Consider the following 144,179-nt stretch of genomic DNA (forward strand, 5'->3'; position numbering starts at 1 on the left):
CTCACGCCTCTGTGAGGGACTTTTGTGTTAGAGCAATGCGCGCCATGTTTTTGCATTTGGTGTGAAAGATACGGTGGCCCTAAGAGGCCAAATGCACTGCAACTTAAGAAAACACCAGCAATCACAAAACAAAGCAAACAAAAAAAACGCTGCAAAAAAATAAAATAACCGCTGCAAACAGAAAAAGGCTCCCAAAAAAAAAAAAAAACACTGCAAACAGAAAAACGTTGCAAAAGCACACAAAACAAAATGGAAGTTGGAAAAAAAATGGTGGCGGTCCTGCCCCAGACTGTAGTAAATGCACTGCACTGCAATTTAACACCAGCAAAAATGCAAAAAATAAATAAATAAAATTAAAATAATCCCTGCAAACAGAAAAACGCGGCAAACAGAAAAATGCTGCAAAACAAAAATGCTGCAAACAGAAAAACGGGGCAAACAGAAAAATGCAGCAAAAGAAAAACAAACAAAAAATACTGCAAACAGAACAACACTGCAAAAGTACACAAAACAAAACAGAAGTTGGAAAAAGAAAACACTGAAGTAAATGCACTGCAACTTATGAAAACCCCAGCACACAGAAAAACACTGCAAAAAAAACAACAACAAAAAAAAAACACTGCAAATGGAAAAATGTTGCAAAAACAAACAAAACATAACGGAAGTTGAAAAAAAAATGGTGGCGGTCCTGCCCCATGTCCGTTTGCAAACCGCAGATCAACTTGACAGACTGTATTGAGGAAGTTTTTTTTTTTTTTTTTTCTGTTTGCAGTGTTTTTCTGTTTGCTGGTGCTTTTTTAAGGGCCCCTTCATACATAGTGTGAATTTGGTTGATTTGAGCATAAAGTGTGCATGAAGCAAGAATTGTGTGCACAACGTGTAAAATCGTAGCTGCCTCTAATGCGTCACACACCTGTTGCTGCAAGTATTTACGCACACCAGCAGCTGAAAGACAGAGTGTGCACTGTGCAAACCCATCGAACCCCCTTGCAGCAGGTGTTGGCCAAATTCCAGGTGACACACACGGACATCTAACACCACTTGTTTGGCACTTAGAAAATGTGCAGCCATTTGCACTATGGCAAAACCAGTCAGCAGACAGTCACTGTTGAGCTGGACGTGAAATCTGTCTCGTGCTCCCACGAGTGTGGAGTTGCAAAAAGCCACACACATGTGGTGCATGTGTCTTGCACAAGTCTCCCCAACTCCCCCAACACATCTTGTTTACCAGGGGGAGCACACTTGCAAAAATGCTTATATGTATGTACATATCTGATTACATGGGGGCCAGACATTCTGATTGGACACAGTATGGGGAGGGGCCTGTCAGCTGATCACAGCACATTGACATCTGGATGACAGACAGAGAAACCACCGCCAGGACAGTTACATAAATAATTACGCCAATACCTACATGCCAATTACAAAACAAATAAGAAAAATGAATGACCACATAACAGAGTGGCATGTTGGTCTGGGCACCAAATAGAAAGGGGGGCATGCAGCTGTAAAGATCTCTGCTCCTGCTCCGGGCTGCAGTTGCTGCACACGGCGCACTGCATCCATGTCTTTGTTGATTTCAGGCATTTCTCCACATTAATTACATGCCAGTGATTGTAGCACAGTGGTAAAACTGCTGTCTGGTTATCAGGGCATATGGGTTTGAATCCCATGAGTGGCATTTTTTTTTTTAACCAGGGTTATTTAACCTGCGGTGTTCTGTATTGTGACCCTTTTATGTATTATTTATAATCAACCCAGTGATATTCACTAATTACACAGCTGTTTATTATTTTATTGTTCTCCACATCAGTGGTGAGATGTGGTGCAGCTGCACGCACTGTGTTCCTGCTTGAATGACACTGTTGCATGCGCAATCCTGGTGCAATGGTTCGTGTACACCTGCCTGTCGGTGCAATGTTTGGTGGTTCGCTGATATGAGCTGTGTTGCCGTGAGTCACCCTAAGTTGTACATATTTGCACTGTGTGAATTAGCACTAATTTGCAGTGCATTTGGTCTCTTTGGACCACTCTAGAAAGATGCATAATAGTGTCAAAATCCACCATTTCTAGATCAATTTGTCATGGTGAGACAAGACGTGTGATCACATCTCATCATATATGTGAAGTAGTCACATCAACAGTAATGTGGAAACAATGTGGTCTTGGTCTGTGCATAACTCTTTCATTTTGTGTGTGTGTGTGTGTGAGAGAGAGAAGAATAAACTTTTTATTGTAACTATACCTGACTGATGAAGGTATCAAATGGTTGTGCCAAACCACTGCCAATGGAAACACCAGTGATATTAAATATCTGCAGTTTTAAAAGAAAGAAGGATAATTACTGTCTGCAGAGTTAATGTGCAGCAAATCCATTAGACAAACAAACAAATACACTGCTGTGAAAAGTAAAGAATGTAAAAGGGCTGACACTTGATTTAAGTTACACATTCATCATGGTAAATCACATTTGGGATCATTCGTCATACATGGGTTGCTGAATGGCTAGGTACTATATTGAAATTTGCAAAAGGAAAAAGAAAAAAATTGGCATCCTCTTTCTGATTTCTTGATATTGCAATATGTAATGTGCCTGTAAGCAGCTCACTGGCAGACCAGTCCTCAAACATGACTGTAAATTTCCAGTGATCTACCATAAATGGCAACTGGTAAACCAACAGCAGTTAAAAGTTAACACAAACCTGCCACAATGTCAATAAGAGTGAAGGCAGAATCCTCATGAAATTGCCATGATTGATTATCTATCAGCAATTATCAAGGCTGAGACAGGCAGTGTTGCCAAATTAAATTTGAAAAGTTACGTTATTAGTTACTTTAATCAGTTACATTTTACAGTTACTTCATTCGCAGCTGCAGACAACTTGTTGGCAGCTGCTAAATGAAACTAATAAAGTAACTAGTAATCTAACATGGTTATTTTGAAGACTGAGTATTCAGAAAAGTAACTATTAGTTACTTTGCTGGTTAGTAACTGCTGATTACTCAATCTTAAAAGTAACCAAATTAGATTACTAGTTATCTTATTAGTTACATTATTTATTACTTTAAAGTTGTCAGCAGCTCCTTATGAACTGTATAAAGTAACTGTAAAAAGTAACTAAAAAGTAACTGCATAAAGCTGCTAATGAAGTAACTAAAAAGTAACTGCATAAAGCTGCTAATGAAGTAACTGTAAAAGTAACTGCATAAAGCTACTAATGAAGTAACTGTATAAAGTAACTAAAAAGTCACTAATCAAGTAACTTTTCAAAGTAACTTTGACAACATTGAAAACAGGACAAGTATGCGTGAGGTTTAAGATACCAGCAGAGAGATTTTTCCTCACCGAAATTGCCAGTGATACTCCGGCAAGTTCAGTTTTTCCCAAATGACCACAGAACACTGTGCTGATGACACTGATCGAGAAGGTTGTCAAATGTGAGAGAACCTGGAGGACAAAAGCAAACACAAATCACTTGTTGAAAACCGAACTGCTTCTTTGTTCTTAGAAACTTTTTATTCAGTGTGCATAATATCCAAAGCCCCAGGTTCACGTCCCGCCTGGTCCTTTCTGTGTGATGGTTGCATGTTCTCCCTGTGTTTGCATGGAATCCCTCTTAGTACTCCAACTTAATCCACTTCCACAGACATGCAGGTTAGGTGAATTGGTGACTCTAAATTGGCCATAGGTGTGAGTGAGAGTGTGAATGTGTTTGTCTGTACATGTTGGCTCTGCGATAGTCTGGTGATCTGCCCAAGATGTCTATCCACCTCTTGACCCAATGACCAATGGCATAGGCTCCAGCCCTTCACAGAATGCTATTACAGTAACAGACAAGGCTACACTACAGTGCACTGATACTGGGTGTGTGACCTAAATATTTCACTGTTCTTTATCTTGGAAACCACCAGTAGTTATTCCTGTTTTGTCTGTGATTCACATCAACTAAATGAGAAATTTTGGAGTTGCAGATTAATTCAAACTGTTGTACAATTTAAAACAAGAGCATTCAGAGATTTCTGATGTCCACCAATCCAGATCACCTCCAAAATTCATGGAGTCTTCCATGCCCTAATATCTATCTGTGGTGCAAATTTGGTGAGAATATGTGAAGTAGTTTTGAAGTAATTCTTAAAATCCTATATAAAGTGAAATCTTGATCCAGAATCTGGATTTGGAACTAGATCACATCCAAAATTGAATGGCTTAATATTTAACTGTGGTGAAAATTTCACCAAAATCTGTGCAGTATTTTTAAAGTAATCCTGCTAACGGGGAGTTAGACAGACAAATAAATAAAAACTGATGACTGTATTACATCCTTAGTGGATGTAAAAAAAAAAACACTTTAATTTTCAAGGTAGGTTTTCTATTCTTTTTTTTTTTTTTTTTTTTAATACATGTGACTTCTCTGACCAAGAAAAGGAGCATCATAACATTTTATCATCTGGAATATCATGATTATATACATTTGTTTATTTAATCACAGCCAGCGAGCTTTAAAAGGATATAATACATAGTGTAATATGTACATTAATGAGTTTTCTGTGATATGTAATGAACACCATCTAAAAGCATCTCAGCAAACCAGTCACACAGAATCTAAATATACAGCTTTGCAGTAGTGGCTTGCTGAATTTGACTCACTCCCAAATGCACAACCAGTAACACTGGACATATGTTTGAGCATGTTAATTTCCTCTCAACAACCGCAGCGACTGCAGTTCACCTCACATTACTAAGCTCAGCGATCATCATTGCCTACGTTTATATGACAAAGTAACAAATAAAATGAAAATATTTTAGCAGAATAATCAATCAATCAATCAATTTTTTTTTATATAGCGCCAAATCACAACAAACAGTTGCCCCAAGGCGCTTTATATTGTAAGGCAAGGCCATACAATAATTATGTAAAACCCCAACGGTCAAAACGACCCCCTGTGAGCAAGCACTTGGCTACAGTGGGAAGGAAAAACTCCCTTTTAACAGGAAGAAACCTCCAGCAGAACCAGGCTCAGGGAGGGGCAGTCTTCTGCTGGGACTGGTTGGGGCTGAGGGAGAGAACCAGGAAAAAGACATGCTGTGGAGGGGAGCAGAGATCAATCACTAATGATTAAATGCAGAGTGGTGCATACAGAGCAAAAAGAGAAAGAAACACTCAGTGCATCATGGGAACCCCCCAGCAGTCTAAGTCTATAGCAGCATAACTAAGGGATGGCTCAGGGTCACCTGATCCAGCCCTAACTATAAGCTTTAGCAAAAAGGAAAGTTTTAAGCCTAATCTTAAAAGTAGAGAGGGTGTCTGTCTCCCTGATCTGAATTGGGAGCTGGTTCCACAGGAGAGGAGCCTGAAAGCTGAAGGCTCTGCCTCCCATTCTACTCTTACAAACCCTAGGAACTACAAGTAAGCCTGCAGTCTGAGAGCGAAGCGCTCTATTGGGGTGATATGGTACTATGAGGTCCCTAAGATAAGATGGGACCTGATTATTCAAAACCTTATAAGTAAGAAGAAGAATTTTAAATTCTATTCTAGAATTAACAGGAAGCCAATGAAGAGAGGCCAATATGGGTGAGATATGCTCTCTCCTTCTAGTCCCCGTCAGTACTCTAGCTGCAGCATTTTGAATTAACTGAAGGCTTTTTAGGGAACTTTTAGGACAACCTGATAATAATGAATTACAATAGTCCAGCCTAGAGGAAATAAATGCATGAATTAGTTTTTCAGCATCACTCTGAGACAAGACCTTTCTGATTTTAGAGATATTGCGTAAATGCAAAAAAGCAGTCCTACATATTTGTTTAATATGCGCTTTGAATGACATATCCTGATCAAAAATGACTCCAAGATTTCTCACAGTATTACTAGAGGTCAGGGTAATGCCATTCAGAGTAAGGATCTGGTTAGACACCAAGTTTCTAAGATTTGTGGGGCCAAGTACAATAACTTCAGTTTTATCTGAGTTTAAAAGCAGGAAATTAGAGGTCATCCATGTCTTTATGTCTGTAAGACAATCCTGCAGTTTAGCTAATTGGTGTGTGTCCTCTGGCTTCATGGATAGATAAAGCTGGGTATCATCTGCGTAACAATGAAAATTTAAGCAATACCGTCTAATAATACTGCCTAAGGGAAGCATGTATAAAGTGAATAAAATTGGTCCTAGCACAGAACCTTGTGGAACTCCATAATTAACTTTAGTCTGTGAAGAAGATTCCCCATTTACATGAACAAATTGTAATCTATTAGACAAATATGATTCAAACCACCGCAGCGCAGTGTCTTTAATACCTATGGCATGCTCTAATCTCTGTAATAAAATTTTATGGTCAACAGTATCAAAAGCAGCACTGAGGTCCAACAGAACAAGCACAGAGACGAGTCCACTGTCCGAGGCCATAAGAAGATCATTTGTAACCTTCACTAATGCTGTTTCTGTACTATGATGAATTCTAAAACCTGACTGAAACTCTTCAAATAGACCATTCCTCTGCAGATGATCAGTTAGCTGTTTTACAACTACCCTTTCAAGAATTTTTGAGAGAAAAGGAAGGTTGGAGATTGGCCTATAATTAGCTAAGATAGCTGGGTCAAGTGATGGCTTTTTAAGTAATGGTTTAATTACTGCCACCTTAAAAGCCTGTGGTACATAGCCAACTAACAAAGATAGATTGATCATATTTAAGATCGAAGCATTAAATAATGGTAGGGCTTCCTTGAGCAGCCTGGTAGGAATGGGGTCTAATAAACATGTTGATGGTTTGGATGAAGTAACTAATGAAAATAACTCAGACAGAACAATCGGAGAGAAAGAGTCTAACCAAATGCCGGCATCACTGAAAGCAGCCAAAGATAACGATACGTCTTTGGGATGGTTATGAGTAATTTTTTCTCTAATAGTTAAAATTTTGTTAGCAAAGAAAGTCATGAAGTCATTACTAGTTAAAGTTAATGGAATACTCAGCTCAATAGAGCTCTGACTCTTTGTCAGCCTGGCTACAGTGCTGAAAAGAAACCTGGGGTCGTTCTTATTTTCTTCAATTAGTGATGAGTAGAAAGAAGCTTTACGGAGGGCTTTTTTTATAGAGCAACAGACTCTTTTTCCAGGCTAAGTGAAGATCTTCTAAATTAGTGAGACGCCATTTCCTCTCCAACTTACGGGTTATCTGCTTTAAGCTGTGAGTTTGTGAGTTATACCACGGAGTCAGGCACTTCTGATTTAAAGCCGCCAAGCGGCTGAACCCCAGGCAAGCCCGCTGGTCACTGTTCTTCGGCCGTTTTGACTTCCGGATCACCTACCGTCCCGGGACCAAAAACCAGAGATCGGATGCCTTGTCCCAGGTACATGAAGATGAAGTCAAAGCGGAGTTGTCGGATCCACCGGAACCCATCATCCCGGAGTCCACTATCGTGGCCACCCTCACCTGGGACATAGAGAGAACCGTCCGGGAGGCCCTGGAACGAAGCCCGGACCCCGGAACTGGGCTGAAGAACAAACTATACGTCCCACCAGAAGCTAGGGCTGCAGTCCTGGACTTCTGTCATGGCTCCAAGCTCTCCTGTCATCCAGGGGTGCGAAGAACCGTGGCAGTTGTCCGGCAGCGCTTCTGGTGGGCGTCCCTAGAGGCCGACGTCCGGGATTATATCCAGGCCTGCACCACCTGCGCCAGGGGCAAGGCTGACCATCGCAGGGCATCAGGACTACTCCAGCCGCTGCCCGTGCCTCATCGCCCCTGGTCCCACATCGGCCTGGATTTTGTCACGGGCCTCCCGCTGTCCCAGGGTAACACCACCATCCTCACGATAGTGGACCGATTCTCCAAGGCGGCCCACTTCGTGGCCCTCCCGAAGCTCCCAACAGCCCAGGAGACAGCGGACCTCCTGGTCCACCACGTCGTCCGGCTGCATGGGATTCCAACAGACATCGTCTCCGATCGCAGTCCCCAGTTCTCCTCGCAGTCTGGAGGAGCTTCTACCGGGAACTGGGGGCCACGGTGAGTCTCTCGTCCGGGTACCACCCTCAGACCAACGGGCAAGCAGAACAAGTAAAACAGGAGGTGGAACAGGCTTTGCGCTGCGTGACTGCCGCGCACCCGGCGGCCTGGAGTACCCATTTGGCCTGGATCGAGTATGCCCATAACAGCCAGGTGTCTTCAGCCACCGGCCTCTCCCCTTTTGAGGTGTGTCTGGGGTATCAGCCCCCGTTGTTTCCGGTGGTTGAGGGAGAGGTCGGTGTGCCCTCGGTCCAGGCCCATCTACGGAAGTGCCGTCGGGTGTGGCGTGCCGCCCGTTCTGCTTTGCTAAAGGCCCGGACGAGGGCAAAAGCCCATGCAGACCGTCGGCGGACCCCGGCCCCTGCGTATCGGCCAGGGCAGGAGGTGTGGTTATCCACAAAGGACATTCCCCTCAAAGTGGACTCCCCCAAGCTACAGGACCGTTACATCGGTCCCTTCAAGATCCTTAAGGTCATCAGTCCAGCCGCAGTGAGGCTTCAGCTTCCGGCCTCACTGCGGATCCATTCTGTGTTTCATGTGTCCCGAGTTAAACCGCATCACACCTCACCCCTCTGTACTCCGGGTCCGGCGCCGCCTCCTGCCCGGATCATCGATGGCGAGCCGGCTTGGACTGTACGCCGGCTCTTGGATGTCCATAGGATGGTGCCGGGGCTTCCAGTATTTGGTGGACTGGGAGGGGTACGGTCCTGAAGAACACTCCTGGGTGAGCTTCATCCTGGACCCGGCCCTCCTGGCCGATTTCTACCGCCGCCACCCGGACAAGCCTGGTCGGGCACCAGGAGGCGCCCGTTGAGGGGGGGGTCCTGTTGTGTGGGCCGCCAGAAGAGGAGGTACTGCTGGCCCACCACCAGAGGGCGCCCTGTCTGGAGTGCGGGCGCCAGGCACCAGAGGGCGCAGCCGCCTCACAGGAGCAGCCAGGGTGACAGCTGTCACGCATCACCTGCAACAGCTGTTACCAATCACCTGATCAGCAGGGGTACATCAGCAGGACGACGTCTCCACCTCTTTGCCGAGATATCGCTCTACCTGGAAGGTAACGTTCTCAGCTGACTGTGTGATCTTTCGACAGTAACCTTTTGTGACTTTTGTGCATTGTATAGCAGACTCTTTTTCCAATGAGAGGTGGAGGTAGTTTTCCTGCCGTGTGGATTGCTGGGTGCAAACGCGCCCACATTTAATTGTTTTTTTGTTCCTCGCCAGCAGTACCAGGTCCGACACGCGGAGGCAGTGGCCACCTGGGAGTTCGGGACTTGGCGGCTCCAGTATTCCCGGGGTCTGGTGGCGGAGAAAATCGTGTGGTTCCGGTTCTACTCTGGACAGACGTCTTCTATCTTCGAGCCTGCCCACACGACACCTTTTGTGATTTGGCTTTTTGTCTATTGTTGTAATCTGTTGTGTTTGTTGTGCCCATTCACAACAGTAAAGTGTTGTTATTTGACTTCCTCCATTGTCCGTTCATTTGCGCGCCCTGTTGTGGGTCCGTGTACCTACACTTTCCCAACATTTAACTGCTTTTCCCATCTACAATTGGCCTCGTTGTGAGGGCCACTGACACTGTCTCACACTACTCACACTCACACGACTCCTTAAATTATAGTACTGGTTTTATTCTGTCTATGATTTTTGTTCTGTACAAAACACTGAAGCAAATTTCTTGTATGTGAAAACTTACTTTGCAATAAACGTGATTCTGTGTCTGATTTTCAGATACTCGTTTCAGATAATCTCTGCCTCACAAGATGAAATTCAAACAATATGCAGCACCTCAGGTTCACAATGTACTGCATTCAGTTCCACCAGGTAATCCCTGCCATCTTTTTAATAAACATGTTGTAAACTCACAACAGTATCCACATTCAATGAAACACTGGTCCCCAAGGATCTCTGTTGTTGTTGTTGTCTGTTCACCTGCTTCCATTTTTTGTTCGGGGATGCCAGAGCAGATACAGCCAGATCTGCATTGGTATTTGGCACAAGTTTTACACCGGATGCCCTTCCTGACACAACTCCAGTGTAACCTGGAGAAACACACGCAGCCGCTGGTGTTCCAAATAGGTCTCCCATCTAAGTACTAATCAGGTGCCGCACTGCTTAGCTTCTGAGCTCTTGCAGGATCAGTCTGACACAGAGCAGATCAGCTGCCCCAAGGACCTCTGTGATGGTTTTTATTTTACTGCAGTGTTTTTAAATAACGTGTCACATTTAAACTGCATGTCACGTGGCATGAGGCACAGGGCACGGTTATTTTTTCTCTATTGTGCCGGCTGGGTACACTGTTGCCACGTAATTCCACCTCCAGAAGGAAATGCTGTGGACATGGTGGCAGCGCACTGGCCCTGTCACATGCATCAACTTGACATGGGCAAGCAGCACGCTGTCCGCACCTGCAAGTCTAGTATTACAGCTGTGATGATTGTGATGTCTCAAATACATTGTGTAACCCATGGGAGGGAAAACAATGTATGTGTTAAATGGTGGACACACGTGTCCTGTGAACGGCGCGCTGCAGGACAAGCCAACAGTGCCACAAATATGCCACTTTCAGTCATGTATCAGCAGAAATACACGTAACAAACTGCATTTTGTCAGTTATCATGGTGCTTTTTTCTCTTTAAAAAAATCTGTTTATCTCCTTGTTGATTTTAGTTATTTTACGTTCCTGTTATAACACAGTGATTGTAGCACAGTGGTAAAGCTTCTGTGTGGTAATCAGAGCTTTTGTAAATTTAGGTTTTAATTCTGAGTGGCATTTTTTTTTTTTTAACCAGGGTTAATTAACTGCAAGGTTTTACATTGTGTCCCCTTTAATTTATTGATTATATCAACCCAGTGATATTCTCTAATTATACAGCTGCATTTTATTTTATTTTTTTCCACATCAGCTGTTCAATGTGGAGCAACATGTCACAGCTGCTCGCACTGTGTTTGTGCACACACACGATGGTTCGTGGTTTCCCATTTCATGTTTGGTTCCTGGATTGTGTTCCAGTTTCTGCGTCTTTCATTTTATGTGTGAAGGAGCCCTCAGGTTTACATTCAGTTTGTTCAACCTCCTTTCTGAAACATCCCCCAGGTGCAAGTGTTAATTAGTTGTGTTCATTCAGGATTTCTGCATACAGAAAAGTTTTTTTTTTTCTTTAGTACCTGTTCACATGACATTCAGTGCAAACATGCAAGACTCATTACGTGGTGTTACTAGTTATAGGAAACCAGTTGGAGCAGACTGTGCTGTGCTGTCGTTCTGATATGGATGACTCTAAAACAGAAACTGCTTCAAAATGTCCACCCAATATGGAAGAAGAGTCAGGAGCAGGTGAAGCAGCTTGTGACAGTCGGGGATCCAGTGACTGCTGCAGAAAATACCCGAAGACCATTCAGAACTTTATACCTGTGAAGTACTGGAATGAGTTCATGGAACTTGTCAAACTAGCAGGTCCAGTGGTAAGACGCGACAGTACACAGTAGAATAAAATATTTATATGAAAAGGTGCTTTTAAGGGTTTTTTTTTCTTTACATCCCAGTTGTTGAGCTGTGCATTCTATATACAGTGTCTTGAAAAGTACTCAAATGTGTGGGATTCTTAAGAATGTTTGAGATCATCGAATGTAAATGAAAAAAGAAATCTAGAATATTACACATGAATATTTAAAACTTTTGCTCATCAATCCCAAAGCACCACCTCTTGCCGGAAGTTCATGGAACCAAGCCAAGGTTCCATGTCTTCTTTTTAACACAGTTTTTCTGTGTTCTGCTCTATCGTGAGCCTTTGACTGCAAACTTAATGTTGTCTCCAGTCACAGTTCACCATCTTCAGTTACAAGGTGTTGAGTCATAAATAAATATATTTTTTATGAGTGTGGCCTGAAGCCACTCTCAAAAGAAATTTATTACAAAGAAAAAAAAATTGACAGGCATGTACAGTTGTTATGGTGGACCCCTTTTGCTTTTTTAAGGTGTTTGTATTGTTTTTATTGATATGATATAATAATTTAAGGGGCTAAGTATCGTATTTATGGCCCTGTGATAGACTGGTTGGCCTGTCCAGAGTGAACCCTGTGCTCGCGCCCTGACTGCTGGGTTAGGCTCCAGCCTCCCTTAACTGGAGTAAGCGGCTGAAGATGAGCGAGTATGTGTGAAGTATAGTATTTAACACTGATTTTATCAACATATCTTTGCCCTAAGAAGCTCTATAAGTCTTTTTATGAAAAACTATAAGAAACTATTCTGCTAAAATATTTTTATTTTATTTGTTGCTTTGTCATATAAAGGTAGGCAATGATGATCGCTGGGTCATGTGTAAATCAGTGCTGTACAATGTCACATGTTCAAAGGTCTTTCTTTGACCATGTGACATGAGTCTCCCCTACGAAGAGGAGCATCATGATGAAGTATGTCCACTGTGGGGACCAGACAGTGCAGAATATGATCATTATATTAATTTGCCATAATTCTGCCTCATGGCGTTTTCTTCTGTAAAACAGAACCTTTGTTAGTTTATCGTGCCAGTCTTATTATTCATCTTGGTCACAGTCATGTGACTGAGCATAGCAGCAATGTAGCTGAGCTTAGTAATGTGAGGTGAACTGCAGTCGCTGCGGTTGTTGAGAGGAAATTAACATGCTCAAACATATGTCCAGTGTTACTGGTTGTGCATTTGGGAGTGAGTCAAATTCAGCAAGCCACTACTGCAAAGCTGTATATTTAGATTTTAGCTGGTGTTCATTACATAACACAGAAAACTCAATAATGTACATATTATAGATTCAGATTCAGTTTATTCTTATACCCTTGGGTAAAATTAGTTTACAGTAAGTGAGTCATCTTGTTTGGTAAACACACAGCAAAACACAGAACAAGACAAAGCGACAACAGTGCTAAAAAGCTAAAAGAACAACAAGGACGGCCCCAAAGTAAAATAAAAGCAAGATGAGTTAAAACATCAATAGATAAAAAGTCTAAAAACATATACCAAGCCAAAAGGATAAAAACTAAATAAATAAATAAAATTAAAAATGTGCTGTTCATAAAAACAAGGTAAAAGAGACTATACAAAAAATAAATACATACGAGGTCTGTCCATAAAGTATCGTACCTTTTTTTTTTTTTTTTAACTATATGGATTTGATTCATATGTTTTCACGTCAGACATGCTTGAACCCTCTTGAGCATGCGTGACTTTTTCCACGCCTGTCGATGACATCATTCGCCTGTGAGCACGCCTTGTGGAAGGAGTGGTCCCACCCCGTCATTGGATTTTCATTGTCTGTTAAATGGTGGAATGATTTGGGTTTTTTTTCCATCAAAATTTTTTCAGAAGCTGTTAGAGACTGGCACCTGGAAACCATTCGAAAAATTGATCTGGCTTTTGGTGAAAATTTTACGGGCTTCACAGAGAATATGGTCTGTTAGTACAGCTTTAAGGACCCCTTTAAGGATGCTCAGCACGCCGCGCTCCAAGCTGCGACGACGCGGCACAAGCCACCGGACCATTTCTAAACAGATGGCTCTGTGGATACGAGACCGTCGTGTGCTCTTTCTCTGGTTATCACAAGAGCTGGACATCAGCCATTTTCCGGCAGATTTCACTTTTAACAAGAGATTTTGTCATGGAAAGCTGCGCGGAGGGTTCACGCGTAAAGACCGATTCGCTTTGGAAGCGAGACAAAGGAACACCTCCGTTTCAGAGTGTCAGAGGACAAGTTTGGACATGCTCAGCTCTCCACAATTTCACTGATACTTACTGGACTGGTAAGCACTGAAAGCCGAGAGAGCCGGTTGCTTTTCACACGACTGAAAAGCAACCGGAAGCCGTCTGAAAGCCACCTGAAAGCCGTCCTGAGAGACCAACATGGAGGTGGTTTTGTCCCGCGCCCTGAGCGGCACGGTGGAGCATTCATCCTCTTCGTTTTCCATGAAAAAAACTCCTGTAACAGTGGAATGTGCCGAAAAAGTGCTGATGTCCACGCCTTCTGCCTTTTTGTGAAAGTCAGACGACATCCCGAATCAACAAAGCCTTCACGTTGGAAATGATCTGGTTGTTTCAGCTCGATTTGAGCCTGTTGATTGGCGCTCAGAGCGCGCCGCGCTCTCAGACGCTGTGGGTGGTCTTTAAACCGGCTGGAGCACTCCTTAATCTGTGTAATCCCCATAAAATCGTCCCTGAAAGCCATATTAATTTTCCGAATGGTGTCCACCTGGAGGTCTCTCACAGTTTCAGGAAAAAAATTATGCAGCAAAGCTCCAAATCATTCCGCCATTTCCTTAAAGATGAGAGGGGTGTACCAGTGCTCACTCAAAGCCTGCTCACAGGCGAATGACGCAACCGACAGGCGTGAAAAAACTCACGCATGCGCACGAAGGTTCAAGCTTGGCTGATGCAATCACACGTTATTCAAATCCATATGGTTTTTGAAAAAAATAAAAAGGTCCGATACTTTTCTAACGGACCTCGTATAATATTCATTTACAATTGTCATCGTCTGGATTCTCTATGTTGTTTTGACTGCAGCGACTCTATGGAACACAAGGGATTATGGGATATGTGAAAACCCCGAATGAAGAGGGTGGGACTCATCTCTCAGAATGGAACCAGTGATCCTCTGTATCTGTTTGATATACAGGGATTCTGGCTGAAGCTGAGACTCTCCAATCAGCTTACTCAAACATTTCACAATTTGGTTTGAACAATTTTTGTTTTTGAGGGACATGCTTCCAAACCATGAAACAAGACAGAAGGATAAAACTGATTCTATAAAAGTACGAAAAAACAAGGTCAGCATGGTTCTGTCAGTGTTAAAAGTGGACAGTTTCCTCAAACAATAGAGGCGCTGGCGTCCCTTTTTGTACACAGCATCACAGTTTGCCTCAAAGTTCAGTTTGTCATCAATGACAGTTCCAAGATATTTATATGTGTTGACACACTCCACTGTTTGACCTTTCAAAACTGTTGCCTCTTGACTGGGAGCACTATTTTTATGAAAGTTAATAATCATGTCTTTTGTTTTAGAGATGTTCATCTCAAGAAAAGACTTACGGCACCAGTCAAGAAAATCAGTGACAACTGGGCCGTGACTCCTATCACTGTCTTTCAGCAGGCTGACAATAACTGTGTCATCTGCATACTTTAAAATAGTTCTATCCTCTTTGCTGCTACGGCACATGTTTGTATAGAGGATGAACAAAAGCAGAGAGAGCACACATCCTTGTGGGGAACCAGTGGAGGATATAACCTGATCCGAAACAGTTCCGTTCACGCTCACTCTCTGTGTCCTGCCAGTTAAAAAATTCAAAATCCAGCCCACAAGATTGTTACTTACTTTAAAATGTTGTAAAAGCCTCAAGGCTAACACATGGGGCTGGATTGTATTAAAATCAGATGAAAAGTCAATAAATAAAAGTCTTGCATGTGTTCCTTTCCCCTCCAGATGTTTAAAAAGCAAATTTAATAAAGTGACTGTAGCATCTTCTACTCCACTGTTGGGCCTATAAGTGAATTGCATGGGATCAAGGTCATGTTCCGTTGTCTTCAAGATTTCAGATCTTACAAGTTTCCATTGTAGAGAAGCTTAAATCTTCGACTGGACTGGGTTGCTTGATGCGAGGACATTTCGCTTCAAATCGCAGAAGCTTCCTCAGCTAAAATTCTTGCTCTGGTGGTCTGACTTCTGTCTTGACTCTTGTAGAGAAGAATAATCAAGAAGTCACCAAAGCTGGAGTTTTAAACCTAACCAGACCCCTCCTGCTGAGAGGCAGACTGCTATAGGCTAGTGACTAAACAATAGCTCTAATTAGCACCTATTGTGCTCTAGTTAGCACCCTCCTAATGCAAGGGCAGCTGTCCCTCCTAATGATGGGACGGACCCTCTCATGATGGCTCCCTTGACGACTCTGCTGATGATGTGAATGACTCATTACCATGAACAAAAGACTGAAACTGCTTTGACCTGAGTACCCCATTGGAAACAGGGGATAAAGCGTGTCTCAGACCCCCTCCCCGGTTAAGGCTGGGTTTCAAACATTTCACAAAGAATGCCTCCTTGTCCCCTCTCTCAAACTATTTCTTCTCTCTGGCAAATATTTTAACTTCCTTGTCCTCAAACGTGTGGTTAGTGTCTTTAAGGTGGAGATGAACTCCAGACTGAGGTCCACTGGTGCCCGCTCTGTGGTGCTGGTATAGCCTTTTATGTAAAGGTTGCTTCGTCTCACCTATGTAGTGTTCGTTACAGTTTTCCTGACATGCGCGCGAACGGCTAACAAGCTGCAGCTTCCTGTGATTCAGAAGGTGATTAGAACCATTTTCAATAGCCAATTTGCACAATAAAATGATTAATCTGCCACGAAATAATAATTTTATATATGCAGCATCCAGCACAGAGTGCATGGCAGCCGGTAGAACAAAGAACGGCGTCCAGCTGTGAACATAGCACATCTTATTTGCATTTTCCGCAAATCAGATGCAAAGCAGACGTAATAAAAATGCTTTATTCGTGACCAATCTGTATGCAGGCGCTACAACTCATTTTACTTCATGATGTGGACATGATGGGCAAGCAAAATATCTGTTTTATACACTGTCCCAGTCCGCTGCCAAGCCGCAAATCACTGTCAGTTGCGGATATCAACAGATGACAGCGACTATATAGCACATAGACTGAGTATGTATATGTATGTATTGAGTATGTATGGAGTATGTAAAGCGGATGTCATCCGCAGCCAAAATTTTGTGCAGCTCAAAAATCCTGGCAATGGAAAAACGTGCCTCTGCAGATATTTGAGGATGTGTGCGGGTGTGAGCCGACTCATACAAGGATGTTTCACGCATATTGCGGATGTTAAGCGAATATGAGCCAATTTTGTGTGCAATCCATATGCAAATCCTCCTAAACGCCAGTTGGACAGGGCCCTAAGGCAGAACATAGAACATTTTCTACTCTTCTATTTTATGCTTCCTTTTTAGATATTTAGATATCTTAGTATACTTGCATAGTTCCACCTTAGAATTGGAATATAATATATAAGATATACCTACTGAATTTTCATAGAACATAGGTGGTGGAAGTAAAATGTATTTATTAGCAGGTAAGCAGGTGATGCCTTGAGGTATTTAAAATTATGAAGTTACACAAGAGTAAGCATCAGCTCTCTGATGCCTTTCATTATAATTGAGATTTTTTTGAATAAGTTTGTTCAGTGATCAAAACCAATGCAAAGGTAGTCTCTGTCATGAACAGGATTTTTGTGTCATGTGTTCTGTTCAGTTCTGCTTAATTTAGTTTGATTTCTTTTTCTGTGTGTGTTTTCTCTTGATGGGATTTTCCTGCTTGAGCTTTGTCTTTCCCTGTCTCTCTTGTCTCTCTCTTGGTGCTTGGTGGTGGGTGGTGCACACTGTCTGGGCCACACCCTGTTCTGGAGCTTTCCACATGCCTGTTTCTAATCTGTAGCTCATCACGAGGGTGTATATAAGCTTCACTGGTTGCACTCCTCCTCCTCCAGATTGTTGTGCCTTGTTACATCGCTTCCAACTCTGTTCCTTGTGGTTTCCAATCCTTGCCTGCTTCCTAGTGTTTTTTGACCAACTGCCTGTTTTTTCGACCATGCCTTTTCCCTGATGTTCTGGATTTGTTTGCTGATTTTGGACTGTCCCTTTGTGTAACAGACCCGCTGATTCAGTCAGTAAACATTTCTAAAAACCAGAGCTGCATTGTTAAGTCCTGTATGTTGTGTCCAGATGTCTCTCTCCATCAAACATGATCGTCTCAATAGAAATACTGCTGCATTACCTTCATTGATATTGAAACGACTTATGCAATGAAGTGATGCTGCAGCCGGGAAAGAATTCAATAAAATTTATGTTTGTAGTGCCAAATCACATCACCTCGAGGTGCTTCATAAGGGTAAGATCTAACCTTACTAACCCCATGAAGAACATCAAGCCCTCTCCTGTACCAGTTACTGATCTCAGTAACTACCTTGTTGACCACTATCTCCAGTTTCTGCTCAACCCTGTGGAAGTGTAAACTACCTTGAAAATAAGTGTTTTTTTTGTTTTGTTTTGTTTTTTTACATCCACCAAGGACATAATACAGTCATCAGTTTTTATTTATTTGTCTGTCTGACTCTCCGTTAGCAGGATTACTTTAAAACTACTGCACAGATTTTGGCAAAATTTTCACCACAGTTAAATATTAAGCCATGGAAGACTCCATTTAATTTTGGAGGTGATCGAGTTCCGAATCCGGATTCTGGATCAAGATTTTATTTTATATAGGATTTGAAGAATTACTTCAAAACTACTTCACAGATTCTCACCAAATTTGCACCACAGGTAGATATTAGGGCATGGAAGACTCCACTGAATTTTGGAGGTGATCTGGATTGGTGGACATCAGAAATCTCTGCTTGCTCTTGTTTTAAATTGTACAACAGTTTGAATTAATCTGCAACTCCAAAATTTCTCATTTAGGTGATGTGAATCACCGACAAAACAGGAATAATTACTGGTGGTTTCCAAGATAAAGAACAGCGAAATATTTAGGTCACACACCCAGTATCAGTGCACTGTAGTGTAGCCTTGTCTGTTACTGTAATAGCACAGTGATGGTATTCTGTGAAGGGCTGGAGCCTATGCCATCAGTCATTGGGCAAGAGGTGGATGGACATCTTGGGCAGATCACTAGACTAACGCAGGGCCAACCTGTACAGACAAACATATTCACACTCTCACTCACACCTACAGGCAATTTAAAGTCACCAATTCACCTAACCTGCATGTCTAAGGAAATGGATTAAGTTGGAGTACTAAGAGGGATTCCATGTAAACACAGGGAGAACATACAAACATCATACAGAAAGGACCAGGCGGGACGTGAACCTGGGGCTTTGGATATTGTGCACACTGAATAAAACGTTTCTAAGAACAAAGAAGCAGTTCTGTTTTCAACATGTGTGTTGTGTTTGCTTTTGTCCTCCAGGTTCTCTCACAGTTGACAATCTTCTCGATCAGTGTCATCAGCACAGTGTTCTGTGGTCATCTGGGAAAAACTGAACTTGCCGGAGTATCACTGGCAATTTCGGTGAGGAAAAATCTCTCTGCTGGTATCTTAAACCTCACGCATACTTGTCTTGTTTTCAGTGTTGCCAAATTTACTTTGAAAATTTACTTTATTAGTTACTTTTTTAGTTATACAGTTACTTCAATAGCAGCTGTATGCAGTTACTTCATAACTTTTAATTAATAAATAATGTAACTAATAAGAGAACTAGTAATCTAATTTGGTTACTTTTAAGATTGAGTAATCAGCAGTTACTAATCAGCAAAGTAACTAATAGTTACTTTTCTGAATACTCAGTCTTCAAAATAACCATGTTAGATTACTAGTTACTTTATTAGTTTCATTTAGCAGCTGCCAACAAGTTGTCTGCAGCTGCTAATGAAGTAACTGTAAAATGTAACTGTTTAAAGTAACTAATAATGTAACTTTTCAAATTTAATTTGGCAACACTGCCTGTCTCAGCCTTGATAATTGCTGATAGATAATCAATCATGGCAATTTCATGAGGATTCTGCCTTCACTGTTATTGACATTGTGGCAGGTTTGTGTTAATTTGTAACTGCTGTTGGTTTACCAGTTGCCATTTATGGTAGATCACTGGAAATTTACAGTCATGTTTGAGGACTGGTCTGCCAGTGAGCTGCTTACAGGCACATTACATATTGCAATATCAAGAAATCAGAAAGAGGATGCCGATTTTTTTTCTTTTTCCTTTTGCAAATTTCAATATAGTACCTAGCCATTCAGTGACCCATGTATGACGAATGATCCCAAATGTGATTTACCATGAACGTGTAACTTAAATCAAGTGTCAGCCCTTTTACATTCTCTACTTTTCACAGCAGTGTATTTGTTTGTTTGTCTAATGGATTTGCTGCACATTAAGTCTGCAGACAGTAATTATCTTTCTTTCTTTTAAACTGCAGATATTTAATATCACTGGTGTTTCCATTGGCACTGGTTTGGCACAAACATTTGATACCTTCATCAGTCAGGTATAGTTATAATAAAAAGTTGATTCTTCTCACACACACACACACACACACACACACACACACACACACACACACACACACACACACACGTGTGTGTGTGTGTAATAAAATGAAAAAGTTGGTGAGTTATACACAGACCAAGACCACATTGTTTCCACATTACTGTTGATGTGACTACTTCACATATATGATCAGGTGTGATCACACATCTTATCTCACCATGACAGACTGATCTAGAAATGGTGGATTTTGACACTATTATGCGTCTTTCTAAAGTGGCCCTAAGAGACAAAATGCACTGCAAATTAGTGCCAATTCACACATAGTGCGAATATGTACAACTCGGTGACTCACGGCAACACAGCTCGTATGAGCAAACCACAAAACATTGCACCGACGGGCGGGCGTACACAAACTATTGCACCAGGATTGCACATGCAACGGTGACATTCGAGCAGGAACACAGTGTGTGCAGCTGCACACACTGCACTCACTGCTGATGTGGAGAACAATAAAATAAAAAACAGCTGTGTAATTAGTGAATATCATTGGGTTGATTATAAATAATACATAAAAGGGGGCACAATACAGAACCCCGTGGGTTAAATAACCCTGGTTAAAAAAAAAATGTCACTCATGGGATTCAAACCCATATGCTCTGATTACCAGACAGCAGCTTTACCACTGCACTACAATCACTGGCCTGTAATTAATGCAGAAAAATGCCTGAAATCAACAAAGACATGGACGCGGTGCGGTGTGCAGCCACTGCAGTCCAGAGCAGGAGCAGAGATCTTTACAGCTGCATGCCCCCTTTCTATTCAGTGCCCAGACCAACGTGCAACTCTGTTATGTGGTCATTCATTTTTCTTATTTGTTTTGTAATTGGTATTTAGGTATTGTCGTAATTATTTATATAACTGTCCTGGCGGTGGTTTCTGTGTCTGTCATCCAGATGTCAGTGTGCTGTGATCAGCTAACAGGCCCCTCCCCGTACTGTGTCCAATCAGACTGTCTGGCCCCCATGTAATCAGATCAGTACATACATATAAGCATTTTTGCAAGTGTGCTCTCCCTGGCAAACAAGATGTGTTGGGGGAGTCGGGGAGACTTCTGTAAGACACATGCACCACGTGTGTGGCTTTTTGCAACTCCATACTCGTGATTTCACGTCCAGCTCAACAGTGACGGTCCTCTGACTGGTTTTGTGTAAATTGTGCAAATGGCCGCACATTTTCTAAGTGCCAAACGAGTGGTGTGAGATGTTCGTGTGTGTCACCTGGAATTTGGCCAACACCTGCCGCAAGAGGGTTCGATGGGTTCGCTCAGCGCACACTCTGTCTTTCAGCCGCTGGTGTGCATAAATACTTGCAGCAGCAGGTGTACGATGCATTAGAGGCAGCTACAATTTTACACATTTTGCACACGATTCTTGCTTCATGCGCACTTTATGCTCAAATCGACCACATTCACACTATGTGTGAAGGGGCCCTTAAAAAAGCACCAGCAAACAGAAAAACACTGCAAACAGAAAAATGCTGCAAAAAGAAAAATGCTGCAAACAGAAAAAAAAACTTCCTCAATACAGTCTGTCAAGTTGATCTGCCTTTTGCAAACGGACATGGGGCACGAACGCCACCATTTTTATTCAACTTCCATTTTGTTTTGTTTGTTTTTGCATAATTTTTCCATTTGCAGCATTTTTTTGTTTTTGCAGTGTTTTTCTGTGTCTTGGTATTTTCATAAGTTGCAGTGCATTTATTTCAGTGTTGTTTTTCAAGCTTCTGTTTTCCTTTTTCCAGTGTCCGTTTTCATTTTTTAACTTCCATTTTCTTTTTACCAACTTCCATTTTGTTTTGTGTGCTTTTGCAGTGTTTTTCTGTTTGCAGTTTTTTTTTTTTTTTTTTTGCAGCATTTTTTCTGTTTGCAGTGGTTATTTATTTATTTAGTTATTTTTGCAGCATTTTTCTGTTTGCAATGTTTTGTGTTTGCTGGTGTTTTCTTAATTTGCAGTGCATTTGGCCTCTTATGGCCACCGTTTCTTTCACACCAAATGTAAAAACATGGCGTGCATTGCTCTAAAACAAAAGTCCCTCACAGAGGCGTGAGTGACACCAAGCAAATCCGAAAATTTCATTTGAGCAATTTCATTTGAGTAGTCCGTAAAAAAAAAACACAGTAACATAACAACATATAAAAAACAATAAAACTAATAAAAGCAAATAAAACAGACTGAAGGAGTTAAAATGAATAGCAAGAATAAATAAATAAATAAATAAAAACATGGCAGACCTACGGAGCATTTAAAAGTCAAATCGCCAAAGGGATAAATGACTTTAAAAAACGGTTGGTTCTACACACCGCGGAAGCATAACGGCGTCCTGAAAGAAGCAGAGAAAACTCTCCTAAAAGAACATGACCTGACAAGGACAAGATGCTTTCAGCTATTGATTACAGAAAGAGTGTCAGTCTCTTTGTTTCACTCTGATAATCTTTGAACAGATTTTAACAATGTTGTTCAGGCTGTTTCTGTCTTTCACTGAGAGACTGTGAAACCAGCAGATAAATGAAAAACACAAACGTCTCTCAGTAAAAGGCTGATAAAAATGACAAAAGGAGCGAGAGGAACGGTCAGAGGTCAAGTGTACACATGGCAAAAATGCTTACAAATTTACATCCATGGTTTATTTAATTTCCATTTGGAATGAAAAAAAGGGTTCTGAATAAAAAAAAAACACTTTGTTTCTCTATCATTAATACTTACCATTTCAAGTTAAAAAATATATACTGGAAAATGTGATGTTCCTCTGTAAATTACACTGAACAAAAATATAAACTCAACACTTTTGTTTTTGCTCCCATTTTTCATGAACTGAACTCAAAGATCGAAAACATTTTCTACATACACAAAAGACGTATTTCTTTCAAATGTTGTTCCCAAATCTGTCTAAGTCTGTGTTAGTGACACTTCTCCTTTGCTGAGACAAAAATATGAATCTTTCTTCATGTTGTCCTCCCTGTTTTTTTGTTTGTTTGTCTGTTTGTAATGAGCCTGGAACCCACAATTTATCATTATGAAATTTTTATATAGAATTCCTTTCCTGACAGGCAAGAACTGATTCAGTTTTCAAGTTCATAGGTCAAAGGGCAAAGACAGGAAAAATCTTTGAAAATGGGAAAAATGCCAATATTTTAACATTGAATGAATTTTCAAAAATTCATAACTTTGTCAAAAAACATTGAATTTCTTTCATATTTGAGAGTGTTATGTGGGATGGAATGACAAAATTTCCCAAAACACAGGTGAATAAATAGGTATATATACAAAGGTTCAGCAATACAAAATAGTGCTGGTCTTCTTTCATTATTTTTTTGTGTACTTCAGCAATCAGACAGTAAAATAAATTATGTAAGATATTTAAAATTATTTATTTTGTTTGTTCTTATAGTAAGAACATTAACAAATTAAAAACATTATGGTTTGAATTTATTGTGTAAAAATAATAAATATAATTCATGGTCTGATAGTGATTACCATACAGCTAGCAAAAGCTAACACAACCTGCTGCTAAAGGCTAGGCTAATGTTAGCTTTTCAAGCTGAATCTGTGTCACTAAATTTATTTATCAGGTTTACCACATTTGTCTTCAGTTATAATATTCATGGCAGTTCCATTCTAGTTTTAGCTTTTGATTTTCTAGTTGTTTATTTGATTTTGTTCATGTTTAGTTTCAATGCGGTCTTTGGATATTTTAGGATTGTTAGTCATGCCCATGTTGTCACTACACTCTTTTGTCTCAGTTCTCATGCTTTCACATTCAGTTTCATTTGGCTCACAGTCACGCCCTCAGATCACTCCACTCTCTTGCCCATCACCTTCTCAGCTCTGTTGGCCATGCCCAGTTTTGTTTCCACCTCCTTGTCCACCTGTCACTAGAGGTGGGTGGATCGATCTTAATATCGATACCAACACTGGTATTAATCTTCCACTCCAGCTTATTAATTAATCAAAAACCCAGACAGAGCTTTAATTCATTTGAAAGCTTGACACTTAGTCTTGTCCATCCAAATTGGAAGTCCCAAAAACCAGTTCAATTTGGTGTTATCTATCGTCCACCTGGTCGTTACTGTGAGTTTCTCTGTGAATTTTCAGACCTTTTGTCTGACTTAGTGCTTAGCTCAGATAAGATAATTATAGTGGGCGATTTTAACATCCACATAGATGCTGAGAATGACAGCCTCAACACTGCATTTAATCTATTATTAGACTCAATTGGCTTTGCTAAAAATGTAAATGAGTCCACCCACCACTTTAATCATACTTTAGTGTTGTGAAAGTGTAGTGACACGGACCCACAACAGGGGGCGCAAATGAAAGGTCAATAGATGAGCCAAAAAGTAACAATTTAATGTTGTGAAGGTGCACAACGAATACACAGACAATCTCAGAATCTGATAACAGTCAATCCACAAAGGTGACGTGTGGGCAGGCTCGAGGATAGAAGACGTCTGTCCTGAGAAGAGCCGGAACCACACGATTTCCGCCGCCAGCGAACCTGGTGAATACCTCTCGTACCTGAAGCCCGCACTTCAGGCAGGGCGCCCTCTGGTGGTGGGCCAGCAGTACCTCCTCTTCTAGCGGCCCACACAACACTTTAGATCTTGTTTTGACTTATGGTATGGAAATTGAAGACTTAACAGTATTCCCTGAAAACCCCCTTCTGTCTAATCATTTCTTAATAACATTTACATTTACTTTAATGGACTACCCAGCAGTGGGGAATAAGTTTCATTAAAGTAGAAGTCTTTCGGAAAGTGCTGTAACTAGGTTTAAGGATATGACTCCTTCTTTGTTATGTTCTCCAATGCCATATACCAACACAGTGCAGAGTAGCTACCTAAACTCTGTGAATGAGATAGATTTTCTCGTCAATAGTTTTACATCCACATTGAGCACAACTTTGGATGCTGTAGCTCCTCTGAAAAAGAGAGCCTTAAATCAGAAGTGCCTGACTCCGTGGTATAACTCACAAACTCGCAGCTTAAAGCAGATAACCCGTAATTTGGAGAGGAAATGGCGTCTCACTAATTTAAAAGATCTTCACTTAGCCTGGAAAAAGAGTCTGCTGCTCTATAAAAAAGCCCTCCGTAAAGCTAGGACGTCTTAGCACTCATCACTAATTGAAAAAAATAAGAACAACCCCAGGCTTCTTTTCAGCACTGTAGCCAGGCTGACAAAGAGTCAGAGCTCTATTGAGCCGAGTATTCCTTTAACTTTAACTAGTAATGACTTCATGACTTTCTTTGCTAATAAAATTTTAACTATTAGAGAAAAAATTACTCATAACCATCCCAAAGACATATCGTTATCTTTGGCTGCTTTCAGTAATGCTGGTATTTGGTTAGACTCTTTCTCTCCGATTGTTCTGAGTTATTTTCATTAGTCACTTCCACCAAACCATCAACATGTCTATTAGACCCCATTCCTACCAGGCTGCTCAAGGAAGCCCTACCATTAATTAATGCTTCAATCTTAAATATGATCAATCTATCTTTATTAGTTTGCTATGTACCATAGGCTTTTAAGGTGGCAGTAATTAAACCATTACTTAAAAAGCCATCACTTGATCCAGCTATCTTAGCTAATTATAGGCCAATCTCCAACCTTCCTTTTCTCTCAAAAATTCTTGAAAAGGTAGTTGTAAAACAGCTAACTGATCATCTGCAGAGAAATGGTCTAATTGAAGAGTTTCAGTCAGGTTTCAGAATTGATCATACTACAGAAACAGCATTAGTGAAGGTTACAAATGATCTTCTTATGGCCTCAGACAGTGGACTCATCTCTGTGCTTGTCCTGTTAGACCTCAGTGCTGCTTTTGATACTGCTGACCATAAAATTTTATTACAGAGATTAGAGCATGTCATAGGTATTAAAGGCACTGCACTGTGGTGGTTTGAATCATATTTATCTAATAGATTACAATTTGTTTATGTAAATGGGGAGTCTTCTTCACAGACTAAGGTTAGTTATGAAGTTCCACAAGGTTCTGTGCTAGGACCAATTTTATTCACTTTATACATACTTCCCTTAGGCAGTATTATTAGAAAGCATTGCTTAAATTTTCATTGTTACGCAGATGATACCCAGCTTTATCTATCCATGAAGCCAGAGGACACACACCAATTAGTTAAACTGCAGGAATGTCTTACAGACATAAAGCCATGGATGACCTCTAATTTCCTGATTTTAAATTCAGATAAAACTGAAGTTATTGTACTTGGCCCCACAAATCTTAGAAACATGGTGTCTAACCAGATCCTTACTCTGGATGGCATTACCCTGACCTGCAGTAATACTGTGAGAAATCTTGGAGTCATTTTTGATCAGGATATGTCCTTCAATGTGCATATTAAGCAAATATGTAGGACTGCTTTTTTACATTTGTGCAATATCTCTAAAATTAGAAAGGTCTTGTCTCAGAGTGATGCTGAAAAACTAATTCATGCATTTATTTCCTCTAGGCTGGACTATTGTAATTCATTATTATCAGGTTGTCCTAAAAGTTCCCTGAAAAACCTTCAGTTAATTCAAAATGCTGCAGCTAGAGTACTGACGGGGACTAGAAGGAGAGAGCATATTTCACCCATATTGGCCTCTCTTCATTGGCTTCCTGTTAATTCTAGAATAGGATTTAAAATTCTTCTTCTTATTTATAATGTTTTGAATAATCAGGTCCCATCTTCAGCTTTCAGGCGCCTCTCCTCTGGAACCAGCTCCCAATTCGGATCAGGGAGACAGACACCCTCTCTACTTTTAAGATTAGGCTTAAAACTTTCTTTTTTGCTAAAGCTTATAGTTAGGGCTGGATCAGGTGACCCTGAACCATCCCTTAGTTATGCTGCTATAGACTTAGACTGCTAGGGGGTTCCCATGATGCACTGAGTGTTTCTTTCTCTTTTTGCTCTGTATGCTCCACTCTGCATTTAATCATTAGTGACTGATCTCTGCTCCCTTCCACAGCATGTCTTTTTCCTGATTCTCTCCCGTCAACCCCAACCAGTCCCAGCAGAAGACTGCCCCTCCCTGAGCCTGGTTCTGCTGGAGGTTTCTTCCTGTTAAAAGGGAGTTTTTCCTTCCCACTGTCGCCAAGTGCTTGCTCATAGGGGGTCGTTTTGACCGTTGGGGTTTTTCTTTAATTATTGTTTGGCTTTTGCCTTACAATATAAAGCGCCTTGGGGCAACTGTTGTTGTGATTTGGCGCTATATAAATAAAGTTGATTTGATTTGATTTGATTTGATTTGGTATTGATATTGAACGATCCTCGTGTAAAAAGATTAATACTCAAGCTTTTTTTCTCTCCCACACGCACTGACTGCTGCGCACACAGATTCATAAGTCTACTCTCTGTCTGTAAGAACAGCGCTGCACTGTGTCACACATCACGGAGCAGCGCACCGTTGTATTGTGATTTGTCAGCCCTCTACCTCAGGAGATTTTGTTTTAAGTTGTGTTGAGTGCTATTTTTTTAAACAAAAATGTTGATTGTGATAATAAAGTATTTTGTTGTCACGTACAATGTTTGGCGAAATTCTATCCTAGGTCTTTTGGATCCTTTGGATCGATGAAGCTTAAATATGAAAAAGTATCGGTATTGACGATAATGGGCCTGTATTTACTTGGTATCGTATCAATACCAAAATTCCCGGTATCGCCCACCTCTGCCTGTCACAGCACTCTCTTGTCTCGCAGCCCGCATCTCTGTTAGTCCACGCCCTCCTCCTGCCTGCACACCACACCTTCTCCATTTCACTTCCTAATTAACTCAGTGTATTTAAGCTCTGCAAGTTTTCTTTTCAACTGCTTTCTCGTTGATCTTGTTATCTTCGTCCTGGCCCTCATCACAGTTTCTTGCTCTCACATTTTGCTCGACCTTTCTTGTGTTCTGGATCTGGATTTTGTCTTTGCCCATGTTACATTGTATTGCTGTGTTATCGAACCCCGCCTGTTTTTTTGATTATGCCTCTGCTTATCACCTGCCTGTACCTCCGCAAAGCTGACTGCCATTCTGTGTACCAGACCCTGCCTGAATTATCGATAAAGCATTATTCTTATTCCACCACGTTCCTGTGTGTATGCATTTTGCTCCCTACCACCTGCTGTGCCCTGACTACCTCTGAATCATGACAGTTGCCAGCTTTTGGCTGCCTCTCCCCCCTTCGTTTGTTTTTAACCTTATGTGTAGTTTGTAAGTTTTCCCCCAGATGGCGCACTCAGAGTTAAGGAAAACCTGCTGTTCATCACTGCCACACACCTGACGTGTATGAGCAGCTGATCATCAGCAGCTTACAAAAACTCTGTGATCCACCTCTGATTCTCCATGATCATGTGCTGACCTTGATCTCGTCTTTCCTGCCACTTTCATGCGCTCAGACGACGGAGCTTTCCACGGCTATATTCAAGGTAACCTGGCAAACTCTAATTCCTGTATCAGAGCGTGTTGATTTCCCTGGTGTTTCCAGACACTATCCTGTGCGGCTTCCATGCTGCATCCAGTCCTGGCTCCACAGCTACCTACACAACATCACCACTTTGGAACTCTCCAGCTCTCAGCTCAGAGTGTGACGCCTGCCCCGCTCCAGTTAAGTTCCTTCATGTTTCTCTGGTATTCTGTTCTCACACAGTCCTGCCGGTGACTGTGCATGACTAAGAACTGTTCCAAGAACTGTTTTCTAAGAACTGCATGGACTCTGATAGTGAACTACTAAGGATTCTCCAAGTTGTTTCTAAAATCAAGTCCTGATTAATTGGAACTGCGTCACAAGGTGCGCAGCAAATGACCTCTGAAGATCATTCATGAAGTGGCAATGATTCCTGAATAGCAAACCTTATTTCCTAAGCAGAGAACACTATTTCCAGAACTGTCAACATTCCTGTTTCACTGTCTGTTGTTAAAGGCTCCAGTGTTACGGGTGCAATCACTCACCATCTCTCTCCTCCATTCTCTTAGTTCCTGTTCTTGGCTCTGTGTGTCTCACCTGGCCCCAGCTCCAGAATTCAAAAACTCCAGGATTTCGGTTCCCTTTCAAGACTACTTGGGAACCTGCGACTCCCTATTTTCCACTGCTACAAGCAGGCTGACTCTCCACTCTGCAGGCAGCCCCAGCACAACATTATTATTTTCCTTCTTGTAAATAAATATCTTTTCATTCACAACCAGCTCTGTTTCCTTGCTCCCAGCGTTTGGGTCCATAACCTGTACTGGTCCAGTCCCGTCCGGACCTCTAACCATAATGAACTTGGTGTGAATGTGTCATATGTCCAGATGTGGAGAATGTTGGCTTAGTGAGAAAACTTCTCCTCTCAGCATGCTGAACTCAATCATAAACACCACTAGTTCTTTTGGTTTGTGTTGCTCATCTTCTGGCTCTGACTGAGTGCTCATGGTGTGATCCCCTCCCCTTTTCAGGAACACATGCGTCTACCAAAACATGGCAAATTTTGGACTTCAGCAGTCGGGACAGAAAAATTGTGACATAGAAAACTCCACCTCCTTTGTTCGATCAGAGGGGGTATTTTCCGCATGCAGTCGGGATGTTTTGTGCTTTTATTGCATCTAGTGCGAACAGTCTTTTAGGGTCTTCCTGCTCCAGTCATATTCTGTGTTGGTGTGATGGATGTTGTTTAAGCTCAGTACATTAAATTTTTGTCTCCACTAAACTCGTTCCTGCAGACGTATGGCAGCGGTAACTTGAAGCGTGTGGGGGTGATTCTGCAGAGAGGGATCCTGATTCTGCTGCTGGCCTGTTTTCCCTGTTGGGCTCTTCTCATCAACACTGAGCCCATTCTTCTTGCTGTCAAACAGATTCCAGAAGTAGCCCGGTCAGTCTTTTACTTATTTCCTCAATTATCTTAACATCTAATTCAGAGTGACACACAAAAGTCTACTCTCTGTCTGTAAAATAAATGTTTCTACAATCTGTAGTTGGAAATGAGTATATCATACAAAATACTCTTTTCTAGAGTAGAAGTACAACCCCAATTCCAGTGAAGTTGGGATGTTGTGTAAAATGTAAAAAAAAACAGAATACAATTATTTGCAAATCCTCTTCAACCTATAGTCAATTGAATACACCACAAAGACAAGATACTCATTGTTCAACCTGATAAACTTTATTGTTTTTGTGCAAATATTTGCTTATTTTGAAATGGATGCCTGCAACACATTTCAAAAAACCTGGGACAGTGATATGTTTACTATTGTCTTACATCACCTTTCCTTCTAAAAACACTCTATAAGCGTTTACAGAGGACACTAATTGTTGAAGCTTTGTAGGTGGAATTCTTCTCCATTCTTGCTTGATGTACAACTTCAGTTGTTCAACAGTCCGGGGTCTCCGTTGTCATATTTTGTGCTTCATAATGCGCCACACATTTTCAATGGGTGACAGACAGGTTTGGACTGCAGGCAGGCCAGACTAGCACCTGCATTATTTTACCACAAAGCCACGCTGTTGTAACATGTGGAGAATGTGGCTTGGCATTGTCTTGCTGAAATAAGTAGGGATGTCCCTGAAAAAGACATTGCTTGGATGGCAGCATGTTTTGCTCCAAAAACTGGATGTACCTTTCAGCATTGATGACGCCGTCACAGATGTGAACATTGCCCATGCCATAGGCACTAACACACCCCCATACCATCACAGATGCTGGCTTTTGAATATTGCGCTGGTAACAATCTGGATGGTCTTTTTTCTCTTTTGTCCGGAGGGCACAATGTCCATGATTTCCAAAAACAATTTGAAATGTGGACTCATCGGACCACAGCACACTTTTTCTACTTTGCATGAGCAAACAATGAGCTCAGTCTCAGAGAAGGCAGCGCTGTTTCTGGATGTTGTTGTTGTATGGCTTTCACTTTGCATGGTAGTTTTAACTTGCACGTGTAGATGTAGTGACGAACTGTGTTAACTGACAATGGTTTTCTGAAGTGTTCCTGAGCCCACGTGGTAAGATCCTTTACACGATGTCAGTTGTTAATGCAGTGCTGGCTCAGGGATCGAAGGTCACGGGCAATCAATGTTGGTTTTTGGCCTTGCAGCTTACATGTAGAAAGTTCTCCAGATTCTCTGAATCTTCAGATTATATTTTGGACTGTAGATGATGGAATCTAAATTCCTTGCCATTAAATGTTGAGAAATATTATTCTTAAACTGTTGAACTATTTTTTTTCACACAATTGTTCACAAAGTGGTGATCCTCACCCCATCTTTTCTTGTGAATGGCTGAGACTTTTGGGGATGCTCCTTTGACACTCACAATTACTGTCCTCAGTTCCCAAATGCATATTGAGTGTTTTTAGAAGGTGATGTAACACAGTGGTAAACATACCACCATCCCAGCCTTTTTGAAACCTGTTAAATATCTTGTCTTTGTGGTGTATACAATTCAATATACATTGAAGAGGATTTGCAGATCATTGTATTCTGTTTTTATTTACATTTTACACAACATCCCGACTTCATTGAAATTGGGGTTGTACTTATTTTGTGCTCCTTCATTGTATACTGAGGTGTGACTTATACTCCAGAAAATACTGCAAATTTTAATTTAGTTGAGAAGGGCCTTTATTGTCATTGTGGTAAATTTTCCAAAAATGGATGGAAATGAATGTGGTGAATACTTACTTTAAGGAAAGGGAGGAGCACAGGGTAACATAAGAGTGGAGGAAGGTGCACACAGGTGGACTACATTCTGTGTAGGAGATGCCAGCAAAAAGACAAAAGAGACTCTGTAAGGTGGTGACAGGAGAGAGTGTAGCTAGACAGCATAGGATGGTTGCTTGTAGGATGACTTTAGAGGTGAAGAAAAGTGTGAGAGCTCAGCAATGGATCAGATGGTGGAAGCTGAAGGAGGAAGACTGTTGTGTGAAATTCAGTGAACAGGTGAGAGAGGCACTTGATGGAAGGGGAGCAATTTTCAACATATGTAAAAGCACTGCAGATGTGATAAGACAGACAACTGGGAAGGTACTGGTTGTGACACCTGGACAGGGAAAGCAAGACCAGGGGCCTCATGTACAAAGACTTGCATTGACTTTCTAAATGTTGGCGTACGCAAAAACCCTGAATCAGGCGTAAGCACAAATATATTCAGATGTATCAAAGTGTGCGTAGGCATGAATCCATGCACGTTTGGTTTGTACATCCCACTGAACGTGGAATCAAGCACATCATGCACCAAACTCCTCCCTGGCCACATCTCTATCTGAATATGCAAATCTATTCAAATAATGTGACTGTGTCATGCTGACAGCACAGTAAGTGTGGATTGTTGTGTGTTTGACGCCCATCATTGTCTCTGTGTTGTTTTGTGTAAAAAAACAAACAAACAAAAAAAAGAACTTTCACAGACATGCAAAAACAAGAAAAGCTGTTGTTAGATTGCCGTTCTCTCAGCTCACTGTCATAAAATGGAAATTAAATGAGTATGTTTGTGTGTGTAAATGTTTAACTGAGCTGCACACACACTGAAATAAAAAGATATTAGGTGCACGGCAGCTGTACGTGTGACATTAACAGGCTTGGGGAATAACGGAATACATGTAATGGCGTTACGTAATTAGGATACAAAAAAGGTAACTGTGTTCCACTACAGTTACAGAAAAAACACGTATTCAGGTTACAGGTATATTTAGTAAAAATGGGGATTAGTTCACGGGATTACAATTGTAATGCATTTTATGATATTATCTGTATATAATATTTTTTTTTTCTTTGAAACGAAACCATCCCTTCATGGACAGAGACACCCAGCTAACAATGGAACGTTGCCTGAACATTACATCAAAGTGGCAGTAACGTTGCATCACATCGCTGTAGGGACATTCATTTGTAGACTCTCCAGAACGTTCCTGGGATGTTGCCAAGAACATTGCCAACCAACCAACCTAGAACGTTCTTGGGAGGTTGTGACACAACATTGCTGCAACGTTGTTGCAATGTCCCCCAACATGAAGAAACATTGTGAACACTGCATGAGTCTGTATATTGCAAGTTTATTACTTTAGAAGTATTATTACAATAGCAATGCATTAAGCCATGGACAAGTTCTCAGTAAATGGATTACTTCTCATCCGCACTCCAGTATTATACAATTACAATAGCAGTAAGCCAGGGATAAGTTCTCAGTATAAAATGGATCAGTTCTCATCCATACTTTGACCCATGACTAAGATTCAAGGTTCAAAGATTTTATTGTTATTTTCACTGTGCAATTGTATACACAAGAGAACGAAATTTCTTTTCTCAATCAGTGACTTCAGTGCAATAAAAATTTAATTGAATAATTTACCTTACATAAATAAATAAAAACATCATAATAAAATAATATAGTCATAGAAACAGGTAAAATACACTCCAATCTCTCAGGTACTAAGCCAGGTGACAGCTAATCACATGGCTTAGTAATGGGGTCTGTTGTGTGTTGGGGGGTTTGGCTGGACATTTGGGTGTTCTTTTCTTTTCTTTGCTCTCCAGGTGGTATGCAAACTGATTTATTGTCTGTGGAGAAGGTGCTGGCAGAAGAGTCCTTCACCCTCATCAACATGATGTGCAGCACCTGTGGATGGTGCTCACGTGCAACCTTAAAGACTTTCAGCTGAAGCAGATAATGAGATGGCGTTCTGCATTTAAGCCATGTGTGATTCAAGCAGAATTGCTGGGAACTCGACCTTGTGATGTTCATTTGTGAGACGCTGAGGACCGCACCTGGGTTTGACACATCGTGCCTGTGAAGGAGGACGGGTGAGGGACACATGCTGTCAGCACACATCAGAGGTGATTTGATTGTCTGAATAATTGTTAACAGTAATTTGGTATTTTGTTATGCAGTATATGTGAATATTGATAGAATTGTGCAGCTCGCTTCTCACGGCCGTGGCATGCGGACTGATGATCCTCCACCTGTTGTGAGAAGCTGCTCATTTATATAAAGCTTAAATTCAGACCTGAATGTGTTGCTGATAGGGTGTGCCTTTGAAGGATATTAGTTGTAGCTGCTGACTTACCTCACCTTTTCTATCCTTCGCAGAGTCGGTTTGTCGTGTCCACCTGGGGGGTGTTTGGCGGTGAACGTGGGTCCAGAAGTGCTGGGCTTCGATCCTTTTGGGTGCTGGAGAGCGTGCTGTCCTTCACTCCGCCAGACAGACGCATTTTACGTTTGTACACTTTGTATTGCACAGAAGGGGGAAAATAAATTGTTTTGTTATTGGAACCGCTTTCTGGTTATTTAGCGCTGGGTTCCGTCAGACGCAGGTCCGCTCCTCATCCCGCGTCGACACATAACAGGGGTCATCATCCAATATTATTACAGTAACAATAGCATTAAGCCATGGATAAGTTCTCAGTATAAAATGAACTAGAAGGGTCAACGTTAAACAAAAACTGAAGATGTCTCCACCCCCCACCCTTTAAAGCATCAACATCAGGCCCGGATCCAGACCGGTTTGGACCGATGCAGTTGCATCGGTCATTTTTTTTTTAAGCATTGTTCATCATCAGCAAAAAAACCCTCAAAAAATCCCGAATAGTGCCGAACGTTTCCCCGCGGTGAACACAGCTTTTGATTTGATCCCACGATGCACCGCGCAGGTGGATCAAAACAAACATAGCGTCAGTCCAGTCGAGAATTCTACCTCAGTACTTTCCTGCACACAGGCCTGTACTTTATACTGAGACTACAGCATTTTAACCTCCATCTTGACCAAAACAGATAACTCCTTTATATGTCTCTGGGTTATATTAAAATATGACAGTGTATTATATTGTAAATTATCAATGTTTTTTATGCTTGTTAAATGCTCTGTGTTTTATATTTTATGTCTGGGGACTACAGATGGAAATTAGCATTACGCTAAATCTGGCATATTTACGTTAAATTGTGCACCCTATATATATACACAGTGGTGGGCACACTTCCGATAAGCCGATAACAGATAATTATTGAAGATAATGTTTTCATTATCGGATTATCTTTTTAGATAAATTTAAAAACCATCATGGGACTAATTATCTTCCAATGAATTACCGTCCGATAACTTTTAGACCGATAACGTGCTAAACTAAGCTGAACAGTGAAAAACATTTTTAAAACTGTTGAGACCTACCTGTTAAAAGTTTCCTATTAAGCATGTTGTTCTACCCTCTACAATCAGAAACCACTCTATTGTCTATAAGCAAAGGAGAACTGGTGACCAAAAAAAAGTAATTGCCTTTAACACCATACTAATATAATCGCAATGTCACCAAGTCATCCAGAGGCATACATGTTTAACTTATGGTTCAAATTTTAACCACTCATTTTAGACAAGTTATTTAAAATTATTGTCATGTCTGAAGTTTATAAAGGGAAAATATCAGATATATGTTTTCGTTTTAAAGTAATGTGCTAATTTTTAAGGTTTTGTGAGCACATGCTCTGCCAGGCAGCAATGCATTATGGGTAGCATAAGGTAATCTGAGACGTTCACGACAGGACAAATGCATTTCAGACACTCTGTTCAGGGTCCACAGATAACAGCATTAAACTCTAGTGCCTAAAACTCTCGTGAATATATTGTCTGGGTTTATAGACGTTAGTGTATTTGCGTTTGTTAAATTCCACGCATCTTAAATGTAGCAGATACGGATTATCTGGAATTTTGTTTGACATTTTTTCAAGGCCGCTATGTTCATGGCAGTATTAAACGTCTGGGTACCTGGCTGCTCTCAAAGTGTTGGTATTGTCCATTGTCCAGGCGTTTTTGTGTGCATATATGTTAACTTTGTATTCTAAAACTATGGTTACAAGTAATTCCGACTCCTTATCGGTCCACACGAACGAGGTTGGCGCCATGTTTTTAGTTTTTGTGGAAGTGACGACAAGAGAATAAGGCTCCTGATTGGATAGAATTTTAATCAGTACCGCCACCCAAAGGTTTGGCAGATTAATTACAACACATTTATATGGTTCGATGTGGATGGATTTTTTTTTAAACGACGTAGTGTGGATGAAGTTTTTTCCCCAAACTGAAAGGGTAAGATATTCGGTTTTACAAATACCCGACAATGTGTGTACATGGCCTTATGTCTGTGAAAGGCACTATATAAATAAATTTACTTACTTACTTACTAATATTGAGTGCACGTTTTACAACATCATAAAAGTTTTAAAACATGCAATTGCGATGACACTTCCAGGGCTCCGTAAAAATGCCTGTTTTTACGAATAAAAATGGAATATTTTACAAAAGCACATTTATCTTTAAACCAACACACGTCACATTAACGTGTTGGTTTACATAATGGATTACTGAACTAATCACTGTTTAGCACTTTTGCCCAGAATGCTTTGTGGTCTGTGTTTGTTACAAAACCTCAGAATTAGTGCTTTATTCAACATTAAAAGATATATGTTATATTTTAACTTTGTACAAATGACAGAATTGACATTAATGGATTCTATCAGTATTTTCAAAAAACCATAAGTTAGTATGACTTTATTTTTCAAGACCTCTGCCTGACCGGAGTGTTGAAATTGATAGGGAGCTGGTTTTGTGGCTGTTCTTGGTGTGCCTCTGTGTTGGGTGCGCTGTTGTAAACAAGAGCTTCCAGGAGGAGCAGAATGGTGAAAGAAAAATGATTATTATTAATTAAGAGTCGATTTCATGGGTGCTCTCAGGATTTGTCTGTGCTGCTTCCTGCAGCAGGCAGCATGGTCAAACATTCTTGCTTTTTCATTAGATCTTTTGATGCTTTCAAAAGTGATCGTGTTAAAAATCAATTTCAGCTCTTTAGTAACTGCAAATGTCCCATAGACAACACCGGAATTTATCATCGATAGCGTCTGGTAAAATTTTGATCCTGTTGGTCAAGGCTTTTGTCACAAAAACAAAATAAAAAACGGTCTTGTATTTTCCTCTTTTTTAACAGGAGAAACTATAAAATTATTTTTAATTGCTGACTAAAATTAAATGATGAAGTGAGACAACTTGATAACTTACGAGGTCTATTAGATAATAAACCGACCCTTTTATTTTTTTTTAACTATATGGATTTGAATGACGTGCGATTCCACCAATCATGCTTGAACCCTCGTGCGCATGCGTGAGTTTTTTCATGCGTGTCAGTGATGTCATTTCCCTGTGGGCAGGCCTTGAGTGAGATGTGGTCCCGCCCTCTCGGCTGAATTCCTTTGTTTCACACGTTGCTTGAGACAGCGCGCGTTGCTTTATCAAAATTTTTTCTGGACCTGTGAGGAATATCCGAGTGGATACTATTCGAGAAATTAAGCTGGTTTTCAGTGAAAAGTTTAACGGCTGATGAGAGATTATGGGGTGTTTCTGTCGGTGTAAGGACTTCCCATCGTCGGCCTGTTTCGACCTGAAAACATCCTAATTTAAGGCTTAATTCACCCAGGACATCGTCAGAGAACAGAGAAGATTCAGAAGAGGCCGGCATGAGGACTTTATGCGGACATTCCACTGTTTAAGGACATTTTTTAATGAAAGACGTGCACGCAAATTCGCCGAGTCGTTTCCGTGACGACTCGGCGAATCCGTCTTCGCCGCGACAGGAAAAACACCTCCGTGTTGAAAACCATTTGTAAAATTAAGGCAGCTTTTGATGGTTTTCAACAAGTGAGTAACTGAGAAATTGTTTAACAGCTTGGGCATGTTCCAACTTGTCCGTTAAGGTTTCCAACGGAGGTGTTTTTCCTGTCGCGACCGCCCGTGGTCGGGTCCGGCCCGACATCTGCCCACACGTTCTTTCATTACAAAATGTCCGTTAACAATGGAATGTCCGAATAAACTCCTCATGCCGACTTCTTCTGAAAGTTCTCTGTTCTCTGACGACTTACTGGGTCAACAGAGCCTGAAATGTGGAAGTTTTCAACTTGAAACGGCAAGATGCTGCCGCCTCGAAGCGCAGATCGTGGGCCGTGCTTACGGCGACACTACCAGACCAAAATCTCTCATCAGCCGTTAAAATTTTTACCGAAAACCAGCTGAATTTATCGAATGGTGTCCACTCAGTTGTGCCTTACAGCTTTGAAAAAAATTTTATCAAACAAAGCAGCAGTCTCTGAGCCATTCCTAAACAATGAAAAAATCGAAGAGAGGGTGGACGACTCCTCACTCAAAGACTGCCCACAGGCGAATGACGTAACCGACAGGCGTGAAAAAACTCTTGCATGCCCACGAGGGTTCAAGCATGTCTGATGTAATCACACATGATTCAAATCCACTAACAATGCGAACACAGCTATTGTTCCATTTTATGCATCACTTTGCGTGTGCTTTTATATCCATCCATATAATTGCAAACACGTGGGTGTGTTAAATGTTCAGTGTGCCTCTGATGTGCACATCACTCTGACGTCTTGTTTTCACACTATTAACAGTTCCCAGCATCACCTTTACATGTCCACAGTGGAACAATAGCTGTAGAAATGTGTGCATGGCAGCCTGGATTTTTGCGTGACACACCGCACATTTCCATGCTCACATCACTTTTGATACCTTTGGATGTGGAGACGGGTGTACACCAGGTTTTTGTGAGTAAACACGCTTTGTACGTGAGACCCCAGGTGACTTGGTGGTGGATCAAAGATGTTCAGGAAAACATAAGGAGAAAGAGGCTGATTAAAAAGAACTGGGATAATTACAGATATGAAGAAAGCACCCAATCCTCTGGTGGCAGAGCTCTCAATTTACTGATCGATCGATCTACGTTCCAACCCTTGCCGATGGTCATGAGTTTTGGCTCATGACCGAAAGAACGAGATCGCGAGTACAGGTGGCCGAGATGACTTTCCTCCGCAGGGTGGCTGGGCACTCCCTTAGAGATAGGGTGAGGAGCTCGGTCACTTGGGAGGAGCTCGGCGTCGAGCCGCTGCTCCTCCACATCGAAAGGAGCCAGTTGAAGTGGCTCAGGCATCTTTTCCGGATGCCCCCTGGACGCCTCGCTGGAGAGGTGTTCCAGCCACGTCCCACTGGGAGGAGGCCCCGAGGAAGACCCAGGACACGCTGGAGGGATTACGTCCATTGGCTGGCTTGGGAAAGCCTCTGGGTTCCCCCCCTAGGAGCTGGGGGAGGTGTGTGTGGATCGGGAGGTTGACCCCAAATATTTAAACTCATCTACTTTCATCCCCTAGTTGCTCCAGGTGTGTAGTGAGCGCCATGTATGGCAGCACCCTGACATCAGGATGAATGTGAGGCATTATTTGTAAAGCGCTTTGAGTGTCTGATGCAAATGGAAAAGCGCTACATAAATTCAGTCCATTTATGACACATTTTGTTGCTTTAATATGTATATTGTGACATGTATAACCTGTTAAAGGACATGTCACACCAAAATCATAACAATCCGACCATCCAATGATCCACCAGGGTTACTTTGTGCACTTCTGTAACCAGTTTCAAAGTATACGGCATTCACAACAAACAGCTAAGGAGATGTCCAAAAACAAATTACTCATGAGTACTAGGGTGTTTCCGACAATTGACATCGCAACTAGAAGCGCCCCACCGTGTGCTTCAATGTAATGTAGTTGATAATGTTAGGAACGAGGTACAGATTAATTCCAAAGTTGCTAAGAACCTATAAAATTATTTGTGGACTAACACCTCCCAACTTAGCTGACCTACTTAAACCCTATGTACTGGCCCAGGCTTTGCGTTCACAGGGTGCAGGACTACTTTGTCTCCCTATCGTGAATAAAAGGTCAACGGGTCACAGAGCTTTCTCTTATCATGCACCTGATTTGTGGAATGATCTCCCTGCATCAATAAAACAATAACATTCTGTAGAGACTTTCAAATCCAGACTTAAGATGCACTTATTTTCCCTTTTGTATGGCTAGCATACTGGCATAGTATGTTACTATGCTTTCTACCATTTTAAATTCACTTTATTAGGAAACAGAGCTGGCCGCGGCCTCAACTTTATCTAAAGTCTCAGCCTTTTAGTGAAGCTTAGGGCAAGTGGCCGGCAATCACCTATTATTTCTTCTGGTTTTGTTGCTGCTTAATACTGACAGATTATACTGTATTTGTTGTCTTTCTACTGCCTGAATCTGTTTTTTCTCTCTGTTTGAGCTGCAGCTGCATCCAGAAATGGGAGTGGGTGTTTTCTGCAGACCTCCCGTTCTGTGCACCAGCATGGACTCCCAAAATTTCCTGTATATTTGTATTGTCAATTGTGTCAGTAGAATGGTCCAAACAGAAGGTCACCCCTTTTGAGTCTGGTCTGCTTGAGGTTTCTTCCTCAAATCATCAGAGGGAGTCTTTTCCTTACCAGTGTCACGTGTGTGCTTGCTCTTGGTGTTGGTAAGGTTGTGTGAAGCACCTTGAGGTGAGATTGTTGTGATCTGGCACTGTATAAATGAAATAGATTGAGGTTAAAGTTGTTCAAATATGATTTGTCTGATGAACAGCCAACTGATGACTGTCGTACAAGTAGAATCAGGCATATGCAGATGTATATGTGATATGACTTAATAACCAAATTTTACATACACTGACAAGATAATCCTTATTAGTTGAGTTCATCACCACACAGATGATGAGCCTGTTCTTTTCCATCATATTACTGTCAGCAGTAACACCTTTTTTGTTTATTCTTTTACAATGAGTGCTTCGGATAGAAAGTAGACAGAAAATGTAACTTTTGGCTTTTGGTGCCATTGTATAGGATTTGTACAACCCCTGGCAAAAATTATGGAATCACCAGCCTCGGAGGATGTTCATTCAGTTGTTTAATTTTGTAGAAAAAAGCAGATCACAGGCATGACACAAAACTAAAGTCATTTCAAATGGCAACTTTCTGGCTTTAAGAAACACTATAAGAAATCAAGAAAAAAAGATTGTGGCAGTCAGTAATGGTTACTTTTTAGACCAAGCAGAGGAAAAAAATATGGAATCACTCAATTCTGAGTAAAAAATTATGGAATCACCCTGTAAATTTTCATCCCCAAAACTAACACCTGCATCAAATCAGACCTTCTCATTAGTCTACATCTAAAAAGGAGTGATCACACCTTGGAGAGCTGTTGCACCAAGTGGACTGACATGAATCATGGCTCCAACACGAGAGATGCCAATTGAAACAAAGGAGAGGATTATCAAACTCTTAAAAGAGGGTAAATCATCACGCAATGTTGCAAAAGATGTTGGTTGTTCACAGTCAGCTGTGTCTAAACTCTGGACCAAATACAAACAACATGGGAAGGTTGTTAAAGGCAAACATACTGGTAGACCAAGGAAGACATCAAAGCGTCAAGACAGAAAACTTAAAGCAATATGTCTCAAAAATCAAAAATGCACAACAAAACAAATGAGGAATGAATGGGAGGAAGCTGGAGTCAACGTCTGTGTTTGAACTGTAAGAAACCGCCTAAAAGAAATGGGATTTACATACAGAAAAGCTAAACAAAAGCCATCATTAACACCTAAGGGTGATTCTTTAACTACGGGCACTATTGGCCTTGTAAATGTAATTTCCACCACACCATTGCCTTACAATATAAAGCCCCTTGGCGCAACTGCTTGTTGTGATTTGGCACTATATACATGTGCTCTGATGTCACTGTTTATCTCCATAGAAACTACCCAAACAATCTTTCATACAAACTGTTTAAAGGGACATTACAGTGTTGTGGTGGAAATTACGGCAATAGTGTGGGACAACTACATTTTGTTTAAAAAAATTACAACAGTTGTATGACATTGAATACCCCAATTTACTGATATTTTATTCAGAGATATTTTAAAACATTAGAAAAAACGTTTCTTTACCATTCATTTTTATCATTGAAGATCAAACGTCTGGGTGTGGGACAAGCACAAAACAGCAATATTTGCATATAATGATGCTGAAAAAAGGTGAAAAAGTCATCATAGACTACTAGAACAAATTTCTTAACACACTTTCATTGTAAAGATAACTATAAAAGTGTGAAATTTCCCCTTTTTTCTGTTTTTCATACAATATGATCAAAGGACATAATAAGTGCCCGTAGTCTAAGAATCACACCTATACACAAAAAACAAGGTTACAATGGGCTAAGGAAAAGCAATCGCCGACTGTGGATGACTGGATGAAAGTCATATTCAGTGATGAATCTCGAATCTGCATTGGGCAAGGTGATGATGCTGGAACTTTTGTTTGGTGCCATTCCAGTGAGATTTATAAAGATGACTGCCTGAAGAGAACATGTAAATTTCCACAGTCATTGATGATATGGGGCTGCATGTCAGGTAAAGGCACTGGGGAGATGGCTGTCATTACATCATCAATAAATGCACAAGTTTACATTGATATTTTGGACACTTTTCTTATCCCATCAACTGAAAGGATGTTTGGGGATGATGAACTCATTTCTCAAGATGATAATGCATCTTGCCATAGAGCAAAAACTGTGAAAACATTCCTTGCAAAAAGACACATAGGGTCAATGTCATGGCCTGCAAATAGTCCGGATCTTAATCCAATTGAAAATCTTTGGTGGAAGTTGCAGAAGATGGTCCATGACAAGGCTCCAGCAGTAGACTGGAGTCTTGTTGGAGCCAGATTGATGAAGAGTACTGTTTGTCACTCATTAAGTCCATGCCTCAGAGACTGCAAGCTGTTATAAAAGCCAGAGGTGGTGCAACAAAATACTAGTGATGTGTTGGAGCGTTCTTTTGTTTTTCATGATTCCATAATTTTTTCCTCAGAATTGAGTGATTCCATATTTTTTTCTAAAAAAGTAACCGTTACTGACTGCCACATTTTTTTTTCCTGATTTCTTATAGTGTTTCTTCAAGCCAGAAAGTTGCCATTTGAAATGACTTTAGTTTTGTGTCATGTCTGTGATCTGCTTTTTTTCTACAAAATTAAACAACTGAATGAGTATCCTCCGAGGGCGGTGATTCCATCATTTTTGCCAGGGGTTGTATATTGGCCACATTATATAAAATTTGTTCAGTATTTACTGTTACTGCGATCTATGTTATTTACAGCAATTAGTGAGAAATGTTGATTTTTTTTTTTTTTTTTTTACAAGTTCAAGCTGTGTGATTTGCAAATAAATGGTGTTTATTATTGGTATGCAGGTTTCTTCCTCAAATCATCAGAGGGAGAATTTCCTTACCACCTTCACCTACGAGGTTGATAAGATTAGACCTTTTACTTGTGTGAAGCACCTTGAGGCAGCTTTGTTGTGGTCTGGCACTATATAAATGAAATAAATTAAATTTATTTACAACCCCAATTCCAAAAAAGTTGGGATGTTGTGTAAAATGTAAATAAAAATAGAATACAATGATTTGCAAAACCTCTTCAACCTATATTAATATACAACACAAAGACAAGATATTTCATGTTCAAACTGGTTAAACTTTATTGTTTTTGTGCAAATATTTGCTAATTTTGAAATGGATGCCTGCAACACATTTCAAAAAAGTTCAGACGGCGCAACAAAAGACTGAGAATGTTGAGGAATGCTCAAAGAACACCTAATTGGAAACAGGTGAGTGTCATGATTGGATATAAAAGGAGCATCCCCAAAAGTCTCAGCCATTCATAAGCAAAGACGGGGTGAGGATCACCACTTTGTGAACAATTGCGTGAAAAAAAAAATAGTCCAACAGTTTAAAAACAATGTTTCTCAATGTTCAATTGCAAGGAATTTAGGCATTCCATCATCTACAGTCCGTAATATAATCAGAAGATTCAGAGAATCTGGAGAAATTTTGACATGTAAGCGGCAAGGCCAAAAACTTGCACTGAATGCCCGTGACCTTTTATCCCTCAGGCGGCACTGCATTAAAAACTGTCATTGTGTAAAGGATCTTACCGCTTGGGCTCAGGAACACTTCAGAAAACCATTGTCGTCGCTACATCTACAAGTGCAAGTTAAAACTCCACCATACAAAGCAAAAGCCATACATCAACAACATCCAGAAACATCCTCCACCTTCTCTGGGCCCGAGCTCATTTGAAATGGACAGACGCAAAGTGGAAAAGTGTGTTGTGGTCTGATGAGTCCACATTTCAAATTGGTTTTGGAAATCATGGACGTCGTGTCCTCTGGACAAAAGAGGAAAAAGACCATCCAGATTGTTACCGGTGCAAAGGTCAAAAGCCACCATCTGTGATGGTATGGGGGTGTGTTAGTGCCCATGGCATGGGCAAATTATACATCTGTGATGCCACCATCAATGCTGAAAGTTACATCCAGGTTTTGGAGCAACACATGCTGCCATCCAAGCAACATCTTTTTCAGGGATGTCCCTGCTTTAGTTCAACAAGACAATACCAAGCCGCATTCTTTATGTGTTACAACAGTGTGGCTTCATGGTAAAAGAGTACGGGTACTAGACTGGCCTGCCTGCAGTCCAGACCTGTCACCCATTGAAAAAGTATGGAGCATTATGAAGCGCAAAATACGACAACAGAGACCCCGGACTGTTGAACAACTGAAGCTGTACATCAAGCAAGAATGGGAAAGAATTCCACCAACAAAGCTTCAACAATTAGTGTCCTCAGTTCCCAAATGCTTATTGAGTGTTGTTAGAAGGAAAGGTGATGTAACACAGTGGTAAACATACCACTGTCCCAGCTTTTTTGAAACGTGTTGCAGGCATCCATTTCAAAATTAACAAATATTTGCACAAAAACAAAAAAAGTTTATCAGTTTGAATATTAAATATCTTGTCTTTGTGATGTATTCAATTGACTATAGGTTGAAAAGGATTTGCAAATCATTGGATTCTGTTTTTATTTACATTTTATACAACGTCCCAACTTCATTGGAATTGGGTTTGTACGCTCAGTTTCTTTTGACTGCCATTTTGAAAATTGCATGCCACGCCTACGTAATTTGCATATTTCCCTGGTGTCCACCCCTTAAATGGTTAATTACAACGTAAAGATTGAGTTGGAGAAGTTTTGTGTTTTCTTTAAAATGTGAACAATTGGGCCATTTGTGGCACCTTAGAACCTGTACTGTCACTGTTGTTGGGTTCAAGATTGTCCAGTTTACCTAAACTTTGCCTGGATTTTTGGATTAACTGTACTTTCACTGTTTAGGTATTTCTACACAGTAAAGCCTTTCTGTGTTCTTTTTGTTTGATCTCTCTGGGAACAAAGCCTTCTCGAATATCAGCAGTTTAAGTGTGTTCTTTCTGTCAAACCAACAGAGTTGGGGGCTGATGCTTAACCTTGAAAGTGTAAAGTTGCAAATCAGCTCAATTTGTACAATTTTTTTTTCTAACATGAAGTGTCGCCCAGCTGTATGTGGAGATCATCATGCCTGCTCTGCCTGTGAGTGCATCCTACACATAATCATAGTAAATAGAAATATTGTTGACGGTTTTGACTTGTGTTGTGATAAAGTTGCAAGCTTGTGTTTTTGCTTCTTCAGGCTGCATTTATGTTCCAGCTACAAGTGCGGTATCTTCAAAACCAGGTGATGTTCTGACACAATCACAATCAAATGTCATCAAATGTATCAAAAGTATTTGTTAAAATGTAAATTAATCCCAGTCGACGCTCTTTACAGGGGATTGTATGGCCTCAGGTTATAACTGGAGCAGCAGCAAATGTGATTAACATCGTCATCAATGCCGTCCTTCTTTATTATCTGCAGTTAGGAGTGGTGTAAGTATTCCTGTCTCATTATTTTCTCGTCTATAAGCTCCAACGTATGACTGTACTATTGAACACCTGGTTATATTGGCAAATTCAATGAGAACTGCTTTAATTAGAATTAAAATGTTCATGGATTTTATAACAGGTGGGAAGCTATAGAGTGAACATTAAATTAGAAACACTTTTTCCAGTGTAATCAATATAAAAAAATAATGCTACATTTTAACAATATTTTAAAATTCTTACATTTGTCCATCTGTCCTTAAAATTCTGCACAGTTTAAATGGCACAAATTTCTGTCTGTGATAGAATGTGAAAAACTAATGAATCTGACTTTTCAATTTGTGTTATGTTGTTCATGTTGTTCTGACATGGTTTTATGGCCTTGTAATCCACGAGAAACGGTTTAAATTTCCATGTAAATTTCTGTGTGAACGGTTTTGTTTCCATGTTTAACCCGCATCACTGAAAAAGGACATTTAATTGTCCAAGATTCTGTCATATTTTTAATAATTTTAAGTAATGTTGTCTATTTGTTTTCACTTGCATTGAAAGATCAAGGGACTTTATTTAAAAATAATAATTCATTCATTCTTTGTTACTCATTGCTACTTTTTTTAACAGTTATTGACATGAATGACTGGGGACGTCTTGTCATGTTTTACAGATATTAACAGATATGGATTTGTTAAAAAAAAGTTCATTATGTGGTTAATTTTATTTCCTTTGGGAAATCTAAAACCTGTTTTTATCATGTCTTTTCTCCTTAAAGTGGGTCTGCAGCAGCCAATACGATCGCACAGTATAGTCTGTTGGGGCTCTTATACACGTACATCTGGTGGAAGCAGCTGTTAAAATCTACATGGGGAGGTCAGTTGTTGTTATAATAATATTAATCAGGAATATATATATATATATATATATATATATATTTTTTTTTTTTTTTTTTTTTTTTGTGAAAATATTGTAAATATTTTACTGAAGAACAAAGGATTATTCTTTGACAAATGTGATTTTCTCAATAATACATTTTAATAGTAGAAGTCTTCTCATGAACTTTTCAAAAATTCAGGACTGCTTGAAAATATCTAATAAACATTTATTTTCCTGTTATTGCAATTACTGAGACTTGGTTGAGAGAGGAGCTGTTTGACTCTGTCCAGCTTGAGGGATATGATTTTATTTTTTTGGCACAAATAGGATGAAAAAACAGGGCAGTGGCGTGGCACTAAACATATGTTTAAATTCCCAAAATGAAATTATCCAAAACATATCATTTTCTTTGGAAAATATTATGGAATGTGTCACAGTGGAAATGTGAAAAATCAAAAAACATAATTATAAGCTGTGTTTATAGACCTCTGGGATCAAATATAGATATTTTCGTGGACACACTGACTGAAATGTACAACACAGTTAATATTAATAAGCTTTTATTTGTCTGTGGAGACTTTAATATAGATTTCCTGAATCCTCATGGTCAGTTACAAATAACAGAAATCATAAACTCTGTTTTGTATGGGATTGTATCCAGTGATCACACATCCAACTGAGACAACTACGAATATATCGACACTTATCAACAATATATTAACAAATGCTACTGTAGGGAACATAACAGGTGGGATTCTCATTAGTGACATCAGTGACCATTTGCCGGTTTTCGTAGCTTTTAAATCATCAACTGATAAAAATGATCAAAAGCAAACCACAAATCTCAAAAGGAAAATAACCAATGTTAATATTGACTTAATGCATTAAGGTTGGTGTGATATTTATCGTGAGGATATTAACAAATCATATGAATTATTTATTTCCAACTTGTATGACAAACATTGCCTGTTTGTGCCAAGAACTGCAAATAAGTAACAAACTGATAAACCATGGGTTACCAAGGATCTCCAGATTCATAAATTCATAAAATTCAGAAGAAAAGAAGCTGAAAGAAAATATAAAACATACAAAAACAAATTAACGAACATTATGCAATCATGTAAGAAGCAGTATTACTGCAATTTATTGGAAAAAATAAATCCAACATTAAAGGCACTTGGAAGCTTTTAAATGAAAACATTAAAAAGAAAAAAGTTGTTAAAGATTATCCATCTCATTTTCCTACAGATTCTGATAAAATTGTAAAAGGAAATAGTTATTGCTGATCATTTCAACAATTATTTTGTCAATGTGGGTAAAAATTTGAATTGTATCCTCAAAAACATGCTCTTTGGACAACAGCAAAACAATTAATACTACTCTGGATTCAGTGTATATTAAAGAAACAGATGAAAATGAAATTATTAACATAGTTCATAAGCTAAAGGGGAAAAAAAATCAACAGTGACAACCTTGATATGTTTTTGATAAAAAAAAAAAAAATTGATTGTATTATTAACTGCTTGACTTATATTTGTAATTTGTTATTGATGACTGGGAAATTTCCTTCCAAAATGGAAACAGCTAAGGTGATACCCCTGTTCAAATCTACAACCCCTGGCAAAAATTATGGAATCACCAGCCTCGGAGGATGTTCATTCAGTTGTTTAATTTTGTAGAAAAAAAGCAGATCACAGACATGGCCCAAAACTAAAGTCATTTCAAATGGCAACTTTCTGGCTTTAAGAAACACTATAAGAAATCAAGAAAAAAATATTATGGCAGTCAGTAACGGTTACTTTTTTAGACCAAGCAGAGGAAAAAAATATGGAATCACTCAATTCTGAGGAAAAAATTATGGAATCACCCTATAAGTTTTCATCCTCAAAACTAACACCTGCATCAAATCAGATCTGCTCATTGACATTGACCCTGTGCCATGACATTGACCCTACGTGTCTTCTTGCAAGGAATGTTTTCGCAGTTTTTGCTCTATGGCAAGATGCATTATCATCTTGAAAAATGATTTCATCATCCCCAAACATCCTTTCAATTGTTCAAAATATCAACGTAAACTTGTTCTCTTCAGGCAGTCATCTTTATAAATCTCATTGGAACGGCACCAAACAAAAGTTCCAGCATCATCACCTTGCCCAGTGCAGATTCGAGATTCATCACTGAATATGACTTTCATCCAGTCATCCACAGTCGGTGATTGCTTTTCCTTAGCCCATTGTAACCTTGTTTTTTTTCTGTTTAGTTGTTAATGATGGCTGTCGTTTAGCTTTTCTGTATGTAAATCCCATTTCCATTAGGCAGTTTCTTACAGTTCGGTCACAGACGTTGACTCCAGTTTCCTCCCATTCGTTCCTCATTTGTTTTGTTGTGCATTTTTTGATTTTTGAGACATATTGCTTTAAGTTTTCTGTCTTGATGCTTTGATGTCTTCCTTGGTCTACCAGTATGTTTGCCTTTAACAACCTTCTCATGTTGTTTGTATTTGGTCCAGAGTTTAGACACAGCTGACTGTGAACAACCAACATCTTTTGCAGCATTGCATGATGATTTACTCTCTTTTAAGAGTTTGATAATCCTCTCCTTTGTTTCAATTGACATATCTTGTGTTGGGGCCATGATTCATGTCAGTCCACTTGGTGCAACAGCTCTCCAAGGTGTGTTCACTCCTTTTTAGATGCAGACTAATGAGCAGATCTGATATGATGCAGGTGTTAGTTTTGGGGATGAAAATTTACAGGGTGATTCCATAATTTTTTCCTCAGAATTGAGTGATTCCATATTTTTTTTCCTCTGCTTGGTCTAAAAAAGTAACCATTACTGACTGCAACAATCTTTTTTCTTGATTTCTTATAGTGTTTCTTAAAGCCAGAAAGTTGCCATTTGAAATGACTTTAGTTTTGTGTCATGTCTGTGATCTGCTTTTTTTCTACAAAATTAAACAACTGAATGAACATCCTCCGAGGCTGGTGATTCCATAATTTTTGCCAGGGGTTGTAGTGACAAACATGTTTTTTCAAACTACAGACCAATCTCATTGTCACTACAGTTTTCAAAAATTCTGGAAAAGATACTTGTAAAGAGGTTGAACAATTTCATAACTAAACATCACATACTCAGTGAACAGCAGTATGGTTTTAGAAATAAAATCATACTACTTCACTGGCTTTAATTGATTTTGTTGAACAAGTTACAGATGCAATAGAGAAGAAGAAATACACTGTAGGACTTCTTTTTGATTTGCAGAAAGCATTTGACACCATAGATCACACTTTACTAATGGACAAATTACAGAAGTATGGTATTAGAATGTCCTTGAATGGATCACAAGCTATTTATGCAACAGGTATCAGTGTGTCCACTTTGGGGGGATAAATTCTGAATTTTTGAAGAATACATGTGGGGTGCCTCAGGGTTCAGTCCCTGGGCTGTTACTGTTTCTGTTGTATATTAATGATATAGGTTTGGTTTCCAAGTCTGTGAGATGTATTTTGTTTGCTGATTATATGACTGTGTTTGGTAATGGGGATCATTTGGGACAGCTCCTGGACATGATGGATATGGTAAGACAAAAATGGTATAGGTAAAACAAAATGGATTATATTCGGAAATAAGCCCAGGAACTTAAGTAGAAATGTACTATACTACTGAATGATGTTGAAATTGAAATAGTAACCCAAAACAAGTCTCTTGGAGTTTTATCGATGATAAATTGAGTTGGAAAAGTCATATAAATTATTTTAAATTAAAAATCTCAAAAGTCATCACGATTCTGTACAAAACACAACACTTCTTCTCCCAGCATTCGTTTGTTATGCTGTATCATTCATTGCCTGTCCCATATATGACCTACTGCATTGAGACTTGGGGAAACACATATAAAACAAATACAAACATAATATTTCTGTTACAAAACAAAGCTATAAGAGTTATAAGTAAAAAACCATATCGTGAGCCAACAAACCCACTGTTTGCTTGTTTACACATTTTAGAAATTTGGGGACTTGCTTGATTATATTACAATACAGGCCATGTATAAAGTTAACAATAAACTGTTGCCTCAACAGGAACTGTCCAGGAATTCTTTAATATGAGGCAGTCCTGCTATCACCTGAGAGGAACATTAGTATTTGACAGCTTAAAGATTCGAACTACTGTGAAAAGGCATTGTGTCTCTGTAAAACATGTTAGAATATGGAATAACTGTTGTGATAGTATTAAATTATCTGGTACTTTGGCTGGCTTGAAAAGACTTTATAAAAACAAGATAATTACTTATAGTCATAGTACAACAAATTCTGTTTTTATCTGTTCATTATACTGCTGTTTGTTCTGCTGTGTTCAGATATTTCAGTTTAGTGAATAATCGATATTGTCTCTGATTGTCTTTTTTGTCTTTTTTTTTTCTTTTTTGGTATTTGTTGTTATGAGTCTACATATGTTTATATAGCAACTGGTGAAAGGAGTGGGTGTTTATGAGTTTTTGCTTCAGCCTTCACCCTATCAGCAGCACAAAACTGGGAAATTGTTTGAGTTTTTGTTTTCTTTTGTTTTGTTTAATTGTTTAATTCTTTTGTTAAGTATATGTGTGTGTGTGTGTGTGTGTGTGTGTGTGTGTGTGTGTGTGTGTGTGTGTGTGTGTGTGTGTGTGTGTGTGTGTGTGTGTGTGCACTGAATAAAAATTCATTCATTCAATAATTATTAATTTTCTGAAAAGCAAAATTATGTTTTGCAAGTGGGATATGTTGGGGTAATTGTGAATGCTTATGGGGCTGTGTGTGTGTGTGTGGGGGGGGGGGGGGGGGGGGGGGGTTGCCACATACTACATAAACTACATTAATATAAAATTATCTGCCCAGAAAATCACTAAGGCTCCTTGGGCAATGTCCTTAATCCACAGGTTGCTCCTGGTGTACAATGACCGCCTTGCATGGCAGCACCATGACATAACTGTGTGTGTGTGTGTGTGTGTGTGTGTGTGTGTGTGTGTGTGTGTGTGTGTGTGTGTGTGTGTGTGTGTGTGTGTGTGTGTGTGTGTGTGTGTGTGTAATTGAGTAAATGTGAGGCATCATGGTAAACCACTTTGAGCTTCTGATATAGATGGAAAAGCCCATATAAATGCAATCCAAGATAATTTCTTAAATACGAGGTCTGTGAGAAAAGTATCGGACGTTTTTATTTTTTTCAAAAACCATATGGATTTGAATCACGTGTGATTGCATCAGCCAAGCTTGAACCTTCGTGCGCATGAATGATTTGGAGCTTTGCTGCATCACTTTTTTCCAGAAACTGTGAGAGATCTCCAGGTGGACACCGTTTGGAAAATTAATATGGCTTTCAGGTATGATTTTATGGGGATTATACAGATTAAGGAGTGTTACTGCCGCTTTAAGTACAGCCCACAACTGCTGAGAGTGCGGCGCGCTCCCAGCGCCGATCGACATGCTCAGACGCCGCTGAAACAACCAGATCATTTCCAACGTGAAGGCTTTCTTGATCCGGGACCTCATCTGATTTTCACAAAAAGGCAGGAGACGTGGACATCAGCAATTTTTCGGCAAATTCCACTGTTACAGGAGTTTTTTTCATGGAAAGAAAAGCGGAGGGACACGCCACGGAGCCGTTCATTACGCGGGACAAAACCACCTCGGCGTTGGTCTTACAGGACGGCTTTCAGGTGGATTTCAGATGGATTCCGGTTGCTTTTCAGTCGTGTGATTATCCGATCGTGATTGTGCATGAGCTGGACCTGCCCCAACATGTGCTGGAAGGCTTCATCATGGCACGTCCCTCCGCTTTTCTTTCCATGAAAAAAACTCCTGTAACAGTGGAATGTGCAGAAAAAGTGCTGATGTCCACGTCTCCTGCCTTTTTGTGAAAGTCAGACGAGGTCCCGGATCAACAAAGCCTTCACGTTGGAAATGATCTGGTTGTTTCAGCGGGGTCTGAGCATGTCGATCAGCGCTGGGAGCGCGCCGCACTCTCAGCAGTTGTGGGCCGTCCTTAAAGCGGCAGTCCCACTCCTGTATAATCCCCATAAAATTGTACCTGAAAGCCATATTAATTTTCCGAACGGTGTCCACCAGGAGGTCTCTCACAGTTTCTGGAAAAAAAATTAATGCAGCAAAGCTCCAAATCATTCAGACATTTATTCGCAATAAAAATCCGACGAGAGGGATGGACCACTGCTCACACAAAGCCTGCTCACAGGCGAATGACGCAACCAACAGGCGTGAAAAAACTCACGCATGCGCACGAAGGTTCAAGCTTGGCTGATGCAATCACACGTGATTCAAATCCATATGGTTTTTGAAAAAAATAAAAAGGTCCAATACTTTTCTCACAGACCTTGTAAAATCAGCCAAAGTGGTTGCACAAGCAAGTGCACTGATTACTCATTTCCAACTTGGGACAATGTGTACAATAAAAAAAATAGAATGTTTGAACCAATTAAAAAAAGTGTTAACATTTGTATAAACCTGAATGAATTAAGTTGTTTGAACTTAAGTTTGTAAGTTAGAGTTTATTTAACTTTTAAACTTAAGTTCAAACAACTTAATTCATTCAGGTTTTCACAAATTTTAACACATTTTTAAATTGGTTCAAACATTGTCTTTTTTTAGTGTAGGGTTGCATCAAGAAGGGCATCTGGTGTAAATTCTGAGAAAGAGGTGGGTCATTGTCATGTGAGAGTCAGGGAGGAGGTGAGACAGGCAGTGGATGGAGATAGAGTGATGCTAAATAAATGGATAGTTACCACAGATGTGGTTAGGGAAACAAATAGGAAAGTACTCGGTGCAACATCTGGACAGATGGGCAGATGAAAAAAATCATTTTTGGAGCTTGCTTTGAGAGGGTGGTAGGTGGAAGCAAAAATTTGCAGGAGAAGGTGTAAGTCTGGTGAGATGATTTCTGGACGCAGTGATTTGTGAGAGCTGACCAGGAGGCCGCTAGTACTGGTGAAGTTGAATGAAGCTGCAGGCAGGAAAACAAGCATGTCAACATATATCGATGACAAAACTGAAGGCAACAAACAGAATGACAGGAAGAGAAACAGAGGAAGGCAGAAGAGGACACTGCAGGTGATAATCAGATGTTCAGGGAAGTTCACTCAGTTTCTGGCAATGAAAAAAAGCCAGAGTTGAAATACTGCAAAGTGAAGACTGAATGGATGATGTGTAAATCAACAACAAGTGTGCAGGTCAGACAGCAATGACAGGGAGACAAAACAAACACATATACACACTGAGAGGTACTGACAGGAGGTCACAAGGCATGAAAACATCTAAAGTGCAGTTTGTTTGTTTTAAGAATTTTATGAAGTGATGACAGTCAAATTCTTGCTGCAATAAATTTCACCATCATATAATTTTATACATTGACTTTACATTTGACCTCTGACCCACAGGTTGGTCACTGGACTGTCTGCAGGAGTGGGGTTTCTTCATTAAACTGGCTGTTCCCAGCATGCTTATGCTTTGTCTGGAGTGGTGGATGTTTGAGTTGGGAGGATTCCTGTCTGGTTTGATTAGTGAAGCTGAAGTGGGAGCACAGTCCATATCATACCAGATATCCTTCATAACCGATATGGTAACTACTCTGTTTCCTCACTTTAATTGCAGATTGTAGATGATGGGTGTGAGGGATGGAAGAAAAAAGTGAAGTTATCAAAATGGATATGACAAGAACTTAAAATAAAATGTATCAATTTCCAAGTATGCCCAAAGTATTACAGGCCACTGTATACACTGACTGCACAAAGAAAAAAAAAACTTTATTCATGGCACTGTCACACCTGTCACAAAAACATGCTGAATATGCTGGCTTGTGTCTAATAAGTTATGGGTATGTTTGAATAAGTTAAGAGCACGTTGAAGCACATTGGTATGTAGGTAGTATTACGGTGAGTCTGTCAATTTTGGACATGCACAATATTTTTGACGCATGCCAGTGTATGACTCATACGTCCTGCATAGGCAGACCACAAGTTGTAGTAAGTTATGCGATAGTTGACACGTTTCTAGGAAGTTACTCATAAGTTGAAATACATCCATTGATGCTGTCCATTGATTGGCTCATCAACTGAAGGCTGCCATCATGTGAACATTTCAGACTGTTTCAAATATTAAAGCCATACACATGGAGGAAATATAAAGCCTTAAGCTTCCTTGTTCATTTCTGTCCGATTCATCATCACAGCCTGATGAAAATTAATCCACATAAAGTGCCCTGATTTTGGAAAATGATGTCTGAACATACTTTAGTTCCTCCTCATGGCTGAAGAACCATGTTGTTTTTAAAGCAGTCCCTCTGTTTTTGTCTGCTCTGGGTGCATTTATGAGTCTGATCCAGAGAATGTCAGAAATTTGTGCAACAATGACAAAATTAAGTTATTTAAAAAGTTGAAAGAGCCACAGCACCTCATTCATTCTTGTCAGTGTTTACCAGACATCAGGCAATTCTTCAGCATTCTGCACATGATGAAAATAAATCCCATGATCCACAAGACAAAAATAAAATTATATAAAATTTGAAAATGCTAAATTACTCTGTGTTGCCTCCTTGAGGACGGGCAAGGCCGCACCACAGCATACGGCATGCTCGATTACATGCATGGCAAAATCTATATGCTCCGCCTACCAGACAAAAGGCTGTTGCTGATGGTGGAAATGCAAACCAATACCTTCCGACCTGTACCACACCAACCCGGACCACTCAGTGAAAACAGCCCTTACCAAAAAATAATACTTATAAGTATATAAAAAGTAAACTAGAAGTATACTTGAAACATACTTGCATATACTACTTTTTGGTAAGGGAGGGCTGTCTGCATACACTGGCTAAATCGTCATGGTGTGACAGCTGCACAACTCACTCAATGTTTCCAGCGTATTCGCCAAATTCATCATAAGTCGGCATATGCTGACTACAACCCCAATTCCAATGAAGCTGGGATGTTGTGTAAAATGTAAATAAAAACAGAATACAATGATTTGCAAATCCTCCTCAACCTATATTCAATTGAATACACCACAAAGACAAGATAGTTAATGTTCAAACTGATAAACTTTATTGTTGTGCAAATATTTGCTCATTTTGAAATCATGCCTGCAACACGTTTCAAAAAAGCTGGGACAAGTTAACAGTTTAACTGTAAACAGGTGAGTGTCATGATTGGGTATAAAAGGAGCATCTCCAAAAGGCTCAGCCAGTCACAAGCAAAGATGGAGTGAGGATCACCACTTTGTTAACAGCTGCATGAAAAAAATAGTCCAACAATGTTTCTCAACATTCATTTGCAGGAATTTTGGGATTAGGGGTTGTAAATCATTTAGCTGTCACAGGGCTATAAAGATGAGCACAAATAATGTTACATATGCAACTTTCTGCCACAGATTCCATCTGGGTTCTCTGCTGCTGCCAGTGTACGTGTTGGGAGTGCACTTGGTGCGGGAAACATAGAGCAGGCCAAACTGTCTTCCAAAGTCCCCATCATCTGTACATGTGAGTCAGTGCATTCAATGAGTAACATATTTGCTTTATATCACACACACTCAGAAAATAATGTATTTCTCAGTTGATCCAAATACACTGGCTGATGAAAACACATAAATATTGTACCATGAACCAGTGGAGGTGGACAGTACTGATTTTGACGATGGTGCACCTTTGCTTCTTCATGATGGGGTATTTGGTACAGGGCTGTTACTTTCATTCAGTGTACCTAATAAACTGCCAACTGATTTTATATTATTAGCCAAAAAGACCAACCATGCTCAGTCCCTCTCTCACTCACACAAGCGCACACACACACAAACAGAGGGAGTATCATCTGCCATCACATAACAAAAATTAATGCATTTAATGATCTTGGCATAGCAGCGTTGGTGGCCAAGTGGTTATTGCACTTGGTTTCCGTGCCTCAGGTTTGTGGTTTACACCCCACTCCTGCCACATTTCTCCATGCAATGTAGAGTTGCGTCAGGAAGGGCATCCGGCATAAAACCTGCACCAATTCAACATGCAGATCCACCTTGGGTTACTGTGACCCTGAGTGCAAACAAAGGAGCAGTCGAAGGGACTTAGTAATGATCATGGTGTAGAACCACTATAAGCTGTTCAGGTGGCCCTTCACAGTGTGGTGTTAATATTATTCTGTTAGGATATATAAACTGTGAAGGTGCTTTAAGCTCACTGTCTGATGAAGTTATTCGGCTGCCAGCTGCTCACCATCCACTTGTTTTGATTTCAGCTTGTGAGACAAGCTTGAATTCATAGCTTTGATTCAAAGCAAATCCTCCAGAGTGCTTTTGCTGCAATCTTTCCTTCATATTATGTGACATCCAACATAATATCAAACATTATCAATTGATAACTAGGTATTGCAGCTGTGTTAGTTCACTGCCGGCTTCTTGTTTTGATTTCAGATAGTAAAAAATTTGGAGTGAAACCTTTGAAGTGCATTTTGTAAGACTCCAAAGTGTGCTTTGCGCTGATCTTTGCTTTGAATGATGTCATACAAAGATTGCAAAAGGACACAAAACCCGTAAATAAAAGTAGCTGGCTATTGGACTTGGAACACCAAAGGCCAAGTGGTCATCATCACTGAGGGCAGGTGAGACACACACACCCACAGGGGAGGTGATGGGCTAGTGGTTAAGGTGTTGGGCTTGAGTCCACAAGATGATGGGTTCAAATCCCCACCTGACTGGAAAATCACTAAGGGCCCTTGGGCAAGGCCTTTAATCCCCTATTGCTCCCGGTGTGTAGTGAGTGCCTTGTATGGCAGCACCCTGACATTGGGGTGAATATGAGGCATAATTGTAAAGCGCTTTCAGCGTCTGATGCAGATGGAAAAGCGCTATATATAAATGCAGTCCATTTACCATTTACCATTTACAGCATGTGTCCAGTAAAGTCAGATCAATAAAACCCTGTTTTATTGATCAGTTTTTCTGCAAAGGGGACAAGACGACTGATCCGTGTTAAAGGAAGAATGAACGGGCCATGTATCGTGAGATTTTAAGCCAAAACCTCCTTCCATCAGTGAGAGCATGGAAGATGCAACATGGCTGGGTCTTCCTGCATGACAATGATCCCAAACACACCACTCGGGCAACGGAGTGTCTCCGTAAAAAGCATTTCAAGGTCCTGGAGTGGCCTAACCAGTCTCCAGACCTCAACCCCACAGAAAATTTGTGGAGGGAGTTGAAAGTCCATGTTGCCCAGTGACAGCCCAAAACATTACTGCTCTGGAGGAGATCTGCATGGAGGAATGGGCCAAAATACCAGCTGCAGTGTGTGCACACCTGGTGAAGACTTACAGGAAATGTTTGACCTCTGTCATTGCCAACAAAGATTATGTTACAAAGTATTGAGTTTAACTTTTGTTATTGACCAAATACTTATTTTCCACCTATATTATAAATAAATTCTTTAAAAATCCTACAATGTAATTTTTCTGGATTTTGTTTTTCTCATTTTGTCTCTCACAGTTGAAGTGTACCCATGTTGAAAAATACAGACCTCTCTCATCTTTCTAAGTAGGAGAACTTGCAGTCAGGGGACTGACTTAAATACTTTTTTGCCCCACTGTATCATATAGCAGACAAACACTGATATTTAAGAAGTGAAATGAAGTTTATAGGATTACAGAAAGTGTGCAATAATTATTTAAACAAAATAGGCAGGTACATAAATTTGGGCACCCCAACAGAAAAAATATAAAATATTTAGTAGATCCTCCTTGCAGGAATAACAGCCTCTAAACCATAGGTGTCAAACTGATTCCAGAAAGGGCCAAGAGGGTGCAGGTTTTCTTTGTAACCACCCACTCCAGCAGGTGATTTCACTGATGAACTCTTCGTAACCACCCACTCCAGCAGGTGATTTCACTGATGAACATCACTTTGAGCAGATGGGAAGAGTTCATCAGTGAAATCACCTGCTGGAGTGGGTGGTTACAAAGAAAACCTGCACCCTCTTAGCCCTTTCTGGAATCAGTTTGACACCTATGCTCTAAACACTTCCTATAGCTTCCAATGAGAGTCTGGATTCTGGTTGAAGTTATTTTGGACCATTCTTCTTTACAAAACATCTCAGGTTATTCAGGTCAGGGGACTGAGGTGGCCATTCCAAAATGCTATACTCATTCCTCTGCATGAATGCCTTAGTAGATTTTGAGCAGTGTTTAGGGCCGTTGTCTTGTTGAAAGATCCAGCCTGACGCAACTTCAACTTTGTGACTGTTTCATTAACATTGTTCTCAAGAATCTTCTGATATTGACTGGAATCCATGTGACCCTCAACTTTAACAAGATCCCCAGTACCTGCACTGGCCACACAGCCACACAGCATGATGGAACCACCTCCAAATTTGTTGTAGGTAGCAAGTGTTTTTTTTTTTTTTTCTTGAAATGCTGTGTTCCTTTTCAGCCATGCATACTGCCCCTTGTTATGTCCAAATAACTCAATTTTAGTGTAATGACAGCACCTTATTCCACAATGAAGCTGGCTTATCCAAATGTGCTTTAGCATACCTCAACGACTGTTTGTGGTGTGCACGCAGAAAAGGCCTCCTCTGCATTACAGTATCTCCTTTGCAATGTGTGCTGTATAGTTGAATGATGCATGTGGTCTTCCGTTTCCTCACTATGCTCCTCACAGTGGAAACTGACAGCTGAAATATTTTAGATAGCTTTTTGTATCCGTCCCCTAAACCATGATGTGAACAACCTTTGTTTTCAGGTAATTTGAGAGTTGTTTAGAGGCGCCCATGTTGCCACTCATTAGAAGAGATGCAAAGAAAGGGAAACATTTGTAAATGGCCAACTTAAATAGTCTCTCATGATTGGATTCACCTGTGTAAGGAGGTCAAGGGTCAATGACCTTACCAAACCAGTTTTGTGTTCCAATGAATAGTGCTACATGTCTTCAAATCAATAATAAATAATTATGCACCCTTTCTGTAAAGACTAGAAACTTCATTTCACTTCTCAAATATCAGTGTGTTTGTCTGCTATATGATATATCCATCCATCCATCCATTTTCTTCTGCTTATATCGGAGTCGGGGTCGCGGGGGCAGCAGCTCAAGCAAAGCCGCCCAGACCTCCCGATCCACACACACCTCCCCCAGCTCCTTTGGGGGAACCCAGAGGCGTTCCCAAGCCAGCCGAGAGATGTAATCCTTCCAGCGTGTCCTGTGTCTTCCCTGGGGCCTCATCCCAATGGGACGTGCCCAGAACACCTCTCCAGCAAGGCATCCAGGGGCATCCGGAAAAGATGCCCCGAGCCACCTCACTGACTCCTTTCGATGTGGAGGAGCACCAGCTCAACTCCGAGCTCCTCCCGAGTGACCGAGCTCCTCACCCTATCTCTCAGGGAGCGCCCAGCCACCCTGCGGAGGAAACTCATCTCATCCCCTTGTACTTGTGATCTCATTCTTTGGTCATGAGCCAAATCTCATGACCATAGGTGAGGACCGGAACATAGATTGATCGGTAAATCTAGAGCTTTGCCCCACTACTCAGCTCTGTCTTCACCACGACGGTCCGATACAGCGACAGCATCACTGCAGATGCTGCACCGATCCGTCTATCGATCTCACACTCCATCCGTCCCTCACTCGTGAACAAGACCCCGAGATAGTTAAACTCCTGCACTTGAGGCAAAGACACTCCACCGACATGAAGAGGGCAAAGCACCTTTTTCCGGTCGAGAACAATGGCCTCGGATTTGGAGGTGCTGATTTTCATCCCGGACGCCTCACACTTGGCTGCAAGCCACCCCAGTGCACGCTGAAGTTCCTGATTTGACGAAGCCAACAAAACCACATCGTCAGCAACAGCAGAGACGAGATTCTGTGGCTCCCAAACCAGACCCGCTCTACACCCTGGCTGTGCCTAGAAATTCTGTCCATAAAAATAATGAACAGACCCGGGTGACAAAGGGCAGCCCTGGCAGACGCCAACGTGCACTGGAAACAGGTTTGACTTACTACCGGCAATGCGAACCAAGCTCCTGCTGCGGTCGTACAGGGACCGGATAGCCCTTAGCAAAGGACCCCGGACCCGTACTCCCGGAGCACTCCCCACAGGGTGCCCGAGGGACATGGTTGAATGCCTCTCCAGGTCCACAAAACACATGTGGACTGGTTGGGCGAACTCCCATGAACCCATCGAGCACCCGATGGAGCGTGTAGAGCTGGTCCAGTGTGCTGCGACCAGGACAAAAACCACACTGCTGCTCCTGAATCCGAGGTTCGACCATCGGTGGAATTCTCCTCTCTAGTACTCTGGAATAGGACCTTACCGGGGAGGCTGAGGAGCGTGATCCCCTATAGTTGGAACATACCCTCTGGTCCCCCTTCTTAAACAGAGGGACCACCACTCCGGTCTGCCAATCCAGAGGCACTGTCCCCGATTGCCACGCAATGTTGCAGAGGCGTGTCAGCCAAGACAGTCCCACACATCCAGAGACTTAAGGTACTCAGGACGGATTTCATCCACCCCAGGACCCCTTGCCACCGAGGTGCTTTCTAACCACCTCAGTGACTTCTGCCCGGGTAATGGATGAGTCCGCCTCTGGGTCCCCAGTCTCTGCTTCCTCTTCGGAAGAAGTGACGATGGGATTGAGGAGATCCTCAAAGTACTCCTTCCACTGCCCAACATCATCCCCAGTCAGGGTCAACAGCTCCCCACCCACACCGTAAACAGTGCCGGTGGAGAGCTGCTTCCGCCTCCTGAGGCGTCGGACGGTTTGCCAGAATCTCTTCGAGGCCGACCGATAGTCCTCCTCCATAGCCTCCCGAACTCCTCCCAGACCTGAGTTTTTGCCTCTGCGACTGCACGGGCTGCGGCACGCTTGGCCTGCCGGTACCTGTCAGCTGCCTCTGGGGTCCCACCTACCAACAAAGATAAGTAGGAGTCCTTCTTCAGCTTGACGTCATCCCTTACTTCCGGTGTCCACCACCAGGTTCGGGGATTGCCGCCGCAACAGGCACCAGAGACCTTGCGACCACAGCTACGAGCGGCTGCATCAACAATGGAGGTGGAGAACATGGTCCACTCGGACTCCATGTCTCCAACCTCCCCCGGGATCTGGGAGAAGCTCTCCCTGAGGTGGGAGTTGAAGACCTCCCTGACAGAGGGTTCCGCCAGTCATTCCCAGCAGACCCTCACGATACATTTGGGCCTGCCAGGTCTGACCGGCTTCCTCCCCTCCCAGCGGATCCAACTCACCACCAGGTGATGATCGGTCGACAGCTCTGCCCCTCTCTTTACCCGAGTGTCTGAGCACGTGGCCGAAGGTCAGATGATACGAATTCAAAGTCGATCATCGACCTCCGGCTCAGGGTGTCCTGGTGCCACGTGCACTTATGGACACCCTTGTGCTCGAACATGGTGTTCATGATGGACAAACTGTGACTAGCACAGAAGTCCAACAACTGAACACCACTCGGGTTCAGATCAGGGAGGCTGTGCTTCCCGATCACCCCCTCCAGGTCTCACTGTCGCCGCCCATGTGGGCGTTGAAATCCCCAGGAGAACAATGGAGTCCCCAGTCGTAGTGCTATCTAGTACCCCTCCCAGGGACTCCAGGAAGGTTGGATACTCTGCACTGCCGCTCGGCCCGTAGGCTGAGACAACGGTGAGAGACCTGTCCCCAACCCGAAGGCGTAGGGACGCGACCCTCTCGTTCACCGGAGTGAACTCCAACACATGGCGACCAAGCTGGGGAGCAATAAGCAATGCAACCCCAGCTCTCCCGTGGGCAACGCCAGAAAAATGAAGTGTCCAGCCCCTCTCCAGGAGTTGGGTTCCAGAGCCCATGCTGTGCGTGGAGGTGAGCCAGACTATCTCTAGTCGGTATCTCTCAACCTCCTGCACAAGCTCAGTCTCCTTGCCCCCCAGCAAGGTGACATTCCATGTCCCAACAGCCAGGGGCTGTGAGCATGGACCGGGCCGCCGGGCCACCGCCCTCGACCGCCACCTAATCCTCTTTGCACCCAACCCCCATGGCCCCTCTGCAGGTGGTGAACCCACAGGAGGGCGGGCCCACGTTGCTCCTTCAGGCTAAGCCTGACCAGGCCCCATGGGCTAAGGCCCGACCACCAGGCACTCGCGTGCAAGCCCCAACCCCAGGCCTGGCTCCAGGGTGGGACCCGGCTCCGCCATACCTGGCGACGTCTCGGTCCTTGATCTTTCACTGGTCATGGAGGTTCTGAGCTGCCCTTAGTCTGACCCGTCACCTAGGCCCTGTTTGCCTTGGGAGACACTACAGGGAGCACAAAGCCCCGACAACATAGCTCCTAGGATCATCCTGGTACGCAAACTCCCCCACCACGATAAGGTGGCAGCTAGAGGGGTAGATATATTTAACTGAAATTTCTGATTGATAATGATTTATAAAAGAAAATCATGAAAATTATCAGCGGTGCCAAAACTTCTGATTACAATTGTATTTAGTGTCAGCTTTACCATCAGAGCCTCAATCACAACTACCAGAAAAGACTCCAAGCTGTCAATGATGTTAAATGGGGCAATACACAGGATTAAGAAAAGGGGTATGTAAACCTTTGCACAGTCATTTGGGTAGTTTCTGTTGTCATTATTATTTAAAAATAGCAAACACAGTTGTTTAAAAATAAATGGCTTCACCCAAACACGAACCACAACTCAAAAATAAGTTTTTGTGTTATCATTTATATTTCCATAAAAATGGCAAAAAAATACAAATACTGCCAGGGTATGTATACTTTTGTACGAGGTCTATTAGAAAAGTATCTGACCTTATATTTTTCAAAAACATATGGATTTGAATCACGTGTGATTGCGTCAGACAAGCTTGAAACCCTCGTGCGCATGCGTGAGTTTTTCCACACCGGGTTGTCATTCGCCTGTGACAGGCTTTGAGTGAGGAGTGGTCCAGCCCCTCCTGGACATTTCACTGAAAGCTATGGAATCACCCTGTAAATTTTCATCCCCAAAACTAACACCTGCATCAAATCAGACCTTCTCATTAGTCTACATCTAAAAAGGAGTGATCACACCTTGGAGAGCTGTTGCACCAAGTGGACTGACATGAATCATGGCTCCAACACGAGAGATGCCAATTGAAACAAAGGAGAGGATTATCAAACTCTTAAAAGAGGGTAAATCATCACGCAATGTTGCAAAAGATGTTGGTTGTTCACAGTCAGCTGTGTCTAAACTCTGGACCAAATACAAACAACATGGGAAGGTTGTTAAAGGCAAACATACTGGTAGACCAAGGAAGACATCAAAGCGTCAAGACAGAAAACTTAAAGCAATATGTCTCAAAAATCAAAATGCACAACAAAACAAATGAGGAATGAATGGGAGGAAGCTGGAGTCAACGTCTGTGTTTGAACTGTAAGAAACCGCCTAAAAGAAATGGGATTTACATACAGAAAAGCTAAACAAAAGCCATCATTAACACCTAAGGGTGATTCTTTAACTACGGGCACTATTGGCCTTGTAAATGTAATTTCCACCACACCATTGCCTTACAATATAAAGCCCCTTGGCGCAACTGCTTGTTGTGATTTGGCACTATATACATGTGCTCTGATGTCACTGTTTATCTCCATAGAAACTACCCAAACAATCTTTCATACAAACTGTTTAAAGGGACATTACAGTGTTGTGGTGGAAATTACGGCAATAGTGTGGGACAACTACATTTTGTTTAAAAAAATTACAACAGTTGTATGACATTGAATACCCCAATTTACTGATATTTTATTCAGAGATATTTTAAAACATTAGAAAAAACGTTTCTTTACCATTCATTTTTATCATTGAAGATCAAACGTCTGGGTGTGGGACAAGCACAAAACAGCAATATTTGCATATAATGATGCTGAAAAAAGGTGAAAAAGTCATCATAGACTACTAGAACAAATTTCTTAACACACTTTCATTGTAAAGATAACTATAAAAGTGTGAAATTTCCCCTTTTTTCTGTTTTTCATACAATATGATCAAAGGACATAATAAGTGCCCGTAGTCTAAGAATCACACCTATACACAAAAAACAAGGTTACAATGGGCTAAGGAAAAGCAATCGCCGACTGTGGATGACTGGATGAAAGTCATATTCAGTGATGAATCTCGAATCTGCATTGGGCAAGGTGATGATGCTGGAACTTTGTTTGGTGCCATTCCAGTGAGATTTATAAAGATGACTGCCTGAAGAGAACATGTAAATTTCCACAGTCATTGATGATATGGGGCTGCATGTCAGGTAAAGGCACTGGGGAGATGGCTGTCATTACATCATCAATAAATGCACAAGTTTACATTGATTTTGGACACTTTTCTTATCCCATCAACTGAAAGGATGTTTGGGGATGATGAACTCATTTCTCAAGATGATAATGCATCTTGCCATAGAGCAAAAACTGTGAAAACATTCCTTGCAAAAAGACACATAGGGTCAATGTCATGGCCTGCAAATAGTCCGGATCTTAATCCAATTGAAAATCTTTGGTGGAAGTTGCAGAAGATGGTCCATGACAAGGCTCCAGCAGTAGACTGGAGTCTTGTTGGAGCCAGATTGATGAAGAGTACTGTTTGTCACTCATTAAGTCCATGCCTCAGAGACTGCAAGCTGTTATAAAAGCCAGAGGTGGTGCAACAAAATACTAGTGATGTGTTGGAGCGTTCTTTTGTTTTTCATGATTCCATAATTTTTTCCTCAGAATTGAGTGATTCCATATTTTTTTTTTTTTTTTTTTCTAAAAAAGTAACCGTTACTGACTGCCACATTTTTTTTCCTGATTTCTTATAGTGTTTCTTCAAGCCAGAAAGTTGCCATTTGAAATGACTTTAGTTTTGTGTCATGTCTGTGATCTGCTTTTTTTCTACAAAATTAAACAACTGAATGAGTATCCTCCGAGGGCGGTGATTCCATCATTTTTGCCAGGGGTTGTATATTGGCCACATTATATAAAATTTGTTCAGTATTTACTGTTACTGCGATCTATGTTATTTACAGCAATTAGTGAGAAATGTTGATTTTTTTTTTTTTTTTTTACAAGTTCAAGCTGTGTGATTTGCAAATAAATGGTGTTTATTATTGGTATGCAGGTTTCTTCCTCAAATCATCAGAGGGAGAATTTCCTTACCACCTTCACCTACGAGGTTGATAAGATTAGACCTTTTACTTGTGTGAAGCACCTTGAGGCAGCTTTGTTGTGGTCTGGCACTATATAAATGAAATAAATTAAATTTATTTACAACCCCAATTCCAAAAAAGTTGGGATGTTGTGTAAAATGTAAATAAAAATAGAATACAATGATTTGCAAAACCTCTTCAACCTATATTAATATACAACACAAAGACAAGATATTTCATGTTCAAACTGGTTAAACTTTATTGTTTTTGTGCAAATATTTGCTAATTTTGAAATGGATGCCTGCAACACATTTCAAAAAAGTTCAGACGGCGCAACAAAAGACTGAGAATGTTGAGGAATGCTCAAAGAACACCTAATTGGAAACAGGTGAGTGTCATGATTGGATATAAAAGGAGCATCCCCAAAAGTCTCAGCCATTCATAAGCAAAGACGGGGTGAGGATCACCACTTTGTGAACAATTGCGTGAAAAAAAAATAGTCCAACAGTTTAAAAACAATGTTTCTCAATGTTCAATTGCAAGGAATTTAGGCATTCCATCATCTACAGTCCGTAATATAATCAGAAGATTCAGAGAATCTGGAGAAATTTTGACATGTAAGCGGCAAGGCCAAAAACTTGCACTGAATGCCCGTGACCTTTTATCCCTCAGGCGGCACTGCATTAAAAACTGTCATTGTGTAAAGGATCTTACCGCTTGGGCTCAGGAACACTTCAGAAAACCATTGTCGCTACATCTACAAGTGCAAGTTAAAACTCCACCATACAAAGCAAAAGCCATACATCAACAACATCCAGAAACATCCTCCACCTTCTCTGGGCCCGAGCTCATTTGAAATGGACAGACGCAAAGTGGAAAAGTGTGTTGTGGTCTGATGAGTCCACATTTCAAATTGGTTTTGGAAATCATGGACGTCGTGTCCTCTGGACAAAAGAGGAAAAAGACCATCCAGATTGTTACCGGTGCAAAGGTCAAAAGCCACCATCTGTGATGGTATGGGGGTGTGTTAGTGCCCATGGCATGGGCAAATTATACATCTGTGATGCCACCATCAATGCTGAAAGTTACATCCAGGTTTTGGAGCAACACATGCTGCCATCCAAGCAACATCTTTTTCAGGGATGTCCCTGCTTTAGTTCAACAAGACAATACCAAGCCGCATTCTTTATGTGTTACAACAGTGTGGCTTCATGGTAAAAGAGTACGGGTACTAGACTGGCCTGCCTGCAGTCCAGACCTGTCACCCATTGAAAAAGTATGGAGCATTATGAAGCGCAAAATACGACAACAGAGACCCCGGACTGTTGAACAACTGAAGCTGTACATCAAGCAAGAATGGGAAAGAATTCCACCAACAAAGCTTCAACAATTAGTGTCCTCAGTTCCCAAATGCTTATTGAGTGTTGTTAGAAGGAAAGGTGATGTAACACAGTGGTAAACATACCACTGTCCCAGCTTTTTTGAAACGTGTTGCAGGCATCCATTTCAAAATGAGCAAATATTTGCACAAAACAATAAAGTTTATCAGTTTGAATATTAAATATCTTGTCTTTGTGATGTATTCAATTGACTATAGGTTGAAAAGGATTTGCAAATCATTGGATTCTGTTTTTATTTACATTTTATACAACGTCCCAACTTCATTGGAATTGGGTTTGTACGCTCAGTTTCTTTTGACTGCCATTTTGAAAATTGCATGCCACGCCTACGTAATTTGCATATTTCCCTGGTGTCCACCCCTTAAATGGTTAATTACAACGTAAAGATTGAGTTGGAGAAGTTTTGTGTTTTCTTTAAAATGTGAACAATTGGGCCATTTGTGGCACCTTAGAACCTGTACTGTCACTGTTGTTGGGTTCAAGATTGTCCAGTTTACCTAAACTTTGCCTGGATTTTTGGATTAACTGTACTTTCACTGTTTAGGTATTTCTACACAGTAAAGCCTTTCTGTGTTCTTTTGTTTGATCTCTCTGGGAAAAAGCCTTCTCGAATATCAGCAGTTTAAGTGTGTTCTTTCTGTCAAACCAACAGAGTTGGGGGCTGATGCTTAACCTTGAAAGTGTAAAGTTGCAAATCAGCTCAATTTGTACAATTTTTTTTTCTAACATGAAGTGTCGCCCAGCTGTATGTGGAGATCACATGCCTGCTCTGCCTGTGAGTGCATCCTACACATAATCATAGTAAATAGAAATATTGTTGACGGTTTTGACTTGTGTTGTGATAAAGTTGCAAGCTTGTGTTTTTGCTTCTTCAGGCTGCATTTATGTTCCAGCTACAAGTGCGGTATCTTCAAAACCAGGTGATGTTCTGACACAATCACAATCAAATGTCATCAAATGTATCAAAAGTATTTGTTAAAATGTAAATTAATCCCAGTCGACGCTCTTTACAGGGGATTGTATGGCCTCAGGTTATAACTGGAGCAGCAGCAAATGTGATTAACATCGTCATCAATGCCGTCCTTCTTTATTATCTGCAGTTAGGAGTGGTGTAAGTATTCCTGTCTCATTATTTTCTCGTCTATAAGCTCCAACGTATGACTGTACTATTGAACACCTGGTTATATTGGCAAATTCAATGAGAACTGCTTTAATTAGAATTAAAATGTTCATGGATTTTATAACAGGTGGGAAGCTATAGAGTGAACATTAAATTAGAAACACTTTTTCCAGTGTAATCAATATAAAAAAATAATGCTACATTTTAACAATATTTTAAAATTCTTACATTTGTCCATCTGTCCTTAAAATTCTGCACAGTTTAAATGGCACAAATTCTGTCTGTGATAGAATGTGAAAAACTAATGAATCTGACTTTTCAATTTGTGTTATGTTGTTCATGTTGTTCTGACATGGTTTTATGGCCTTGTAATCCACGAGAAACGGTTTAAATTTCCATGTAAATTTCTGTGTGAACGGTTTTGTTTCCATGTTTAACCCGCATCACTGAAAAAGGACATTTAATTGTCCAAGATTCTGTCATATTTTTAATAATTTTAAGTAATGTTGTCTATTTGTTTTCACTTGCATTGAAAGATCAAGGGACTTTATTTAAAAATAATAATTCATTCATTCTTTGTTACTCATTGCTACTTTTTTTAACAGTTATTGACATGAATGACTGGGGACGTCTTGTCATGTTTTACAGATATTAACAGATATGGATTTGTTAAAAAAAAGTTCATTATGTGGTTAATTTTATTTCCTTTGGGAAATCTAAAACCTGTTTTATCATGTCTTTTCTCCTTAAAGTGGGTCTGCAGCAGCCAATACGATCGCACAGTATAGTCTGTTGGGGCTCTTATACACGTACATCTGGTGGAAGCAGCTGTTAAAATCTACATGGGGAGGTCAGTTGTTGTTATAATAATATTAATCAGGAATATATATATATATATATATATATATATATTTTTTTTTTTTTTTTTTTTTTTTTTGTGAACATATTGTAAATATTTTACTGAAGAACAAGGATTATTCTTTGACAAATGTGATTTTCTCAATAATACATTTAATAGTAGAAGTCTTCTCATGAACTTTTCAAAAATTCAGGACTGCTTGAAAATATCTAATAAACATTTATTTCCTGTTATTGCAATTACTGAGACTTGGTTGAGAGAGGAGCTGTTTGACTCTGTCCAGCTTGAGGGATATGATTTTATTTTTTTGGCACAAATAGGATGAAAAACAGGGCAGTGGCGTGGCACTAAACATATGTTTAAATTCCCAAAATGAAAGTATCCAAAACATATCATTTCTTGGAAAATATTATGGAATGTGTCACAGTGGAAATGTGAAAAATCAAAAAACATAATTATAAGCTGTGTTTATAGACCTCTGGGATCAAATATAGATATTTTCGTGGACACACTGACTGAAATGTACAACACAGTTAATATTAATAAGCTTTTATTTGTCTGTGGAGACTTTAATATAGATTTCCTGAATCCTCATGGTCAGTTACAAATAACAGAAATCATAAAACTCTGTTTTGTATGGGATTGTATCCAGTGATCACACATCCAACTGAGACAACTACGAATATATCGACACTTATCAACAATATATTAACAAATGCTACTGTAGGGAACATAACAGGTGGGATTCTCATTAGTGACATCAGTGACCATTTGCCGGTTTTCGTAGCTTTTAAATCATCAACTGATAAAAATGATCAAAAGCAAACCACAAATCTCAAAAGGAAAATAACCAATGTTAATATTGACTTAATGCATTAAGGTTGGTGTGATATTATCGTGAGGATATTAACAAATCATATGAATTATTTATTTCCAACTGTATGAAAACATTGCCTGTTTGTGCCAAGAACTGCAATAAGTAACAAACTGATAAACCATGGGTTACCAAGGATCTCCAGATTCATAAATTCAATAAAATTCAGAAGAAAAGAAGCTGAAAGAAATATAAAACATACAAAACAAATTAACGAACATTATGCAATCATGTAAGAAGCAGTATTACTGCAATTATTGGAAAAAAATAAATCCAACATTAAAGGCACTTGGAAGCTTTTTAAATGAAAACATTAAAAAGAAAAAAAGTTGTGTAAAGATTATCCATCTCATTTTCCTACAGATTCTGATAAATTGTAAAGGAAATAGTTTATTTGCTGATCATTTCAACAATTATTTTGTCAATGTGGTAAAAATTTGAATTGTATCCTCAAAAACATGCTCTTTGGACAGACAGCAAAACAATTAATACTACTCTGTATTCAGTGTATATTAAAGAAACAGATGAAAAGAAATTATTAACATAGTTCATAAGCTAAAGGGGAAAAAAAATAACAGTGACAACCTTGATATGTTTTTGATAAAAAAAAAAAAAAATTGATGTATTATTAACTGCTTGACTTATATTTGTAATTTGTTATTGATGACTGGAAATTTTCCTTCCAAAATGGAAACAGCTAAGGTGATACCCCTGTTCAAATCTACAACCCCTGGCAAAAATTATGGAATCACCAGCCTCGGAGGATGGTTCATTCAGTTGTTTAATTTTGTAGAAAAAAAGCAGATCACAGACATGGCCCAAAACTAAAGTCATTTCAATGGCAACTTTCTGGCTTTAAGAACACTATAAGAAATCAAGAAAAAAATATTATGGCAGTCAGTAACGGTTACTTTTTTAGACCAAGCAGAGGAAAAAAAATATGGAATCACTCAATTCTGAGGAAAAAATTATGGAATCACCCTATAAGTTTGTCATCCTCAAAACTAACACCTGCATCAAATCAGATCTGCTCATTGACATTGACCCTGTCCATGACATTGACCCTACGTGTCTTCTTGCAAGGAATGTTTTCGCAGTTTTTTGCTCTATGGCAAGATGCATTATCATCTTGAAAAATGATTTGCATCATCCCCAAACATCCTTTCAATTGTTCAAAATATCAACGTAAACTTGTTCTCTTCAGGCAGTCATCTTATAAATCTCATTGGAACGGCACCAACAAAAGTTCCAGCATCATCACTTGCCCAGTGCAGATTCGAGATTCATCACTGAATATGACTTTCATCACAGTCATCCACAGTCGGTGATTGCTTTTCCTTAGCCCAGTTGTAACCTTGTTTTTTTTTTCTGTTTAGTTGTTAATGATGGCTGTCGTTTAGCTTTTCTGTATGTAAATCCCATTTCCATTAGGCAGTTTCTTACAGTTCGGTCACAGACGTTGACTCCAGTTTCCTCCCATTCGTTCCTCATTTGTTTTGTTGTGCATTTTTGATTTTGAGACATATTGCTTTAAGTTTTCTGTCTTGATGCTTTGATGTCTTCCTTGGTCTACCAGTATGTTTGCCCTTTAACAACCTTCTCATGTTGTTTGTATTTGGTCCGAGTTTAGACACAGCTGACTGTGAACAACCACATCTTTTGCAGCATTGCATGATGATTTACTCTCTTTTAAGAGTTTGATAATCCTCTCCTTTGTTTCAATTGACATATCTTGTGTTGGGGCCATGATTCATGTCAGTCCACTTGGTGCAACAGCTCTCCAAGGTGTGTTCACTCCTTTTAGATGCAGACTAATGAGCAGATCTGATATGATGCAGGTGTTAGTTTTGGGGATGAAAATTTACAGGGTGATTCCATAATTTTTTCCTCAGAATTGAGTGATTCCATATTTTTTTTCCTCTGCTTGGTCTAAAAAGTAACCATTACTGACTGCAACAATCTTTTTTCTTGATTCTTATAGTGTTTCTTAAAGCCAGAAAGTTGCCATTTGAAATGACTTTAGTTTTGTGTCATGTCTGTGATCTGCTTTTTTTCTACAAAATTAAACAAACTGAATGAACATCCTCCGAGGCTGGTGATTCCATAATTTTTGCCAGGGGTTGTAGTGACAAACATGTTTTTTCAAACTACAGACCAATCTCATTGTCACTACAGTTTTCAAAAATTCTGGAAAAGATACTTGTAAAGAGGTTGAACAATTCATAACTAAACATCACATACTCAGTGAACAGCAGTATGGTTTTAGAAATAAAATCATACTACTTCACTGGCTTTAATTGATTTTGTTGAACAAGTTACAGATGCAATAGAGAAGAAGAAATACACTGTAGGACTTCTTTTTGATTTGCAGAAAGCATTTGACACCATAGATCACACTTTACTAATGGACAAATTACAGAAGTAGGGTATTAGAAATGTCCTTGAATGGATCACAAGCTATTTATGCAACAGGTATCAGTGTGTCCACTTTGGGGGGATAAATTCTGAATTTTTGAAGAATACATGTGGGGTGCCTCAGGGTTCAGTCCCTGGGCTGTTACTGTTTCTGTTGTATATTAATGATATAGGTTTGGTTTCCAAGTCTGTGAGATGTATTTTGTTTGCTGATTATATGACTGTGTTTGGTATGGGGATCATTTGGGACAGCTCCTGGACATGATGGATATGGTAAGACAAAAATGGTATAGGTAAAACAAAATGGATTATATTCGGAAATAAGCCCAGGAACTTAAGTAGAAATGTACTATACTACTGAATGATGTTGAAATTGAAATAGTAACCCAAAACAAGTCTCTTGGAGTTTTATCGATGATAAATTGAGTTGGAAAAGTCATATAAATTATTTTAAATTAAAAATCTCAAAAGTCATCACGATTCTGTACAAAACACAACACTTCTTCTCCCAGCATTCGTTTGTTATGCTGTATCATTCATTGCCTGTCCCATATATGACCTACTGCATTGAGACTTGGGGAAACACATATAAAACAAATACAAACATAATATTTCTGTTACAAAACAAAGCTATAAGAGTTAAGAGCCAACAAACCCACTGTTTGCTTGTTTACACATTTTAGAAATTTGGGGACTTGCTTGATTATATTACAATACAGGCCATGTATAAAGTTAACAATAAACTGTTGCCTCAACAGGAACTGTCCAGGAATTCTTTAATATGAGGCAGTCCTGCTATCACCTGAGAGGAACATTAGTATTTGACAGCTTAAAGATTCGAACTACTGTGAAAAGGCATTGTGTCTCTGTAAAACATGTTAGAATATGGAATAACTGTTGTGATAGTATTAAATTATCTGGTACTTTGGCTGGCTTGAAAAGACTTTATAAAAACAAGATAATTACTTATAGTCATAGTACAACAAATTCTGTTTTTTATCTGTTCATTATACTGCTGTTTGTTCTGCTGTGTTCAGATATTTCAGTTTAGTGAATAATCGATATTGTCTCTGATTGTCTTTTTTGTCTTTTTTTTTTTCTTTTTTGGTATTTGTTGTTATGAGTCTACATATGTTTATATAGCAACTGGTGAAAGGAGTGGGTGTTTATGAGTTTTTGCTTCAGCCTTCACCCTATCAGCAGCACAAAACTGGGAAATTGTTTGAGTTTTTGTTTTCTTTGTGTTTGTTTAATTGTTTAATTCTTTTGTTAAGTATATGGGGTGTGTGTGGTGTGTGTGTGTGTGTGTGTGTGTGTGTGTGTGGTGTGTGTGTGTGGTGTGTGTGTGTGTGTGTGTGTGTGTGTGTGTGGTGTGTGTGTGTGTGTGTGCACTGAATAAAAATTCATTCATTCAATAATTATTAATTTTCTGAAAAGCAAAATTATGTTTTGCAAGTGGGATATGTTGGGGTAATTGTGAATGCTTATGGGGCTGTGTGTGTGTGTGTGGGGGGGGGGGGGGGGGGGGGGGTTGCCACATACTACATAAACTACATTAATATAAAATTATCTGCCCAGAAAATCACTAAGGCTCCTTGGGCAATGTCCTTAATCCACAGGTTGCTCCTGGTGTACAATGACGCCTTGCATGGCAGCACCATGACATAACTGTGTGTGTGTGTGTGTGTGTGTGTGTGTGTGTGTGTGTGTGTGTGTGTGTGTGTGTGTGTGTGTGTGTGTGTGTGTGGTGGTGTGGTGTGTGTGTGTGTAATTGAGTAAATGTGAGGCATCATGGTAAACCACTTTGAGCTTCTGATATAGATGGAAAGCCCATATAAATGCAATCCAAGATAATTTCTTAAATACGAGGTCTGTGAGAAAAGTATCGGACGTTTTTATTTTTTTCAAAAACCATATGGATTTGAATCACGTGTGATTGCATCAGCCAAGCTTGAACCTTCGTGCGCATGAATGATTTGGAGCTTTGCTGCATCACTTTTTTTCCAGAAACTGTGAGAGATCTCCAGGTGGGACACCGTTTGGAAAATTAATATGGCTTTCAGGTATGATTTTATGGGGATTATACAGATTAAGGAGTGTTACTGCCGCTTTAAGTACAGCCCACAACTGCTGAGAGTGCGGCGCGCTCCCAGCGCCGATCGACATGCTCAGACGCCGCTGAAACAACCAGATCATTTCCAACGTGAAGGCTTTCTTGATCCCGGGACCTCATCTGATTTTCACAAAAAGGCAGGAGACGTGGACATCAGCAATTTTTCGGCAAATTCCACTGTTACAGGAGTTTTTTTCATGGAAAGAAAAGCGGAGGGACACGCCACGGAGCCGTTCATTACGCGGGACAAAACCACCTCGGCGTTGGTCTTACAGGACGGCTTTCAGGTGGATTTCAGATGGATTCCGGTTGCTTTTCAGTCGTGTGATTATCCGATCGTGATTGTGCATGAGCTGGACCTGCCCCAACATGTGCTGGAAGGCTTCATCATGGCACGTCCCTCCGCTTTTCTTTCCATGAAAAAACTCCTGTAACAGTGGAATGTGCAGAAAAAGTGCTGATGTCCACGTCTCCTGCCTTTTTGTGAAAGTCAGACGAGGTCCCGGATCAACAAAGCCTTCACGTTGGAAATGATCTGGTTGTTTCAGCGGGGTCTGAGCATGTTGATCAGCGCTGGGAGCGCGCCGCACTCTCAGCAGTTGTGGGCCGTCCTTAAAGCGGCAGTCCCACTCCTGTATAATCCCCATAAAATTGTACCTGAAAGCCATATTAATTTTCCGAACGGTGTCCACCAGGAGGTCTCTCACAGTTTCTGGAAAAAAAATTAATGCAGCAAGCTCCAAATCATTCAGACATTTATTCGCAATAAAAATCCGACGAGAGGGATGGACCACTGCTCACACAAAGCCTGCTCACAGGCGAATGACGCAACCAACAGGCGTGAAAAAACTCACGCATGCGCACGAAGGTTCAAGCTTGGCTGATGCAATCACACGTGATTCAAATCCATATGGTTTTGAAAAAAATAAAAAGGTCCAATACTTTTCTCACAGACCTTGTAAAATCAGCCAAAGTGGTTGCACACGCAAGTGCACTGATTACTCATTTCCAACTTGGGACAATGTGTACAATAAAAAAAATAGAATGTTTGAACCAATTAAAAAAAGTGTTAACATTTGTATAAACCTGAATGAATTAAGTTGTTTGAACTTAAGTTTGTAAGTTAGAGTTTATTTAACTTTTAAACTTAAGTTCAAACAACTTAATTCATTCAGGTTTTCACAAATTTTAACACATTTTTAAATTGGTTCAAACATTGTCTTTTTTAGTGTAGGGTTGCATCAAGAAGGGCATCTGGTGTAAATTCTGAGAAAGAGGTGGGTCATTGTCATGTGAGAGTCAGGGAGGAGGTGAGACAGGCAGTGGATGGAGATAGAGTGATGCTAATAAATGGATAGTTACCACAGATGTGGTTAGGGAAACAAATAGGAAAGTACTCGGTGCAACATCTGGACAGATGGGCAGATGAAAAAAATCATTTTTGGAGCTTGCTTTGAGAGGGTGGTAGGTGGAAGCAAAAATTTGCAGGAGAAGGTGTAAGTCTGGTGAGATGATTTCTGGACGCAGTGATTTGTGAGAGCTGACCAGGAGGCCGCTAGTACTGGTGAAGTTGAATGAAGCTGCAGGCAGGAAAACAAGCATGTCAACATATATCGATGACAAAACTGAAGGCAACAAACAGAATGACAGGAAGAGAAACAGAGGAAGGCGAAGAGGACACTGCAGGTGATAATCAGATGTTCAGGGAAGTTCACTCAGTTTCTGGCAATGAAAAAAAGCCAGAGTTGAAATACTGCAAAGTGAAGACTGAATGGATGATGTGGTAAATCAACAACAAGTGTGCAGGTCAGACAGCAATGACAGGGAGACAAAACAAACACATATACACACTGAGAGGTACTGACAGGAGGTCACAAGGCATGAAAACATCTAAAGTGCAGTTTGTTTGTTTTAAGAATTTTATGAAGTGATGACAGTCAAATTCTTGCTGCAATAAATTTCACCATCATATAATTTTATACATTGACTTTACATTTGACCTCTGACCCACAGGTTGGTCACTGGACTGTCTGCAGGAGTGGGGTTTCTTCATTAAACTGGCTGTTCCCAGCATGCTTATGCTTTGTCTGGAGTGGTGGATGTTTGAGTTGGGAGGATTCCTGTCTGGTTTGATTAGTGAAGCTGAAGTGGGAGCACAGTCCATATCATACCAGATATCCTTCATAACCGATATGGTAACTACTCTGTTTCCTCACTTTAATTGCAGATTGTAGATGATGGGTGTGAGGGATGGAAGAAAAAAGTGAAGTTATCAAAATGGATATGACAAGAACTTAAAATAAAATGTATCAATTTCCAAGTATGCCCAAAGTATTACAGGCCACTGTATACACTGACTGCACAAAGAAAAAAAAAACTTTATTCATGGCACTGTCACACCTGTCACAAAAAACATGCTGAATATGCTGGCTTGTGTCTAATAAGTTATGGGTATGTTTGAATAAGTTAAGAGCACGTTGAAGCACATTGGTATGTAGGTAGTATTACGGTGAGTCTGTCAATTTGGACATGCACAATATTTTTGACGCATGCCAGTGTATGACTCATACGTCCTGCATAGGCAGACCACAAGTTGTAGTAAGTTATGCGATAGTTGACACGTTTCTAGGAAGTTACTCATAAGTTGAAATACATCCATTGATGCTGTCCATTGATTGGCTCATCAACTGAAGGCTGCCATCATGTGAACATTTCAGACTGTTTCAAATATTAAAGCCATACACATGGAGGAAATATAAAGCCTTAAGCTTCCTTGTTCATTTCTGTCCGATTCATCATCACAGCCTGATGAAAATTAATCCACATAAAGTGCCCTGATTTTGGAAAATGATGTCTGAACATACTTTAGTTCCTCCTCATGGCTGAAGAACCATGTTGTTTTTAAAGCAGTCCCTCTGTTTTTGTCTGCTCTGGGTGCATTTATGAGTCTGATCCAGAGAATGTCAGAAATTTGTGCAACAATGACAAAATTAAGTATTTAAAAAGTTGAAAGAGCCACAGCACCTCATTCATTCTTGTCAGTGTTTACCAGACATCAGGCAATTCTTCAGCATTCTGCACATGATGAAAATAAATCCCATGATCCACAAGACAAAAATAAAATTATATAAAATTTGAAAATGCTAAATTACTCTGTGTTGCCTCCTTGAGGACGGGCAAGGCCGCACCACAGCATACGGCATGCTCGATTACATGCATGGCAAAATCTATATGCTCCGCCTACCAGACAAAAGGCTGTGCTGATGGTGGAAATGCAAACCAATACCTCCGACCTGTACCACACCAACCCGGACCACTCAGTGAAAACAGCCCTTACCAAAAAATAATACTTATAAGTATATAAAAAGTAAACTAGAAGTATACTTGAAACATACTTGCATATACTACTTTTGGTAAGGGAGGGCTGTCTGCATACACTGGCTAAATCGTCATGGTGTGACAGCTGCACAACTCACTCAATGTTTCCAGCGTATTCGCCAAATTCATCATAAGTCGGCATATGCTGACTACAACCCCAATTCCAATGAAGCTGGGATGTTGTGTAAAATGTAAATAAAAACAGAATACAATGATTTGCAAATCCTCCTCAACCTATATTCAATTGAATACACCACAAAGACAAGATAGTTAATGTTCAAACTGGATAAACTTTATTGTTGTGCAAATATTTGCTCATTTTGAAATCATGCCTGCAACACGTTTCAAAAAAGCTGGGACAAGTTAACAGTTTAACTGTAAACAGGTGAGTGTCATGATTGGGTATAAAAGGAGCATCTCCAAAAGGCTCAGCCAGTCACAAGCAAAGATGGAGTGAGGATCACCACTTTGTTAACAGCTGCATGAAAAAAATAGTCCAACAATGTTTCTCAACATTCATTTGCAGGAATTTTGGGATTAGGGGTTGTAAATCATTTAGCTGTCACAGGGCTATAAAGATGAGCACAAATAATGTTACATATGCAACTTTCTGCCACAGATTCCATCTGGGTTCTCTGCTGCTGCCAGTGTACGTGTTGGGAGTGCACTTGGTGCGGGAAACATAGAGCAGGCCAAACTGTCTTCCAAAGTCCCCATCATCTGTACATGTGAGTCAGTGCATTCAATGAGTAACATATTTGCTTTATATCACACACACTCAGAAAATAATGTATTTCTCAGTTGATCCAAATACACTGGCTGATGAAAACACATAAATATTGTACCATGAACCAGTGGAGGTGGACAGTACTGATTTTGACGATGGTGCACCTTTGCTTCTTCATGATGGGGTATTTGGTACAGGGCTGTTACTTTTCATTCAGTGTACCTAATAAACTGCCAACTGATTTTATATTATTAGCCAAAAAGACCAACCATGCTCAGTCCCTCTCTCACTCACACAAGCGCACACACACACAAACAGAGGGAGTATCATCTGCCATCACATAACAAAAATTAATGCATTTAATGATCTTGGCATAGCAGCGTTGGTGGCCAAGTGGTTATTGCACTTGGTTTCCGTGCCTCAGGTTTGTGGTTTACACCCCACTCCTGCCACATTTCTCCATGCAATGTAGAGTTGCGTCAGGAAGGGCATCCGGCATAAAACCTGCACCAATTCAACATGCAGATCCACCTTGGGTTTACTGTGACCCTGAGTGCAAACAAAGGAGCAGTCGAAGGGACTTAGTAATGATCATGGTGTAGAACCACTATAAGCTGTTCAGGTGGCCCTTCACAGTGTGGTGTTAATATTATTCTGTTAGGATATATAAACTGTGAAGGTGCTTTAAGCTCACTGTCTGATGAAGTTATTCGGCTGCCAGCTGCTCACCATCCACTTGTTTTGATTTCAGCTTGTGAGACAAGCTTGAATTCATAGCTTTGATTCAAAGCAAATCCTCCAGAGTGCTTTTGCTGCAATCTTTCCTTCATATTATGTGACATCCAACATAATATCAAACATTATCAATTGATAACTAGGTATTGCAGCTGTGTTAGTTCACTGCCGGCTTCTTGTTTTGATTTCAGATAGTAAAAAATTTGGAGTGAAACCTTTGAAGTGCATTTTGTAAGACTCCAAAGTGTGCTTTGCGCTGATCTTTGCTTTGAATGATGTCATACAAAGATTGCAAAAGGACACAAAACCCGTAAATAAAAGTAGCTGGCTATTGGACTTGGAACACCAAAGGCCAAGTGGTCATCATCACTGAGGGCAGGTGAGACACACACACCCACAGGGGAGGTGATGGGCTAGTGGTTAAGGTGTTGGGCTTGAGTCCACAAGATGATGGGTTCAAATCCCCACCTGACTGGAAAATCACTAAGGGCCCTTGGGCAAGGCCTTTAATCCCCTATTGCTCCCGGTGTGTAGTGAGTGCCTTGTATGGCAGCACCCTGACATTGGGGTGAATATGAGGCATAATTGTAAAGCGCTTTCAGCGTCTGATGCAGATGGAAAAGCGCTATATATAAATGCAGTCCATTTACCATTTACCATTTACAGCATGTGTCCAGTAAAGTCAGATCAATAAACCCTGTTTTATTGATCAGTTTTTCTGCAAAGGGGACAAGACGACTGATCCGTGTTAAAGGAAGAATGAACGGGCCATGTATCGTGAGATTTTAAGCCAAAACCTCCTTCCATCAGTGAGAGCATGGAAGATGCAACATGGCTGGGTCTTCCTGCATGACAATGATCCCAAACACACCACTCGGGCAACGGAGTGTCTCCGTAAAAAGCATTTCAAGGTCCTGGAGTGGCCTAACCAGTCTCCAGACCTCAACCCCACAGAAAATTTGTGGAGGGAGTTGAAAGTCCATGTTGCCCAGTGACAGCCCCAAAACATTACTGCTCTGGAGGAGATCTGCATGGAGGAATGGGCCAAAATACCAGCTGCAGTGTGTGCACACCTGGTGAAGACTTACAGGAAATGTTTGACCTCTGTCATTGCCAACAAAGATTATGTTACAAAGTATTGAGTTTAACTTTTGTTATTGACCAAATACTTATTTTCCACCATAATTTATAAATAAATTCTTTAAAAATCCTACAATGTAATTTTCTGGATTTTGTTTTTCTCATTTTGTCTCTCACAGTTGAAGTGTACCCATGTTGAAAAATACAGACCTCTCTCATCTTTCTAAGTAGGAGAACTTGCAGTCAGGGACTGACTAAATACTTTTTTGCCCCACTGTATCATATAGCAGACAAACACTGATATTTAAGAAGTGAAATGAAGTTTATAGGATTTACAGAAAGTGTGCAATAATTATTTAAACAAAATTAGGCAGGTACATAAATTTGGGCACCCCAACAGAAAAAATATAAAAATATTTAGTAGATCCTCCTTGCAGGAATAACAGCCTCTAAACCATAGGTGTCAAACTGATTCCAGAAAGGGCCAAGAGGGTGCAGGTTTTCTTTGTAACCACCCACTCCAGCAGGTGATTTCACTGATGAACTCTTCGTAACCACCCACTCCAGCAGGTGATTTCACTGATGAACATCACTTTGAGCAGATGGGAAGAGTTCATCAGTGAAATCACCTGCTGGAGTGGGTGGTTACAAAGAAAACCTGCACCCTCTTAGCCCTTTCTGGAATCAGTTTGACACCTATGCTCTAAACACTTCCTATAGCTTCCAATGAGAGTCTGGATTCTGGTTGAAGTTATTTTGGACCATTCTTCTTTACAAAACATCTCAGGTTATTCAGGTCAGGGGACTGAGGTGGCCATTCCAAAATGCTATACTCATTCCTCTGCATGAATGCCTTAGTAGATTTTGAGCAGTGTTTAGGGCCGTTGTCTTGTTGAAAGATCCAGCCCTGACGCAACTTCAACTTTGTGACTGTTTCATTAACATTGTTCTCAAGAATCTTCTGATATTGACTGGAATCCATGTGACCCTCAACTTTAACAAGATCCCCAGTACCTGCACTGGCCACACAGCCACACAGCATGATGGAACCACCTCCAAATTTTGTTGTAGGTAGCAAGTGTTTTTTTTTTTTTTTCTTGAAATGCTGTGTTCCTTTTCAGCCATGCATACTGCCCCTTGTTATGTCCAAATAACTCAATTTTAGTGTAATGACAGCACCTTATTCCACAATGAAGCTGGCTTATCCAAATGTGCTTTAGCATACCTCAACGACTGTTTGTGGTGTGCACGCAGAAAAGGCCTCCTCTGCATTACAGTATCTCCTTTGCAATGTGTGCTGTATAGTTGAATGATGCATGTGGTCTTCCGTTTCCTCACTATGCTCCTCACAGTGGAAACTGACAGCTGAAATATTTTAGATAGCTTTTTGTATCCGTCCCCTAAACCATGATGTTGAACAACCTTTGTTTTCAGGTAATTTGAGAGTTGTTTAGAGGCGCCCATGTTGCCACTCATTAGAAGAGATGCAAAGAAAGGGAAACATTTGTAAATGGCCAACTTAAATAGTCTCTCATGATTGGATTCACCTGTGTAAGGAGGTCAAGGGTCAATGACCTTACCAAACCAGTTTTGTGTTCCAATGAATAGTGCTACATGTCTTCAAATCAATAATAAATAATTATTGCACCCTTTCTGTAAAGACTAGAAACTTCATTTCACTTCTCAAATATCAGTGTGTTTGTCTGCTATATGATATATCCATCCATCCATCCATTTTCTTCTGCTTTATCCGGAGTCGGGTCGCGGGGGCAGCAGCTCAAGCAAAGCCGCCCAGACCTCCCGATCCACACACACCTCCCCCAGCTCCTTTGGGGGAACCCAGAGGCGTTCCCAAGCCAGCCGAGAGATGTAATCCTTCCAGCGTGTCCTGTGTCTTCCCTGGGGCCTCCTCCCAATGGGACGTGCCCAGAACACCTCTCCAGCAAGGCATCCAGGGGGCATCCGGAAAAGATGCCCGAGCCACCTCAACTGACTCCTTTCGATGTGGAGGAGCACCAGCTCAACTCCGAGCTCCTCCCGAGTGACCGAGCTCCTCACCCTATCTCTCAGGGAGCGCCCAGCCACCCTGCGGAGGAAACTCATCTCATCCCCTTGTACTTGTGATCTCATTCTTTTGGTCATGAGCCAAATCTCATGACCATAGGTGAGGACCGGAACATAGATTGATCGGTAAATCTAGAGCTTTGCCCCACTACTCAGCTCTGTCTTCACCACGACGGTCCGATACAGCGACAGCATCACTGCAGATGCTGCACCGATCCGTCTATCGATCTCACACTCCATCCGTCCCTCACTCGTGAACAAGACCCCGAGATAGTTAAACTCCTGCACTTGAGGCAAAGACACTCCACCGACATGAAGAGGGCAAAGCACCTTTTTCCGGTCGAGAACAATGGCCTCGGATTTGGAGGTGCTGATTTTCATCCCGGACGCCTCACACTTGGCTGCAAGCCACCCCAGTGCACGCTGAAGTTCCTGATTTGACGAAGCCAACAAAACCACATCGTCAGCAAACAGCAGAGACGAGATTCTGTGGCTCCCAAACCAGACCCGCTCTACACCCTGGCTGTGCCTAGAAATTCTGTCCATAAAAATAATGAACAGACCCGGTGACAAAGGGCAGCCCTGGCAGACGCCAACGTGCACTGGAAACAGGTTTGACTTACTACCGGCAATGCGAACCAAGCTCCTGCTGCGGTCGTACAGGGACCGGATAGCCCTTAGCAAAGGACCCCGGACCCGTACTCCCGGAGCACTCCCCACAGGGTGCCCCGAGGGACATGGTTGAATGCCTTCTCCAGGTCCACAAAACACATGTGGACTGGTTGGGCGAACTCCCATGAACCCTCGAGCACCCGATGGAGCGTGTAGAGCTGGTCCAGTGTGCTGCGACCAGGACAAAAACCACACTGCTGCTCCTGAATCCGAGGTTCGACCATCGGTGGAATTCTCCTCTCTAGTACTCTGGAATAGACCTTACCGGGGAGGCTGAGGAGCGTGATCCCCTATAGTTGGAACATACCCTCTGGTCCCCCTTCTTAAACAGAGGGACCACCACTCCGGTCTGCCAATCCAGAGGCACTGTCCCCGATTGCCACGCAATGTTGCAGAGGCGTGTCAGCCAAGACAGTCCCACAACATCCAGAGACTTAAGGTACTCAGGACGGATTTCATCCACCCCAGGACCCTTGCCACCGAGGTGCTTTCTAACCACCTCAGTGACTTCTGCCCGGGTAATGGATGAGTCCGCCTCTGGGTCCCCAGTCTCTGCTTCCTCTTCGGAAGAAGTGACGATGGGATTGAGGAGATCCTCAAAGTACTCCTTCCACTGCCCAACATCATCCCCAGTCAGGGTCAACAGCTCCCCACCCACACCGTAAACAGTGCCGGTGGAGAGCTGCTTCCGCCTCCTGAGGCGTCGGACGGTTTGCCAGAATCTCTTCGAGGCCGACCGATAGTCCTCCTCCATAGCCTCCCCGAACTCCTCCCAGACCTGAGTTTTTGCCTCTGCGACTGCACGGGCTGCGGCACGCTTGGCCTGCCGGTACCTGTCAGCTGCCTCTGGGGTCCCACCTACCAACAAAGATAAGTAGGAGTCCTTCTTCAGCTTGACGTCATCCCTTACTTCCGGTGTCCACCACCAGGTTCGGGGATTGCCGCCGCAACAGGCACCAGAGACCTTGCGACCACAGCTACGAGCGGCTGCATCAACAATGGAGGTGGAGAACATGGTCCACTCGGACTCCATGTCTCCAACCTCCCCCGGGATCTGGGAGAAGCTCTCCCTGAGGTGGGAGTTGAAGACCTCCCTGACAGAGGGTTCCGCCAGTCATTCCCAGCAGACCCTCACGATACATTTGGGCCTGCCAGGTCTGACCGGCTTCCTCCCCTCCCAGCGGATCCAACTCACCACCAGGTGATGATCGGTCGACAGCTCTGCCCCTCTCTTTACCCGAGTGTCTGAGACACGTGGCCGAAGGTCAGATGATACGAATTCAAAGTCGATCATCGACCTCCGGCTCAGGGTGTCCTGGTGCCACGTGCACTTATGGACACCCTTGTGCTCGAACATGGTGTTCATGATGGACAAACTGTGACTAGCACAGAAGTCCAACAACTGAACACCACTCGGGTTCAGATCAGGGAGGCTGTGCTTCCCGATCACCCCCCTCCAGGTCTCACTGTCGCCGCCCATGTGGGCGTTGAAATCCCCCAGGAGAACAATGGAGTCCCCAGTCGTAGTGCTATCTAGTACCCCTCCCAGGGACTCCAGGAAGGTTGGATACTCTGCACTGCCGCTCGGCCCGTAGGCTGAGACAACGGTGAGAGACCTGTCCCCAACCCGAAGGCGTAGGGACGCGACCCTCTCGTTCACCGGAGTGAACTCCAACACATGGCGACCAAGCTGGGGAGCAATAAGCAATGCAACCCCAGCTCTCCCCGTGGGCAACGCCAGAAAAATGAAGTGTCCAGCCCCTCTCCAGGAGTTGGGTTCCAGAGCCCATGCTGTGCGTGGAGGTGAGCCAGACTATCTCTAGTCGGTATCTCTCAACCTCCTGCACAAGCTCAGTCTCCTTGCCCCCCAGCAAGGTGACATTCCATGTCCCAACAGCCAGGGGCTGTGAGCATGGACCGGGCCGCCGGGCCACCCGCCCTCGACCGCCACCTAATCCTCTTTGCACCCAACCCCCATGGCCCCCTCTGCAGGTGGTGAACCCACAGGAGGGCGGGCCCACGTTGCTCCTTCAGGCTAAGCCTGACCAGGCCCCATGGGCTAAGGCCCGACCACCAGGCACTCGCGTGCAAGCCCCAACCCCAGGCCTGGCTCCAGGGTGGGACCCCGGCTCCGCCATACCTGGCGACGTCTCGGTCCTTGATCTTTCACTGGTCATGGAGGTTCTGAGCTGCCCTTAGTCTGACCCGTCACCTAGGCCCTGTTTGCCTTGGGAGACACTACAGGGAGCACAAAGCCCCCGACAACATAGCTCCTAGGATCATCCTGGTACGCAAACTCCCCCACCACGATAAGGTGGCAGCTAGAGGGGTAGATATATTTAACTGAAATTTCTGATTGATAATGATTTATAAAAGAAAATCATGAAAATTATCAGCGGTGCCAAAACTTCTGATTACAATTGTATTTAGTGTCAGCTTTACCATCAGAGCCTCAATCACAACTACCAGAAAAGACTCCAAGCTGTCAATGATGTTAAATGGGGCAATACACAGGATTAAGAAAAGGGGTATGTAAACCTTTGATCACAGTCATTTGGGTAGTTTCTGTTGTCATTATTATTTAAAAATAGCAAACACAGTTGTTTAAAAATAAATGGCTTCACCCAAACACGAACCACAACTCAAAAATAAGTTTTTGTGTTATCATTTATATTTCCATAAAAATGGCAAAAAAATACAAATACTGCCAGGGTATGTATACTTTTGTACGAGGTCTATTAGAAAAGTATCTGACCTTATTATTTTTTCAAAAACCATATGGATTTGAATCACGTGTGATTGCGTCAGACAAGCTTGAACCCTCGTGCGCATGCGTGAGTTTTTCCACACCTGTTGGTTGCATCATTCGCCTGTGAGCAGGCTTTGAGTGAGGAGTGGTCCAGCCCCCTCCTGGACATTTTCACTGAAAGCCAGATAAATTTTTCTAATGGTTTCCAGCTGCCAGACTCTAACAGTTTCTGAAAAAATTCTGATGGAAAAAAAGCCCAAATCATTCCGCCATTTCCTGGCAATGAAAATACGACAAGAGGGGTGGACCACTGGTCACTCAAAGCCTGCTCACGGGCGAATGACGCAACCGACAGGCGTGGAAAAACTCACGCATGCGCACGAGGGTTCAAGCTTGTCTGACGCAATCACACGTGATTCAAATCCATATGGTTTTTGAAAAAAATTATAAGGTCGGATACTTTTCTAATAGACCTCGTACATAGCTGTAAGGGACTCCAAAGAATCAAACTGTTTTATCTCAGCAGGTAGAGCATTCCACAGAACATGTGCATGATAGGAGAAAGCTCTGTGGCCTGCTGACTTCTTTTTAACCTTCAGGGCACATAATAATTCTGTATCCCAAGAATGCAAAAGGAGGGCTGGTATTTAAGATTTAATATCACTTAAAGATTTTTGTTCTTATGATATGTACAATAATATGTGCAGAAGCTTAAATGTCAGCAAAAGGTGATGTATCTTCTCAAGATTCATCAAAATATGAAATGCATTCACTCAGAGTAATTAAATGTGCCCTAAATATTTTTTTTCTTCATAGCCACTTCAAAAAAAATAGTTTTATCTTTCACTCACAATTAAATTAAATTATCCAATATTAGTCAGCTGCTCAGCAGTTGTTTCACCCGCAGAACTGTGAATAGGAATATATTAATATATTAATATTAATATATTAATTAATATATTAATCAGTAGCCCCCCCCCCCCGCCCTTTTCCTTTTCAAATACTTTCACACAGTCTAGTTTTATTAACATCTTGTCCATGTGATTTTTTTTTTTTTTTTTTTTTTTCTCCCCAATCATATAGTGATAATCGCATGTGTCGTTGGAGTGATTCTGATCATCACAAGAAATATCACTGGATATATTTTCACATCAGCAGAGTGAGTACAAATATTAATACAGTGACCTTTAATTTGCAGTTACTAATTATGTATTAACTCAAATCTTTGTAAGTGTCTCAGGGTTTGGAAAGGAGGTGGAATCAGTGGAAAAAGGCCACAAATTTTGAAAATAAATCTTGTTTTTGTTTCAGTGACATGATTTTTCTTTGTTGTAGATATTCTTTTGCAGTGATTTTAAAACCTGAAATCCATGATGATTCTCCTAATTACTGTTTGCAAACATAATGGAAAAGGAAGTCATTGTCACATAATTTAGGAAGAAGGAGAAACAAAAGATGACGCGTAACACTGTCGGAAGGTGAAAACAGGTTGACTCCATCCTTTGCAGGAAAGACAACCAGACAGAAGTCGAGATACTAACTCTTGCATCAGCAGTTGCATGTATATACATATATACATACATTCATAGATACATATAAAAATATCACTCACTCACTCACTCATCTTCAACCGCTTATTCGGGATCAGGTCACAGGGGCAACAGGTCCAGGAGGAGACCACAAACTTCCCTTTCCCAGGCCACATTAACCGCCTCTGACTGCGGCATACCGAGGTGTTCCCAGCCAAGTGTGGAGATATAATCTTTCCACCTAGTCCTGGATCTTCCCAGGAATCTCCTGGAATACCTCCTTCGGGAGGCACCCAGGGGCATTCTTACCAGCTAGCCAAACCACCTCAGCTTGTTGTGAAAGTGTAGTGACACGGACCCACAACAGGGGGCGCAAATGAACGGTCAATAGATGAGCCAAAAGGTAACAATTTAATGTTGTGAAACGTGCACAACGAACATACAGACAATCTCAGAATATAATTACAGCCAAATTACAAAGGTGACGTGTGGGCAGGCTCGAGGATAGAAGACGTCTGTCCTGAGAAGAGCCGGAACCACACGATTTCCGCCCCCACAGAACCTGGTGAATACTGGAGCCGCCAAGTCCGAATTCCCAGGTGATCACCGTCCCCGACTGTCGGATCTGGTACTGCTGGCGAAGAACAAAGACAGTCAAGTGTGGGTGTGTGTACACCCAGTAACAACAGCGGTGGGAATGCCACCTCCACCTCTCACTCAATATGTTGCAGCGGTCTCAGCTGAAAAGGAGCGCCGTCTTGCACAGCCTCCTCACAAACGACTGGTTCTCCTGCAAACACTCACAATAATAGATTTATCGATCTCAAAAAGGCTGAGAGTATTACCTCCAATGAAGTATGATAACTCGGCGATGAGGTGGAGATGACGTCTGGTCTTTATGGAGTGCGATGATGAAGAATGTGTGACAGCTGTCAGGAATTAATGAGTGACAGCTGTCACTCCCGGCTGTGTCCGTGGCGGCAGCGCCCTCTCGTGCCTGAAGCCCGCACTTCAGGCAGGGCGCCCTTTGGTGGTGGGCCAGCAGTACATCCTCTTCTGGCGGCCCACACAACACAGCTGGCTCCTTTCAAAGCGAAGGAGCAGTGGCTCTACTTCAAGCTCCTCACGGATGACCGAGCTTCTCACCTTATCTCTAAGGGAGACACCAGCGACCCTCCTGAGGAAGCCCATTTCAGCCACTTGTACCCGTGATGTAGTTCTTTTGGACAAGACCCAATCCTTATGACCAAAGGTGAGAGTAGGAATGAAGATTGACCAGTAGATACAGAGCTTCATCTTTTGGCTCAGCTGCCTTCTCGTCACAACAGTGCGGTGAATGGATGGTCAAGTTTGCAGTTTAAATTTTGGATACACATGGCAGCAACATAAGATGTAGCAAGTTTGAATATTTAATCATTATTAAGATCAGTGGGGCACCAAAATAATTAACAATTTGATTATTTAATAATTATTTGGATCAAATAAAAAAAATTTAATGAATCTGAATATTAAGATTTATTCATCTTTAATCTTGAAAGTTCTTCCTTATGAGGACCAAGGTAAGTCACGCCTAATTTGTAAAGACAATATTTAATTGGAATGATTTTTATTTGCCTCAAAGTTTTAAATGCACCATCTATTTTAAGCATAGGTACTTTAATTTAAACATTAATAATTAATCAATCAATAATCATTAATCAGTCTCAAATCTAAAAGTCATAAATTCGATGACTGACCAATGCTTTTTCCACCAGAAAACAATAAAACCACTGCAGGGATATTTACATTTTTATTTACAAGTATACAAGAGATAAACAGGTTACTGGCATTTTGAGGATATGAACAATGATTAAATAGTTATACTGTATTATGGACACATGTTGTTATTCATGAGATGTTGAAAGTTAAAAAAACAAAGTGGAAAAAACTTTAAGGAATAAAGTGATTAAATGTGACTGGTATTTAGGTAAGAATTTTGAAGCCAATGATTATTAAGAAAATGATCAAATGAAACTGTATGAAGCCACCTTGTACCACTGAACAAAGCCCTGATGAATCTTTGATGGGTCACTTAGCTTTTTTAGTTTAGAAACATTAGGGTTCAATATGGAACAAATTCATAACAAGCTGAAAATTTCACAATATGCTCAGAAAAGTGTCAGAAATAACATGCTAAAAGTACCCAAGAATCAACCCCGTGGCTGTTGTGCAATTAATGATGGCATCCAAGATGGCTGCCTGTTTGAGATTTTCTCAAAAATCAGACTGTAAACATCATCAAAATGCAAATAATGTGCCTAAAAATGTTTTTTGTTGTTGTTGTTGCAAGGAATCTAATTTCAACATTTTAAGGATTCAATTAAAAACATGCATTTAAACAAAGAAATTATAAAACACCTGCACTATAATGGTAGTAGTACTGTAGAAACCAAACTGTAACATTCACATTCATGGTTTCTTATAGGTACATAACTTCAGATAATTATATCAAAACAATTACAATTGTCAAAGTTTTGAAACACACAATCCCAATTCCAGTGAAGTTGGGACATTGTGTAAAATGTAAATAAAAACATTATTCAATGATTTGCAAATCCTCTTCAACCTATATTCAATTGAATACACCACAAAGACAAGATATTTAATGTTCAAACTGATAAACTTTGTTTTGTGCAAATATTTGATCATTTTGAAGTGGCTGCCTGCAATTTCAAAAAAGCTGGGACAGTGGTATGTTTACCACTGTGTTACACCACCTTTCCTTCTAACAACACCCAGTGAGCATTTGGGAACTGAGGACACTACTTGTTGAAGCTTTGTAGGTGGAATTCGTTTCCATTTTCACTTGATGTATGACTTCAGTTGTTCAACAGTCCAGGGTGTCCATTGTCATATTTTGCGCTTCATAATGTGCCACACATTTTCAATGGGTGACAGGTCTGGAGTGCAGGCAGGCCAGTCTAGTACCCGCACTCTTATACTACAAAGCCACGCTGTTGTAACATGTGCAGAAGGTGACTTGACATTGTCTTGCTGAAATAAGGTGGGACATCCTGGAAAAAGCCTCCTGGGGGTTCACCACCTGCAGAGGGGGCCATGGGGGTCGGGTGCAGAGAGGATTGGGTGGTGGTCGAGGGCGGGTGGCCCGGCGGCTCGGTCCATGCTCACAGCCCCTGGCTGTTGGGATGTGAAATGTCACCTCGCTGGGGGTGAAGGAGCCTGAGCTTGTGCGGGAGGTTGAGAGACACCGAGTAGAGATAGTCGGGCTCACCTCCACGCACAGCTTGGGCTCTGGTACCCAACTCCTGGAGAGGGGCTGGACGCTTCATTTTTCTGGTGTTGCCCACGGGGAGAGGCGGAGAGCTGGGGTCGCATTGCTTAATGCTCCCCAGCTCAGTTGCCATGTGTTGGAGTTCACTCCAGTGAACGAGAGGGTCGCGTCCCTGCGCCTTCGGGTCAGGGACAGGTCTCTCACTGTTGTCTCAGCCTATGGGCTGAGCGGCAGTGCAGAGTACCTGACGTTCTTGGAATCCCCGGGAGGGGTACTAGATAGCGCTCCGACTGGGACTCCATTGTTCTCCTGGGGGATTTCAATGCCCACGTGTGCGGCGACATTGAGACCTGGAGGGGGTGATCGGGAAGCACGGCCCACCAATCTGAACCTGAGTGATGTTCAGTTGTTGGACTTCTGTGCTAGTCACAGTTTGTCCATCACGAACACCATGTTCGAGCACAAGCATGTCCATAAGTGCACGTGGCACCAAGACACCCTGAGCTGGAGGTCGATGATCGACTTTGTAGTCATATCATCTGATCTTCGGCCATGTGTCTCGGACACTCGAGTGAAGAGAGGGGCAGAGCTGTCGACCGATCACCACCTGGTGGTGAGTTGGATCCACTGGGAGGGGAGAAAGCCAGTCAGACCTGTCAGGTCCAAGCGTATCGTGAGGGTCTGCTGAGAATGACTGGCGGAACCCTCTGACAGTGAGGTCTTCAACTCCCACCTCTGGGAGAGCTTCTCCCAGATCCTGGGGGAGGTTGGAGAGATGGAGTCCGTGTGGACCATGTTCTCCACCTCCATTGTAGATGCGGCCGCTCGTAGCTGTGGTCACAAGGTCTCTGGTGCCTGTCGCGGCGGCAATCCCCGAACCCAGTGGTGGACGCCGGAAGTAAGGGATGCCGTCAAGCTGAAGATGGAGTCCTACTTATCTTTGTTGGTAGGTGAGACCCCGGAGGCAGCTGACAGGTACCAGCAGACCAAGCGTGCCACAGCCCGTGTGGTCGCAGAGGCAAAAACTCGGGTCTGGGAGGAGTTCGGGTAGGCCATGGAGGAAGACTATCGGTTGGCCTCGAAGAGATTCTGGCAAACTGTCTGACACCTCAGGAGGCGGAAGCAGCTCTCCACCAGCACTGTTTACGGTGCGGGTGGGGAACTGTTGACCCTGACTGGGGATGTTGTCAGGCGGTGGAAGGAATACTTCGAGGATCTCCTCAATACCATCGTCACGTCTTCCGAAGAGAAAGCAGAGACTGGGGACTCAGAGGCGGACTCATCCATTACCCAGGCCGAAGTCACTGAGGTGGTTAGAAAGCTCCTCGGTCGCAAGGCTCCTGGGGTGGATGAAATCCGTCCTGAGTACCTTAAGTCTCTGGATGTTGTGGGACTGTCTTGGCTGACACACCTCAGCAACATCGCGTGGTGATCGGGGACAGTGCCTCTGGACTGGCAGACTGGGGTGGTGGTCCCTCTGTTTAAGAAGGAGGACCGGAGGGTGTGTTCCAACTATAGGGGGATCACACTCCTAAGCCTCCCCAGTAAGGTCTATTCCAGAGTATTGGAGAGGAGAATTTGACCGATGGTCGAACCTCGGATTCAGAAGGAGCAGTGTGGATTTCGTCCTGGTCGCAGCACACCGGACCAGCTCTACACGCTCCATCGGGTGCTCGAGGGTTCATGGGAGTTCACCCATCCAGTCCACATGTGTTTTGTGGACCTGGAGAAGGCATTCAACCATGTCCCTCGGGGCACCCTTTGGGGGGTGCTCCGGGAGTACGGGGTCCGGGGTCCTTTGCTAAGGGCTATCCAGTCCCTGTACGACCACAGCAGGAGCTCGGTTCGCATTGCCAGTAGTAAGTCAAACCTGTTTCCAGTGCACGTTGGCCTCCGCCAGGGCTGCCCTTTGTCACCGGTTCTGTTCATTATTTTTATTTACAGAATTTCTAGGCGCAGCCAGTGTGTAGATGGGGTCTGGTTTGGGAACCACAGAATCTCGTCTCTGCTGTTTGTGGATGATGTGGTCCTGTTGGCTTCCTCAAATCAGGACCTTCAGCGTGCACAGGGGCGGTTTGCAGCCGAGTGTGAAGCGTCCAGGATGAGGCCATGGTTCTCGACCGGAAAAAGGTGCTTTGGCCTCTTCAGGTCGGTGGAGTGTCCTTGCCTCAAGTGGAGGAGTTTAAGTATCTTGGGGTCTTGTTCAAGAGTGAGGGACGGATGGAGCGTGAGCTCGATAGATGGATCGGTGCAGCATCTGCAGTGATGCGGACCGTCATGGTGAAGAGAGAGCTGAGTAGGGGGGCAGATCTCTTGATTTACCGATTGATCCACGTTCCAATCCTCACCTATGGTCATGACATTTGGCTCATGACCGAAAGAACGAGATCGCGAGTACAAGTGGCCGAGATGAGTTTCCTCCGCAGGGTGGCTGGGCGCTCCCTTAGAGATAGGGTGAGGAGCTTGGTCACTTGGGAGGAGCTCCGAGTCGAGCCGCTGCTCCTCCCGGTTGCTGGTCTTGGCCAGACTACTGACTGTAAGGGATAGCCCCCATCGATGACAAATTGGGTGTTGGACTGTTGGGTTCAACAGAGCAAATGATTTTAGGAGAGTACGCAAGGCACTTTTGTTTGGTTTTCCCAATGGCACCATCTTGAAACAAAGATGGAGGTTGAGGAGCCAGCTCATAGGACAGGAAGTGCTCCATGTCAGAACTTGTCCAAAGAACACAAGTGATCCTGTTGAAGAAAAGGGTAGGGTTCATGTTAATACTGATCAGGTCTCCCGTAGTTTTGACTTTATCACTGCGATGCAGAGTGATCTTTGTGAATGGCTTCCCTGCAGTTTAGATGCTACTGTTTGACCAATCTGAAAGGCATTGTCACAGCTGATGGATTTGTCAGCGAAAACACCAGTGGAAATAGACACAAGGTGATCAGCCTGATAGCCTGCAAATGGTGGATGTGCTTCAAGCCATTGGCAAAAGACATCTGCAACCTGAGTGGACCAAGGTCTTTCAGAAGTAGCAGTGTGCACACCACTTAACTTCTCCAAAGCATTGCACACAAAAACACCGTGAGACATTGCATGCACCCATTTAGTCAGTTTGCTGTCTGTTATCCCTCGACCATGGGTCATCCTTCCACTAGCTTCAACCTTTCTCATTAGGAACTGCTCAACTGTCTGGTCAGAGAAGTTACCAGAGTAAAACTCATTAGTGCGGCGAATGGTAAAATACCCTTTTGCAGAGAACAATGTCTACTCTTCAGGTGACATGACATCTGCAAATGAGTTCATGATACAAATGTCCCTACAAAAAATGGACAAATTATTATCACTTTACCGAGGTGTTGCTAGGCCGGTATCGTAGATTTATGTCAATGCAGATTTGGGTGACCGGCGACAGCTTCGCCTTACTACCCCACCAGATAAGTGTTGAGACAGGAGCTGCACGAGTGTGTGTTAGAGGTGGAGGTGGACTCTCCATCGTTGTTGTTACTGGGTGTGCACACACCCACATCTTATTGTTTCTGCTCCTTGCCAGCAGTACCAGATCCGACCTTCGAAGACGGTGGCCACCTGGGGACCCGGGACTTGGCGGCTCCAGTATTCTCCGGGTTCAGTGGTGGAGGAAATCGTGTGGTTCCGGTTCTTCTCAGGACAGACGTCTTCTGTCCTCGAGCCTGCCCACACGTCACCCTTGTGATTGACTGTTTGCAAAATTTCACATTCCTCTGTGTTGTGGTTGTACTCATTCACAACAGTAAAGTGTTCATATTCGACTCTTTCATTGTCCGTTCATTTACGCCCCCTGTTGTGGGTCCGTGTCACTACACTTTCACAACAGGATATCTCGGCCAGCTTCATGGATCCCGAGGGGCGTCACCCATCTGTTGAACAGCCAATGGAAGAGCAGGGTGCACGGGCGTCTGCAGGAGGCATGATCGGTGAGTTGCAGCAAATCCTCACCGCCTATACCGCTCGGCTGGATCTGATGACCGAGCAAAATGTCATCCTTAATCGCAGGATGGAGGCTCTCACCACACAGGTGGAAGTGCGCGCTCAGGGTGCTGCTGCGGCTCCTCCTCCTGCCCCTCCTGTGCAGGATATAAACGTTCCACTGGTCGTTCAACGAACCCCCCCACCATCCCCTGAAGCATACATAAGTCCCCCAGAGCCGTACGGGGGTTATGTGGAGACGTGCGCGGACTTTCTTATGCAGTGTTCGCTCGTCTTTGCACAACGTCCCGTAATGTACGCGTCTGACGCCAGTAAGGTGGCTTATGTAATTAACTTGCTTCGTGGTGAGGCACGCGCTTGGGCTACAGCGCTTTGGGAGCAAAATTCACGGCTCCTTACCACTTATACTGGGTTTGTGAGGGAGTTCAGAACGGTGTTTGATCACCCTAACAGAGGAGAGACTGCTTCAACAGTGCTGCTGTCACTGAGACAGGGGCGCTGGAGCGCAGCCGAGTATGCAGTCACCTTCCGTATCGCGGCTGCGAGGTCCGGCTGGAATAACGTTGCGCGCCGCGCCGCCTTCATAAATGGACTGTCGTCGGTCCTGAAGGAGCACCTGGTAGCGAAGGAAGAACCGCGGGATTTAGATGGGCTTGTCGATCTCGCTATACGGTTATACAATCGGTTGGAGGAACGCCGTCGGGAGCGAGACGAGGGACATGACCGGGCACGCGCCGTCCCTCTGCCTTCCGGATCAAAAAGGTTCCGCTCACCCCACGCTCCACAGCCTCAACGCTCCATGTGGCTACAGCTCCCCCTGCTGACGTTGCTAGGGAAACGCACAGGGCCAAAATGAGAACAGATGACAGAATGAGGAGGCTGGTCCGCGGGGAGTGTTTTCTCTGCAGCTCAAAAGAGCACATACAGAAAAACTGCCCCAAACGGCCAAAACGACAACATTCGCCCTTAGAGACTGGGCTAAGGGGGGGGTCATAACATTCACGTGGGACACACACATATTCCCACACGACTTCCAGTTACAATCCTGAGCGGGGATTTAACTCTTCAAGCCCCAGCACTGGTGGACACGGGGTCGGAAGGGAATCTGCTAGACAGATTGGCTAATTTCTATAGGAGGTTCATTAAGGGCTATAGTCAGGTAGTTAGCCCCCTGACAGCCCTGACCTCTCCAAAAGTCCCCTTCACCTGGTCAGACTGGTGCGAAGCCGCGTTCAAGGAGTTGAAACAACGGTTCTCTACTGCGCCAGTTTTGGTGCAGCCCGACCCTAGCCGCCAGTTTGTGGTTGAAGTGGACGCCTCTGACTCAGGGATAGGAGCCGTGCTATCCCAGAGCGGAGAGACCGATAAGGTTCTTCACCCGTGTGCCTACTTTTCTCGCAGGTTGACCCCAGCTGAACGGAACTATGACGTCGGCAATCGAGAACTCCTTGCGGTGAAAGAGGCTCTTGAGGAGTGGAGACACCTGTTGGAGGGAGCATCTGTGCCATTCACGGTTTTCACTGACCATCGGAGCCTGGAGTATATCAGGACCGCCAAGCGACTGAACCCCAGGCAAGCCCGCTGGTCACTGTTCTTCGGGTGTTTTGACTTCCGGATCACCTATCGCCCCTGGACCAAGAACCAGAGATCGGATGCCTTGTCCCGGTTACATGAAGATGAAGTCAAAACTGCGCTGTCGGATCCACCGGAGCCCATCCTTCCCGAGTCCACTATCGTGGCCACCCTCACCTGGGACATGGAGAAGACCGTCTGGGAGGCCCTGGCACGGAGCCCGGACCCGGAAACTGGACCAAAGGACAGACTATACGTCCCACCAGAGGCCAGGGCTGCGGTCATAGACTTCTGCCACGGTTCCAAGCTCTCCTGTCATCTGGGGGTACGAAGGACCGTGGCAGTTGTCCGGCAGCACTTCTGGTGGGCGTCTATGGAGGCCGACATCCGGGAGTACATCCAGGCCTGCACCACCTGCGCCAGGGGCAAGGCTGACCACAGGAGGTCCCAAGGACTGCTCCAACCGCTTCCTGTGCCTCATCGCCCCTGGTCCCACATAGGCTTGGACTTTGTCACGGGCCTCCCGCCATCCCAGGGCATGATGACCATCCTCACGATAGTGGACCGATTCTCCAAGGCGGCCCACTTCGTGGCCCTCCCGAAGCTCCCTACGGCCCAGGAGACAGTGGACCTCCTGGTCCACCATGTCGTCCGTCTGCATGGGATACCTACTGATGTTGTCTCGGATCGTGGTCCCCAGTGTTTCTCTCAAGTCTGGAGGAGTTTCTGCAGGGAACTGGGGGCCACCGTGAGCCTCTCGTCCGGGTACCACGCACAGACGAACGGACAGGCAGAGCGGGCCAACCAGGAGTTGGAACAGACCCTTCGCTGTGTGACATCCGCGCACCCGGTGGCCTGGAGCAACCACCTGGCCTGGATCGAGTATGCACATAACAGCCAGGTGTCTTCTGCCACCGGCCTCTCCCTGTTTGAGGTGTGTTTGGGGTACCAGCCCCCATTATTTCCCGTGGTGGAGGGACAGGTCGGTGTGCCCTCGGTCCGGGCCCACCTTCGGAAGTGCCGTTGGGTGTGACGCACCGCCCGTTCTGCCTTATTGAATGCCCGGACGAGGGCCAAGGCCCATGCAGACCACCGGCAGTCCTCGGCCCCTGCATACCTGCCCGGGCAGGAGGTGTGGTTGTCAACGAAGGACATCCCGCTTCAAGTGGAATCCCCGAAACTAATGGACAGGTTCATCGGACCATTCAGAATCCTCAAGTGAAGCCGGGAGTTGGAGCTTCACTGCGGATTCACCCGGTATTCCACGTCTCCAGGATCAAACCACACCACACCTCACCCCTCTGTGCTCCCGGTCCGGCGTCGCCTCCTGCCCGGATCATTGACGGGGAGCCAGCCTGGACAGTGCGCCGGCTCCTGGACGTCCGTCGAATGGGCCGGGGGTGGTTCCAATATCTGGTGGACTGGGAGGGGTATGGACCCGAAGAACGCTCCTGGGTGAAGAGGAGCTTCATCCTGGATCCGGCCCTCCTGGCCGATTTCTACCGCCGACACCCCAATAAACCTGGTCGGGCGCCAGGAGGCGCCGGTTGAGGGGGGGGGTCCTGTTGTGTGGGCCGCCAGAAGAGGAGGTACTGCTGGCCCACCACCAGAGGGCGCCCTGCCTGAAGTGCGGGCTTCAGGCACGAGAGGGTGCTGCCGCCACGGACACAGCCGGGGGGACAGCTATCACTCATTATCTCTTGACAGCTGTCACCCATCTACACTTCATCATCACACTCCATAAAACCCGGATGTCATCTCCACCTCATTGCCGAGATATCGTCGACCCGTTAAGGTAACGTTCTCAGCCTTGATCTGTGCCATATTGACTTTGTTTAGTGAACTCGTTTTTGCAGCTGTTTTCCTGCGGAGTGTTATCTGGAGATTGGGGTGACCGGCGACAGCTTCGCCTTACTACCCCACCAGATAAGTGTTGAGACAGGAGCTGCACAAGTGTGTGTTAGAGGTGGAGGTGGACTCTCCATCGTTGTTGTTACTGGGTGTGCACACACCCACATCTTATTGTTTCTGTTCCTTGCCAGCAGTACCAGATCCAACCTTCGAAGACGGTGGCCACCTGGGGACCCGGGACTTGGCGGCTCCAGTATTCTCCGGGTTCGGTGGCGGAGGAAATCGTGTGGTTCCAGTTCTTCTCAGGACAGACGCCTTCTGTCCTCGAGCCTGCCCACACGTCACCCTTGTGATTGACTGTTTGCAAAATTTCACATTCCTCTATTATAATATCTGTCATTGTGGGTGACTGGGTGTGAACGTCGGGCCTCTGAAAATGCATACCACCCTCCAAAAGCATGTTATTGTATTATTATTTGTTATACTCTGATCTAATTGAAATATTTGGAATGTGACATGTAGTTTATGAAATATATACCTAGAATTTATATTGTATGCATTAATTAAAAGAAAAAATACCAAATAAGTGTCAATTTTTTTCAAGAACTTATGGTATGTATACCTACCGATTTACACTGTGCAATACATCATAAAAGCATTTCTGATAGAAAAATACGTCTAATAATTACTGCCATGATATGTTTCATATCAATAGACACGTTAATTGATTATTTATCACTTAAAATAAATGTTTACACATTATTTTTAATTCTGATTTTAGGCTAATAAAGGAGAAACTCTTGTGAGCAATGTTCTCGGATGCCATCTCGAATTGCACAAAAGCCCAGGGGTGAATTCTTGGGGACTTTTAATATGTTATTCCTGAATGTTTTCTGAACATATTCTGAAATTTTCAGTTTCTTATGAATTTGTTCCATGTTGGGTGCAAATATTAGGGCCCCTTCACTCACAGTGCCAAGTTTGGACTGTGTTTGGATGAAAATGGCGAAACAGCGTGAAACAGTTAGTGCACGAAACGTTGCGACGACAGGCAGACATGCACAAACCTGGTACAAGAGTTCATGCATGCGCCAGTGTCTGTCAAGCAAGAACAGTGCCAGGTGCAGCACATGGTGGCACTTATGTGGAAGAAATAAAAACCAGCTGGTACATGTGGAACCACATTGCACCACTTATGTGGAATATATGTGACAATACATGTTTTTATTTATGTCCACGTAAACACAGCAATCAGATACACGCGCCTCACAGTGGACAGTTGTTAGTCTATAACTGTCCAAACAAAGTAGGTGTTGTGTAGCTGGAATGTCCAGAATGACAGCTCACCAGAGCTGCTTCTGTCGGAAGCCACACCTCCCGTGAGTTGAGCGCACACACCCATGTAGCAGTGTGTGTTTGCAAAGTCACACTCGTGGGGAACTTAGACAAATTTCACAGCAGTATGACAGTGACTGTCTGCAGTCTGTTGTTGTGCCAAGAGTACAACTGGCCACACATTTTCTAAGTGAGCAATGTGAGCGGGGTTAGGTTTTCGTGTGTGTCACCTGGAATTTGGCCGGCACCTACCGCGAAAGGATGTGATGGGTTCGCACAGCGTACACTTTGTCTTTCAGATGCTTGTGTGTGCAAATAGTTGAAGCAACAGCATCATACAGCAACAGCTGTACGATGCATTGGTGACAGGGATGATTCCTGCGGACGATTCGCACATGATTCCTGCGTCATGCACACTAAGTGTGCACTTCGTCCAAATTTTGCACTATGTGTGAAGGGGCCCTTACCTTACCCTTACCTAATTCTCCTGGACTAGTTCCTTTGAAGATAACGATCCAAATGGCTTCAATTGTTGATCGGCCTGAGCTTGCCTGCTTCTGGGGTTAAACCGCTGGTTTTTTTTCCAGTGATACCAGATGTGGTTTCAGCTTGGTTTGCCGACAAGACAGACCAGTGGATCTGTGGGTCCATATTGGTTCGCTTGACCCAAGGATGAAGGTTTAGGTGTTTGTTTAAAAATGTTACTCTGGTGCCCTCAAAAACTTTGTAAACTTAGAAAAAGTTAAAGGCTTGAAAGTGTCGTTAAAAAGTTACAGGAAAAAGGAAAAAACACTTTTCTGTAAATTCACTCTTATTCTGAAAATATCAGCTAGGAAGTTGTTGTATAAGTGAAAAACTTGACAAGCCTTAAAAAGGCTGGTGCGTTGCCATCAAAACTTACAAAATAATGAGCAAATAAAATTCACAAAGAAGCCACATGGTAGCTTTTTAGCTTATGAGGCCTGTTCAGCTGCAAAGAAAAGTAAGCCAGAGGTAAGAGGCAAGAGAGAGTCAAAATATGAGAATAATAGAAAACACAACAAGAGAGCAAAAAGAACGGTTTTGTTCTGGAACTTTAAAAGTGGACTCTACATCACTAAAAGTTCCGGCCATTTGCTATGTAGTTTTACGAAGCAGAGACCTTCAGAGGAGTTTAAAATACTTAAAGACAATAAATATATTGACATACACTTTTGTTCTTTGGCTCGTTTAACTACCACAAATGTAATTAGTTTTCTAAATACCTTCGACAAACCAAAGAAAAACATTTCACCATGGCAAAGCATTAATAATTCAAGAATCACCTTGAACATGCTGTGTGTTGGGGGGTTTGGCTGGATGTTTTTGTGTTGTTTTCTTTTCTTTACTCTCCAGGTGGTATGCAAACTGGTTCTTGTCTGTGGAGAAGGTGCTGGCAGAAGAGTCCTTCACCCTCATCAGCATGATTTGCAGCACCTGTGGATGACGCTCACGTGCAAACTTAAAGACTTTCAGCTGAAGCAGATAATGAGATGGCGTTCTGCATTTAAGCCATGAGTGATTCAAGCAGAATTGCCGGGAACTCGACCTTGTGACGTTCGTTTGTGAGACGCTGAGGACTGCGCCAGGGTTTGACACATCGTGCCTGTGAAGGAGGACGGGTGAGGGACACATGCTGTCAGCACACATCAGAGGTGATTGATTGTCTGAATAAGCGTTAATAGTAATTTGGTATTTTGTTGCGCAGTGTATTTGAATATTGATGAGAATTGTGCAGCTCGCTTCTCACGGCCGTGGCGTGCAGACTGATGATCCTCCACCTGTTGTGAGAAGCTGCTCATTTACATAAAGCTTAAATTCAGACCTGAATGTGTTGCTGATAGTGTGTGCCTTTGAAGGATATTAGTTGTAGCTGTTGACTTACCTCACCTCTTCTATCCTTCACAGAGAGTCAGTTTGTTGTGTCCACCTGGGGGGTGTTTGGCGGTGAATGTGAGTCCAGAAGCGTCGGGCTTCGATCCCTTTGGGCGCTGGAGAGCGCGCCGTCCTTCACTCCGCCAGACAAACGCACTTTTATGTTGTACACAATTATTGCACAAGAGGGGAAAATAAAATTGTTTTGTTTTTGGAACCGCTTTCTGGTTATTTAGCGCTGGGTTCAGTCAGACGCAGGTCCGCTCCTCAACCCGCGTCGACACATAACAGAACATACATCAAGTTATACAAGAAAACATGTCAGGTTAAACTGGGAAATATGTAATGTATTTTGAATACGTATAAACACAAGAAAAATAAAATATTATAGTTGGATAAAATAACGTTATTTGTAAGACAAAGTGGTTGTGTTTTTTGAAGTGAAATGGAGAGACACCCTGCCTGGTCTGGAAACTTTCTTTCATTGATGTGTGGCACTTAAAATGTTTGATAACTTACACTCCCTGGTACAGTTTAGATTAGATTAGATATACTTTATTGATCTCACAGTGGAGAAATTATGTTTACACTCCAGTTACCTCAGACAGCAATTAGTCCACAATTATTACTTGTTTACCATAATAATGGCACACATCAGAATTAAAGACAGCACCTTCACATTTGACATTGTTTATGTGCACTAAGTTTGAAGAAGTCCATTATCCGAATTGAGGCAAGTGGGTGAAGGCCACGCAGCAACCCTGAGATGCGCCGCTGCCGTCAGCTTGGGGGGAGGAATGGAGGACAACTTCAGCTAAAACTGCACCGCCCCCGTAGAAGGGGGAAGGAATGACATGAGCAGACGCTGGAGTGGGGGGAGTTTGATGGGGGGTAGGAGGGGGATGGGGGAGGGGATGCGACCGCCCTCGTCGGAGTTCCAAGCTGAAAGGAACCTTCAAGGAACCTCTTTGAAAAAACATTTAATTATAGGTAGGATACCTCTGCTGGAATGTGGAGGCTGATGGAGGTGTTTCAGGAGAAATTCCCAAGTGAAACCAGGACATCAGGACAAATGTGTAACAACGGTCTTTTCAGTTTGAGACATCAGTCGTTTTGTGAAAGAGATTTAATGTACTCTATTGGCATTAATTCTAATATCTTCGCTACAGATGGGAATAGAGAACTGGTTCCAGTTGCGAACCACTCCCAAATTTTAAGCCCAATGGAACTGTGTGCCTCAGACATTGCATCACTGTCTCGCATCATGGCCTGATGTTTTTCTGACTGTTCAGTCTTGTAATCACGACATCAGACGTGACGTCATGAAGTCAAATGCTTGACTTCTGCAGTGGCTGCAAATGGCTGCAGTGACGCTGAAAAACTTTCTAGAGGTACATTTTCCAGACAGAGAATCTATCAGAAATCATGGGAATTGAGGAAAAAATCATTGGCGACTCTGTAGTTTTCTCTGGGCCCCTCCCCAATCAGACCGGGAGTGACATGTTTAGCCGCATGTTCTCCTTGAATTGCTGGCTGTCTGAGTGGTGTCCAAAAAATGAGGTGGGCTTCATAGATAATTGGCAAAGCTTCTGGGGAAAACCTGGTCTTGTTAGGAGAGACGGCATCCATCCCACTTTGGATGGAGCAGCTCTCATTTCTAGAAATCTGGCCAATTTTCTTAAATCCTCCAAACCGTGACTATCCAGGGTTGGGACCAGGAAGCAGAGTTGTAGTCTTACACACCTCTCTGCAGCTTCTCTCCCCCTGCCATCCCCTCATTACCCCATCCCCGTAGAGACGGTGCCTGCTCCCAGACTACCAATAACCAGCAAAAATCTATTTAAGCATAAAAATTCAAAAAGAAAAAATAATATAGCACCTTCAACTGCACCACAGACTAAAACAGTTAAATGTGGTCTATTAAACATTAGGTCTCTCTCTTCTAAGTCCCTGTTGGTAAATGATATAATAATTGATCAACATATTGATTTATTCTGCCTAACAGAAACCTGGTTACAGCAGGATGAATATGTTAGTTTAAATGAGTCAACACCCCCGAGTCACACTAACTGTCAGAATGCTCGTAGCACGGGCCGGGGCGGTGGATTAGCAGCAATCTTCCATTCCAGCTTATTAATTAATCAAAAACCCAGACAGAGCTTTAATTCATTTGAAAGCTTGTCTCTTAGTCTTGTCCATCCAAATTGGAAGTCCCAAAAACCAGTTTTATTTGTTATTATCTATCGTCCACCTGGTCGTTACTGTGAGTTTCTCTGTGAATTTTCAGACCTTTTGTCTGACTTAGTGCTTAGCTCAGATAAGATAATTATAGTGGGCGATTTTAACATCCACACAGATGCTGAGAATGACAGCCTCAACACTGCATTTAATCTATTATTAGACTCTATTGGCTTTGCTCAAAAAGTAAATGAGTCCACCCACCACTTTAATCATATCTTAGATCTTGTTCTGACTTATGGTATGGAAATAGAAGACTTAACAGTATTCCCTGAAAACTCCCTTCTGTCTGATCATTTTTTAATAACATTTACATTTACTCTGATGGACTACCCAGCAGTAGGGAATAAGTTTCATTACACTAGAAGTCTTTCAGAAAGCGCTGTAACTAGGTTTAAGGATATGATTCCTTCTTTATGTTCTCTAATGCCATATAACAACACAGTGCAGAGTAGCTACCTAAACTCTGTAAGGGAGATAGAGTATCTCGTCAATAGTTTTACATCCTCATTGAAGACAGCTTTGGATGCTGTAGCTCCTCTGAAAAAGAGAGCTTTAAATCAGAAGTGTCTGACTCCGTGGTATAACTCTCAAACTTGTAGCTTAAAGCAGATAACCCGTAAGTTGGAGAGGAAATGGCGTCTCACTAATTTAGAAGATCTTCACTTAGCCTGGAAAAAGAGTCTGTTGCTCTATAAAAAAGCCCTCCGTAAAGCTAGGACATCTTTCTACTCATCACTAATTGAAGAAAATAAGAACCCCAGGTTTCTTTTCAGCACTGTAGCCAGGCTGACAAAGAGTCAGAGCTCTATTGAGCTGAGTATTCCATTAACTTTAACTAGTAATGAGTTCATGACTTTCTTTGCTAACAAAATTTTAACTATTAGAGAAAAAATTACTCATAACCATCCCAAAGACGTATCGTTATCTTTGGCTGCTTTCAGTGATGCCGGTATTTGGTTAGACTCTTTCTCTCCGATTGTTCTGTCTGAGTTATTTTCATTAGTTACTTCATCCAAACCATCAACATGTTTATTAGACCCCATTCCTACCAGGCTGCTCAAGGAAGCCCTACCATTATTTAATGCTTCGATCTTAAATATGATCAATCTATCTTTGTTAGTTGGCTATGTACCACAGGCTTTTAAGGTGGCAGTAATTAAACCATTACTTAAAAAGCCATCACTTGACCCAGCTATCTTAGCTAATTATAGGCCAATCTCCAACCTTCCTTTTCTCTCAAAAATTCTTGAAAGGGTAGTTGTAAAACAGCTAACTGATCATCTGCAGAGGAATGGTCTATTTGAAGAGTTTCAGTCAGGTTTTAGAATTCATCATAGTACAGAAACAGCATTAGTGAAGGTTACAAATGATCTTCTTATGGCCTCGGACAGTGGACTCATCTCTGTGCTTGTTCTGTTAGACCTCAGTGCTGCTTTTGATACTGTTGACCATAAAATTTTATTACAGAGATTAGAGCATGCCATAGGTATTAAAGGCACTGCGCTGCGGTGGTTTGAATCATATTTGTCTAATAGATTACAATTTGTTCATGTAAATGGGGAATCTTCTTCACAGACTAAAGTTAATTATGGAGTTCCACAAGGTTCTGTGCTAGGACCAATTTTATTCACTTTATATATGCTTCCCTTAGGCAGTATTATTAGACGGTATTGCTTAAATTTTCATTGTTACGCAGATGATACCCAGCTTTATCTATCCATGAAGCCAGACGACACACACCAATTAGTTAAACTGCAGGATTGTCTTACAGACATAAAGACATGGATGACCTCTAATTTCCTGCTTTTAAACTCAGATAAAACTGAAGTTATTGTACTTGGCCCCACAAATCTTAGAAACATGGTGTCTAACCAGATCCTTACTCTGGATGGCATTACCCTGACCTCTAGTAATACTGTGAGAAATCTTGGAGTCATTTTTGATCAGGATATGTCATTCAAAGCGCATATTAAACAAATATGTAGGACTGCTTTTTTGCATTTACGCAATATCTCTAAAATCAGAAAGGTCTTGTCTGAGAGTGATGCTGAAAAACTAATTCATGCATTTATTTCCTCTAGGCTGGACTATTGTAATTCATTATTATCAGGTTGTCCTAAAAGTTCCCTAAAAAGCCTTCAGTTAATTCAAAATGCTGCAGCTAGAGTGCTGACGGGGACTAGAAGGAGAGAGCATATCTCACCCATATTGGCCTCTCTTCATTGGCTTCCTGTTAATTCTAGAATAGAATTTAAAATTCTTCTTCTTACTTATAAGGTTTTGAATAATCAGGTCCCATCTTATCTTAGGGACCTCGTAGTACCATATCACCCCAATAGAACGCTTCGCTCTCAGACTGCAGGCTTACTTGTAGTTCCTAGGGTTTGTAAGAGTAGAATGGGAGGCAGAGCCTTCAGCTTTCAGGCTCCTCTCCTGTGGAACCAGCTCCCAATTCAGATCAGGGAGACAGACACCCTCTCTACTTTTAAGATTAGGCTTAAAACTTTCCTTTTTGCTAAAGCTTATAGTTAGGGCTGGATCAGGTGACCCTGAACCATCCCTTAGTTATGCTGCTATAGACGTAGACTGCTGGGGGGTTCCCATGATGCACTGTTTCTTTCTCTTTTTGCTCTGTATGCACCACTCTGCATTTAATCATTAGTGATCGATCTCTGCTCCCCTCCACAGCATGTCTTTTTCCTGGTTCTCTCCCTCAGCCCCAACCAGTCCCAGCAGAAGACTGCCCCTCCCTGAGCCTGGTTCTGCTGGAGGTTTCTTCCTGTTAAAAGGGAGTTTTTCCTTCCCACTGTAGCCAAGTGCTTGCTCACAGGGGGTCGTTTTGACCGTTGGGGTTTTACATCATTATTGTATGGCCTTGCCTTACAATATAAAGCGCCTTGGGGCAACTGTTTGTTGTGATTTGGCGCTATATAAAAAAAAAATTGATTGATTGATTGATATTAATAACATCTCATCAATTCTAATCCATTTTCGAGCTGATGATTTTAAACAGCAGATTTTCCCCACAAAGGGGGTGGAGTTCTTCCTCTTTCAGTTTGGTGTTCTCTGCCCACCCAGATGCAAACATTTGCAAACATCAATCAAATGTTCATAGAACGTTTGTTTACTGTTCAACAAGTTTTCAAATGTTCATATAATGTTTGTGATGTTTGTCTAATGTTTGCATGGAAGAGAAAATTAGACAAACATGTAAGCAAACATTTGCAAAAATCAATTAAATGTTCATAGAATGCATGCTTAATGTTCAGTGTGTCACTATTGGAATAAAACCTATTGAATTTTAAAACATTTATAAAGTTTATTTTACTTAATTTTTTTAGTTCTCAATAGGAACAATCACAAAAATTGTAGGTAACTGAGCAAGAACATTGCACGAACATCATATGAACAAAGAATGAGGACAGGTAATGTTCGCATTCGAACATTCTACAAATGTTCATTTAATGTTCTGCTGCAACTGTTCATAAGATATTTGTGAACATTTGTGAACGTTTGTATAATGTTCATTGAATGTTTGCATGCAAACATCACCTGTCCTCATTCTTTGTTCTTATGATGTTCGTGCAATGTTCATGCCACGTTTGCGAGCGTTGGTATGCAAACATTCAATGAACATTCAATGAACATTCAAAGAACATTGGGTTTCTGGGTGGGTGTCACATCATCAACTGTTAATACAACATATGTGACTCGTTGATGGCACTGAACTAAAAATCTCCTCTTGTCACTGTCCTTGTCTGAATATACGTTGGTGTCCAATGTGACTCTGTCTTGTCTTTAGAGACATCGTCCAGAGGGTTGGTGAGGTGATATTTATATGTGGCTTCATGCATTTTCCTGACACTGCTGCGGTGAGAAATAATTTTAAATTCATCTTTCTGATTGTCAGTATGATGTCCCACATCTTATACTGATGGAGACAGCATGTGATTTGATCTGTTTGATGTCCACAGGGAGTGGCTGGAGGTGTTGTCAGAGGAGTCGGGAAACAGCTGATTGGTGCTGCATGTAGCCTGGTGGGATACTACGTCATCGGCCTCCCCGTTGGTGTGTCGTTGATGTTTGCAGCTCATATGGGTATTGTAGGTGAGCACAGGTGTTGTCGTCTTCTCTGGTATGTTTCAGCAAACATCAGAGAACACCATAACCAGAACGTTCTTCTTCTCTCTGCACTAGGTCTGTGGACTGGACTGACCATTTGTGTGACTCTGCAAGCAATTTTTTATATTATATTTTTTTGCAAGCTGAATTGGGAGAAAGCAGCTGAAGAGGTTCGTAAATACAACCAAGAACACTCAGAATGCTGACTGTCCAACCTTACAGCTGGCACAAATCAACACACGTCACTTTCACAGTCAGTGCTACATTGTGCAAGTGCCAAAGATTTTGTGTGCCATTGGCATCTTAGTCTTAACTCAAAGGGTTCAGCCAAACTAAAATGAAACATATTTTTGTGCTCATTTTTAATTTTGTTTAAATTATAATAATTATGGTGTGTATCCCATCAAATTTCTCTTATTTGCATGTGTTAATCACACATTTTTTTATTTGCATATTTAATAGGAACACAAAACAAAATAAACCCCAATAACAAAACAGCAAAAAAACATCAATAAAAGGATACTCCAACAATGCACAACTTTTTTTATAAAATGCTCTCACATTTTTATTGTAGTGGTTACAATTCTGTGGGACATGTGTTTTGTCTGTAGAGCATCATATAACATGGAGGAAGGTGTCCTTTGCACATGTATTTGCCCATCTTGCATGTTTCTGGAATTTAACAGTCCTTACTTTACACAGCAAAAATTGAGGGCTTCCTGCTTAAATTGGTGGCCTCTGTCACTCATCTCCTTCCAGTACAGTCAACTGGTTTTTGAGAACTGCCTGACCAGACACAGCCTACTTGGATTCTATGAAAGAATGTAATGGAATTGGTTTATTTCATAGCACAGCCTAAAAAAACAACAACAACAACAAAAAAAACCAAAACACATTATTAAGTAAGTGGCTAACTTTAACCCATTTGCAGCGTGCTTCTTATAATACATGCTGAATTATTCGGCAAGTTGTATTCCTGAGGATTGATTTCATTGTTCAGTCCAAAAATTCTCAAATCTGAATAGACAAGTGAGTTTAGGCTTTCTCGTGGTAATATATGTGTGCACAATTATTAGGCAAGTATTAATGTGCAGAATTATGATACAAATGAAAAACTAAAGTTTTCTTGTCTCACTTCTGTGTTTTCATTTATTAGATTATGTCGAACAAATAATTAATTTGTTTCACCTGGTTAGTCCCTTTGAGGTCGAGACCTCTTTTGCAAGGTAGACCCGGACAATTATAAAGGTTCCACACAAACATGGAGAGAACATGCAAACGCGTGGAATTGGCCTCAGTTCAAATGTACAGATGGTCAAGATCTGGAGCAAAGGGGTCATTCTCACCACTGTGGCCCCCTGTGGGTCACAGGTGATATTGCGAATAAAAATCAAGCTACAGTTTGCAACTCATTCATTTGAGCAAATGAAACTACCGACTCTAAAGTATTTTTGTGTCTCCAATCAGGCTGTTTTAAGAGCCGGAATCAAAACCTCACAAAAAAAACAAGTGAAACAGATGAAAAATCCAGGTAACAAAGACTCATTATCACTTTGTATGTTGCAGTAGTTGCACAATATACTGCTGTCTTATGTCACAGTACAGTGTTAATGTGGAACACTTCTTTTAAACCTCCAGACTCAAATCCAAGCCCAGATCTAGTCATGAATCCTCATGTGAGAGTTGAGGAAAACAGCACACAGCACGAGTTGCAAGGTCCAGTCCAGAATGAATCCATGACCATGACTGTGGGAGAGGTTCTGCCACTGAAACAACTTCTTCTACGCCGTTCCTTGACTGTCCTGATTATGATCCTCATCCTCGTTGCTGGAATCATCACCAAAAACTTCCTCATGAAGCTGTTTAAATAACTGCAGAATGAAGTTATTGGAAAGGTTCATAAAAACATTTAAAATTAATAATATCACATAAATTCAGCAATGAATAAAAGGCAAGGCAAGTTTATTTATAGAGCACAATTCATACACAAGAAAATTCAAAGTGCTTTTCAATTACATAAATTTACAATCAGATATAATCCATAAAATAAAAAAAAACATGAAAAATTACATTAAAACGAAAAAAGCTAATAAAATACTTTCAATCGTCATATGCACAGGTAAAATAAACTGTTTTCAGCCTAGATTTGAACATTGTCAAAGTTGAAGCCTGTCTAAACATTTCTGGAAGTTTGTTCCAGATTTTAGCTGCATAAAACTGGAACTTAGCCTCTCCCTGTTTAGTCCTCACTCTGGGAACCAACAGGAGACCACTTCCTGAGGTTCTCATTGCCTGTGGCGGTTCATATGGTTCTAACAGGTCACAGATGTACTTTGGGGCAAGACCATGAAAAGATTTGTAAACAAGCAGACCTATTTTGAAATCTATTCTCTGAGCGACAAGAGACCAGTGAGTTACAGTAGTCTAATCTACTGGAAGCAAATGTGTGAATTAATCTCTCTAAGTCTGGTTTACACACTATGTTTGTAATCTTAACAATGTTTTCCAGATGGTAAAAGGCTGTTGATGTTATTGATTTAATATGGCTTTTTAGATTCAGGTCTGAGTCCATACTCCTAGATTTCTGACCTGCTTTTTAGATTTTAGAGACAGAGACTCGAGGTGGCTGATAACACCTTCCCTTACTTTCTGTGGACCAAAAACAATGATCTCAGTTTTGTCTGAGTTTAGCTGGAGAAAGTTGTTTTGCATCCACACACTTATCTGTTCAATGCAGCTACAGAGTGAATCTACAGGCCCATGTTCACCTGCCGTCAGTGACATGTAAATCTGAGTGTCATCTTCAAAATTGTGGTAGGACACATTGTTGCTGCATATTAGCTGACCCAATGGAAGCATATATAGATTGAACAGAAGGGTCCCAAAATAGATCCCTGGGGAACTCCACAGGTCACTTAGTTGGTGTAAAAAGCTGAGGAGGAAGAGGGATGTGATTCTTCTTTGGGGAGAGAGTCCTTGATCTTACGGTGTCCAGAGTGAAGGGAAGCAAATTAGTCCCTGTTTTCACCAAGCTTTCGAGATGAGGGGGAAGTCCCTTATCTCGAAAAACTTTGAACCGATACCAAATGTGGTCAGGACATTAGGTCTAAGCTTTTATCAAGATAGTTCTATAAATCGCATGATTCCTTGAGGTTAAAAATGCATGTACTATTAATACCACTAACAGTGCTACAGTACAGAGCCCTGGAAGTGTCATTGCAAAATGTTTTGCATGTGGAGAGAACGTGCACACAATATAATAAAACGTGCACGTTTTATCATATTGTGCACATGTTTTGTTATATTGTGCGCACATTTTATTCTATTGTTAACACGTTTTATTATATTGTGCGCACGTTTTGTTATATTGTGCGCTCATTTTATAACATTGTGCACAAATGTGCATTCAGTATTGTTGTGACATAAATGTCGGCTATTAGCCAACAAACCAGCAGACAGTGTCATACATATCCCCTTTAGAAATGGATGTGGTCAGGGTGTATCATCATGGTTTGGGCGCACAAGGACATACAGAGAACTCCAGCTGCCCAGCATGACATCATCTGGAGTTTAAGCACATTGAAAAGGATGCTGAGGGCGAAGCATATCCCCATTGTGAGGATGACAATTTAGGTCATATTATGAATTTCATTTTGAACGAAAGGAAAACATGCGCACGTTTTATTAATTCGAGGGCTCGATTAAAGGAAAACATGCACATGTTTTATTAATTTGAGGGCTCAATTAAAGGAAAACGTGCGCACGAATTATCACAGCCATTAAAACGTGCGCACGAATTATCACGGCCAGGAAAACGTACACACATTTTATTAATTTGAGGGCTCAATTAAAGGAAAATGTGCGCACAAATTATCATGGTCAGAAAAAAAATATCACTTTAAGTGACCTCTCCTGGGTTCCATACTACAGTTTGCAATGTTTATTGAAAAAAAATGTCATGAGTAACTCAGTAGCCATAACTACCTTTTTGTTTCAGAACCCTAAATGACACTATGGGAGGACGCCATAGTGTATACTAACTAAAATATAATGTTTTCATGCTTTAATTATTCTAGTCACAGCAAGCAATTTCAAGTACGGCCGAAGTTCGGTGTCATATTCTCAAATACTATTATGCACCACACACAACACTACAAGCAACACTGAACACAGCACCATTACAGCACCATGACACCGGAGCTCCTGGTCAGTCAGTATCGTAATTGAAACTTCAACTTTTTTTTTTTTTTTTTTTTGCAGCACAACCTTAAATAAAATACATTTCCAATACTACATTTTTGCTTCTCTGGTTGTAGTTGACCTGTCAAAACATTTACAACAATGATGTTTTGCTGAGGTGGAATAGATCCTGAAGGGAAAGTCCAACCTGGTCTCACGGCAAAGTCGTGATTCAGCAGCACAAAATATATGTTATTCTATTGGCTCATGATATTGTGACAAAAAGCACCTCATTTTGGTCATGACAGCACAAATTCATTCCATGATGGCTGCACGAAATTTAAAGAAAACCAGGGGGGTTTGGTGATTATGGTTAGGGTGGGGGGCTGGAAAGTCACACGTATTACACTTGTAAACCACTGATTTGTCAAAAAGTGAAACATGACTGGAGCCTTTTATACAGACCAGTAATATTATTCACTGATATAATCAGATATCCAAAGCACACTTATTAAAGCCTGTGAGTGTGAATGAAGTGTGAGTAGTTACCCTTCCAGTTCATCACTGATCTGAACAGAATATTTTTTCAATAAGTTTCATACAAGTAAAATTCATATAATAAAGTTGCCATTGGTAACGCACAACAGTAAATTATTTGTCCTCCTAGATCTCTCAATATGTCCAAAGTAATTTATAATCAGATAAAGTATAAATATTATCCTAATCCTAAACTCCACACAGAAAGGACCAGGTGAGAAGTGAACCTGTGAGCTTCTCACTGTGAGGTAACAGTGTTAACATGCCAGATCCTGGCATGTTTATGTCATGTCCCGGCCTTTTCCAGGCTTCAGCCCATATGTCCCTTCTTCATTTAGTTCTGTTCCTTTGGCATCAGCCTCGTTTTGTTAATTACCTTTTTCTTCATGTGGGGTTTTTTCCATGTTCTGATTTTTGCTTTGTCACTTTCTTCCTTTGTTACTTTTCACCTCAGTTATGTTTTAGTCTTGTTTTGTTATTGCCTCTTTCTTCACGTTTATTCAGTGTTCTCATATTGCTTTCTCACTTTCTTTCTTTGTTACTTTACAGCTATGTTTCAGTTCCATTCTAGTTTATTCAGTCTGTTTTTATGTTTCAGCATTTAGTGTTTGTTTGCTTATGTTACTGTTCTCTCTTCTGTTAAGTATTTGGGTATTTCTGGTTTTGGTTTTCAGTTTTGTTTTCTTGTAGTTCTTCTGTCTGTTCTTAGTAGGTTTATTGTAATATTTCCCATGATTCACTTATCACGTTCTTGTATGCTTTTAAGTTTTGATCTAGTTAGGGTGGCGTTCATGGTTTTCTTTGTACTATCTCTTATTGTCATGTTTGTATCTAATCACCTTTCTCTTGCTCCTGCTGTCAGTCTCTCATTGTTTCCACAGTCTTTTCCGGATCACTGCACTCTCAGTTCCGCACCTGCACTTTGTCCTCTCAGTCAGCCACGCCCCTTCATCTGTCATTCTCTTGCCCATTTGTCACCGCCCTTCTGCATCATTGGCCTCTTAGCTGTCACCTGACCACGCCCCCCCTTTCCAGGCCTTTCCTCCTCCACGTGCACCTCATTTCCTGATTAACACCTGTCCCTATTTAACCTGCGTCTGTTCACTTCTTCCCCGTTCGTTCGTTGATTCACTCACTTACCAGCCTCTTGTGTCGTTCTTGTTTTGCCTAGCCTGGTTTTTGGACTCTGTTTTGTGTTCTGGATCCTGTTTTTTGCCTCTGCTCTGACATACCTGTTTGCTCGTGTTTTGACCTTGCTTGTTCTTTGGACCACGTCTTTAGCTTAATCCTTGTCAAGTACTTTTGCTCCGTGGACTGCCTTGCTGTTAACGATCCCTAGCCTGAATAAACCACCCTTTAAGTATATTTCCTTTTGTCGAGCCTGCATTTGTGTCCTGCCCTCGTCCAGTCCTGACAGTTTAGAGGATATTAAAGCCTGGCTTACCTTGAATCTCCCAAGGTTCAATGAAAAGAAAAGAGAGGTGGTGTTATTTGGACCTAGTTGTCTTTGTGAGACCTCCTCTGTCGATTTGGGACCCCTGGAAGCATATTTTAAACCGGTTATTCTTAATCTTCATTTTAAGATGGATGGTGATCTTAAAATGGACACCTCTTGCCATTTCACTGTCACTGTACACTTCTTTTTTTATTGTTACACAAGGGTAAGAAGGTTACAGCTCTTTTGCTCTGTTGGTCAACTGGCAGAAAGGCAGTGGCAGAGGTGTTTTCTTTTGACTTCAGTGGCTCAATGTGTTCGAGGCGCATACTTACAAATAGTCATATTGGTAAAACATGACACATTATTATGTGGAGGAGGAGGTGTTTATGTACCTTGAAGGCTCAGCGAGCCAAGGGACAATATACCATCAGGCAAATAAGTATTTGATCCACTGTCGATTTTGGAATGGAGAGGTCTGTAATATTTATCGTAGGTACACTTTGTCATGCTTTGTACCTGTGGTCTGTGTTATGTCATGTCTTGTTTAGGTTTTTATAGTTTTCTCAGTGCTGGGTTTTTCCTGCCTGCTCTTTTTCTGTCCCTATCTCTCTGGTCTGTGTCTCTTGGTGCTTGGTGGTAGGCGTTGCATTCGGTTTGGGCCACACCCAGTTCTGGATCTTTCCATACACCTGTTTCTAATCTGCATCTCATCACCTGGATGTATTTAGGTCTCACTGGTGGCACTACTCCTTCACCAGATCATTGCGCCTTGTGCCTTCACTTCCAGCCCTGTGTTTCATGTCTCCAAGTCCTGCTACCATGTTGTGTTTTGACCACCTGCCTGTTTGTATAGACCACACCTTAAGCCTGATGTTTTGGATCTGTTTGCTGGTTTTGGACTGCCTTGCTGTGTACCGGACCCCACTGAATCCTTCAGTAAACACATTTATGAACCAAAGCTACATTGTCGAGTCCTGCAATTGTGTCCAGACGTTCCTGTCCGTCATTCCTGAGAGAATGATCTGAGTTCTGCCATCAGCTACCTCGCTAAACGGCAAGAAGCTTTCATGACCTCCATAAGCTCACAGATTGATCAGCTTGTAGCTGCTGTGATACATCAGGCCTCCTCTGCCTCGTTCCCCACCATTAACAACCAACCACTTCCGGGAGTGAGTGCTGCCCCACCGATACCTACAGCTGCTCCAATTTTTTGTAATCAGTTGTCTCGACCTGAGCACTTCTCCGGAGAAGCCGGAGACGCTACACCATTTGTCGAAGATAGCATTCGTCACTACTCACCTTACCGGCTGGGCGGTGGCGTGGGCCACGGCAGAGTGGAGCAGGCAGTAACGGGAGTGCGACTCCCTCCAGGCATTCAAGACTGCTTTTCTCCAAGTTTTCCAGCACACATCACCAGGGCGTGAAGCAGCCCGTTTCCTCATGCGGCTCCTGAAGACTTCCGCATCCTGGCAGCAAAGAGCAAATTGAACCCGGTGGCGCTCCAGGATGTGTTTTTCTGAGGGCTCTCAGACCAGATCTAGAACAAGCTTGTTGCCATTAATCTTCCGGAAAATTTGGATGAACTCATCGCACTTGCCATCCGCACCGACTTGACGTGACGCACGCCTTCCAGTTCAGCGCACTGATATGCCTTCAGCTCGCCACACCGGGTCTCCTCCCCTGGCTGCAGCCGTCCTTGTCCTTCCACGGAAGAGCCCATGCAGCTGGATTGTGGCCAGCTAACTGCTATGGAACAGCGTCAAAAAGACCTGGGCCTTTGTTTTTACTGTGGGCGAGCTGGACATATGGTCACTGAGTGTCAATCCACGGGTGCCCTCGCGCGGTCACAACCGGTACTGCGGGTGAGTCAGAACTCCATTTCTTCTGTAACACCTCAAAATGTGATCACAGCCAGGTTTATCTCAGAGCATTCATCTTGTGTGGTGCCGGTGTTTGACTCTGGGTCAGACTCTAATTTGATGCAATCTTCTCTCACCAGGTCCCTACATCTTAAATTAAATCATCTCCCACATCCTCTGGTGATGCACGCTGTGGACGGCCATGAGCTCGGTCGTATCACTCACCGCACTGAGTCAGTCTGGCTGACTATTGCAGAAAATCATTCTGAGATGATAAGTTTTCACGTGTTTGATAAAATGACTCATTCGGCTATTTTGGGGCACCCCTGGTTAAAGATGCACTGTCCACAGTTAAATTGGTCCGCAGGACAAATTAGTTCCTAGGGACCCGACTGCATGGGTCGGTGCCTAATCAGTTCTGCTAAAACAGTCTTAACATCTAATTCCGATCTCACGGGAGTTCCTTTGTGTTATCATGACCTTGCAGAGGTTTTTAATAAAACCAAAGCTAAATCACTAACTCTGCATCGTGCTTACGACTGTGCCATAGAGCTACTTCCCAGCACCAGTCCTCCACGAGGAAACTGTTTTCTCTGTCCACCCCTGAACGCATCGCAATGAATGAGTATATTCAGGAATCATTAGAGGCAGGTTTATTTCGACCCTCGTCTTCGCCCGCAGGGGCGGGGTTCTTCTTTGTGGAAAAAAGACAAGTCACTCCATCCATGCATAGATTATCACAGCCTTAATGATGTTACTGTCAAGAACCGTTATCCCCTGCCCCTCATCACCACTGCGTTTGAACTACTCGAGGGCGCCACAATCTTTACCAAACTTGACTTAAGTAACGCATACCATTTAGTGCGTATAAAGCAAGGGGATGAATGGAAAATGGCATTCAATACCCCCACTGGCCACTACGAGTACCTTGTCATGCCCTTTGGATTAACTAACGCACCTGCAGTGTTTCAGAATCTGGTTAAAGATGACTTGTGCGAGTATCTGAATATGTTTGTATTTGTTTATCTGGACGATATTCTGATCTTTTCCCTAGATGAAGAAACTCATGTGGCATGTTCGCTCAGTTCTGGAGACCCTGCTACGCAATCACCTAATTGTAAAAGGTGACAAGTGTGAATTTCATAGCTCCACAGTGTAGTTTTTAGGGTTTGTGATCTCACAGGGGGATATTCGGATGGATCCAGGGAAGGTGGCAGCAGTTCGCGATTGGGCTACCCCTAAGAACCGAAAGGATGTACAGAGATTTCTTGGATTTGCTAATTTTTACCATAAATTTATCCATAATTTCAGTTCCATAGCCGCACCACTGCACAAAGTCACCTCATCTCTCCGGGCCTTTAATTGGACTCCTGAGTGTGATGAGGCCTTTCGGGTCCTAAAGAATCGCTTTACAGCAGCCCCCGTACTACTCCTTCCTAACCCCGCCCAACAGTTTGTGGTCGAGGTTGACACTTCTGACATCGATGCTGGAGTGATCCTATCTCAATTTGACCCATTGGACAAGAAATTACACCCATGCGCTCATTTGTCTAAAAAATTATCTCCTGCAGAACGTAATTATAGCATAGGTGACCGAGAACTGTTGGTGGTTAAAGTGGCCCTGGAGGAGTGGCGCCATTGGCTTGAGGTGATGGCACAAGTGCCATTCTTGGTATGGACTGATCACAAGAATTTAGAGTATTTACACTCAGCTAAATGGTTAAATTCCAGGCAGGCTCGCTGGGCTATTTTCTTTACCCATTTTAATTTTGTACTGTCATACCGCCCTGGATCCAAAAACGGCAAACCAGATGCACTCTCCCGACAAGGAGATCCTTCTATTGCTCTGTCAGAGCCTAGTACAATCCTTCCTGAGTCTTGTTTTGTCTCCACCATCACCTGGGACATTGAGTCTAAGGTTCGTTCTGCCGTACGCGACATACCCATTCCTCCAGCGTGCCCTAAGGGGAAACTTTTTGTACCTGCATCTCTAAGAGGAGAAGTTATATGCTGGGGACATGATAGCCAGTTTGCCTGCCACCCAGGCATCAAGAATACTATGCGTGTTGTTCAGGAGAGGTTTTGGTGGCCTTGCCTGCTTTCTGATATCACCGATTATATCAAGGCATGCCAGACCTGTGCTACGCATAAATCCTCCACTCACTCTCCGTCTGGTAAATTACTGCCTTTGTCCATTCCAACGAGACCTTGGTCTCACATTACCATTGACTTTGTCACAGACCTTCCGCCCTCTAAAGGGAACACGGTCATATTAACAGTGGTTGATTGTCTCTCCAAAATGGCCCATTTTGTACCCTTGCCAAGACTACCTATCGCCAAAAAAAACTGCTGAAGTTTTGTTGACTAACATTTTCAGACTGCATGGTATCCCACAGGACATAGTCTCTGATCGAGGGCCTCAATTTGTCTCTCGATTCTGGAAGGAGTTCTGTCACCTGCTGGGGGTCACCTCCAGCCTAATCTCGGGACACCACCACCAAGCTAACGGACAAACTGAAAGAGTTAATCAAGAGTTGGAGAAGTGCCTGTGTATCCTAGCTTCTCAGCATCCAGCCACCTGGGCCTCATAGTTAGTGTGGATTGAGCTAGCGCATAACTGCTTACCATCTGCATCCACAGGCTACTCCCCATTTCATATGTCACATGGTTTTCAACCATCTTTGCTTCCATCCACAGACTTGAACTCCCGGGTGCCTTCTGCCTTGTCCCTCATCCTTTGCTGCCGCCAAACCCGGGAGTAGGCTCGTTAGGCTCTGCAACATTTGTCAATTATCTATAAAACCACAGCCAATAGGAAGAGGTCTTCAGCACCAGCCAACACCCCAGGTCAGAAAGTCTGGCTCACCACTCTCCACCTGCCCATCCGTGGACTTCCCAGGAAGCTCACTCCCAGGTTCGTTGGTCTGTTCCCCATCTCCAAAGTGATTAACCCTGTTTCAGTCTGTCTACTTTTGCCCAGGTCTATGAAGGTGCACCCGACCTTCCACGTCAGCCATGTGAAGCCTGTCCACACTAGCTCTTTATGCCCTCCGGCCATTCCCCCGCCTACCGCCCGGTTTGTGGGTGGTGGGCCGGTCTTCTCTGTTCGGCGCCTCCTGGGATCTTGACAGCATGGGAGGGGAGTGTAGTACCTGGTGGACTGGGAGGGGTATGAGCCTGAGGAACAATCCTGGATCCCCTTCCACTTCATTCTGGATCAGGACCTTATCACGGACTTTCAAGCTCAGCACCCTGGTTCCCCTGGGCTGTCGAGGTTGGCCCTTGGGGGGGGTCCTGTCATGCTTTGTACCTGTGCTCTGTGTTATGTCATGTCTAGTTTAGGTTTTTATAGTTTTCTCGGTACTGGGTTTTTTCTGCCTGCTCTTTTTCTGTCCCTATGTCTGGTCTGTGTCTCTTGGTGCTTGGTGGTGGGCGTTGCACTCGGATTGGGCCATGCAATATGTATGTGCTTATGTGAATGATGAACTATGTGAAGAAGCTAACACAGATTTTTCATTTTAAAACATTTATTATAAGGTAAACTATATGTACACTGTACAAGAATTCAGGCATATTTACATTTAGTTTTCAATATCATCAGATACATAACATTGGACACTTAAACAACTACTAAACGTGGAGTCTTCAATCATTATCACCATCACGATCAGTCTTCAACAACATGCAACGTCAGATATATAACATTAGGGATTTTACTACGTAATAAATATCACATACAGTCTTCAGTCATCACTAACACAATCAGAGTGTCTCACTCAACCAGTTCACAATTGACATCTAGTAAGCAAGGGAGTCTTTGCTCATAATCACCATCATAATACAGTCTTCAGTCACCACTAATACAGTGTCTCACTCAACCAGTTCACAACCTAAGCATCACTTCTTCTTACACCTAACCTCCTTCCAGTTGCACGTGACAAACATAAGTGCTTGGAAGACAGAGTCACTGAGGCGACACCTCTCAGGCCTGAAGATCTTCCCCACCACTGAGAAAACCCTCTCCACTTGAGCTGATGTGGCAGGGATGCACAGGTATCGCTGGGCTACCTTGGCCAGGTGTGGATACCTGCCCTCGTTGACCTTCCAGTAGGAGAGTGGATCCCTGTCCATGCACAACAGGGGTTCATGCAAGTAGTCGATGACTTCTTGGTGGGCTGGGGAGACTTCAGGGGAGGTGGGCTGGACCTCTTTTGTTGATTTTGTCATGCATGTTTACATTTGAAGAGTGAGTTAAGTGGCCTCTTTTGTTGAGTTTGTCATGCATGTTTACATTTGAAGGGTGAGTTAAGTGGCCTCTTTTGTAACTGGTGTTTGTATGGCACTTGTGTCATCACCCTGACATTGTGATATTTTTTGGAGATAGGAATGGATGAGTAGATTGTTTTGCTGGGTAGATGGGGGGGAGGGAAGTGCTTTCTGTGTTACAAGAAGCTAGGTGGAAAGATGGTATTGTCCTCACTTGAGATGTGTTTACATGGAAATTGTGCTATCACCCTGTTTTGAGAAACTTGCAAGGGTTGGCTTTGTTGTGTGAATGGACTGAGATGTGACAAGTTTGGTTGAATTGAGCTGACAATGTACCAACTTGTATATAGAAGGCATTTTTGTAAGATTGTGAATTTTACTCAAAATTTAATCAAATTTTAATCAAAAAATTTGGATTAAATGGAAAAAATTTGGATGACATTAGATTAGATTAAAGCATATGAAAAAACTGATTAGATTAGATTAAATAATCTAATCGTAATCTAATCCAAATTTTGGATTACGATTAAATTGACTTCAACTCTAATCAACACACGAGTTCTGGCTAGCTTCAAAGATATTAGGAATACAATCATTGTAAATTTTGTCCCTTTTGTTCTCCCAGGTACATGCAAAAATGTACTGTGGTTTAATAACCTGAAACACCTATATCTTGTGAAACAATGCAAATGGAAACAATATGTCATATCTCGTAATGTTTTAACAAACACTCAATATAAAGACTCATGTGAAAGTAATTATGAGAAAGGTATGTTGTTATATGGCTGGGGGGGGGGCCTGGCTGCCGGTTTGTTTGTCTGTTTGTTTTCCTCCCAGGTGGCGTGCATTTGGGACTGAGTGGCTGTGTTGCTGAGGCTGTCAGGACCTCACCCTGATCACCTGCGACTCGTCAGGACTCACAGCTGAGGTGCATCTGGATGGATTGGAGCATGTTGGCATTTAAGACTGGAGTGCACAGTGTGTATTTGCCAGAGACTCGACCTTGTGACCAGACGGGTGAGATCGTCGTCTTGGGAGCCATCTCATCAGCAGCGGATGCTGAGAACGTCCAGGTTTGATGCACGGTCTGTGAAAGAGGAGGGGGTGAGGTCTCACGCTCGTCAGCACACTTCCTGAGGTACGTTGGATTTTGTGACTAACAGTTATACAGTCAGTAAATGTGGTGTCCCTCACACCTTATTGTATTGAGCTGTATGTTAGTCATGTATCAGCTTCCACTGCGGTGGAGTTTTGTGAACGGGATGTTCCATGCCTGCAGGTTGGGAAGCTGATCAGTAATCAAGCCAGGAAGTGTTTGCTGTTTGTACACCTTTAAGTGTTCTGTGTGTAGAGTGTGGACTCACATAATGGTTCCTTCTTTCACAGACTCGGTTGTTGCGGCCACCTGGGGGGTGTCGGCGGGGTCCTTGGGTCCGAAACAGCTTCTGGCTCCGGACCGTTAGCGCTGCTGGGAGCGCACCACGCCAGGCCGCACCTTTTTGTTATCACATTTTCACTGTTATGTATTAAATTCAGTTAGCCTTTGTACCGTGCTCTGCTTATTTCATACTGGGTCCTTCAAACGCTGGTCGGTTCTCCGAGCTGCGTCCGACACATAACATATGTTTTATGTTATGCAGCAATTTCCTAATGTTGTGAACTTGTTCACTCATATGGCAATAAAACTTTTCTGATTCTGATTTTCTACTGAGAATAGTATGCATATGTGTAGAACCACATCTCTGTTAATACCTCATTCCAAGTTTGAAATGACCAGATGGTTTGTTAGCAGTAAATGACCTTGAGAAGGCTTGTGAATTTGGAAAATATTTTTGTGTCCGTGTTTGTGAAAGACAATGACAAAATACCTAGCTTTGATGCAACTTGGACAGACAAACTGGAAAACCTCTCATGTGACACTCGTAGTATCTTAAAAGTTGTTAGAACATTGAAAAGTACTTCCTCTGCCGGTCCAGATGGTATTAATGTTTTCTTTATTAAGAAGGTTCTGGCTGTTGTTTCCAACCATCTGTGCCAAGTTTATAACATGTCATTGAATGAGGCAGTGGTGCCAGATGACTGGAAGACAGCACACATATCGCCTGTTTTTAAGTAAGGTAATACATAACTACCCTGTACAGACCCATCAGTCACACATCTGTTATTTGTAAATACTTGAAAGAGTAATCAGGGAGAAGTTACTGAATTATCTTATTAAGAACATTATTCCAAAAAATCAACATGGTTTTGTTCCAAAAAATCCACAGTCACAAACCAGCTTCAATGTATTAATGATTTGACATCAAACTTTGATAAAAACCTTAATTCTGACATTGTATATTTGGACTGTTCAAAATGTTCCAACATTGTCTGTCACAGCAAATGATTGTTCAAGCTGAAGAAATATGGCATACAGGGTTCCGCTCACAAATGGTTTGACAGTTTTCTTGTTAAAGACCCCTTCACACATGCGAATTTAGTCGATTCGCGCATAAAGTGCGTATGAATCATCGTGTGCAAAATGTATAAAATTGTAGCTACCTCGTACACCTGTTGCTACATCTATTTGTGCACACCAGCTGCTGAAAGACAGAGTGTGCGCTGTGCGAACCCATCAATCCCCTTGCAGCAGGTGTCGGCCAAATTCCAGATGACATACATGAACATCTAACACCGCTCATTTGGCACTTAGAAAATTGGGGCCATTCACACTATTAACATGACAACAGACAGCAGGCAATCACTGGCGTGCTGGCAGTGACATTTGTCGAAGTGCCCCACAAGTGTGGCTTTGATTTGTGCACTACACTGACAGAAGTAGGTGTGGCCACTGACAGAAGCAGCTGTGGAGATCTGTCAATCTGGAAATCCCAGCCGGACAACAAGTACTGTGCTTGGATGGACATGGACTAACACCTGCCCACTGTGACGCGGGTGTGTCTGCTTGCTGTCACCATGTGGACATAAATAAAAATATATATTGCTTGGCAATGGGCTGCAGTGTGCGCACGTGCACTCGCTGCAGCCCATTGTGAGGCTGCCCCAGGTTGAAACGGAACGTCAGATCATAACATGCAGCGGACATAATAAATTAATGGTAATTAATAGTAAATTAAATTAATAGTTTTGCAATGGTCATACCCTAACTATACAGTATATCCATATTATACACATAGAATATGAATGCACACACATTACACATATATACTACTCACAGATACTGATTTCAGTGTCTGCCTTACAAGATGAAATTCAGACAATATGCAGCACCTCAGGTTCACGATGTACTGCATTCAATTGCACCTGGTAATCCCTGCCTTTATCTTTTTAATAAATGTGTTGTAAAGTCATAACGGTATCCAGTTTCAATGAAACACTGTGCAGATTTTACAAATTTCAATTAAAAATCTAATTATAAGCAATCTCCATCATTTTCTACACCCAAGGACCACTGTAATTTTTTTTATTTTACTGCAGTTTTTTTTTTTTAATAATTACATGGGGGAAGACATATAACGCACGTTTTTTGGCATATAATAATTTAAAAAAACCTGCAGTAAATCACTTTGGAAATCATCACATTTTAAATTTTATTTCACAATTTGATGTACGAGGTCTGTTAGAAAAGTATCTGACCTTTTTATTTTGCAAAAACCATATGGATTTGAATCATGTGTGATTGCATCAGCCAAGCTTGAACCTTCGTGCGCATTAGTGAGTTTTTTCACATCTGTTGGTTGCGTCATTCGCCTGTGAGCACGCTTTGTGGGAGAAGTGGTCCAGCCCCCTCAGCGGATTTTCATTGGCAGGAAAATGGCTGAGCGACTGCCGCTTTGCTGCATCAAAATTATTTCAGAAACTGTGAGAGACAGCCAGGTGGAAACCATTCTGAAAATTCAGATGGCTTTCGGTGAAGATCTTATAGGCATCATACAGATTAAGGAGCATTACAACCGGATTAAAGACGGCCCACAGCGGCTGAGGGCACATCGCGCTTCGAACGGCCATCGACAGGCTGAAACGACCAGATCATTTCCAAAGTGAAGGCTGTGTTAATCCGGGACGTCATCTGACTACCAGAGAAATGGCAAGAGAGGTGAACATAGCACTTTTTCGGCACATTACACTGTTATAGGAGATTTTGTAATGAAAGACGTGCAGCAGAATTTGCGTGTCAGGACGGAGCTGCGTAATGGCGCAGAACAAAAAGCACCTCCGTGTTGGAAGTCTCACGGGACATGCCCAGCTCTTCCACCATTCGAAAGATTCAGACGGCTTTGGGTGGCTTTTCAGTCGAGTGAGTATCCGAGAAATTGTGTAAGACCTGGGCATGCCACAACATGTCCTGTGAGACCAACACGGAGGTGCTTTCGTTCCGCGCCATTAGCGGCTCCATGGCGAATTCCTCCACACCTGTTTTCATGACAAAATCTCCTTTAACAGTGGAATGTGCCAGAAAAGTGCTATGTCCACCTTTTCTGCCATTTCCCTGGTAGTCAGATGACGTCCCGGATCAACACAGCATTCAGTTTGGAAATGATCTGGTCGTTTCAGCCTGTTGATCACCACTCAGAGCGTGGTGCGCCCTCCGCCATTGTGCGCCGTCTTTAAACCGGCTGTAACACTCCTTAATCTGTGTGATACCCATAAAATCATCCCTGAAAGCCTTCTGAATTTTCCGAATGGTGTCCCCCTGGCTGTCTCTCACAGTTTCTGGAAAAATTTGATGCAGCGCTGCTCCAGCCGTTCAGACATTTTCCTCACAATGAAAATCCGACGAGGGGGGAGGACCAGCGATCACTCAAAGCCTGCTCACAGGCGAATGACACAACTGACAGGTGTGAAAAAACTCACGCATGCGCACGAAGGTTCAAGCTTGGCTGATGCAATCATATGTGACTCAAATCCATAAGGTTATTGCAAAAAATAAAAAGGTCGGATACTTTTATAACAGACCTCATATGTAGAACTGAATGGGATATTTCCATGATTTTCTCATAGTTATTTACTAATGATTAAAACATTTTGTAAGGAAAGAACATTGATGAAACATAGGTTTACTGTGTGGCAACACTGTGGCCTCAGTGTTTAGCATGGGTCCCGACCTGGTCCTTTCTTTGTGGCATTTGCGTGATGTTCCTGTGTTCCCTCTGGATGCACTGGCTTCCCCCCGCGTACACAAACACATTGACACTACCACCTATGGTGGGAGGGGCATAACTCTGTATGAAAGAGAGTACAATCCATGATTTTGTGTCAAGTCATGTCTGTTTTCATTTGTACTGAAAGAGCAATATGCAAATAGTGACTGGGTTATCAGGTGACATTCCATTATGCTGCCCAGTCACCATTTGTTTTATTATACATCTGTGTAGTTAATAAATTTATCATTACAATTGTGTGACGAGCATTGATCTCATCAGTATCCATGGACGCAACCCTTCTGCTCTCTGCCATGATGTCATCTGCGACGCATCAACATTGCGCGTGCGCAAAACATTGTTGCCCCATTATGACAAAATCGGTCTGCAATCACTCATAATGTTGCCCGAAATGGTGTAGAATCAGTCAGTAATGTGGCTATTGTTTACTTTGGATGATTTATTCTGAAAAGTATTTCAATTGTTACATGCAAATCAGCCAATCAGAACAAAGGCTTTCAGTCAGATATATAATAAGTGACTTTATTTAAAAAGAATAATTCACTCAGTCTTTGTTCCTCACTGTTCCTTTTTAACAGTTGTTGATATGAATAACCTTGGAGACATCTTGTCATGTTTTGTAGATAATAGCAGCTCTGGGTGTGTCATCAAAGTACAATGTGTGGTTACTTTTATTTCCTAAATGAAATCTAAAACCTGTTTTTATCATGTCTTTCTCCTTAAAGTGGGTCTGCAGCAGCCAATATGATCACACAGTACATTTTGTTGGGGCTCTTATACATGTACATCTGGTGGAAGCAGCTGTTCAAAGCTACATGGCGAGGTCAGTTGTCATTGTTGTTATAATGATTATTATTGTCATGCTCGGCCCCGGCTCTGGTTTTAGGTTTTCGCCCGTGGCATATTTTCTTTGTGATTTTCTGGTTTTACTTTTCATTAATTCATACTTTATAATGTTAGTGTCAGTTTGGTTCTGTTTATTGTTTTGCTTTGTTTACTACTTAGTCACTGGTTTCATTCAGCACCTCATCATTTAATTTGCAGTCATTCTGTTATTCATTGCTTTTCCTTGTGTTAAACTTTCCTCACTGGTTCATTCTTTGCTTATCATTTATTGTGTAGTTTGTATTTGTTCACGCTGGGTCTTTTTAAGTAACTTTAGTCTTAGTTTAGTTCTGTTTATCACGTTTGTTGTATAATGCTTACTCACAGGTTTTTATTTTTATTTTTTTTATTTTCAGTGTTGCTCATCAGATTATGTTCCATTTGTCGTTTATTGCATTATTCAGTAGTCATAGGTTTTGTTTTCTGTTCATCACTTATTCTCTGTTTAACCAATAGTTTGTTTTGCCATTTTTATTGTATTCACTTTTCTGTACCAGTCAATAACAGTTCCATTCTAGTTTTAATCATTAGATTACTTGTTTTCCCCTTTTTGACTTGTCACCTTAGCTCTTATGTTTGCCCCTTTTGTTTTGCTCACATTAATTATTTGAGCGCGTCATGTTTCTCACAGTTAGTTTTTCTGTCACTCACTTCTCTTGCTTTGTACCGCTTTGTTTTGCCCTCCCTCACTCTCTTGCCTTCCTTCCTTCTTCTTTGTTCACTAAACCACACCTCTTTTCAGAACCTTCCACACTCCTGTTTCACATCAACCTGATTAGTTTGCTCCTTATTAAAGCCCTCACAGTTCCACAGCTCACTGCCTGTTGACTTTGTTCACTCTCTCGCCTTCAGTTCATGTCCTGTTTGCTTCTCAGTGTTTTGACCTTGCCTGTTTGCTCCGACCTCTGCCTTGCCTTCATCCTGAACTCAGCTTGTATTTTGACTCTGCCTCTGTTTTTGCCTGTTATACTCCTCGACGCCGTAGGTATGACCTCAGCTCGTATTTTTGACCACGTCCCAGCCTGTACTGTCTGATACCTCTACGTCATTATCTGATTACCCGTGTACCGAATCTCCTGCTTGGTTACAAGATAGAGCCTTTGATTCATCACAACTAGCCATGTCTGAGAGTTTGCATTGGTCTGCACCTGTTTCCTGTGTCAATCCATCATGAGTGCTGACAGGTTTTTTTTATGACTAGCTAAATTATGCCCTACAAGTGGATTATGTGGGGGTAATGGTGCATGCTGGGGGGATATGTGTATGTGGCACAACTGGAGTTGTGTGTGTGTGTGAGTGTATGTGTGTGTGTGTGTTGGCTTTGCCACATAGTACATTAACTACTATCATTATATTAAGATTATCTGTCCAGAAAATCACTAAGGACCTCAATCCCAAAGATGCCCCCAGTGTACACTGAGCGCCTTGCATGTCAGCACCCTGACATTGGTGTGTGTGTGTGTGTGTGTGTGTGTGTGATTGGGTGAATGTGAGGCATTACAGCAAAGCTCTTTGAGCTTCTGATATAGATGGAAAACCCCATATAAATGCAGTCAAAGATTATTTTATGCACAAATTGTTTGAAGTGCCTTTTATTAAATGAAATCAGCCAAAGTGGGTGCACAAACCAGTGCCCTATTTCCTCATCCCCAACTTGTGTCAATGAGTAGGGTTGAATCAAAAAGGGCATCTGGTATAAATTCTGAGAAAGAGGTGGATCACTGTCATGTTAGAGTCAGGGAGGAGGTGAGACAGCCGGAGGTAGAGTGGAGGCATAGTGATGCTAAATAAATGGATAGTTACCACAGATGTCATTAGGGAGACAGATTGGAAGGTGCAACATCTAGACAGAGGAAGGAAAGCAAGGAAATGGATTGGTGGAATGATGAAGTAAATAAAAATAATTGGTGTATATATATCGTAGTACGGTGAGTGCGTCAAAGAATTTTGGGCATGCACAATATTTTTTACACATGCCAGCATATGACTAATACGTCCTGTATGCACAGACCATAAATTGAAGGTAAGTTTTGCGATTGTTGACACACGCTTCTTGTAAGCTACTTGTAAGTTGTAATTTGTCCATTACTTGGCTAAACAAGTGAAAGCTGTCGTCATGCAAATAGTTCGGACTGTTTCAAATATTAAAACTATACACACAGAATAAATATAAAGTCTTAATCTAACCTCTTTGTTTCAGGGCGATTCATCATCACAGCCTCACTAAAACGTATCCACATAAAGTGTCCTGATTCTGGAAAATAACATCTAAAAAAATTTTAGTTCCTTGTTGTGGCTGAAGAAATGTATCATTTTTGAAGCAGTCCCTCTGTGTTTGTCTGCTGCGGGTGCATTTCTAAGCCTGAACCAGAGAACGCTGAGGATTTGTAATACAATGAGAAAATTAACTTATTTTAAAATTTAGAAGAGTCACAGCACCTCATTCATTCTTGTCAGAGTTTACCAGACATCAGTTGATTCTTCAGCATTATGCACATGATGAAAATAAATTCAATGATCAACAAGACAAAAATTAATCTAAATTTGTTTGGCCTCCGTGTGTAGGGACGATGGCTTGCCACAGTGTATGCGCGCTCAGTGACATGCATGTCAACATCTATATGCTCCACCTACCAGACAAAAGGGTGTTGCTGGTGATGGAACTGCAAGCCAAACCAGACCCTTCCGACCCATGCCATACCAATCCGGACTGCTCAGTGGAAACAGGGCTGTCTGCATACACTGGCTAAATTGTCATCGTGTGACAGCTGTATAACTCATTCAATGTATCCAGTGTATTCGCTGATTTTTCATAAGTCAGCATATGCTGACTAAATCATCAAGCTGTGACAGGTCTTTAAAGATGAGCACACATAATGTTACATATGCAACTATCTGCCACAGATTCCATTTGGGTTCTCTGCTGCTTCCAGTGTACGTGTTGGGAGTGCACTTGGTGCGGGAAACATAGAGCAGGCCAGACTGTCTTCCAAAGTCCCCATCATCTGTACATGTGAGTCAGTGCATTCAAAGAGTGACACATTTGCTTTATATCACACACACACTCAGGAAAAAATTTGAACCAAATACACTGGCTGATGAAAACACAAAAAAATATTTTAACCCAAACCAGTCCACCGTCAGCTTCTTGTTTTGATTTCAGACAATGAAACATTTGGCATCAAACATTTGAAGTGCATTTTAAGACTCCAAAGAGTGCTTTGTGCTGATCATTGCTTTGAATGATGTCATATGAAGATTGCAAAAGCACAAAGAAGGAATAAAAACAAAGTAGCTGGTTGTTGAACTTGGAGCATAAAAGCCCTGGTGGTCGTCAGTGTACCAATAATGTTTCCAGCCAGAGTTATGGATGGATGTCTTTATTATGTTGCACCCATCTTCATGGCACCTCTGCCTTGCCGTGGCATTCTGGACACTGTCCAAGTGTCTACACTTAGGAGCCTTGCCTGCCCACCTTTTGACTCCTCCTTCTTCTTGATTTGGGTTTTTGTCTCCTCTGTCAGTCTTGTGTTGTCCATTACCTTCAGGCCTCTGGTGCTGCCACTTGAGGACTGTTCCCATATTGACTCTATGTACAAGTGGTTCTGTGTGTTTGGAACAGTCAGGTTATAAATTGCATTTTCAGTTATGTTCATTCAGCTTATTTGATGGTCTCACTACAACGTTCCGCCGTCAGTCCTTCCCATTTCTCCATCTCACACCATCAGGTTTTCTCACAAACATCAGATCTCCTTGACTGGGGAAGTAAATCTCAGGTATCACTGTAAAACATTTTAAGCATCTTGATGATTGATGGAAAAGCGCTATAATTTCTCCAATCACAGCCACATAAGCCTATAACTTCTTCTAGGTTGTCTGTGTGTTTTGGTGGCTTTTCTCAATCTTCTCCTTCTTCCAGAGCTGACTACTCCATGCAGATTTACCATAAAGTGCCATACTGTTTGTATTTCTTCGTAACTGATGGAAATAAAGTCCAAGACATATTCAGTGGCAGGTTTACCATCAGAGACTCGTCTGCAGTAACCATAAAAGACTCCAAGCTGCCATTGACGTTAAAGGGGGCAATACACAGTATTAAGAACAGGGGTATGTAAACCTTTAAACAGGGCCATTTGGGTAGTTTCTGTTGTCATTATGTTTTAAAAAGAGTAAACACAGTTGTTTGATAATAAATGGCTTCACCCAACCACTAACCATAAGTGGGAAAAAAAGTTTTTGTGTTATCATTTGTATTCTTTGAAAAAAAATGGACTGCTGACTTCTTTTTAACCTTCAGGACACAATAATTATATTTGGAGCCTGAGGTCAGTGGATCAGAACCTTCTGAGGGTCCCTCGTACTCACTTTAAGACCAGAGGAGATCGCTCTTTCCAGGCCGTTGTGCCGAGGCTCTGGAATGATCTCTCTTTGCCTCTTCGTTCACTGTTTTTTAAGAGCAAACGTAAAACCCATCTGTTTCTCCAGACGGTCAAACCATTGTAGTGAGAGGACTGGTTTATGACCACTGTGTGTGTCTTAGTGTTATTTTATTGTGATGTTAATTTTATTTTTCACAGACTTTTTAGTTGTGTGTGCCTTTTATGAAGCACTTTGTGACTTCCCTTGTCTGTGGAAGGTGCTATATAAATAAACATTACTTACTTACTTGCTAAATGAGGGCTGATATTTGATGTACAGCTGTATGCAAGTTTGGGCACCCCTGATCATTTTCATGATTTTCCTTTATCAGTCTTTGGTTGTCTGGATCAGAAATTTTAGTTAAATATATCATATAGCAGACGAACACATTGATAGTATTTACAGAAGGTGTGCAATAATTAAACAAAATTAGGCAGGTGCATAAATTTAGGCACCCTTGTCATTTTATTGATTTGAATACATTTGTGTTCAAATCAGTATGTATTCAAATCAATAAAATGACATGGGTAAAATGGTGCATCTCAGGGTTGCTCCGTGACCTTCACCCACTTGCCTCAATAAAACATAAACAATGTCAAATGTGTATGTGTGTATGTGTGCCATTTTTACGGTAAACAAGTAATAATTGTGGACTAATTGCTGTCTGAGGTAACTGGAGTGTAAACATAATTTCTCCACTGTGAGATCAATAAAGTATATCTCATCTCTCATCTCATTTAACACTAATTATTGGAACATTGACCCTTGACCTCCTTACACAGGTGAATCCAATCATGAGAAAGGGTATTGATAAACAACCAATGATTTATAAAGGAAATCCTAAGGGATGCCCAATCTTTTACATACCACTGTATTTACACTTAAAGATTTTGGTTCTTATGATCTGTACAATAATATGGGCAGAAGTAGGAATGTCTGCAAAAGGTGACGTATCGGCTCTAGATTAATCAAAATATGAAATGCCTGCACTCAAAGTAATTAAATGTGCCCTAAATATTTTTTTCTTTCTTTAAAGTCACTCCAAGAAATACTTTGATCAATTTTCTCTATCTAATTTTCCACTTTATCTTTCACTCACAATGAACTTCTGCACTATTAGTCAGGTGCTCTGCAGTTATATCACCCATAGACCATTAATAGGAATATATTAAGTGTTCAGTACCCCTCCAGCTTTTCTTCCTTTTCAAATAGTTTCACAGTCTTGCTTTATTAACATCTTGTGATTTTTTTTTTTTCTCCCCCATCATATAGTTATAATCGCATGTGTCTTTGGAGTGATTCTGATCATCACGAGAAATATCATTGGATTTATTTTCACGTCAGTAGAGTGAGTACAAATATTAATAAAGTGACCTTTTAATTTGCAGTTACTAATTATGTATTAACTCAAATCTTTGTGAGTGTCTCAGGGTTTGGGAAGGAGGGGGCTTCAGTGGGAAAAGGACACAAATTTTTAAAAACTCGAACGCCTCGTAGAATATTCCTACAGCAGTCAGCACATTTGTCTGTTGCTCATGCTGGGAAACATCTGAACGGTGGTGGAGATAGTTGGACTGCATTCGTACTCCTGTAGGAATGGACATTCCAACATCATTTGTGCAATTCAGCCTGCAGTCATATAGCATCAGAACTGCATTTGACGTGCAGCGCAAATTGCACAAATGCTATACGAATTGACATTCAAATGACACGAGCATTTGTGCTGTATTCGAATTCTTCGTACAGCATTCGTGTGGCACTTTGAGAAATACACCAAATTGGCAGGCCAGAATGAAAACAGGCACACTACTGTTGTGCTGCATATGAACTGGCGAATATTCATACAGTGGTTGCAGTACTGTGTGACTGCTAGCTTGAATGACATACAAACTGGCATGCAATCATCCTGTGTACTAGATGTGAGCATTGTACAGTCACACTGAATACACCATGTGTCACAGGGATTCAGTGTGTCTCTGTGATGCCCCCGCACACTCTGGCCATGTGGGCTGGGTCTAACAGCCATGATGACATGACATTACAGATGAATCGTCTGACACATGAGGTGAACTGACAATGGATGTGTGATTACATAATTAGTCTGGACGATGTAGCACAATCACAGGTGCTGTGCATCCATGCATCTCTGTGACATGTTGACGTGCATTATGGCCATGTAGACAGGGTCTAACAGCCATGATGACATGATATTACAAATTAATCGTCTGACCCATGAGGTTGACTGCTAATGGATGTGTGATTACATGCTCAATCGGGATGTTATTCCGCAATCAGAGGTGCTGCATGAGCGTCAATGCATCTTGGAGCTGGCCGACCAGGCTGTCACTGTGATGCTGGGCATTGCGTACCATGTTTAACTGTGACACAACCAGTTTTAAAGACAAGAAAACAAGGAATGACAGGTGGAAATTTGGAGGGCAAAAAGAGGGCCATCTGCACTCTGGACTCCCAAAGCACACATGCTGATGCACACACTGATGCGCACACACACACATGCACACGGATCACTGCCACTGGAGTGGAGCACACGATCAGTGCTAATACACACTTAAGGGGAAATCTTCAGTATCGACAAAACTGCCCGGCATGGCTGTTTCATTTCCCAGTTCACCTGTACTATCTGACTGGGCTTACCAGGTCTGTCCAAAGTCCTCCACCACCCTCTGTCCCAACTCACTACCAGATGGTGACCAGCTGACAGCTCTGCCCCTCTGTTCTCCCGAGTGTCCAGAGCATGCAGCTTCAGATCAGATAATTCGATAACAAAATCAATCATCAACCTTTGGCCTAGGGTGCTCTGGTACCATGTACACATATGAGCATCCTTATTTTTGAACATGGTGTTCGTTATGGACAGCCCATGACTAACACAGAAGTCCAACAACAAAAGAGTTTAGATCAGGAATGCTGTTCCTCCCAACCATGCCTCTCCAGGAGTCTCTCATTGCCCACATATGCATTGAGGTCACTCAGCAGAACACTGGGGTCCTCCACTGGTGCCCCATACAGGTAGTGGCTGCAAAGAAAACCTGCACCCTCTTGGCCCTTTCTGGACTGACTTTGGACACCACTGATCTAAACACTTTGCAACATCGCAGGATTCCAGCCGGCCTCTGCGGCAAGGACATGGAGGTATAGGCATTTTTCAATTCACAAACTCTGAGAAATTGACAGGAGAGACTGAAATGATGAAAGAGTTTTGTGCAACCAGGTTTCTCAAATTTTAGCCTCAAAGTAATTTAACTTTTTAGCACCACGTAATGGATACAGTACATATGCTTTATCCGACTGAGTAGCGGGGGGTAGTTTGGATCAGGATATGAAGTTTCATAGGTGACCCCAATAATGGGAGTGTGAGTGGATCAATCAATTCATGTTTATTTTTGTGATATTTATTATTATTTGACAGTAAAGAAAATAACGTTTGCCTGGTCCTTCAGCAGTCACAGCTTTATGGAAGATGTGTGTGTGTGTGTGTGTGTGTATATATATATATATATATATATATATATATATATATTATGGATGGGAATATAGAACCAGTTCCAGATGCAATGTTTTTCTGACAGTTCAGTCTTGCAACCTCATGTATCATGACATCAGACATGACGTCATGAAACCAAATTCTGGAACAAGTTAAATGGCTGCACTAATGCTGAAAATGTTTGTCAAGTTACATTTCACAGACAGAGAATTGATCAGAATTCAAGGGAATTGAGGAAAAAAAATCACTGTCGGCATCAATATCAATAAAATCTCATCAATTCTAATCCCTTTTGGATCTGATGATTGTAAACCCCAGATTTTCCCCAAAAAGGGGTGTGGAGTTCTTCCTCTTCAGGTGTGGTGTTCTCTGTCACATCATAATCAGCTGGTAATAGAACATTTGAGACTCTATGATGCAGCTGAGCTCAAAAGCTCCTCTCTTGTCACTGTCCTTGTCTGAATATATGCTGGTGTCCAATGTGACTCTGTGTTGTCTTTAGAGACATCGTCCAGAGGGTTGGTGATGTGGTATTTCTATATTCATGCATATCAGTGACGCCGTTACGGTGAGAAATAATTTTAAATCCAAAGTCTTTTCTGATCATCAGCACGATGTCCCAGATATGATACTGATGGAGAAGAATGTGATTTGATCTGTTTGATGTCCACAGGGAGTGGCTGGAGGTGTTGTCAGAGGAGTCGGGAAACAGCTGAATGGTGCTACGTGTAACCTGGTGGGATACTACGTCACTGGTCTCCCCGTTGGCATGCTGTTAATGTTTCCAGCTCATATGGGTATTTTAGGTGAGCATAAGTGTTGTGGCCTTCTCTTGTGCTTTCCAGTATACATCAGAGAACACCATAATCAGAACGTTGTTCTCTCTCTCTGCACTAGGTCTGTGGACTGGACTGACCATTTCTGTGACTCTGCAGGCAATCTTTTTTATCCTGTTTTTGTGCAAGCTGAATTGGCAGAAAGCTGCTGAAGAGGTTCGTAAATACAACCAAAGAACACTCAGAATGCTGACTGTCCAACCTTAGGGCACCTTCACACATATAGTGAAGTTTGGATGATGTGCACACTTAGTGCGCATGATGCAGGAATCATGTGCAAACCGTGTAATGCCGTCCCTGCCTCCAATGCCTCGTACACCTGTTGCTACAACTATTTGCACACACAAGCACCTGAAACAAAAAGTGTGCGCTGTGCAAACCCATGGCACCCTCTCGCAGCAGGTGCCGGCCAAATTCCAGCTGACATGCACGAACATCTAACACCACTTGCATGGCACTTAGAAAATGTGTGGCCAGTCGCACTCTTGGCACCATAACAGACTGCAGTGAAATTTGCCTAAGTCCCACACGAGTGTGGCTTTGGTGTGTATGCTGAGAACTGACAGGACTGTTGCAGCTGTGGAAATCTGTGGATCTGGACATCCCAGCTGGACACCATGTACTGTGTTTGGACGGACATGGACAAACAACCGCCTACTGTAACAGGCGTGTGACTGTTTGCTGTTGTCAAGTGGACATAACTAAAAACATATATCACTGTGTTGACGTGCTGCAGTGAGCAAGCATGCACATGGCATGCACGTGGACAGGCTGCTCCCAAGTTGAAACAGACCATCAGATCAGAACACGCAGCAGGCAATCTCACTGTCACGTCACACATGTGAGCTCTGTTCCACATGACATGGTGTGCTGCAGCGCGTCGTCCACAAGACCCGCGCGGCAGGTTGGAGATGCATAAGGAGATGTGAACATGAATGAGACGAGTGAACTGCTTCTCATTCATGTCATTTCATGACTGTATGTCAGTGACCATGGGTCATTTAGAGGAACAGACGGATCATATTTCTATTGCTCGCTTGATAAATGCGGTATTTTTATATGGTGTGTGTGATTTATTTATTTACTTTTTTTTTGTAATACTTCCATGTCCTTCCTAATATGAGGCAGATTCCTGCAACTTTCAAAGAACAGCTCTGTAGCTCAGTGGTAAAGTCTCTGACTGGCAATCAGAGCTTTTGGAAGGCGCAAGTTGTGTCCAGTGGGTGGCGTGTTTTTCTCTTTAAAAAAAAAAAATTCCACATAAGTGGCACGATGTGGTTCCACAGGTACCGGCTGGTTTTATTTTTTATTTATACCACATAAGTGGTGCTGTGTGCTGCACCTGGCACTGTTCCTGCTCGAAAAAACACCGGCATGTGCACAAACTCTCACACTGGGTTCATGCACGCCTGTCCGTTGGCGCGATGTTTGGTGCGTGATATTTTGTGCGCTAATTTCGAACTGTTTTGCGGCATGCTAGTCTTAACTCAAAGAGCTCAAACAAACTAAAATGAAACAGATTTTTGTATTGTTTCCATTTATTTTAACTTTTGTTTCAGTTCTAATAATTCTGGTGTGTATCTTGTCAAATTTTCCAGAGTGCTATTTGCATGCATTCGTCACACATTTATTTATATCGGGATTTCATAGGAATGAAACACAACACAAAATAATTCCAAATAATAAAACAGCAAAAGCCAAAAACTAAAAGTATACTCCAGCAATGCACTTTTTTTTATTATAAAATGGTCTCACATTTTTATTGTACTTACACATTTATTTGTCCATCTTGCATGTTTTTAGAATTTAACAGTCCTTACATAGCACACCAAAAGCTGTGGGCTTTCTGCTTGAATTGGTGGTCTCCCTCACTCGTCTCCTTCCAGTACGGTCAGCTGGTTTTTGAGAATTGCCTGACCTGACTCAGCTTACTTGGTTATATGAAAGAGTGTAATGTAATTGGTTTATTTTATATCACAGCCTGGAAAAAAAAACAAAAAAACAAAACAAAAAAAAAACATAAAATTAGAGGCTAACTTTGACCCTTTTGCAGCATGTGTCTTATACGGCGTGCATTATATGGCAAGTTACATTCCTGATGATTAATTTTACTGTTGAACTAATACAGTACTGTCAATCAATCCAAAAATATTAATACATCTCAAATCTGAATGTTTAACAAAGGAAAGGTTCGTTTAGAATTTCTCAGGAGAATATATATATATATATTCTCTCTCCCTCAGTTTCTCCCTCCCTCAGCTGCTCCAGCTCTGACGTTGACTGTGGACAGTGAACTGTTCAGGGCTGAGCCCCTCCTCCTTCCAGATGGATGAACAAGGCCGTTGACGGCGCCTAAAGGCTGCCTCCGGGTGTTCTGATAAACTGGACTTTCAAATCTCGGTTGTCGTCTTTCGTCTCCTGTCTGTGTGTGTGATCATTTGTTTTTTGTGCTGATGATTTTTTTTTTTCCCGCATTGCTGCTGTGTAATGCAGGTTTTTCTATCCCACGTTTTTACCTTGTGTGTGCTTTTATGTGTTCATGTACCGGGCTGGCTCATGTGTGTTGTGTGTGTGTGTGTTGTCTGTAAAGAGCCGGTCATGGTTTGCTCAGCCCTGCTGTTGACCTAGGCAGGGAAGTACATCTGGAGCTGGTCCCCAGGCGCCTAAAGGCGACTTCTGCTCCTAACTGGCAATTAGGATGGGTTAAATGCAGTAGACACATTTCATTGTGCAAGGAACATGTTCCTATGTGCATATGACAATAAAATTTTGAATCCTTGAATCCTGTGGCCCCCCTGTGGGTCACAGGTGATATTGTGACTAAAAATCAATCTACAGTTTGCAACTCATTCATTTGGGTAACTTAAACTACGGACTCTAAAGTATTTTTGTGTCTCCGATCAGGCTGTTTTAAGAGCCGGAATCAAAACCTCACAAAGAAAACAAGTGGACCAGATGGAAAATCCAGGTAACAAAGACTCATTATCACTTTGTATGTTGCAGTAGTTGCACTATGTGTCTTATGTCACAGTCCAGTGTTAATGTGGAACACTTATTTTAAACTTCCAGACTCAAATCAAGGCCAAGATCTGGTCATGAATCCTCATGTGAGAGTTGTGGAAAACAGCACACAGTACAAGTTGCAAGGTCCTGTCCAGAATGAATCCATGACCATGACTGTGGGAGAAGTTCTGCCACGGAAACAGCTGCTTCTATGCCATTCCTTGACTGTCCTGATTATGATCCTCATCCTCATTGCTGGAATCATCACCAAAAACTTCCTCATGAAGCTGTTTAAATAACTGCAGAATGAAGTCACTGAAAAGGTTTATATAAACATTTAAAATGAATAATATCACAAATTCGGCAAGGTATAAATAACTGTAAACAACATACCAAATTTAGTCAGCATATTATGTCTCTACCCTATGTGGTCAATCAAGATAAATCACACGATTCCTAGATGCTAAAAATGCATTTACTATTAAATTCATTCACAGTACTACAATTTGTAATGTTTATTGAAAAAAAAAATCATGAGTAACTCAGTAGCCATAATTACATTTTCATTTCAGAACCCTAAATTACATTATGGGAGGACAGCATAGTGTATACCAACAAAAGTATAATGTCTTCATGCTTTAATTATCAAGTATGGCCGATCTCCCATTGTTGATTGTGCGAAAATTTCCACAAAAGCACTATAAAGGTGTGTGTCATTCTCAGACACAATTATGCACCAGGGTACTGCCATTTAAAAGCAACACTGAACACAGCACCATGACATGGGAGCTACTGGTCAGTCAGTATCAGAACTGAAACTTCAATGAAAAAAAAAAAAGTGCAGCCGTATTAACAACCCTAAACAAACTACATTTCCCATACTATATTTTCGCTTCTCTGGTTGTAGTTGGCCTGTCAAAACATTTTAAACAATTATGTTTTGCTGAGGTGGAATAGACTCCTGAAAGGGAAGTCACACATATTACACTCGTAACCACTGATCTGTCAAAAGGTGAAACACTGAAGCCTTTAATTCGGGCCAGTAATGTTATTCCCTGATATAATCAGGTATCCCGAAAACATATTCAAATTAGCGAGTGTGACTAGTTACCCTTTCAGTTCACCCCCGATCTGAACAGAATATTTTTTCAGTAACAGTTACATGGGTGATTCTTAGACTACAGGCACTTATTATGTCCTTTGATCATATTGTATGAAAAACAGAAAAAAGGGGAAATTTCACACTTTTATAGTTATCTTTACAATGAAAGTGTTTTAAGAAATTTTTTCTAGTAGTCTATGATGACTTTTTCACCTTTTTTCAGCATCATTATATGCAAATATTGCCGTTTTGTGCTTGTCCCACACCCAGACTTTTGATCTTCAATGATAAAAATGAATGGTAAAGAAATGTTTTTTCTAATGTTTTAAAATATCTCTGAATAAAATATCAGTAAAATAATCAAAACATAATTGGGGTATTCAATGTCATACAACTGTTGTGATTTTTTTTAAACAAAATGTAGTTGTCCCACACTATTGCCGTAATTTCCACCACAACACTGTAATGTCCCTTGAAACAGTTTGTATGAAAGATTGTTTGGGTAGGTTCTATGGAGATAAACAGTGACATCAGAGCACATGTATATAGCGCCAAATCACAACAAACAGTTGCCCCAAGGCGCTTTATATTGTAAGGCAATGGTGTGGTGGAAATTACATTTACAAGGCCAATAGTGCCCGTAGTTAAAGAATCACCCTCCAGGGTGTACCCTACCTAACCCTACCTACATATGACTACTGGGATAGGTGCCACCCCCTCCCCCCAGTGTCCCTTAATTGGAATAAGTGGGTGCAGAAAATGGATGGATGGATTCATTTTCCACCACGCTGACAGAGTGGTGAAGACAGTGTTTAGAAATATTAGATTTACTGATTGACTGTGGGAGAAATGAGGTCTTCAATTGAGATGTTTTACATTCATTTTGTCCTAATTAAGCCAAGGGAAATCTTGGTTGTTTGTGTGGTTCCATTTGCTTTAGTATGTTGTGTGTGTATTCTATTCTCGACTCAATCGTAGCAAAGTACTGTAATTGATTTGTAAGGAAGTAATGATGGAAATTTAGTGCCTTTCACAGTTTGCTGACCTTGGATATATTCATTTTCTATGCCTACTTACTCCAGTTCAGGGTCACCTGTTGTGTGTGTGGGGACGGGGGGAGTTCTGAAGTCTATCCCTGCAATCACAAGGCAAGAGGAGGGGTATACCTTACACATGAAGATGCACAGACAGACAAACACATTCACAACGACATCCAATTTAAAGTTCGCTAATCACCTAACCTGCAGGAACTCATGGAAACATGGCGAGAACATGTGCAAACTCCACATAGAATGGACCAGGGGGGAAGCGATCCCATGTAGTTGGTTCTTCAAATGTTTTCTGGTCAAAGCAATTTGATGCCAAGTGGGCGTTGTTTTGGCCAGGTGTGAAGCCCTCTTTAAAACGACCCTGAAAGAAAGAAATGCTGTCAACTCACTCTCTTGAGCCCCCTCGTCTTTCTTGCTTTTGGTCGGTCCTTTAACTCCCTCAAGTTTTAGCTTAGCTTCTCCTCCTCATGGCTTTGGCACCATAATTTCTCTGTTTTATCCCTGTGTTTTTCTGTTAGCCATGCCTTTTTGTTGAAAAAGTTTTGAACAGCAATGAAAATGTTTCCAAATAATTTTAAGGCATAAGTCAAGTCATCTGAGTTTCAAAGCCAATTTCCTAGCTGGGTTTTTCAAATTCAGAGCAAAATTGAATTTTTGAACTGGTGAACTTCTCAGTTCTTTGATCACTGTCAAAAGGTTTTTGTTCATTTTATTTTTTCCTCCACAACATTATTTGCCTAGTCTTAAGTCTTTTTATTTATTTTTTCAAAGATTTTAAATAGATTTTCCACATGTTTGGAAGTCGCCGGAGCAATCGTCTGACAGCAAACACTGATAGAAGTCTTCTTCGTGGGTCGGCAACTTCAAAGGAGTCCCCAAACTCCCATGTTTGGTCCTGCTGGGAAAACAAGTAGCACTCATGCCTGTAGTCATCTGGGAGACCTGCCGGGTCAACTCAACAGAGGTCGTTGAAGGACACCACCAACCGGCTGGCCAGGAAACTGGACCGCTTCAAGTGCCCCAGATATGTCAAATTCTCAAAGTCTTCATATGGTCTTTGCTGTAAATGATGCAAAGTGGCTTTGTTTAATTTTCTTGATAATGACAATCACTTAGCGAATCCAAAATCTACTGCTAAATTCCAGCCAAGTTGAACCTTATTCAGTAATACATATACACACACATATATATATACACACATATATATATATATATATATATATACATATATATACACACACATATATATATATATATACACACACACACACATATATATATATATATATATATATATATATATATATTTAACCCCATTTATCCTCCTTTCCCTTTTTTTTATTTGCTTCAGCCTCATCTGTCAGGGTTGGTGACCAGGAACTAAATAGATTTAGGACCCCAGAAGCAAGCAGACTGACTCAGCAGGATATGTGTCAAAAAATGCAGATTTATTACAGCTCAAAGTGAAAACTAACAAAACCATACAGACAACTTGGTGAGAGACCCAGGATACCAAATACTAACAAAAATACTATTCTTTACAGAAGAAATAAATAGAACACAGTACTCACAAACCAGACTGGGAAGAAACAGCAGGACTCGCTAATACTCAAACAGTAAGACAAAAGACCCACAAAGATCAGGGCGTGGTATAAATAAGGCAGACGCAGCAAACACAGGTGCAAATAATCAAAGCTAATCAAGACGTGAAGAACTTGAAATGACCACATGGGGGCAGTAAACCAGGGGATCCTCAAGAGACTAAATAACACAAGTGCATGACCCATAACCATCTAAGCATTTAAGAGAAAACAAAAATTTAACATAGAATAACCAAAGAGATCCAAAGACAATATACATAAACATAGACCATCAAAGAAAACACAAGAGGCATAAATCAGGACCCAAAAATCACATGTGAGGACAAAGAGAGCAAACTTTACATAACAATAAAAGCACCACAAAAGACATGTCAAATTAATCAAATCAAATCCAATCAATTTTATTTATATAGCGCCAAATCACAGCAAACAGTTGCCCCAAGGCACTTTATATTGTAAGGCAAGGCCATACAATAATTACAGAAAAACCCCAACGGTCAAAACAACCCCCTGTGAGCAAGCACTTGGCGACAGTGGGAAGGAAAAACTCCCTTTTAACAGGAAGAAACCTCCAGCAGAACCAGGCTCAGGGAGGGGCAGTCTTCTGCTGGGACTGGTTGGGGCTGAGGGGAGAGAATCAGGAAAAAGACATGCTGTGGAGGGGAGCAGAGATCAATCACTAATGATTAAATGCAGAGTGGTGCATACAGAGCAAAAAGAGGTGAATAAAAAGAAACAGTGCATCATGGGAGCCCCCCAGCAGTCTAAGTCTATAGCAGCATAACTAAGGGATGGTTCAGGGTCACCTGATCCAGCCCTAACTATAAGCTTTAGCAAAAAGGAAAGTTTTAAGCCTAATCTTAAAAGTAGAGAGGGTGTCTGTCTCCATAATCTGAATTGGGAGCTGGTTCCACAGGAGAGGAGCCTGAAAGCTGAAGGCTCAGCCTCCCATTCTACTCTTGCAAACCCTAGGAACTACAAGTAAGCCTGCAGTCTGAGAGCGAAGCACTCTATTGAAAGAGAAGCCAATATGGGTGAAATATGCTCTCTCCTTCTAGTCCCCGTCAGTACTCTAACTGCAGCATTTTGAATTAACTGAAGGCTTTTCAGGGAACTTTTAGGACAATCTGATAATAATGAATTACAATAGTCCAGCCTAGAATAAATAAATGCATTAATTAGCTTTTCAGCATCACTCTGAGACAAGACCTTTCTAATTTTAGAGATATTGAGCAAATGCAAAAAAGCAGTCCTACATATTTGCTTAATATACACATTGAAGGACATATCCTGATCAAAAATGACTCCAAGATTTCTCACAGTATTACTGGAGGTCAGGGTAATGCCATCCAGAGTAAGGATCTGGTTAGACACCATGTTTCTAAGATTTGTGGGGCCAAGTACAATAACTTCAGTTTTATCTGAATTTAAAAGCAGGAAATTAGAGGTCATCCATGTCTTTATGTCTGAAGGACATTCCTGTAGTTTAACTAATTGGTGTGTGTCCTCTGGCTTCGTGGATAGATAAAGCTGGGTATCATCTGTGTAACAATGAAAATTTAAGCAATGCTTTCTAATAATACTGCCTAAGGGAACCATGTATAAAGTGAATAAAATCAGTCCTAGCACAGAACCTTGTGGAACTCCATAATTAATCTTAGTACATGAAGAAGACTCCCCATTTACATGAACAAATTGTAATCTATTAGATAAATATGATTCAAACCACTGCAGCGCAGTGCCTTTAATACCTATGGCATGCTCTAATCTCTGTAATAAAATTTTATGGTCAACAGTATCAAAAGCTGCACTGAGGTCTAACAGGATGAGCACAGAGATGAGTCCACTGTCTGAGGCCATAAGAAGATCATTTGTAACCTTCACTAATGCTGTTTCTGTACTATGATGAATTCTAAAACCTGACTGAAACTCTTCAAATAGACCATTCCTCTGCAGATGATCAGTTAGCTGTTTTACAACTACCCTTTCAAGAATTTTTGAGAGAAACGGAAGGTTGGAGATTGGCCTATAATTAGCTATAAGATAGCCTATAAGGCCTATAAGATAGCTTGGTCAAGTGATGACTTTTTACGTAATGGTTTAATTACTGCCACCTTAAAAGCCTGTGGTACATAGCCAACTAATAAAGATAGATTGGTCATATTTAAGATCGAAGCATTAAATAATGGTAGGGCTTCCTTGAGCAGCCTGGTAGGAATCAGGTCTAATAGACATGTTGATGGTTTGGAGGAAGTAACTAATGAAAATAACTCAGACAGAACAATCGGAGAGAATGAGTCAAACCAAATACCAGCATTATTCTTTCTTTCTTTAATATTTATTTCATTCATTTAAAATAAAAAACAGAAAAAACAGAAACAAAGCACCACAACAATAGAATGAAAAGGAGCAGAAAGAAGAACAAGTCTTATGATTTCTGCCCCCTCCAACAACATAATCACCCAATACCCAGCACCATAATCAACACCATTCAACAGACTACATTTCTTTAACTCGTCACATACCACTGACCCATTTCATAATTATGACCATTAATTTATAAATTACATCTCTGACAGGTTACATTCCAAACTCAAAACACTCCAAACATTATTA

General features: G+C 41.8%; 1 protein-coding gene and 1 long non-coding RNA gene across 2 annotated transcripts; both read left to right on the forward strand.

Annotated features, from left to right (window-relative positions):
- Positions 1–11,305: 11,305 nt before the first annotated feature.
- Positions 11,306–109,593, forward strand: LOC117526660 (multidrug and toxin extrusion protein 1-like). Its single transcript, XM_034188714.1, has 16 exons — positions 11,306–11,455; positions 18,986–19,087; positions 19,993–20,061; positions 29,794–29,942; positions 45,364–45,406; positions 45,507–45,551; positions 45,645–45,742; positions 46,506–46,603; positions 54,030–54,211; positions 56,017–56,125; positions 87,032–87,107; positions 107,403–107,472; positions 107,575–107,707; positions 107,798–107,892; positions 109,190–109,253; positions 109,361–109,593. Exons 1-16 carry the CDS (start codon positions 11,306–11,308, stop codon positions 109,591–109,593), a joined length of 1,716 nt encoding a protein of 571 aa, XP_034044605.1.
- A 25,294-nt stretch (positions 109,594–134,887) lies between these two features.
- On the forward strand, positions 134,888–137,922 carry LOC117526963. Its single transcript, XR_004565398.1, has 3 exons — positions 134,888–134,964; positions 137,713–137,776; positions 137,878–137,922. It is a non-coding gene; the product is annotated as an uncharacterized LOC117526963 (long non-coding RNA).
- The last annotated feature ends 6,257 nt before the right edge of the window (positions 137,923–144,179 follow it).

This window comes from Thalassophryne amazonica, chromosome 15, assembly GCF_902500255.1.
Source record: "Thalassophryne amazonica chromosome 15, fThaAma1.1, whole genome shotgun sequence".
NCBI lineage: Eukaryota > Metazoa > Chordata > Actinopteri > Batrachoidiformes > Batrachoididae > Thalassophryne > Thalassophryne amazonica.

Bases quoted from the DNA above. Each gene is read 5' to 3' on its own strand.
- LOC117526660 (XM_034188714.1), top strand. From the start codon at position 11,306: ATGGAAGAAGAGTCAGGAGCAGGTGAAGCAGCTTGTGACAGTCGGGGA. The intron at 29,943-45,363 runs GTCAGTCTTTTA...TCTAACATGAAG, and splicing joins CAGATTCCAGAAGTAGCCCG to TGTCGCCCAGCTGTATGTGG. The intron at 107,893-109,189 runs GTTCGTAAATAC...GTCTCCAATCAG, and splicing joins GGGAGAAAGCAGCTGAAGAG to GCTGTTTTAAGAGCCGGAAT.